The sequence below is a fragment of the Catharus ustulatus genome, chromosome 14 (assembly GCF_009819885.2).
Source record: "Catharus ustulatus isolate bCatUst1 chromosome 14, bCatUst1.pri.v2, whole genome shotgun sequence".
Classification (NCBI taxonomy): domain Eukaryota; kingdom Metazoa; phylum Chordata; class Aves; order Passeriformes; family Turdidae; genus Catharus; species Catharus ustulatus.
In genome coordinates this window covers 8,858,477-9,002,655 of record NC_046234.1, presented here as the reverse complement: position 1 = coordinate 9,002,655, position 144,179 = coordinate 8,858,477, and the positions used below count along the sequence as shown (strand labels likewise).

The 144,179-nt window shown below is 40.5% G+C and overlaps 1 protein-coding gene across 1 annotated transcript; it reads right to left on the bottom strand.

The window, feature by feature from the left end:
• Positions 1–105,464: 105,464 nt before the first annotated feature.
• On the bottom strand, positions 105,465–138,668 carry LOC117002818 (probable global transcription activator SNF2L1). The gene is made up of 24 exons (XM_033072274.1): positions 138,524–138,668; positions 134,740–134,826; positions 132,314–132,480; positions 131,278–131,378; positions 131,079–131,179; positions 130,614–130,793; positions 129,237–129,392; positions 128,861–128,992; positions 128,044–128,112; positions 127,192–127,301; positions 126,307–126,533; positions 125,648–125,769; positions 125,101–125,253; positions 123,607–123,739; positions 122,508–122,656; positions 121,806–121,925; positions 121,216–121,326; positions 120,916–121,029; positions 118,873–118,995; positions 117,371–117,503; positions 116,454–116,572; positions 116,041–116,253; positions 110,280–110,390; positions 105,465–109,572 (listed from the first exon to the last, which is right to left on the bottom strand). Exons 1-24 carry the CDS (start codon positions 138,608–138,610, stop codon positions 109,501–109,503), a joined length of 3,090 nt encoding a protein of 1,029 aa, XP_032928165.1. The 5' UTR covers positions 138,611–138,668; the 3' UTR covers positions 105,465–109,500.
• Positions 138,669–144,179: the final 5,511 nt, after the last annotated feature.

Below are 144,179 nucleotides of genomic sequence, written 5' to 3'. Positions count from 1 at the left end.
AACAGCATTTTCACACTTGCACCGGAGACCCGCAATATTGTGATATTTTCTGCAGTTCATGGATTTCAGAGATTCTGCAGGGAGAGTGACTACAGTCCTTCATTCCCTAGCACACCCCTGAACTGAAGGATCTCTCAGGAGAAGAAAGACACATTATTAGCAACAGCTAGATTAGCACCTAGCCTGCACTTCTGCAGGAGTGAGGGACTGCCAGGGTCTCCCGTGCATGCTATTACCAGAGATTTTTAACAATACAATAGATTTTAGGTGCTCAGTGGTTTAAGTTCTAGTTTGAAAGGAGAATTGCCATGGAATAACCCCAAGACTTCCTTTCATCTCATTTCACAGAAAGCAAAAATATTAGGTAGCATTAAAAGCTCCTCCAGCTAACCTTTGTAAACTCTCTCTTAGTACATCTACATGAAGTCAGGACTGTTCACTCCCAAGTACTTATTCATTCTTCACTTTCATTCTTTTAATTACACCAAAACTCTCCCCCATAAGAAATTCAATGAGACACTGCCAAAAAGAGAAAATCCCCAGCATGATTCACTTAAGCTGCTGTACAATTCTTAGTCACTTTTCATTCCTGAGTTAAGTTCACCACATCATCTAAAATAAAAAACTGTACATCCTAAGCTAGCTTACTTCTTTTAAAATACTTTGTTTTATTACTCCTTTCTATCCTTGTATGTCCTTTCTATTTTCAGGCCTTGCTTTATAAGACATCAATCTGTGACCAATCCTTTTTCATAATTAACCTCACATATTCACAACTACCTGTGTTTTTTATTTACTCTGAACATAGCTTCTCATTTTGCTTCGTCTCTAGAGTATTTTATGTTGTGCTTGAAACTTCATGAATAAATAAATGCACAGAGTCTCAGCAGGGTGTACAGTCTTGTGTAGTTACTCTACGAGCATGAAAAGTGCAAAGCCAAGGGAAACCTCCCAAAGAGACCTAAGGGAGAACAATGCCAAGAAATGCCAGGCTCACCATATACCATTTATTGCTGTTCTGGTTGCAGCAACATTTGTCTTGCACACCACAGCCGAGTTCTGTAAGTCCAAACCCACCTAGATTTCTAGATCAGACTTATACCCCTGTCACCACTGACTCACAGGTCACAGGTGGTGAGGCAGAAAAGCATCATTTCCTTCCCAGCGTGGCAATCCAGAGAACTAAGGAAAAGACACACATTGTCACAACTTGTCACCCAAAACTGAGGTGATGCCTAGCAAGGGAAAATTCTGAGAACAATACACAGAAGAAAATATACCTGTTAATTTTGAGGTAGCCACAAAGTTGCAAAGAAACCCAGATTTTATACAATCCAAGGGATTTTGAGAAATTGAGGACCTGTGTAGTTTTAAAAAGCTAAGTGCTGCAAGGCTTGAATTATCCCAGACAAATGACTACATGTCACAAGCAGTGCAAAACCCACCAACTAGGTAATGGCAGCTCACAGGTGTACAGAAAATCTGCATCTGATCAAAGGTAAAAATAAAGGCAAAATTAGAGCAGGACTGTGAGGCTTTTGGCTTGAACAATTTTCACATGGATACCATCCATCAAATCCCCTACTATGCATGAGCATGATATCAGACCCAGGCAAAATGTAATATTTTATTACCATTGAGCCACTTGGGTTTTTTTTCATGTGCATATATACTTTCTCCTGAAGACTTCAGCATTAATGAAAAAAAGCTTAACTAATAAAAATCAATTTGTTTCAACAAAACAACCCTAACATTACAGAGATAAAACGACAATAACCAGAAAGATACTTTCCACTGAAATACAACAATCATATAAAAGATGTACCAGAGTTTGCAAACTACAGCAGCATATTTCTAAACCAAACACAAATCTGAATTCTGGTCAAATCTCATATTTGCTGGTAGAATGTGCAAGTTTTTTCATCTGATACCTGTACTATCAATTGATCTGCTTTAGAGTGGTGTATATTGAACAAGTAATAAGATCCAGAGAAACCACAGAGCCTCTGTAGCAAACCAAGTGGCTCTTTCTGATGTCCTTTGTTGACACTGTTTCATAAGAATTATGAGAAGTGATGAAGACTCGAAATGAGAGACAGAGACAAAAGATGTTGGAAGGTAATAGCTGCCCCTCCTCCCTTCCTACTGGACACACAGGAAACATTAACTAGCCAGAGCTGTGAACTCATCACATTTCCATCACTGAATTAAAAGGTAGTTGTTTTCTGAGAAACATCCCAGTGAATTTATTCCTCTGCCCTGGATGCTGGCCAGCTTTCCTGCACTGCCACAGCCACAGAGTCTAAGCTTCAGGAAGAAGATCCAACAGAATCAGGAATATGTGCAAGGTATGAAAGGGATGATCAGGGCATAACCCCAAGCCTTTGATGTATCTTCCTGGATACTCCACTGCTTTGAACAAAAGTAAAAGCATTACTGGGTGAGCAATTTGTTCCAATTCACTGTAGGGCCATGGGGAGGTGGAGTGCATTTGCTGTCTCTGCCACTGATGAGGCAGCCTCATCATCCATGCTGCATCACTTCTCAGTTTGCTTCAGAAGGAAAAAGGCTATTCTCATGTTCAAGTCATGCCTAGTGTTACTAGCAAAAGATGCCTAAAGAGCTTACAGGTGCAGAAACATACTCTGGGCAGAATGCTTTATTGGCTTCAGTGTCTCAGAGAAAGCAAACAAAGCTGATTTCAGAAAGGTAAACACTTAAAAATGTTCTATGACTACAGAGCAGGTTTTAAGGCACCACTAGTTTTACTCAGGATGGGCCTCAAGCAAGGACTTTTTGTGAATTTTCATAGAGCAAACCGAATTCTATCAGTACAGTAAGCAGACTCTGATGGCAAAATTCACCAAGCATAAAATTGCTTTCATCTCTATTTTATGGAGGCAGAATAGACTAACCTGTGTTGGAATACAGGTTCTTCCCACACCCTATGACAAGTTTCTTCAGGCTCACACAATGACAACCAGCTCCTCTCTCTGAACTATGCAGTAATTTCCATTCTACATCTAGAGCTGCATTTGGTTTCAAGAAAAAGTCCATAAAAAGGGATAATAAAATTGAAAATTCTCCACAGGTGAAATGCAAGAGTTGCTATCACTGCCAGCGAGCAGCAATAACTGGGACCAGTCCAGCCAGAGAGGTTAGTGGCAAAAATAAAGGGATAGGAACAAGAAGACCAACCTGGAAAACAAAGGAATTTAATAATGGTTAAAACAAAAAGCAAAGAAGGCATGTGCAGTACAAGGATCTGGAGGACCCTGGAACCAGGAAATCACAACAATGTATAGGGTGGGGTAGAGGGCCCAGGATCCAGTTGATAAGAAACAGAACCATATATGCAACTGGCAGTCAGCCAACCATGTATGGAAACAAAGAATATCGCCTTATTTGCAACAAACTGATTAACATATTAGCTCGAATGAGACAACTTTTCTTTCCATTCTCTTGCCAGGATGTTAAAAGATGTCTTCCCTCCTAGCTAAGTGCCTTCCAGGGTCTGAGCCCAGCTGAGTCCCCTTCCCCCTTCAAACCTAATTTAAAGCCCTCTCAACAAGGTCTGCCATTTCATGGGCTAAAAACCTTTTGCCCTTAACTGGATCCATCTGGTTCCAGCAGGGCAGGTGCCATAAAACTTGCCCCATGATCAAAAAATCTGAAATTCTGCCAATGACACCAACCCTTGAGCCACTTGTTAATGATGTGAGTTCTCCCATTCCTTTCATCATTTATCTCAGCCACCAGGGGGACTGAGGAAAAGACTACCTGTGCCCCTGTCCTATCAACCACTTGACCCAGTGCCCTAAAGCCCCTTTTAATTGCCCTGACACTTCTCTTTTCAATCTCATCACTGCCAGCCTGCAGTATAAGCAGTGGGTAATAATCAGAGGGCTGGATCAGCCCACAAAGTCTCTCAGTGACGTCCCTTACCTTGGCCCCAGGGAGGCAGCACAGCTCCCTGTGGGACAGGTCCTGTCCACATGTGGGGCCCTCTGTTCCCCTCAGAAGGGAGTCACCCACCACGACTACCCTTCTTTCCTTTTTGATGTTAGAGGTGATGATCTCTCTGACAGATGAACCATGATGGGGAGGATCACTGGGCAGATAATTTTCTTCTAAATCATCTGGTTGACTCTCCAGATCCAGGGTCTCATAACTATTCTGAAGTGGTACCTGACTAGGGGGTGAGGGTCAGGAGGAATTTTTATTATTATCTCCCTGTGTGAGGACCCATTTCCATTCCCCTTCACCCACCAGGTGCCCTCTTGTTGCCTGACAGGGGGAGACATAGGAGTCCTCTGGCTCTTGTTGGACCTCCCTCAAAGATGGAAGAACTGAACTCCAGCAGTCTATTTCCCTTTCCCTTTCACTTTCCCTGATACTTCTTAGTCTTTCAACTCCCTCCCTAACCTCAGCTACCAATGAAAGGAGATCATTCACCTGTTCACACCACAGGCAGGCTTCCTCCACAACATCCCCTGAAGCCACTGATCAGCTCAAACACTCCGGGCAGGCATGGGTCTGTACAGACACATCCTTTTTGAGGGCTCCATTTGGTTACATATTCTTGTACTAACTACAATTTTTGACCAAGTAAAAACCATTACTAACAGAAACTCTAACACCAACCAGCCAACAGAAACACTGTAGACAACACACAGCAAATCTTACGAGCAAGAAAACCTGCAGCCCTGCCTGTGCGAACTGCCGCGCAAAATACTGCACCATGCCCCCAGAGTCATGCCACACCCCAGAGATGTGCGATGCCCCCAGAGTCATGCCATGCCCCCATGTATGTGCCATGCCCCATAATTCATGCCACACCCCCAGAGTCATGCCACACCCCCATATTCATGCCACACCCCCAGAGTCATGCCACGCCCCCAGAGTCATGCCACGCCCCTGTTTGCTGCGCTCCTGGTCACCACGCTCCCCAGAGGCCTCTTACAAGCAGCCAGTTAATGGGGCAGGAAGCCTCACCCTGTTCCTGCCTGACTCACAAGTCACAGGAAACAACCATTCTTCAGCTTCTTGTACTGGTTCAGTTGAAGGAAAGCCTCACATTGCAGCCTTATTCAAAGGTTGCTGGCTGAAACTTCTCTAAGAGTTCATAATTCCTTTGTATTTCAGCTCATACCGCCTGTCATAAGACTCATACTGATAAATAACAGATCAGGCAGAAATTGGGAACATAGCAAGGAAGCCAGACAAGATTGTTGCTCTAAATTCTTATGGGGAACTGGTTGTGAGCTTTGACTGACCTTCAGACCTTCACCTGATATTTCCTAACCCAAATTATTGTATAATCAACAGGACTGTTTTCCAGTCTGCTGATAACTATAGCTGTTGCTGGGAGATTCTCCAGGACTGTCCTATGCACCACCAGATACACTAGACCTGCCTCAACTGGTTTTTCAGAACTTTGAGTCTTTTTACCATTAAAACCTTTCGACACCATACACACTGTTCAGTGGGTGAACATGATCTTGTTTACTGTCTTGTGCTCTGAGAGTCTTCCACCACAGGACAGATAAAATACACACAAAAAGCAACAATCTCAATCAGCCCAGGATGGACAAGGACAGTGCAGCCTTGATTGTGCTCAGGTGATGCTTTATGACACAGGACAGGAAATGGAAAAGGCTCCATTTCAAGCATGATGAAAAGCTGCATAAATTGGCAGAGCTGCTTGCTATAAAATGACTCATTTCTGTCTCTGTAAGTGTTTATCTATAAATAATATCAATGCCATTCAGGGAAGTTGCAGTATGTTTCTTGTTAATGGTATGTTCTGTTATTGCCTAAGCTAATGGTGTAGTCCAAAATTATTCCCTCCCACCCACCTTGTCAATCTATCTTAAATTACCTGTCAATCCTGCTTTGTGCCAGCCTCCTGCTTGGGCTCCCCTTTGGAAATCCCCTAAAACTCCAGGTCTCATTAGTCCATGTGACCCAGTTTTCCCCCCTACCTCTCTCATTGGATAATGCCTTCGTGAACTCTACCCTTTATCTCTCCTCAGAATTTCTCCAATTTGCTAAGAATTTGTACCTTCCCCTTGAACCTCCTCCATATTTAAGTTGTGGCACCTTCACCATCTTCATCTTTTGCCCCACGGATTCCCCAAAGTAATAAATCCTTTTTATCCTATGCAAAAGACCTCCCCGTCCTCCTTGCCTCCTTTGAACACAATCTGACAGCCAAAAATGCCATGGAGCCACAGCTCGAGCCACATCTAAGGCCTCCTGTTCCTGGGGTGTGACCCACTCTGGGCACGGGGCTGTAGTGGCAAAGTGAGTGCAGCTCTGGCTGTTGCATCACATGGGGTTACATTTCCTCTTGGCTTGTGGTGCTATTGCACTCACTTCACCCATTCACCAACTCCAGCTGACCTGTGCAGGAACTGCTGCAGTGACCCCAACTTCACTGCCTTTTCCTCCCAGACTGCACCAAACTGCAGCATGGGAAGATAGCTCCGTCACTCAATTTACACGTGCAGGCAAAGATCCAGTTACTCTGAAAACCTCCACAATTACTTTGCTCAATCTGTTTCACTCCAGGTGTGAAGAAGAATGCTTTGCATTCACTTTCTTTTTCCTCCTCTATATTGACGGAAATGAAGCCACATCCATTCCAATTATTAGTACTATCTAAAACCTTTCCAATAATGAAGCATATGGACAGCTAAACATGCACAAACTAATCAGCTTTTACTGCTGCCTGATAAAGTGTCACACTTATCGTGTTCCCTGATCAGCCAGGCTTATTAGTTCACTGCATATGACAGTCACAAATTTGCATCTATTATACACTGTCTGGAGATTTAAAAGCTTCCTGTTATGCAAAGATTATTCATCAATGGAGGCAATTCTTGAGGGAGAGAAAAGAATATGTTAGTTCAGTGCTAGCTTTGCTGGGAAGGCCTTGTTGGATTTATCATCTTAATCTGTTACATTGATTGAAACCATTGCAGCTGTCTTTATCCAGATGTCTCAGAAGTGATTGGCAATGTATTAGTAATAATTTTACTAGACATTCTTCTGAATCCTTGAGAGCATATGTCAAATCGAGCTTCTTTTTCTTTGCTTTAACCATTTTTCAGTATGTGCTACTAAAATCAAAGAGGTACCTGAGCAGGTGTGAAGTATCTTTGGGTGGTGCAGTACCTGGAAATCAATGCCTGCTTCATTCTGCCCGTTAGTGGGGGAGGGACCAGAGGTGACAGGACAGGGCAAGCTCTGGCCCCTCTACAGATCATGGGAAGCCAAGACACTTTACCTTGCTTATTGACCTTTTGAAGAGAGCAATTAGGTCTTAATTTTTGATTTACACCTTACAGAAATGGAATAAAGGTGAAAAATTGTTTTAAAGACTTGGCTAGAGCTTCTTGGTCTCCATCTCCTCCCCCTGAAACAAGAGCATACATCATCTTTGCTCTTCCACTGCAGTCAGTAGCTCCCACTGCCCATAGTTTTGGTGAAGCAAGCTGTCCTCTCCTCAACCATGAACTTTTACATCCTAATGCAAAGATGTGCAGCCAGTCTCCAAAAATAAATTACAGACAATCTTTATCTAGTTACATGTATTCCAAGCAGAGGAAGCAACAATTGGAAATTGGAGCCAAATAGTTTATATTGCAAGCATCATTGCTAACCCACGCAGGGTTCTATACCATTATTTTATTTTCTTAACTGTGCCAATCTCTTCCTCTTTATTACCTTCTGTCTTAGTTTGGAGGACAGGTGTCTGCTGAGAAAGGCAGGAGCTTCTCCTTGAAATGGAGAATGTAAACCCCCTCCCTCCAAGTTATTATAATTTTGAAATTAAGTGGCTCTCAGGTAAAGACATGGGAATTAGGAATAACAGTTCTTTACTAGGGAAATTAAAATAGAAATACAGTACTACAAAGAAACAAACTCCAAACCCTGACAAAGTCAGAGTACAACCTGACACCCCGTCAGGCAGGGTGTTGGCAGCAGTCCCATTCCATGGTGGCTGCATCCTCCTGCAGTGACAGATGTGGCTCAGTTGGAGCAGTGCTCCTGTACAAGGTGCAGTTTCCCTCTGGAGTCCAGTGAAGAAAGGGGCTCCCTTAGTGTCCCAAAACCTGTTTTTATCTTGGTAAGAAATGTTGGGCTCTTCCCCCTGGCTGGAGCAACTTCCAATGGGATGCAGTAATTTTATCAGTCCCACGGGACTCAATGGCCATGAGCAGAAAATGACTCGCTGGAGGAAGGATGGGTTGTGAAAAGATAAAGAACAATGCCCTGCCTGGTTTCAATGGATGGCCCATTAGCAGAATATCTGCTGTTGAGATAAGGATCACTGCCCCTACCCTCAACAGATGGTGATAGAACAGATACCTTTTATCACACCCTGTGTTGTAACCCAAGACACCTTCAGTCGGGGATGGGGCGGGGGGGAAGAAAATGGCTGATACTTATTCCAGCCATGAATCAGCCAAGAGAAGATAGTACATGAGCATTCAGGCTGGCATCTTCCCTAAAGCGAAGAACTGGGGCAAGCTTGCTTGGCCCTCTGCCACCTCTTAGTCCTGCAGAAGAGTCTCTGCATGGCATTTCTGTTTGCCATCCTGCCCCTCCAAAGAGCATGGAGAGTTAGTGTAATTGTGCTCTCTGACAAGCCAAAAAGAGGGAATTAGCTGCCCTTTACTTTCTGCTCAGGTCAGCGAATCCTCAAGGCAGTCAGGCAAGTTGCAGAGAGAATGTCACACAGAACTCACATCACGCAGAGGAGTGAGTCCAGGAGCAGCAGTTGTACAAGCTCCTCCAAATCCAGAGTGTGAGGCAGCAGTGGGGGAGAGGGAGAGCTGGATTAACAAGGCTGGTGGGTGTATAAACAGCCCTTCCATAGGCCTACAGCAATGAAAAGCACAGCTGAAGAATTAAACTCATTCCCTTGATCTGCTCAGAAGGAATTGGACTACAGACCAAAAGCTTAAAAAAATGAGATGGTAACTCCCAATGCAATTCTCAGCTGTATGTGATAACACTATAAAATCATTGTTATATTTCTCCATTTCCTTTCCTTATTTCCAAGAAGTTATGCCTAATCCAAACAATGTTTGTGTAAAACAACATAAGATAATAATAAAAATAATAACATAAAGATAACATAACATAATAATGTAAAGATAACATGCTTAAGGTGACGTCTTTCATAAATATGTTACAGCATCTAGTGACATTAAATCAGGCCCTTGTAACACTGGTGCTGCTGCTGAATACACACCTGCTTGGGCTAACCACTGCACCTCCCTTGCTTGTTCCAATTTCACAAATACTGATCATCACTGAACCAAATCAAAAGCTGTAGCAATCAGAGAGCACTTCTCTATGGCAGCCAGTAAGAGGCAGGATTTCTGGCAAAAGCATGAATTCTCCATAATGGATTTTTTATAAACAGTAACAAAAAGTACAACAGCAGAAACATTGATTTAAGTCTCAGTGACTTAAGTCTCCAAGACTGTGAGACAAATGAAAGAAAAGGAGAAAGCAGCAACAACATTGTTGTGCTAAGCAGTGCTTTCCTGCTTTGCAAGATACCTTTTTGTCAGTTATCTCTGTCATTCATAAATGCAGAGCCATGTAACTGGTGCAGAAAGAGAAATGCTCCCTGCATTGCACAGGTGGAGCTGAATGGTCCAACAAATAGTTCAACAAAAGGTCACTACTGCTTATAATCCTGTTCTGCAGCTGGGCTGTGCAGCTCAAGCACTGCCATCCTTGAGCACAAAGAGTCACAAAAAAATACTGTAATTTTTCTGATAAATGTCTTTGAAAACCCACAAACCAAGCAGGAGGAACCACACCTGCCATATACTACCATTTTTAATGAAAACTAAGAGATGCTGTGTGAAGAAATTAATCCTCTCCATTTTAGTAACTGGGAAGCTGAAGAAAAAAAAAAAAACTAAGACTACTTTGTGGCTGCCACCCACAGCCACAAAGCAGCCAGTGGCCTGGTGTCTCACCCCTCTGCTCCACCAGTTTATTCTTCACCTTGCATTGTTCCTTGACAGTAAGTAACTAAATATTTATAAGAACATTTATAAGGCATTGAGGAGAACATTAAAGCAAGGGGGAAAAAAAGGAAAATAAATAAATAAAATATTTTACAAATTAGAAGCAAACCATCCCTGCTGTTAAATAGTCTGTAACCAGGGGTACTGTGCCATTCTCTGAGGTCTTTTTCACCAGGGGCTATACAGGTTTATAGGTTTAATTCAGTCTGTGGAGGTAACAAAAGATAAACCATTCATTGAGGCAATTTCCCTTCTCTGTTCATGAGACTTGAGCCAAGTTCTGCCCTGCAGAAGAGGCACACCAATCTCTACTGACAGCAAAAATACAGAGAGATGCAAGTCCCAATTTAATTGTGACTATTTAAATCACTGCAAAATAAACTGTTTTCCCAAGGGCTTCATGAAAGAAAATGGAAGTCAAAACTATTTTTTATTCAAGTAAACAAACTGAAAGAGTAGACAATTTTGTTAATGAAACACACTGAAAATAGCTGAAAGAATAATGCCAAGAGCTGCAAACAAGACACGCTGTGGAATGTGGAGCGGCAGCTGATTAGCAGTCCCCGTCTTTATTTTCTAATGGTAATTAGCGGTTTCTTAAAGAAGATGCACATGGCATTTCTTCAAACTAAGCACAGGCTCTGTTTGCTAAAGACATGGGGCTTCCTTCTTATCTCAAAAACATGTTGCAGCACCAGGATCTGCCCTTTCTTAAGGCTGTGTTCTCAAATAACTACTCTACTGCATGTCAACACCACTGGGCTCATTCTCTGAAGTCTTTCAGAATGTCACAGAAAGGAGTATATTTTAACATTTCAGCTGTTATCTTTTAGTAAAAAGGAATGCATAATACCAAGAGTATATTTGCCAAGGAAGCTGACTGATTTATTTGAATATTTGCACAGCTTTTGCAGCAAATCTCTTTCACTGTTTCTTCTGCATTTTCAGATCAGAGAAAAAAAACGAAGTATTTCAGTGGCATACAAATGGAGCAAACAATATTGGCCCCAAGAGAGTGGGGAAGAAGAAAAAGTCTAGAAACGCATGTAGGAAGAAGATAAATTAACTTTTTAACTGAGTAAGGGAACAATTTCATGCATTCATGGACCTTATTGCAACAGAGTTAGAACAAAGCAGCCCAATATAAGTTGTGCAGATAAATTAAACATCAGCAAGTAATGACATAATACACCTCTCTGGTGAAGAGTGAGCAGAACACTCAGATTTTCAGCATGGTGTGCACTTGAGTCTATGTCTACACAAGTCATCTTACTGCTCACACTACCATATTACCTCAAGCAATACATTTTTTCTACCCCAAAATGTAGCTTTTGCATTATGTTGGAAATGTCACTGTGCATCCTAATGCTTACAACAAACACGTGCACCTGAGGCTCACTCTTCCTCCCAGGGCACATTTCTTTGTTCAACAAAGGCATTAAGTGTCCTCACTGAGGCTCTCCAGAATGATGGAACAATTGCTATCCAAATTCATACACTCAAATGGCATGGAGCTTGTGTCTGGGGAAAAGTCACATACATGGAAAGAATTTCACCTTGGAAAAACCCCACAGAGAATTAAATTTGGAGTTATTCTGGGTCTAAACAAACCAAGGAATGAAACATGTTCAAGTCTCCAATTTCTTTCTCCCCATAACTCACTAGGCATGCATATCCCTCACCTCACCCAAATATTTGTGAGAAGGAAGAGCATGAAGGCTGAAAAGCTTTAAGTGTCTTGTTCTGCACAATTTGCAATTACTTTTTCATTTGGAAATTTCAACCCACCCATTTCCAACTAATTTCAGGAAAAGCCACAGGAACAGAATCAGGGAAACTGCTTTGTTCTGCCTTGCTCACAGAAAGAAGCAATCAGCCCTCCTGGGCAAGCCTGGCTGGGAAAGAGTTGACATTACAGTGGTGGGATGTCACCTCCTCCAGACCCTTTCCCAGGAAGCACAGGCATGCAGCTCAGCTTGTGACACTGTTCTTGCAATCTGTATTACCAACTTTTCTGTTGAGACATACCAGACTTTCCCATATTGTCAGGTATTTGAGGAAGCAAAACATGTCAAAGCACATAATATCACAATCTATCTCACAGAATGCTTTATTCTACTGGCAGAAATATGCATTTTCCAAATTCTTAAATTGTATGTGTAACAGCTGATTAAATGTCTAACTAAACTTTTACTTCAAGCAGATGGAAAATTCTCTAAAAATCATCCATCAAAGAGATGCAGCAAAGTGCAGTAAGGGTTATCTACATGTGCCCCCAACAGTGTCTCACCTGACTGAAGAGGCATTGCAGGTTTTTTAACAGTGGCAGCATTTGGGCATCAGGCAGAGACCTGGTTCTGCAGCAATGGGACCCCGGATCCACGGGCTCCCAGGCTGCTGGGCAAGACACACTTACCTCAAGCCCTGCTGGGTCACCATTCTTTTCACTCTCCTCTGCACAATTCCTCAGTTTTACCTGGTAACACAGGGCAGCTGAAGGCCTGCAGGTACTGCAAGATGACAGATAAGAAACCACTACCCTTTTTAAAGATGGGGCTTAAAAAAAACCAAGTCCCTCTTGAAACACTTTCTCCACAGACACTCCTACCTTCAGGGTTCTACCAAAATTTGTGGAGCCAGAATTCACAAGAAGCAAAGCACTGCAATGTAGAAGCAGAAAACAAATAGATCTGCTGTTTATCTCACCTTGTTAGTGACCCAGAAAGTTCATTACAATTATGAAGGCTTTTCTTTTGTGTCTAAGCAGGTGCCTTACAAATAGAGCCACAAGTGAACTTGTAGATAAAATCAGGTACTGCAACCATATGCCAGAGGTCTTGGTGCCAGACTTAAGATCCTTCACTTTTCTCCACACTGGTTGTGCAATACTCAGAAAGAAAGACCAGGCCAACATGGATTTTGCCACAGGAAGTTTTCACTCAATGTGGACTTTTCATGTTCCAAGAGCTCATAAGAAGTCACAAGTAGAAGGACACCTATCTTGGTGACACATTTCACACAGAACCAAACTGGATATACTATCTCAGTTCTGTGCTGAGCCACAGCAGAAGTCTATGCTGGAAAACAAAATAAAGACATGAGTCAATCAACCATAAAACTTCAACCATCTTCAGGGTTAAGTGGCATCTAAGCAGACTTTGAGGATCATAAGCTTGGATAGGTCACTCAACCCTCACTAAGCACCTGTTCTCAACTTGGGCTCCGGTCTCAATTCTATGTCTGCTAAAGAGAGTGAACAGAATTTGCTGTGGGGATGGTGTGGGAGTTGGCCAGCCTGAGATAGTCACCAATTTAAGGCCATAGGAATTGGGCCTGTAGTCAGAGAGACTAATGTTAAACTTAGTGTGAGCAAAGTTAAATGTGGAGGGAGCAGGGCAAGACCTGCAAGACCTGTTTGGAGATCTATCCCCTAGATAAGAATTGGTTAGTCACTGTGACTAGGCTTAGAAACCCTTTTCCCCGCTTCAAGAACCCCACTTGATCTCCTTGTAAAACTATTGGTCACATTCCCTCAACTTCAAACCATTGGTTCTTCTGTCAAGCCATACTATGCCTATAAAAATCCCCACTGTTACCCAGTTCAGTGGAATGCCGCTGTGCCTGGGCTCCCCTTCGCAGAAGCAGACAATGAAGAACTCTGTGAACCTCCACACAGCATGTCCCAGTCTCTGTGCCAGCCCAGGTACCTCACAAGCCAAGCTGAAATCACTCTGAGAGCTGATTGCCTGAATTTCAGGCACTGTTTGCATGTGTGCCTTCGTGGCTGAGACTGCCTGAGACTCCAGGAGGAGCTGTTCCTTGCAGGACCCTCTATCCGGGACACTGGTGGAACCAGGGGCTGACAGACCCCAGGCAGCAGCTGCTGCAGTCAGAGAAGCAGGGACCCGTGGCAGTGGATGTGCTAACAGGCCTGCCCATACAAGGCTGTGCTTCCAGAATGTTCCCAAGTTCCCTCCCCTGACTGGTTGTTGTTTGCCGCATTATTTTGCACAATCCTAATCCTGGTTTGTGGATGGATCCATGCCTTCCTATATGCCCCCACTTCTACCATGTACATATAGCTGAACACGCCCATTCAATGTCTTTTGGAGTTGACTGCCTGTTTGCCTTTTGCTGTTTGTTATTTTACCCATTAAAGTTACTTGTTTTCGGACAACCCACCCAAGCTGTCCCTTCTTTGTTCCATGCAGCTCCCAGCTGACCCAGTCCTGAGGCTGCAAGACCCTGCTGCGACAGGATGGGGGTAAAACATTGAAAGAACATCAGTCATAAGTACCTGCGAAATCCTGAACAACAGTTGTTCAACAAATTTAACATTAGTGCAGGAAAAGGTTGTGTTGGCTTACTACAGAGCATCCTGCTGGTTAAAATTATTTCTGTTTTACAGTGTTAAAATGTCTCTGTGCAGCAGCATATGAATTTTAAGACTAATTATATTTAAGGAATGTTTGCTTCCAGACGTAATACAGCTATTATTACTCTAATTGCCCATTATTACTGTAACAGTATTTAAAAATCCAGCATTCAAAAGCCACAAACCACTTAGCAAACAAACATTCTTTTCTCACTGGGCAGTGGCTTTCATTGTTTTGCCCTTCATGAAATCACTTACTGCCAGTGCCCCACTCTTCATAGATATCTTCTGAAGAATGGAAAAAACCCCCAAAAAAACAGCTAATCAAGATTAAAATTTCTTCCTCTGAGTTTCTACCTTAAGGATCACTCTGTTACTACCCAAATCAGCTTGCCCTACTGTGCCTTCCAGGCTGTGCTCCTGGAATTATTTTGCCTATGCCATACCCAAGTCAACAGAAGGGAAAGTAAAGTAGGCTCTGAGGCACTGACGGAAGAGAAATCTCCTTCCTATGGAGCAAAAGCTGCTGCTGGAAAAGATCTCAGTGAGCAGCTTGTGTGCTGTGCACAGCAGAGCCATAGGTGCTCTCCTTCAACAGCAGGACACGAGGCAGCATGAGATGCTCCACTAGGACTGGGGGACTTAAATCCTGTTTTAATCATAGGATTAGATACTACAACCACTGTGGGCCAGCTGTTTTTTATCAAGAATAAAGAGGCAGCACAGCACTCCTCTAGGAATACACTTATAATGACAAACTCGTGTATCCCCAGCAGTTGTTTATTACTCTGTACCTTTCCTACAGCAAGTGAGAAAAAAGACAGGATTTGAATGTGGAAATGGCTTAAATGTTACAGTGGGAAAGGGGACGGGGGTCTGGATTCACTCCCCAGATATACTGCAAGAATTTTTGTTTCTCTCCTGCACCTCTGCAGTAAGTAGAGATACCAGTGTGCAGTAGCAGTGACAGTCTGCTAATGCCAGGGTTTATTTAATCTCATCTGTGAGAGACTTCAGAGTGGGAAGAGCTACTCACCATCATTGTCCAATGTTATCAATTTCATTGCTTTTCACCAAGGAAATTTCCAGTCATCCTCCTTCCTGGCCCAACCAAACTGCTGGAGCCAATCCCCAGCCCTACTGAAGTCACTGGAGCCATGAGCACCCACCTATCAAGGTTATGGCATGATATGAGCCAGACTGAAAGCCTCAGTGTCCCTTGGCCAGGTCCTGCCTCCTAACTCACTGCAAGGCTCTCCCACCTGCCCCCAACAGCCACCTGTCCTGAGGAAAGGAAATCTGGCCTCGAGAAGAAAAAAAATAAAAACAACTCAAAACTAGGCAGCTCAGCCAGGTCAATCACTGGCTCCAAGACTGTCACTGGATGCAATCCTGGAAGGGGGGTGAGATAGTCCCTGTCCCTAGGCACAAGGGACAGATAAATCACACACCTGAATTGGAAGTAGCAGAAACCCACTGGTAAAAAATTGTATTTATATTAAGGAGGCGGAGTTGGTGAATTTATTTTCATTCATTTAAACCCAGCAAAACGGGTGGTCCTGATTTTCAACACTGTGTGTCCATGAGGCCCTCCTGTCACCCCACCTTTGGCTGGAAAACCAAGTCCATTCACAGTCTGTTGAGGCTGGGACCAGCACAGCAGCCCTGAGGCACTGGGTGCTTGATACCCCTGGTTTTGGAGAGCCCCACAAGTCCCTTCCTGGTAACTCAGACATGACTTCATTGTTCCATTTCTTTTGTACAATGAATTTGTGTAAATCTGCAATTTAATTTCTAAATCAAGTGTCATTCTAGTGTCAGCCTGACACAAGGGGCACCACCAGGCCAGGTATGACTGGAATGTGATTTATCTGCTGGCTTTGCCTCTGACCCAGCAGATCAGAGCACATTCCAGAATTACCTGACACTGCAGCCCCACAGTTGCTGGGAACCCTCACCATAGACTGTATTGACTATAATTCTGAGCAAATTCAGGTTCATTATACAGAGTGAAAGAAAATCTTTTCAGTCTGGATTTACAAGAAGAGAAACTGCTCAGGAGGCTGAGCAGCCCCCATGAGAGCATGCTGGGGCCAGTGCCCTGCAGGGAGCCCACAGTTCTGGGGGACATGGTTCTCCTGGGGACTGAAGCTGCAGCCTGAGAAGTGGCCTCGTTCCTCTCATGGCTGCCGAGTCCCTTGAGTTCATTTTCACCTCCAGAAATCGTCCTCTCCTCTGACACACCCTTTGGGCAGTACCTAAAACCTCGGGAGGAGTAAAGTATAACAGCTTCTGGGAAGCGAAGTGCTAAATTGAAGTTATATATATTAGATATGCATGCATGTATGTGTTTGGATAGATTTGTCATACATATTTGAGCTGTTGTGAGACTATTCCCCCTAAAAATAACTCTACTTGGCACAGGAGTTTCACCAGTCACCTTGCAAGAAATCACATGCTTTGGATTTAGAGAAGGTGGATTTATAGAGTTGCTTTACTTTCATCATCTTTTTTCCGTGTTTCATAAAGCAGAACATGGCGTAATTTATTGCTTGTCTGGCATCTTTTGCACCAAAAAGATTACAAAAATGTTTCACTGCCAATTACAGTTAACCAGCCTCACTCAAAAGCAGCAGGGCTAACACTGAACCCATACAAACTCAGAAGTTCATGGACAGATGAAAGACCTCAAAGCTCAATTACTTTTCATGGATAGAATCCTAAACACCTTCCTTCTAACCATATCCATCTTGGGAAGAAGGATCTGAAAGCTGAAAAGATCAACAAGGATGGCTTGAAAGGAAATCATGTAACAGAGCATTCCTAGGCATATCATGCAGGCAGGGGAGGGGAAAAAAAATAAAAAGAAAAAAAAGAGGAAAAAAATAAAGAAAGGTCTCCTCTCAATATGGCAATGATGGACCAGAACAATGAGCACAGTTAGAGTCATAGGATAAGAAAGACTGGCTAGGGCAACACAGCAGGGAAATTTTTAAATGAGCAGGATCATTTTTATTTGACTTCAAAAAGAGAGGATATGACTATCCTCAGCCTGGTGTGGAGACATTTTTATTGCTTGACTTTTACATGAACCTTTAAAGTTAGTATTTGGACAGTAAGAATATATTTCAGAGAGGTATCAGTATGTCTATAGTGTGGCTGGCAGGGACTTGCAGCTTCTCTTTTCCAAGCCTCAGGCAATAATGTCCTGGGTGACGTGTCTGTGTGGAAGCTCTGAACATCCATCAGATTAAGGCAACTCACAATGCTCATGTGCTGATTTCAAAATCCATGAGGTATAGCACTGAGACCTTTTTCCTCTAAAGGAAGGATTATTCTTCTTCTTTTAGAAGATAGTTGAAGCCAGACAATATATAATGTTTTGAAGTCTCAGCTTTAATTAGAGAGTTAAAGAAGCATATCTTCTTTTGTTAAAAGGACTGGCTGTATTGAATGTGTGACAATGAACCTGCTTGGACAACCACCAGAGATGTTCCTGCAAGAAACTGCGGAGAAGGATGATAAAGAGCTCACTCTTCACAAACATTGCCACCTTTGCACTTTTGTGACTCATCTCCTACTGATTTTAGTTGTAAGCAGAAAACTTTAAATGCAAATTGTATTTCTCATCCAGTTTTATCAAAGACAACATCCAGTGTTAAATCCATAGTTAGTCAATATTTAAACACTTTAAATACTGAGGAAAGGAAGAGATGTTCATGTGGAAACTTATGAGGCTATTATCACAGAAGTAAAATATGAAAGATAAACACATGAAAGACAACAGGTCTTTGGGACAGAGCTGATTTAGTTCTCACAAATGCTGCTCCTAAGAGTTGAAGCAGATACTTATTTAATAGAGTCCCCTGCAAAAATATGTCAGTCAAATACTGTGCCTTGCATGGAGAGATGCCCTTGTCTAGCACTGTCAGAGAGCAGTGTAAACAGCACAATTCAATCTTCTTCCCTGGCTCACAGCAAACAGCAAGCAAACCCTAAAACAAGGCAAACAATCCCCACAAGCAGCGTGGTTAGGATTGCTATGAAATGCCTGCACATAAATAAAGACAAAGAGAGTGCAAGTTTCTATTTCCTTCTCCAGGAAAAGACAACAGAAGATGTGGCAAAGTCTATCCCTCATGTCCTGATACACAACAATGAAATGACCCATGCTGCAAGGAAATGTAAACAACCAAAAAGAGATGACAAAAATATTATATTTAACACTACAGCTTAAGTTTTCTTGACTACAGATTTCAGAATAGATTTTCAAAAGCTGGTGTCTAAAAGAACAAATAACAATCTTGCCAATGCTACCTCAAAGACTATCTGAAAAATAATGCAAAGAGGGTTTGGCTAAGGTGAGCTTGGAAATGCAGCCTCTAGGGAATCTGCTTTCTCATGAAATTTTAAAGATGTGCATAAAATAGCAGTTTAGGTTGTGTGCTTAGAACTGTATGGATTCAAGCAAGAGTAATGAACACTTTCTTTGTACCCATTTGTAACATGAAAGAATGAGCACTGGCCACGTAGATACTTAATATTAACCCAAACCTGGGCAAAATTCCTTGTCTTCCCCCTAATCCAAGGTGTTTGCTGGTTCTTCATCCCAGCAGTCAGCCTACATTAAGTGAAGGCCCCCCGAATTTCAGAAAAACATTGTTTGCCTTGAGTAAAATACAAAATTGTACTTAAGGATTGAAGTTTTCAGAGTTGGCACTTAAATTCAGGGCCAGCAGTCTTGGATGCACTGGTTCAGGCTGGAATTTGATGGTGGAGAATGCAAGCTGGAGTTTGTAACAGCTCTGGGACAATCTCTGGGCAGAGCTGGGTGTCCCAGGATGCTACTCAGAGCTGACAGCAAACCAGTCTTATTTTTCCCAAAGGTGCAATTTCTTACTGTGCCAGACTTTCCCATCCCTGTCCTCTCAGCAGTTTCTGCTCCCTGCAGGAACCCCTGTGCTTTGGTAGCCCTTGGACCCAGAGTGACAGGCTGGAGCAGAGGGTATCTCCAGCAGAGCTAAACTGGTGCCTAGACTGAATCCCAATGACAAAACCAGCACGAATCACACTGCCTCATGGACAAACAGCATCACTGTCTCAGTCTAAGCATTCTCAGTATTGCTTAAATCTCACAATTTCACTATTATTCACATTACTCCGCCTAATCTTGTCATTATTTACCCAAAAAAATAAAAAAGCTGCTCAAATAAAACCAGAATGTTTCAGTTATTCCCCTTTGCCAGTTAGTGCATCACATGCAGCCTTGCTTTGATTTCCCTGCCTTAAGGATCATCCAATTTGCTGCAATACTGCACAAAATAAACCACTAACTTCATAGAGCAAAAAAAGGACGGCATTTAATGAGTCAAAGACAATATTGCATTACCAAAACGAAGATTAAAGGAACTAAATTGTTAATTTAAAATAAGATTTGAAAGCTTTACAGTGCCTAAGAAAACAAAGAAGCCATACATGAAGGAAATACTAACCATAGAAATACAAATGTTATTGGTAGAAAACATAACAGGGCTTTTTGAGAGAACACCACTGAATGAAAGCAAGAGAAGCAAAAACTGGATGAAAGGAAGAAAGGATGAGACAGATGAAAGAAAAGATGAGAGCTGGGTGAGAAAACAGGAAGGTCATTTCTTTATCTAGACTTGCTAACTTCAGTGTTCAAAAACAAAGGCAGTGACTCTTCTTCGCAAAATTGTCTCCAAGGACTCTGTAGCCCATTTGGTGATATTTTTAAAAATAGTTTGAAGAAAAAGAAAACTACATTCTTTAATGTCACTCAGCAGTAGTTATGCAGCTGGGGATTTCTGTTCATACAATGGTTTAAAGTTTTTTCTGCTCTAGTTATTTCATTACAACCACAGATTTATTACATGGTAATTCCCTGAGCTCTTATAAATCTATTTGGGGATAGGAGGGGAGTTGTCTTATGATTCTGGTCTGGTAAAAAAATTCCCATATAAAATTTAATCTATTGTATCTCACTTTTGTATAATCAGATCATTAAAATGCATTGCTAACATGTAAATCTGAGCTAACCTCATTACCATAATTATGCTCCATAATTATTGAATAAACAAGCATTTCAGAGTTTCTGAAGTCTGCTGAGAATGCTTTTCCAGTTTGGGAGTGGCTTTAATTATGTGCTTCCTAATCATTATTATAAACCTTTGTGGCAATCCTGCTATGTGATTGTTTTAAATGCTGCTCCTAATGACTGGCAAGGACCAAAGGTTCGTGTGTTGTGAGCACATCAGACAGATCCCTCAGTCACATCCTGCCTACAGGGCTCCACATGCATTAGTATCATTGTTTAATTTATAGACAGGCCTTTGCTCAGAAGCCTTCGTGCATTTTCAGGAATTATAGGCAATAAGTCAAATTCTGCTTTTCCCTCTCTAAGGAGAATTAGTGAGTGAACATCTCTAAAGTGTTCTGAAAAAACATGCTCACCATAGGTTTTACACCTGCACTGCACAGATGACAGATGTCCAATGAAATAGCTTTCAAATGTACAGCTTTTTTTTTTTTTTTTTTTTTTGGTGGTTTGGTGGTGGTTTTTTACAATACTTAAATGTTATGCAGTAAATGAGACATAGGGTAAACATCAGATCCCCAGCCAATACAAACAGCTTCACTGAAGCTAATAAACTTTTGCAATGTATGGAAGATTCAGCCCATTACCTTTGGAAGCCATCATAAGCAGAACCCTGCTGACTTCTATAAGCCAGTTTGAGCTTTAATGAGCAGCACATCGTTCTAGGACCACCATTGTCAGAACATGTTGCATCTTGATCTAAACATAAAATGGATAATTACTGCCCTTGCAGACCCCCAGGAAAAGAGATCCACAATCTGTGGCAGATTTTAAAACAAATGGCTCATAAATTATCAATAAGGTGTTGGAAACATTTGAGTGTCCTTGACCCAGAGTGATATAAACAAAAATAGCCATGAATGATATTGACCTTTTCTCCTTTTATAAGTTTTTGTGTAGGAGACCTAATTAAATTCTGTCTAACTGTAAGAAGGTCAATAAGAGCAATTCATACAAATTTTCAGAGTGAAAATTTTTTTAGGTGTTTGGTCTATACATTAGAAAAAGCAAGTATAAAAAGTGTGGCAGGCGTATTAACAAACCTGCTAGAATAGAACAAACTGATTAACACCACCACTACAGTTCTCCACAGCTCAAGAGAAAATACAAATCACATACACTGGTAAAGGCCTTTTAATCCAAAAAAAGACCTTCTAACAAATAAAAAAAATCTCAATCAAACAGCCCAAGAATCAGATTACTTTAGTGTTTTTTATAGAGTCCTAGGTCTCAAATGATTTTCTAATAGCAAACAGGAGAAAGAGGCTGAAAATGCCCCATCCCTCAGAGGATAGCTCTTTTTCCCCAGTTCTTTGTAATAACATCTCTCAACAGCCTGTCCTCTACATATTCAGTCTCTGAGGTGTGCTTCCCCAGAAAGCAAACCAGAAAGGAGGCTCAGATTCGGGCAGTGATGAACATTACCATTCCGGTGAGCTGAAACTTGTCAAGCTCTCTTATCCTTTAGGTGAACATCACATTACTGGACCACAGGACAAAGATTTGATGTGAAATTACACTTCACTGTGCATTTATAGGATAGACAGACTGTTTTATCTTAGATGGGGGAAGAAAGATCAGACCTTTACATAAAAGAAAAAAATTATTCACATTCACTGACAATAGCATCACCTTGTAGCCAATGACCAGTGCTTTTTTTTGTCTATATATAGATTTTGTGCCCTTCTGCACAACTTTTTTTTAAGAGCTTTGGAAAGAAAAGTGACAGGAGCAAATATCAGTGAAATAAATCATTCACTCTTAAGGAATTAAAGATAAAGAACAAGAGGAAATTTAAATGATACAAGAAGTATATTCACAGAAACGTGTTAACCTGGAAATTAACCACAAGGAGCTAGTTAGGAAATAAGTCTCAAGCTAAATTTAAAGACCATTTAAATTTAAATCCTGTTAAATCCTGAGTCCATCCTTTCCTTACACAAGAATTTCCAGACCAAGATAGCTGGTAGGAGAAAAGATAAGATCAGTGCTTTGTTCAGTAGAAAATCTCAGCTCAATGCAGGGCTTAGAGCTCTCACCAAGAATGACACTGACTAATAACAATAATGCTTTTCATTTCTGTAGTGCTTTTCAGCAGAGAATCTGGAACTACTTTCAAGCATCTATTTATTAAACTTCACCATTTAAATTATATGTACATGCACATTTTCTGGATTAAAAGAAAAGGCACATAAGGATCTGGGGCTAGATTCCTGTGGGTGGGTGTGTGAAAGGCAAAAGGGCATAGTAATTTCAGTTTTTCTGGCAAGAATGCTCTTCCTCCTATTCCCTTTTTCTGTAACCAGAATCTTAGATCTCCACCTGCATTGTACCATGGCTTAAACAGTCTGGATTGGCACACTTATTTCGTTGATGAGGGGCAGATTTGGTTTCAGTGTTCGGCAGATAAGCCAAACTCACATCTCCTGCCCCCTCACAAAGCCTAGGAACCCCAGAGAAGCATTCCATGGTGATACAGATTTCTGAAAGAAACAGAAAGCCCCATGACTGAATAGACCCACTTGCTACCATTGCTCAGAGACAGACAGTGATTCATGGGGAAGGAAGAGCAGAAGGGGTGAGCAGGATTTGCCCTCCTCTGGAAGCAGGGGCCCAGATCTGCCAATCTGCCTCTTTGTCATGGGAGGTTCTGCTGCAACTGGAGCACTGAACTTAGAAGAATAAAAGATTAAAAGGATAAAAAAAAAACCCACCCTATATTATTTAGGTGTTCATTTTAGCTGGAGTCATTGCAGACCCAGCTCTAATCCCTTCACATGAAGAGGGAATCAGCAAAGAGCAGCTCAGAGACAGCAGCCAGCAACCAGCAGAGGAAGGGAACCTCCTACATCATCACAGAACATACAGGGATCCTCAGAAAAAGCACAAGGAACAAAACATCACTGCCTCAATGCATCATCTTAGCCACTAGAGCTGTGTGTTTTAGGGGGCAATTTCACAGGAAAAGTAAATTAGGGAGGAGGCAGGAATGGCTGCAGCGAGGACTCAAGTGGCCTGGCTGCTCCCTGGGTGCAGATGGAGTCAGAGTGGGTCCAGCTAAAGAAGTTTCTCACGCTGGAGCACCAGCTTGTTTGCTCCTCCTCTGCTCAGGAGCTTATAGGATCTTACTCATCTCAGGAACGCAGTCCCTGTGTCACCATGGAGCTGTGTGTGTGACAGCTTTCAGGCATGCAGGCAAACACTCACCATCATCCCATACACTTCATTTTCTTCAGCAAAAACCAGGGCTGATTAATCTAAAACACGTTTTCTTGAATTGCAAATCTTATTATCAGAAGGTGTAGACACACCCAGTCACTGAAACAAGAAGGGCCAGAGGTGTCTGCAGAGCCAGGGCACTGCCCAGGGTTCAGAGCCACCGCAGCACCTCCCATCATGTGCAGTCTTCACTGACAACCAGCCGGACAGGGGAGACAGCCAAGCAGCTTCACACCAATTCACAGGCTTCCTAACAACCCTCCTTTGACTTCAAGCAGCAGATTCCACAAACTCCATATATGCCATGAATCACTGGGATAATAATCATGAGCTGACCTTAGATTTTTTTCTGCCTTCATCTCAGGATGAAATGTGCTCTTTATATTGGATGGTTATTGACTGACCCTAGGACGACACACACACAGGGACCTTCCCACTGGCCTGGAGATTATTGCAAGATGATGTTCAGGGCACCAAATTCAGTTTCAAATTCTCTGTTTCACTGGCAATTTTTTTTTAGCTGAGAGATCGAGAGATCTCTTTTTTGGAGGGAAAAAAAAATAAGGGACTGAAATAACCCTTCTCTTTCCTTTCTGAAATAACCTTCTGTCCCCACCTTCTTCTTTTGTGTATCTTTGAAGTGCAAAAGAGCTGTTATTTCACACTGCACATGTTTGTGACACTTGATTTCAAAAAAAGAACTACAAACCTCTCTTCCCGAAGTAGCACTAAAACAGTTAATTACATTAAGCTAGTTAATAGCCTTTCATCATCAAGGACTGGTTCTTCTGCATGCACACACAGGCACATCATCAATTTATTTTGTATGTATATTCTTTTATTTATCTCACTCCTACCAGCTGTATGATAATTTATTCTCTGACACTCTTCTTAACTCATGAGTTCATTTAAAGTGCGATAGCAGAGAAAATACATTAACAGTTTCAGAGAACAAAACTTTTCTGAAAATGGAATCCAGCACTTTACTTTTACAAATACAGAATTTACACATTTGCACTTGGCTTAATTAATTAAATCCATACAGGAATTACTCACGCCATACTGGAGGGCACTGTATATATGCTGGTACCTAATTATCATCAATTTAGGCAGAAATTGATGCCAGAGAAAAAAGAGAAAGTCAGAAAACTGTCTCAATATGAGAGATGTGTTGGGACTGGCCAAGGAATGAGCAGAGAACCCCATGGTGATAGTAGCTGCTTTGAGGTGTCCACAGTGTGGGTCTCAATCTAAGACTCCACTGCAGCCAGAAGGAATGGACCCCCTCTTCCTTCCATTTATCCCTGTACACCTATCACATGTGGCCCATTTAGTTCATTTATCCAGCTGCAGATTGAACCAGGTTGGGAAAGGCTGGCTGAGCAGTGCTGGAAACAACTGGCAGCCAGAGGAGGGCTGGGGACAGTTTGAGAAGCACCTGAGCAGCTCACATAACCACACTGTTAGAAAACCACGGATTGTTTTCAACCATAAGTTTCTAGGATCTCAGAAAAGAAAAATAATAACTGGGACCCTTTTTGCCATGCCCTTCTCCTACATGAGAGCAACAACAGCTCTTCTCTTTTATTTGGGGAAGTGAGTTTGCAAAGGAGCCGTCTCCTGTCAGGGATGCTGCCAGCACTGTGCCCTCAGCAGAGTTCCACAGCCCTGGCACAGCCCAGCTCAGCCCCAGGACTGCTCCTGCCTTGGGAGGTTAAAAACCTGAGCTAACAGATCAAAGGGGTGGGGTTTCGTTTTGTTTTCTTTTTTTTTCTTTTTAATGAACAAATTTTTCTACTCTCTTTGCTCCTCAGCCTCTTCTTTGTAATCAAGAGCAGTTAGAAGAGAATTATCCAGGAAAAAGCCATCAGATTCTTGGGTAAAACAGCCACTGGGCAGAATCACTTCCAGATCTTGGCGTGAAACGTCAGCTGTTCTTTGTAAATGTTTTTTCAGAAGAGGCAGCTCAGACGTGCAGAGCTCCTGGCAGCAGCCAAGACTGGAGGGACAATGTGATGGAAAGTGCTGCCAAACTGAGAACACATCAGGTCCCCCCGCAGAGACAATGGCCCGGCTGCGAGGCAGCCTTCAGGATATGCAAATCAGCAAAGGAAAACAGGAACCTGTAAAAGTTTGGAAAATGCATACACACCCACAATCCATTGTAACAATCATTATTATTGATTTTGCTGCTGCCTTTAAGGGAGGCATCTATTACAGGAACCAATACTTAATGAAATTAGAAAGAAACACATGCTTTCCCATGTGATAATTTAAGCACACTTAGGCTAATGCCAGTAAGAACTGTGGGGTCCTAGCAATGGGTCCTACTTTCCTTTCAAAGCACTTTGACTATATTTATGCTGACAGAGCAATGCAGTCCTGCTGCTCTCTCTCAAAAGAAAATGAAAATCCTCATAAGGAGCTGGGTGGAAGACACTGACACAGAGGCTGCTGTAGGTCCCAGCTCAGGGTCTGACTAGAACTGCCAGAGAGGGTGGCTTTGTAGCAGGCTGGAGAAGAAATGGTTGTTCCTGCTGCTGCCCAGCACTGTCTGGGCCTCAGCTGCTGCACAATCATTTCCCCTCCAAGGCTCTCACACTGCATCTCTCTGCACAGAGATTAGGTGAGACACAGCAATAGAAACAAATCAGAATTTAGGAGCAAATAATATAGCTTCTAACATTTAGAAGCTTTAATATTTTGGATTTTACTTCATCCCTGTAGTAGTAGTCCTGTCTTGAATAGCCTCCTAGTGCAAAACCTTTTGTCTGAGCTGCCCCCAAAATCAGCAAGCAATCCAGGTTTCAGGTTAACCTGGTTTATAGCCCAGTGACTAAGAACTGGGCTGTTCCACACATGCCATTTTATAATTTAGGAAGTGGGAAGAAGAGAAGTGGAGCTGTACACATCCATATTCCATCTCTGCGCTGAAGCAGAACAAGCTCGAAATGAGACTATCAGAAGACTTATGCAAAATTCCTGTAATGTGTGCATTTCCACAAGTTTAAAATCATGACAGTCATGATGACATCTGTGCCAGTGAACATGCAGTGCTTTGTCACGCTGTTGTTGGCTTCCTTCTCTCAGCAGCTCCAGTTATTTTTGTGCTTCTGTGAGAGCTCCAGCGTGTCCTCCCGTGCAGCAGGACACAGAGCAAAGAAAGCCGTTAGCAAATCAATCCTAAAGTGATTTATTTCCAAGTGGCAGATACCAAGCAGGTACAATATATTTATCATTTGGACAAGGCCTTAATAAAGATAGATTTGAAGTGTAAGTCTTTCTAAGAAACAGCTTCAGCTGCAGACACATGCCAAACTCCCCTCACTGTTTAATTACACTCATATGCTTCAGCTAGGGTTTAATATTCATGATGTAGAATATTAATTTCACTTATAAATATTACAACTAATTCTCTAAAACTACAGGTTGTCCAGGCCCAATAGCATGAAACCCTTTTGAGATATCTGTTGATTATCAGTGTTGGAAAAAATATTAAAAATCAAAATTTTCTCCCTGAGACATTAATTGACATTAAATTGTTACCTCAGTAAAGGCATTTTAAAGTAACATGGGCAATACTGAATCCTGTGGAAGACTCAGAATAAATGACCAATCTCGGACAATAAGAGCCTTGCTTTAAAAGTCCTTCTCCTCTTTAGAAACTGAGCACTATAAAACTGGGGGGGAGAGAAGGAGAAGGAAGCAGCACAGTTTCTTTTCATCCATAAAAATACAATAAGCCTCCTTTTATCTATGCCTAGATAGCCCTCCATCATATAAATCATCTATTATTTACTGTAGTTTACAACAATTTCTGTGCTGCATGGCACAGTTTCCCAGTTTCTTTGAGACTAACCTAGAGCCAACCCCATCTTCTCACATAGATATTTCTTTCAAGTCAGTGGGAGGACACGTTTTAGAAATGAGGTTGAGCTACTCAGAGGGATTTGGATACATATTGCATCAAAATTGTGAGAAAAAACCGCTCACTTTTAGAATTTTAAAGGTTTATAAAACCTGAATAAAAATACAACTGAATAAGGAGAAAAAGCAGCGCCGTGAGTCCCCAAGGCTGGCAGCCACATGCTCGCTCACAGAGTGGATGTTCTGCCCTTTATACCCCTAGGCTCTCCTAAACTCTTGTGGGTCAATTCCTTCTCTGCCATCCATTGGTGGAGACTTTTTGTTACATCTTGAGTGGAGGTGAGGTATAGTACCAAGCTGGCCCTCCCCAAACATCCCAACTCCCCAAGCCATCTCCCACAAGGGGGAGGGGGAAGAGGACTGTGAGAGGATATATTGCAATAACATAATTATACATCTACAAAATTTGTCCTAACTTACACACAGTATTCATCCTTTAATTGTGAGAGCCAAACATTGCATTACTCATCTATAACAAAAATGAATGAAAAGTAAAGCTTCTGCATGCCTTGAAAATCTTATTTGCTCCTCTAAACTTAATTCAGCTGTACAAGTTCTCTCTATTCAGGGGCTCAGTAATATTTTACCTATTCCTTTATGCAGAGCTGCCACAGCATATTGTGCTCAGTAGCTATGTCTATTTGCTTTGTGAAATACAACCATAACAATGTCAAATTTCAACTATAAATAACTCTGTACTACCAACTGACTGTTCAGCACTCCTGCCCCACATATGTAATGTGAGCCAGGCACTTTGTTCAAGCACTCTGCCATCAGCCAAGAATAACCTTTCAGAAGTCAAGGGAACCATGTGGAATAAATCCACTTCAAGTGCAAAGATAAACACTTCAAAAAAGACTAAGAGGGAATGTCTGATCTGTGATTTCTCAGACACCCAAACCCACTATTCCACTGAAGTAAAAAATCTGCCTTAGTATCTCTTTTCTCCTTTCAACAAGGTTAGTTTAGAAGAGTGTCTCTAGGGACACAATCTGCCAAAGCAAAGATGCCAGTCCACTGGAAAGGAGCACAGAAATAACCCTTGATCCTCTCCCATTCACCCAATTCCTACAAACATCAGCTCAATTGCCCAAAGGGAAAGCAGAGCCACACTGCACCAATTAGTCACTATCACCCATTGTTGTGGATGGCAGGAACATCTGTATAAACTAGAAGTCATATTAACATCTGGTAAGATTTCTTAAAAACAAAGACACATAAAAATATTTTTTAAACAGTTTTAATGAAAAATAAGCTTTTTGCTGGCATTTTCTTTCTTAAATGCTTCCTCCAACCCTTTTTCCACTGAGAAATCCAACAAAAAATCCACACAATGGTACCCACAAATGATCTTTGCCCCAAGAGCCTCAAACATTTTTAACACTCTGTGTTTCAAACCAGTTATGCAAATGAACAGCTCTTCTTCAAGGTGACTGCCTGGGGACCATCTCCAGCCCCGAGATATCCATGTTTTCCTAAACCTTTTAGTGCATCTCAAAGTATGACAAGTGTTAATGGCTCTGATCGATGTTGCATTGTAGCACATCTCTTCCCTAAACAGAGAGGTCAGAAGAGACCAAGGAAACATCAGAGGAAAGCGTAAAGCTAAAATGCACATCTTAACCCTCTCTTGGGAAAGGGGAGGTAAAAGAAAACACAATGGATGGACTTACCTGCAATGTAAGAAAGGGAATCAAACAGTTCTCCGTATTTCATATTGTCACAAAACGCACACAGATGCACAAAAACACACTGAAATGAATTTGTAGATAACTCAGCCCATGCTGTTGTGTGTTGCTCAATAATTTCCCCAAGGTTTCACAGCAGAAAAGGCTGCTGAAGTGCAAAAGGACCTGCTTGACTTTAGGGTGGAGTTTGACTAAGGACTTCCACCTGATTCTCCGTGTGAGGAATATAGCTGAAAGACTCTAACATGATAGGTAATCTGCAATTTTGGATGATCAGATGCCACCTGACACCTTTTTAGCTTTCCTTGATGCATCTGTGTTGGACAAGTATGGGAACACAGGTTTGCTAACTTATGCTAAATGCCTCAGGGTAGAACATTAGTGAAATGGAACTTTTATAAAATACTTTTTATTTTTCTCCTATTTTGTAAAAACGAAATATATGTTATTGGGGCAGGACTGAAACTCTGTAGCATTTATCACAATTTGTTAATTTTAGAAATTAAGTTACCCTCACTAGGAAACGAGTATGGAATATCAGGGGTGAGAGATCAACTGCAATGCTTTATACAGAGAGTTTTTAAAGTCAGCTTTTGCTAGGCATTGCTAAGTCTGTATCTTAAAAATGGTAATCACCACCTGGTATACTCCATCAACACTTAGAAAACCAACAAAATCAGGCTGCACTTTACATTTAGGCAGCACATCAGAAAGGGAGGGAACATATCCATGTGCTAATGTAGGCAGACACATGGAAAGAGAAAGACATGAAGTAGTTTAGGAGGCATTATATAATAATTGTTGGCAAGTGTTGGCTTTTTAACAGCAATGGCTTTAGAAATTGGGCAGCAGCCCATCAGCCTGCAGGTGCTGAGTGGAGAATAAATTACTTATCTGTCCCTGCTGCTCAGTCTCAGGAGAGATGCTGCATTGTGTCATTCACCTTGCTGATCTCTTCAGACAGGTTTCTCCAATGACAGAATTTTAGTGCCAAAAGTGTTGATTTACTAATAAGGAAATGTGGCTCCTGTGGATTGATGTTTCTATATGCTGAGCACATAGAGATACCCTTGGGTAGTCACAAGGAGAACCATTTTCTAATTAATTCATCCACACATCTCCTCTTTTGGCTACATCTGTATACATCAGTAGTGACATCAAATTGTCTGTTAACTTTATCAGAAGTATTTCTTTTCCCCAAATTTCCCAGGGGCTGTATCAATACCTCTGTCCCTAAATGAAAGTGGCAGGCAGATGTAAAGTGAGTATCAACTGACTCCCCTATATGGCATGTCTCCAGTGCAGTCCAATGTGGTTATTAAAAGGTCAGAGATCATTCCAATTGACAAGGCACCAACTCCAAGTGACACTCATCCAAAAGTGCTAATGGAAATGGAGACAGAAATTGGAAAATCTGTAGGAGACATTTTGACAAGCTCAGCTGAGTAAAGATCCCTGAGGGCAGACAAAGAACTAACATAAACCAGTATTTTAAAATACCTAAAAACAAACAGGGAAGCACACAGATATAGGCATTGACAGACCAATATTCAAGAGCATTTTGCAAATTATTTTCATGGTTCAGGAACATAAAAAGGCAAAAGTCTTCAATTTGATACTGCTAGCAGGTGGTATGTTTTCAAGAAAATGCAAGTTTCCCTTCCTTTGCCACCTCTATGCTCCATGCCTTTGCTTTCTTAGTGGGGAAAAAACCAAACAAAATACAACCCTGCGAAAGGGATCACATTTAATGAAAAGGAATTCTGACAACATTCTTGATGCCATTCCTTATATATTATTGTATTCAGAAAATCCTACGATTTCTCAGCCAGAGAAAATTCCTTGACTTAAAATCAATACCCAACTAAAGTCCTTTATCCTGCCAGCAATTGCCTTTTGCATGCAAAGCTGCTACATACGCCTTCATTGGGTGAAAAACTAGTAAGAGTTTCCTTAGATCGACAGAAAAACAAAGAACTCGGATGTCTGCTCTTAGCACTTCTGTGCCTAAGAGGATTGCTAGGAGATGGTAATGGCCACATCTTGGGAAAGTCAGGTGAAACAGCTCTCAGTTTCTTCAGTAAGTGCAAATCTCCAGATTGCAGCTGCCTGCATAAGTTGTGTCAGCCCACTGACATGCAATTCCTAATGTGCTGCCCAATGTAAGTCGTTCCTGGAAGGGGATGCCCAGCTGCCTTGCGCGGAGGGGGACACAGAATGGATATCTGAGCTGTCTGAAGTAGGGGTCAGAATGGAAATTATCACAAATACGTATTTAAAGACAAATCTTTCTGACAAAACCTTAGCAAGCTGAAACAAAGATATGAAAATCTTACTTCTTCTCTGAGCTGCCCAGACTGCATGAATTTAGAAAAGTGGATCAGGAATTTGCTTTACTCAACCATATACCACTGAGGTGATGTTGGTTTGAGGGTAGCAGTCTTTTCTGAAATCTACAAAAATATTGAATTGCCTCTTATATCTTAACCTTTTCCTGTTAACCTGCCTGTCTCATGCACTGGGCCCTGTGGCACACACCCTGCGATTAACTAAAGCCCATGTGCTAAAAACACTGCTTCAAAGCAGCATCCTGATGATTAACTGAAAACATCTGCTGCAAACAGTTCTGTGGCCTCTCTTGTCCTTCTGGCTCCCCCAGCAGAGAGCTGGTTGGTGGGGCACAAGCTTGCTGAACTAGGAAAGTGGAATCCCAACAGAGGGGAGCAGCCCTACATGGCTGGTGGTGCAGTAAGACATGGGCAAGATCTGTTTCCAGCTCTACATTGAGTCCTTTGCATTCATCTTTCTCATTAGTCACCTGGAAATGGAGAAACAGGAAAAAAAGTTGCCTAAAGAAGGTCAAGGGACATTTGTTCTATGTTTGTTCTAATAAAGTGACCAAATATTCCTTTGCCAGCATTTTCCAGGTAGATTCAGACTTTATCACTTGTGATTAGACAGAAGGTGAGCCATGTCACCCTGAAAGCATCCTGCCATGGGAAGGCCATGCTCATCAAGGTCAATATGTGCAGAAGATCAACTGACTTTTTATCTGCCTCATAGCTACCTTCTTTTTTTACAGGAACACCTGACATTGATTCCTCCCCCAACCCTACCATGCTCTTCCTTTGAAATCAACTGATGTTAGTTTAAAGGAGAGTAGAAATAAAAAGCACTGAATTCTATAGATCACATATATTCCAAAACTTCATAGGATGTGTATTCTCTGTGTTGAAATTGCAATCTATCCCCTATAACATTTTCACCTGACCTGGTAGTAGCTGGTATTTGATCACCTCTGTTTGAAAGATTCTACCTTTTGTTCTTTGTGGTTGCAGGGCCATTTTAGGCTGTATTTTCTAGCCAGCCTTTCCATAACTTCTGCAAAAGCGGTAATTTCCACCAGCACCTTTAATGCCAGCACTATCTAATCCCCTCCTGAAATGCAGGGGAAGGGAATTTAGAAGCAAGTGAAAGTACCTGGATGAATGAAGAAAGAGGATATCCCAATGTCCAAACCTGAACTAATTAGTGTGTCTGCATGCATGTTGTTTTATTACAGTCCTGACTATTAAAAATGGGCAGTTGATCGCCGTGGTGGAATAAGAGTTTGAGAACCTCATGAGCTCTCAGTGAATCAAGATCACACAATCCCTCATGCTAAATAACTGTGCTGATGTGCTCTGGAAATGCAGAGACAGTCTCTGCTCCTTGCACAGCCTGTTTATCACCTCAAGTGGGCTGGTATGAAAAGTACATCTAATTAAAAAGGCAATGAAGCAATGTCCAAGAAAAAGCCAGGGTGACATGGGAAAGAAATCAGGTGTGTGGTCACCTGTACTCCTACACTGACCACTGACATTCAAGTTTGAGGCATGCTGGGTGCGTTTGGGGCTTTTCTACTGTATGGTAGAACTCAATTGCACTCTGCAGCTTTAAGGTCTGACGCCCAAGTAGGCAACTTGTCTGTGTGTGGCACTTCAGACACCAGATCACTCAAATTTATATTAAGGAATGTGGGACAACAAAGCTGAACAGGGGGATGTCCTGGTTTGAAAGACAGGTGTCTGACAAGGAAGGTGGGAAGCTCCCTTGGAATGAAAAATATTACACCCTTCCCTCCAGATTATCATAGCTTTGAAATTGCTGGGCTTTCAGGCAAAGACATGGGAAAAGGTGGTCTGTGGGCTGTTTTCTACCACCTCAGAGCTCTGTCTTCCCCTTGATCAATTAGCCGTGGATCTCTTCATCAGAATAATTTACCCATGAATGGCAGGCTCATTTCTGCCTCAGTACCAATTTTATATGTTCCTCAAATCTTGCCAGCTCGTACCACCTCCTCTCAGCCCTCCCTCTCCTGAAGTGACAGCAATGCAATGCCTGCCCAGGAGAGCATGGCAAGAGACATGGCCAGTACATGGCCCAATGCATCCTTGGCAGGAGAGAGCGGGGAGGGCGGGCAGGCAGAGAAGGGGACATGGACACAGGAAACTATTGGCTGGTGTGCTGCCTGTGGGCTAAATTCTTCTTCACAAATTCACATCCCCACATCCCTATGTGGATGTTTTCTTTTTTTTTTTATTTTTAATTACTCTTGAATTTCCCATGGCTTGAGGGGCAAAGCATTAACGGCAGTTGTTTAATTATACAATACTCCAAGGAAGCAGAAGTCCTGGCGTGCTCTGAACTGTATTTACCTGTGTTGACCCCACTTCAGTGAGGCAGCAGAGCTCAGCAGAGTCCAGTGGACATCACCACTTCAGTCTGTTTCAAGCTGATGTACACAGATGACCTCAGCAGTCATAAGGGCCACAGACTCTGCTCAGAACACATTTCTTTCCATGTGCCAGTCAGATCAATTTTTACAACTACACATTTGACAATGCTGCTTTAAAACTGTGCTATGGATTTCAGGGATCTGTAAGACTTTTGTAAAGAAAAAAACACCCATGGCCTCCACAGAAATAATCTTCATCAAAGTAATGTAAGGGCAGGCACATACATTAACAAATCTATCTAGTAACTATTTCTGCATCTTGCACTGTATTCGGAAAATTCTGAGGACTTTGAGTAGCAACAACACGGACTAACAACTATCAGCAGAAGCTCCACAGCAGCTGCTCTCAGTGACTGTCAGGATATGGGAGCGCAGCAGATGAGCAACACCCCACAACAAAGCCTGGGGTGACGCTGTGCAAAGGGAGCAGTGCTCCATCCTGCTCCTGCACACAGGTTTGAACTTCCCTTTACTGCAGTGGCACAATACCACTATGAAGTGGTGCTTCCCTTAATTAAGCCGAAACTAAGACTACCATGCATATTAATGAGCACCCTAATGAGCATTAATTTTTGATGTTCCTTGTTAACAAGGATTATAAACTATGACAAATTTCTCTTTGACTGAATGCCAAAATTTGGATGAGCGGAGGTTTGGAATTGTAAATCTGCAAACTTCCCCAGGGCATTAGAGCACCAGGCAGATACACTCTGAAAGCTTGCATGTCAAAGAAAAAGTATAAATGTCACAACAGGCTATCATTCACTGCCCTTCTACACGTGTCAGTGGAAAAGCACTCACATCTTTCAAGGAGAGGCAATTCACATTCAAAGAATAATAAAGGAAGTACCCAAATTTCAAATGGTAAAAATGAATTATTCTTCTCTCATTGAAAGCAATGAAAACACTTTAATATTGAGAGCTGTGCATGAGCAGAGGTGAACTCACCCCTATGAGCAGTGTTTGTGCAAACACTTAGACTTCTGTGCAGGTCTAGTAAACATGCAGGTTTTCATCTGTTGTCATGACATTGGCATGAATAAACTAGGCAGCTTTAAAAGATTAATGTATCTCAAAAAAAGTCTGGCTCACACAACACAGTTACAAGAAATTCTAGAGGATAACAAGTCCATATGGATATTCCATGCAGATATTTTCAGGGCTGTCCTATGCATGCCAGATTGGTGATTCTCATGGGTCCCCTCAACCAAGGACATGCTATGATACCATGATTCTGTTCCTGTTCTAATTTTTACACAGGGAGGGCTTCCTCAGCTTCAGCTGGCTGACTCAAGCAATGACTTGCAGGGCTCCATCACTGAAACACACTCTAGGTGTGTCCAAGACACTGTTGCATTGTTCATTTGAAGACAATCAAAGAAATTTTTTTGGTTTTAAATTCCTACCTTGCTTTTGTTCTCATTCTATCACAATCAAGCACCACTTTGAAGATGATAAACATGACACACCAAGTGAGGCTCACAACACACCAGCTGAGGCTCATCTGCACTCCTTGCCCCTCACTGGTTCAGATGGAACAAACTGTTGGTATAAGAGTTCTATTCTCAGAAAAACATGAGGATAATGAGGAAGGAGGGAAAAAAACATGAGGAGGAGGAAAGCTGCAAAGTCAGGAGAGCCTGCTCTGCTTGCAGTTTCACCAAAATCCTCCAGCAGCTCACTGCTACACTCCACCTTACCCATCTAACCATCTCATAAGTATGTGATCCAGACTGGTACTCGTCATGATTCTTGCAACTAAAACTGAGGCTTCATAAAAAGTGACTTTTCAGAGTTATTTCTATTTCAGAATATTTAAAATGAGAATTTTGTGACGTTTTCCCCTTTTTGTTTTCCTCTGTATTTTCTTCTAAGCATCACTAAAATCTGTGGTGACCTTCTGCTTTGTTAGAATCTGGTGTTCAGAAAGGAAATGCACCACTTTTAATAAATTTTGAAAACTATACTTTTTCCCAAAATAATAAATTCAGTAGTGTTGATACCTGCCATCCACCCTCACCCCCACAAAAATCTTCCTAAACAAACAAAAACAACACGTAACTTTCAAAAACCTACTCTCCATCAGCAAGCATGGGGAATGTCTAGCAGCCACACAAGGTCACCCAATTCTCCATAACACACATGGCAAAACTCAGTGATCACTGATCTTCTGTGCTGCACCTCCTGCTGACACTCCACAAAAGCCTTTGCCTGTCTGGTTACTTAATTTAGTTGATTTTACCCTGGATGTACTTGAATAGACTTGCTCCCCTTACTGCTCTCACTGCTGTTAATAAATTAGAAAATGGATTTTAAAAAAACCCACTACTCTCCTCTCTATACATCAGCCAGTCCTGAATTGCCATCTGATTTTCTCTGTGATTGCTGACACTTTCAGACAGTAGAAATATTTCTGACACTCACACTAAACCAACCTGGATATTTTACACCTGCTGAGAATCTCAGAGTCCTGTCTCCCCAGCTGGGAAGGTGGGAATAATGTTGGTCCTTTCCAGTGATCCATGACAAATTTTCATTTCTATTTTCAGGTCACTTTCTATTGGTGTGCCTTTGATTTCTGTTTTTTGATGTTGTTTTCAATAATCAAAAGAATAAATCCAGCTTTTTACTCACATCTTTCAAAACTATCATCAATTTATGACGGTTTCAGCATCCCAACAGGACAATTCAGAAAGACTTTCCATTAATATTTAGAAAGTAGGATCTCAGTCAAAAGAAAAATGAATTAACTTACAACTGTTGCTGAGGACAGGAAGGTAATTGTAATTGAAATGTATCATCATCCTTATTCTTCTGCCAAAGTGAATGATAACTGATAGCAGGATTTTCTAACTATCCTCCATATTATAAGTATTATGGAGGAGTTAGTTATTCTTTTCTTTGGAGCTGTGGAAAAATTTGGTCTACCTAGATTAAATGGCGAATCAAAAAACACTGAGCTAAAAGTAACCAGTTGTCCTAGATGAATAATGATGCTTTGCAGTCACTTACTCCACCCTGGAATCTGTTATAAAAAAAAAGCTCACACAACCTAAGCACCTGGGATAGCAATGGGGGCCACTCCTCTCAGTAATCTCCCTCACACACTTCTGAAAAGGATGGAAAAAGAGATTAATTATTACAAAAATCATATTTTGGAGAATACTTTTCCAACTGACTTGGAAATACACTTTTTATGTAATAACTGATAATGGTATTTTCCCAATTTTAGTGTTTCAGAAAGTGATTCAATAGAAGCATGGAGAGGAAAAGCCACCAACTGCTGCTCAAAAAGGCCTCTCATTTTCGGATGGATGAAATCAGAATTGGTGTATCCTGCAACAAATGGCCATTTTATCTGATCAAGGTGTGATTCCCTAATTATAAAAGGTATGAGTGTGAGTGTATGTATGTGTGGTTTTGGAAAGGGGAAGGAAGGTTCTCCACCAGGAAAAATCTCCCTTTAACATACCAGGAAATTTGCCAAATCACTATGCAATTATCAGAATATCACTTGCTTGGAAGTGCCACTAGACCTAATCTCAAAAAAAAAAACCAAAAAAAAAAAAAAAAAGATAAGCCAACAAAAAAGTAATGTTTTTATGTTGATTAACAGAGTTTCACTGCTCAGGACAGATCAGATGACCTTCACCTCTGTCAAAACATGTAAGAATTGAGCTCCCAACATGCTGAAATTCCCTAGTTCACAGATGTCAGGAATCATGGACAATTTGGGGGAAAAAAACAAAACAAGATGACAAATAAAACAACAAAACTCAAAACCCCATGCCTGCACTTTGCACAGGCTCACACCCACACCCACAGACATGAAAACAGACCGACTGCTAAACCAGGTGTCTGCTTCCCACTGTTGCCCTCCATGAAGCAAAGTAGTGAAGGCATGAGGACAGACAATATCTCCTGGCACTCCATATTTCAAAATCAATCACTGTCTGTCACAGCACAGAAGAGCAGGGGCACACTTCTGCCCAGTGCTGCCAGGAGAAAGGGATGAGTTGATCCGCTGGGTGCCCACAAGGCCTCTTCCTAGGGGAAAGGTCTGCAGTGTGACACTGGGAAAGGTAATCTGAGCTGCAGGGAAACACAGGGAAATGACAGGGATCCCCCACTGCCTGAGACAGGCAGGCAGCCTGCTCCCCTCCCCTGGCAGCTCTGCAAGGGGTTGGCAGCAAGAGGACATCTGCAATAGCATCGAAAGCCTGAGGCCGATGATACCCTGCTGTCCTTTCCCTCAGTGTGGCCCTTTCCCCTCTTTCTCCCTCTCTGGGTCCAGCACAGCCCAGTGATAATGAGCAATTTAATGTTACATATAAACTGTGTTGGCACTGTGTGGATCAAACTGGCTTTTCTTAGCCAGCAGTGACGGGTTCAGTGGTGCATTCCTGACTCCAAGCACATTCCCACTGAAATCTGCCACCGGGCAGCCAGGGCAAAAGAATGGGATCAGCATCAAAAGCTATTGTCTTTCTCACCTCACCTTATTTAAATACATGTTTACAGAGATTGATATTGCTGTAGTCACTGAGAGGACACAAATAAACTTTAATTAATATTGCCACAGCTCAGTTCAACAGATAAATGATTAGTATTTAACATAACTCTAAGAGTGATTTCTAAAAGGAGAAACTCACATTTCATACTTCCTGTTCATGAACAAAAGTTATAGTGAAATTTAGCTTGGCATTGGCTGGGCTTTTTGAGTTAAAGGGATAAACTCCATTAAGTTTCTGCTGATAAAATGTTGTTTCAACTCATCCCATTGTCTACTTTTCCCTTGCCAAGATCTCCAATTTGTTTTTTTCCCTTAGTACTCCTATCTGCACTAGAGGCTACATAAAACCAAAGCTAGGCAGTGGAATATATCCTTTATTGCCTGTTGATAAGCTGGCAGTCTGCAGGGATTGCTCCATACAACAGTCCCACAAGTTGCTGTTGATGAGCTACCATGACTTTGCACAACAGGATTTAACTTGCATCTATTCCAGTTTCCAAGCAGTGAGATTACCCACACCACCAGACATCCATGTAAATGTGTATTATTGGGACTAGAAACTTTCTTCTAAGAGAAAAAATAACGTTTTAACAATTACAATATTCTGTTTTAACATTCGTGACCAAACAGTTGGGCCACTACATGAGAACCAACCCAAAACTGATTTATCTGGTTTCTCTCGCCAAGCTGAATGACAAGTTGAAAACTAAAGCAATCAATTATGTTTAGAAAATAATTGCTTCAAATAAATAATTGCTTTATAAAATACTTCCTCTGTCCATGATGTAGGATAGAATTAAGGAAGATCAGCAAAGCACTCCTCCATCTTGGTAGATACAGTGCAGATAAAAACACCTCCCTTGCAAAAACCTCAAAAAAAGAAGAATATTGTAGTGGTTTTGATTTGCTTATTTGAGATTTCTTGGCGAATGCACTAATTTAAGTGGTGTATCTAGCATTGGCTAAATCACTAATGCACCTACTAGAATTATTTATTCATTTCTTGCTGTGAGATAGGATTAGGAGGGAAGGCAAAGCAGGCTCAAATTTTGAAGAATATACAGAAAACTTTATTAATAGAAACTAAAAGACAAAATAAGAATAAGAATAAGAATAAGAATAAGAATAAGAATAAGAATAAGAATAAGAATAAGAATAAGAATAAGAATAAGAATAAGAATAAAACCTTCAGAACACTTCTGCCCCACATCCTCTTTTCTTTCACACTGACAACGTGTAGAAACAAATTACTCAGTTTCCCATCTCTAAAATAGTCCTTTTCCAATTTACTTAGGGAGAAGAGTCTCTCTCATTAGTTTATGGAGACTTCTCCACAAGAAAATAGTTTTCTTGTGGTTTTAATTTCCATGAATAGCAGCTGCCTGGGAAATCTGCAATTGTGAAATCCTCCGATCTTTTCACAGCCTTCCCACAGCTGAGTTTATGGGCTATGTCAATTTATGGGACACATTTTAAGGATTAGCAGTTCAAAAGCAAAGATAATCTTCATCTAACTCTGAGATCATCTTTATCTCTGGGAATAGAGGCCGTCTTCATCTTCCCTGGGGGCAAAGGGTCTTCATCACCCTTCACACTCTCTCTGTTTAAACTCCTTATGGGATTATAGCTGCTTCAATATCTGCTTACTTCAGCCCTGGTGCCTATGTGCCCTTATGTCTATGGTTAGAACGCTTCATCTACCCTATACTTTTCATGAATTACAGGGAAAAAGAGTCTGATGTATCAATCATATCTTGTCTATAAGTTTATAAAAGAATTTTGGTCCAAGACATCTCATCCCTTCTTATCTGGGACCTGACTCTTCTTTCTTGTCTGACTTCAATGCCTCTATGTTGTTTCTGTGTGTATGTTTGTCTTTTACTCAAGAGAGAAGAATTGATGTCTGTAGGTTTTATTTGTGCAGTGAAAGACTTAGTAGTGGTTGTATTAGTTGGGGTGGAGTATTTCCAGCTGCACTGGGGGCTGGGCCAGGACAGTAGGGGCTTAGCGAGAAACAGTGGTGGTTGCTCTAGCTGCATCACTATTTTTTGGCTGCTACTGGGGCCCAGCGGACCCCAGCTCAGCCCTGGCCGGCAGCAGGGAAAGGCTTAATGTTGGCTAAATGTTAGCAGCAGCAGCATTTCAGCCATTTCACCTAGACATGCTGGGGGAGTGTCACAGTGGGCAGTGCCCAAGGTGCTGTTTCCCTAAAGAAGTGTCTTCAGTAAGACGTGTTCTCAGGTACACAGGCACACTAGAATCAGTGTGATTATCAGCTCCGTTGTGAGATGAGAAGCCAGATGTAGAGAGATGCAGAAGCAAGAGACGGGGTCTTTATGTGGGGTTCCGCAGAGAGCCTTTATTAGGTCTTGCCACAAAGGGTCCCATGGATGAAAGAAGCCCAGAAACTCAGAGAGCGGGGGTTATATAAGAAAGGCAGGGGGCAGGGTAGAGAAACTAGCAAATCATCTGAGGGTACAGGGGCAGAGTAAGAGGGGCAGGGCAAATAGGATATAGAGAATCTACATGAGTTGCAAGGCATACTGGGGTGGTTTTTTGTGTTCCCATGACTCTAGGGTTTTGGCCACCTAAGGGCCTCTCTTTAGGGGATTATCTTACACCTTCTGGCCTTCAGGCCTTGTCTCTCCAAGGAACTCCAGATATCCCTGGGTCTGATGGCCACTGCTCTCCACAGGGGAGGGGTGTGTGGGTCCCGGGTCCCGCCAGCGCTGCAGCAGAGGCAGGGCCTGGCTCGGCCTGGCACCCCTCTCCTCCCGGGCCCACAGGCCACACGGGCCTGGCCGGGCCTGCAGCGGCCTCCTGCCCCGCCAGCTGCCACCTGTACTTAGGCGGAAGAGAGGAAAAGAGTTTCCTGGGGTTTGTTTGTACTAAAATGTGTGTTCACAAAGGCACATCTAACTTTTGCATTGCTGTAACAATGAGTCAATATTAAAAATTAACCCCGGATTGGTTTTTGTCAGGTCTAAAGGAAACTGCCAAGGTCCTTACAGGGAATTATTTCCATAATTGGTTCCTTTCCTTCCTTACTAAACAAATTAATTAATACAAACCACCATGTGATATATGTTATAAAGTAATTAGTGTTTTGTGAAAGATAAATCATGTTTGCAGAAATAAAGAATTTAATAAAGAAACTTTAGGTACGCTGAGCCCCAGAGAGGAGAAAGGTTTCTTCACCAAATTCCAGTGCTGCAGATGCTAACAAAGCAGCAATTAGCAAGTTTATAGAACCAGCCCCAATGGAGGTAACTCGTTATGAGACAGTCCAGGACACTCCCTGATAGTGAGGACTTGATAATCGCCACGGATCAAGATAACCAGGGTCCTCAGGAAAACCTACATTTCTATACCCAGTTCCAGTAAACCAAAATCTGCACACATCAGAATTCATCGAATGCACCAAAACTGTTTTTGTCCAGTCCACGGTGGAGAAAGGAAACTACATGAATATGAGAATCCACAGCAGAAACAAAGAAACTTTTGCCCCAGGCCAGAAAAACTGTATAAAAACGGACTTTCCAGGACGGCATTTGTGAACACAGGGGGATCTGATGCAATAGAGGTCAGATCAACATATGTGTTCACCCAGCACCAAACTCGGGCTCAGTGTTGTCCTTTTTGTTTGTGGCTTCCCAGGACTGTATTATCAGTGGCAAAAATAAAAATTGTTGTTTTAGTGTTTTAATTCAGCTTAATTAGTTTATTATCTATAGCAACCACAAATATAAATTCAGGACTCTACTAGTAGAAGAGAACACAGTTTACACCTCTGATAACATGTAATGGAAAATACTAATTAAGAGTGAGACATTAATGTAAGGAAAAGAGGATAGAACAGCAAAGGTGAAGAAAAGAAAACAGAGTTTTTTTCAGATACTCAAAGAATAGTTCTGAGTACTTTTCCTTACTTAATATATTTAAGGCTACCAGTAAGTGTGCTAATGAAAAATCATTAGCTGATGATGTCAGGTTACAAGACCTGATCAATATTCAAAGGAGGAACTGAGTATCACACAAGAACTACAAGATGAAAGCTGAACAACCAAGTATTTAAGAACTACAGAGGTTTTGCAGTAAAGTGGAAACTGTGGGAGAATTGAGAAATGGAAAGACTCAGGTGTGTGGCTACAGACATGGCAAAAATAGTCCTAGTGTTCATCAACCAGCCAGCTTCAGCAGGGACACACAGGCACTAATGCAACTCTCAAAACACTGAAGGAAATTCAAGGCTGAGAACAGTGATGGTTATTGTCATTACATTTGTAATTAAAGAAAATCTCTTAAAGATAAATGTTATTTTTCCTGCCAAATGAATGGCTAGGTATTGACCAAAAACTGACCGAAAACAAAAACTAGGGCGGGGGGAAGATTATCTAAGAAAAACATTTGGCAACAGTCTTTGAATAATGGAAACAGCAGAAAAGGAAGTAGCTTGAGTTTAATGTGTTTGTGAATGGCAATATTTTGTATGATGTGACTGGAGTTTGTTGATGTGAATTCCCTGCATTGGCAGGCTACTGGACAGCTCTGGGAAGCGCTGCCCAGCCCAGTGCTCTTTCGCTCCACTTGGCAGGAGTCACCTTGAGCTGGATGATTCTGCAGTATTAAGGCCTAAGGGAATTAATCATATTTAATATTAAAGAATTTACTTTGACACAATTTCAATTGACTACAACAAATCAAAGCAAACTCTGCAATAAATGTCTTCATAATGCCTTGTGCTGTAGCTGTACTTTGAAAGTCCAAAATCAATAAAGGCAAAATGGTGACATATGTTTGCATTATTTGGGAAGCTAAATGCATGCAAGGGATCTGTCACTGCAGGATTAATAGAGTACAAGATGTTCTGTTTGTTGGGCATCTGATTGTCTGTCTCATAATATGAATTTTGAAATAGCTAGGGATTTCTGCTAGTGCATTTGCAGGTTTATGCTGAATTTCATATTAACAATAAATCATTCTGTATGTATAGTTCTCTTTTTCAATTTACTGCAACATAACTTCATCAATCCACACAGGGAATAAGGCCATATGCATAATGAGCAGGAATCTGATAATAAAATATTAAGTAAGACAACGAAACAAAAACATTTGAAATATTAATACCAAGGCTCTAAAATACCCCTCATTGTTATTCAGCCTATGTTTGGCTGCACATACCTCCTACATTTGGGTGGGGTGACAGCAGCAGAGTGACAAGTAGCCTATCCTAATGACTGCAAAATAATTTACTGAAAATTAGGAAATCCATTTACTGAAGATGTAAAAGAAAGAAACATACATTCCCTTGTGAGGTGAAAGACGTTATTTTTACTCTAGTTGGCAAAATTACCTTTCACCAAGTAATTATTTACTGCCTTAGATCCTTTTCTCCACACTGAGTACTTCACAAAGTGGACGCGAATGTCAAGACTGATCCTCAGCCATCTCTGTGTCTGTGCTAATGAGGCAGAGAATCCCTGACCCATGTGGTGCCGGACACAGCATGGCCCATGCTAAGCCTGTGCTTAAGCATTCTCTTGACTTCCACCACCACTTTCCTGCAGACATTGCAGCCCATGCTTAGATTGGAGCCCATAGTAACACAGGAACTCTGCACATACCCATGTACTCACCTGAAATCAGGGCATATACCCTTGCCCTCGCCTTTTTGGTATCTCCTGCTGATTCAGATACTCAAACTCCTGGAATTATTTGAGTCTTGGATTCAATTTTTAAATATATCTATACTCAAAACCCATAGGCAAGACTTTTTCAAGATCAAATGTGTTTCTACAAAATACAGCTCTCCCATCCCAAGTGTCATGCAAATAGGCTCACGTATTGAGTAATTCTCCTCAGCTAACCAGGATCATATTTACTTAACTGATGTGAGCAGACAAAGAAAAATATACCAATTGCTCAATGTGTGCAAAATTTATGGTTTGTAGCTAACATAATGTGTTTAACAATTTTATCCAAATTTCAATCTAGGACAAAACAAATATGTGCACATAATCCCAAGCAATATTGTAGCAGTTGCCTGCAGTAAGTGATTTAAAGTTTTAATTAATCATTAAATACACTGTACACATACAGGTTTATCTTTTTAAATAAAAATATGCAAAACTTCCAGAGTCATTAAGAATTTAATAAGCTGTTTAGACAAGAGAAGTCTTTGAAATGCTTGATCTGCGTCTGTGCCTTGTAAGCAATCATGCAATAATTTATCGTTTTCACAAACTGCTTGTCAGCTGGACCAAAAAGACATGTTCTTCAATTATCTCCATTCTGAAAAGGGTCTATATAATCTTCATATCAATGGCTACAAGAAGTATATGGAATCAGGTTAAATATATTTTTCATTGAAAAAATGTTATTTGGTCTTACCTATGTCATCAAGAGCAGGAGAGAACCCAAGGAAAAAAATGTTCTGTTGCCAGATCACAGATCACATTTTATTTACAAGAACATAGACAACAGCAATAATGACCAAGTGGAGCATATTGAACTTGACAGCATAAAGTGAACTGCCGGACACTGCTCATGTAATCTTTTGTCAAAAGGTCATCATATATCTTCACCTGCAGCTGGATGGTGTTTACCTGGACACCACCAGTTTTACCTCCAAATTAGGCTTAATTTTTGCCAGAGGAGGGTGAGTTAGTTATGAGGATGACCTTCACCATTTCAGAACCATTTCAGCTGTCCCCTACTTGAGCTAGAGTTGGGTTGGCATGGCACAAATTTTCTATATAAGTGAAGCAGCACATGTGCAGCTCAGGGCTCCACTTTCCTTGTCTGGGTATTAAGCAAGGAACAGAGGCAGGGAAGGTTCTTTTCAACACTTATGTAAATTCAGTCACGATTTGTCCCGTCATATGAAGTTCATGGTAATGCAGCTGATAGCAGTCCATTAAATGAACTATCACATGCACACGAGGGACAATCCCCCAGTGACCTGCAGCAGAAACTCCTGAGTGCCAGCTTTCTCCTCACTCCCTTCCCAGAGCCATGTGACCGTCTGTGGCCTACAGAAAAATCTCCTACCAAGGGTAACAGCAGTTTGAGTGAATATCGTGACTAAAGGCACCAATTGCCATAATTTTACTCTTGGTTCTACCTGGTGTCAGGCAGAGTCACTGTGTAAAACTGAATCACTGAGGAGTCCAAGTGCAGCCTGGAGAAAAGAACTGCATTGGAAATTTGACCAACATCAGGACCAGCCCCATCTGCCTTTAGAATCTCAGTAAAACCATCCAAGAAATTTGCCCAGTAGCACTCCCTTGCTTCAACAGGTAATCTTTTAATATCTTCCTGTTATTGCCACATATTTAGTCAATATAGAACAAGTCTTACTGCATTTGGAAGTCTGTTACCAGTCTCTAAGTGCATCTTATGAAGACAGCTGAAAAGTAGCCATTACTTCACTGGTTTACACTGAGACATGCATTCTGGTTTTATTGTACTTTTAATTATTTAATTAATATTGTTAAAGAGAAACAGAACTAGTCTAAAATTTGGTCCCATTGATTTAAATATCCAAATTTTGCTATGGTGCATGAAACATCCTGTGGAAATTTCTGGATAGAGAGTAGTGATTAATCTCATCCAAATTCATGCATTCAGTACACTGCACTCACAACTTAATAATTCAGTCCAAGTTCTATTTTCTGCAATAGCTTACAGAATCTTGTTTTGTAAGCATTAAGTTTAACCATTTTTTAACTGCAGAGGCAACAATGGTGCTTGTCAAGCCTTGCTGGTTTCTAAATAGCCACACTGACACCTCACCATGCTGAATCATTCCACCTCATTCCCAAATAATTATACTGCATTCGCAGAGTCACATTGCTTTGTTTTATGTTACTGAAGTGTAAGAATACAATGCAATTCACTCGACACAGAAAAGAAACTGGAAAACAACTTTGGTTTTGAAAATGCAGGTTAAGGAAGAAGCTGCATGTCTCCAAGCTGTACCTTTCAAAGTGTGCTGTTTGGGATGGCTTTCTAAAATGCCTTTGACAACACCCCCAACCAAACATTGTGAATTATTTTGTTCATTTCACATCCAAGACCCAATGGCTCTTTAAACATTAGAAGCATATACTGCTGCATGTGGCACATGAGCCAGCAGTGTGCCATGGTGGCCAAGAAAGCCAGCAGCATCCTGGCCTGTATAGAGTGGCCAGCAGGAGCAGGGTGGTCATTCTTCTCTTATCTCAGCACTGGTGAGGCCACACCTTTAGTGCTGTGTCCAGTTCTGTCCCCTCAGTTTAGGAAGGATGGAGACACTTGGGTGTGTCCAGAGGAGGCAACGAGGCTGGGGAGGGGCTTGGAACACAAACCCTGTGAGGAACGGCTGAGGGAGCTGGGCTTGTTTAGCCTGGCAAAAAGGAGACTCAGGGGTGACCTTATCACTCTCTCAACTGTGTCAGGCTGCGCCAGGGGAGATATAGGTTGGATATAAGGAGGAAGTTTTTACGGAAAGAATAATAAAGCGTTGGAATGCTTTATCTAGGGAGGTGGTGGAGACAACATCCGTGCCTGTATTTAAAAATAGACTGGATGTGGCACTTGGTGCCATGGTTTAGTTGAGGTGTTAGGGTGTGGGTTGGACTTGATGATCTTGGAGGTCTCTTTCAACCTATTTATACTGTGATATTGTGATATAAACTTGAAATAACAGACTTTTGAACTTCTCATTGACTGCTATTGAAATTGCAGAATTACTACAGAATTAAAAGGCTTTAGAGATCAAAAAATGTTCAGTCTTAACTAGAACAGCCATCCGAAACAGAGTGACACATTAACAATATCAGTGAAACAAGGGAAAGAGCAGTAATTCTTGTAATAAAGATAGAGCAGATAATATGTTTTATTGTATTGCTAGCATTGAACCATGGTAGTGACAGAACTTTTAAGACTGACATGGTTGGGAAGAGAAACTCTGGCTGGATGGAAACAAGAGGACTTCCACCAGTGGAAGAAGCAACATGTGTCAACGGACATGTAAGAAACACTACTGGAGCCACAGAAGTGTTTTAATCTTATGCTAAGTTTTTTTGGCCTGGAAAAAATAGTACACTGAACTCATACAAGTCTAATACTTCTAGTTATATTATCCTATTGTGTAATTTGACATGTAGAACCATATAAACACATTCTCTCTAATTTACATCCTACAGGTCTCAATAGCATATTCCAGACTCAGTAGTAAATTATTGCAGTGTCAGTGGGTCAACTGCAGAGACCAGGTGAAGAATTTATAGCAAATAAAGTGGAATAAACTGCTTGTCATTACAGTCTTCAGCATTTATTCACTAGGATCAACTTGATTCAAAGTAAAGATTGCTTTCATTAAGCTGAAGTCTTACTTGGGTTGTAGGAAATTACATTTTCTGTGTTTCAGATACATTGGGAAGATCTCTGGATGTGGTGCTTAATAGAAATGTTTGTTCTTAGTTACCTCATATATTTTTGTTCTAATTTCATTGCAATTGATTCAGTATTCTGAGCATTATGAACCTTTTTTTTTTCATTACACAGTGTGCCAATCTCTCATTAATATCAATGAGATATGTGTAAGCTTCAAAAGCCGCTCAACATTTGGCAGGATAAGCATTACTTGACAAAAGCAGCATTGAAATAGAGTTTAAAAAAAACCTGTAGCATTTAGCACTGCAGCAGCATGTTCTGTGTTATTTGCATGCCTTGATGAATCTTAACCACAAACTTTTATGATCCCCTACAGAGGAGAATGAGTATGCACCTTACTTGTATACGTCAGAATTTTGAGGCCAGCTGAGGATTTATGTTTTCTGAAGAAGCAAGGGAGATAACTCCAGCTGGGTTGGAAAGGTAAAGCCAAACCAAGAGAGACAGAAGCAAAGTACTGCATCACTAAGGCAGTGACATCCAGTGAACAGATTGAAATGGGTTAGAAAATAAATAGAAGTCTGAAAGCACAGTGTAAAGCTATGGATTCAGGCTCTTATATAAGAGTTATATCATACAAAGGAAATAAAACATCATTTGACTTACATTCCTCGCCATGCCATCCATTACAGTGGTGTTGCCAGACAAGAGCCAGAACAGATTTATCCCCATGCAAGTTGTCTTCCAAATGCTAGTACAGAAATTATGATATTCTGTCCTTATTTGAACACTCAAGTGGCACTGAAGTAGATATTCATGCCTCACAGTCTCACTCTTCCACCAATATGCTGAAATGGGAATCCTCAGGCACACACATTTACAAATTAAGCAAACATTATCTGTAACAAATGACTACACACTTGGAAATTATTTTAAAGCAATCTGAAAAACAGCCTACAGGGGTTCTACAGATTTATTGCAAAACAAAAACAACATTAAACCACAAAACATAGAGAAAAAAATAACAACATTTCCCATATGCTCAATGTGTGAAATGGATATACAGCCCTTTAGGTAGCAATTGCAATAAAGAAAAGTCATCTGGGTCATACGGCATATTTCTATTTATTATTAGTATAATTTAAACTATACTTAAGGTGTACAGAGTGCTCTAAAAACAATTAAAAATCTGACAGAGGCCTTCCCTGAAAATCATACAACATGCAGTAGGCAAATCAAAGCATAATAACTTCTCAGGGTTTTCAGTGAGGCAAAATTTCACAACAAAAACAGGCTTCAAAGTTTTTGGCTATGAAGTGAAAGGCTAATTTAAGGGTTTTTTTCTTTTTATTACAGAAAAAAAAGCAGTCTGCATTCAGATGGGCTCCTCCACTAACACAGCTGAAGCTATAAACAGGACTATCTCTATACTACCAAGCAAACATAAAACAACAAGGAGCCCCATAAAACAAGAGAAAGCTCAGATCTCATTTGTTGGGTGCCAGCAGTGCACTATATTTATTTCAGAGGAGCTCACAGAGAATGAGGCAGACAAGACAAGGCAAAGCAAGGCAAGCCTCAGGTGATCCCCTGTCATTGAGCTAACAGCAAATATTTTATTAACCTGTCTGGGTTGTTCTCAGGGTGTTGGCTGGCCCACATCTGTGGAGGAGACCTATGTCCCTGGTCTTTGGCCCTGGGCTGGTGACAGAGCAGCCACACTCCTGCTTCAAGGGAGTTTGCAAACAAATTTTGAGGCTACTCCTCATCACCAGCTCGGAGGGACCGACCCCAAGAGGGGTGTCCCTCAGGCACCCCTTAAGGACCCTCGCCCTGAAGGGGATGATAGATGAAGGGCACAGAGGCTCTTCAACACAGAGGGACCAGATGACAACAGCATGTCTGAGGGGCTGGAGTCTTATGGACAAGTGTCTTATGTTCAAACTAGGTAAGTATATGCAAGGACACTTAACTGCTGAAGTGTCAGGGCTGACTTTGCTGAGTGAGCCTGGCACGATAAAGCCAGTCTTGTTGTCTGTGTAACAAGTAGATTCTGTTGCATGCAGATGAACCATAAACTCTTAAAAAATACATAAAGATTAATTTCTGATGCCTCAGGGCATAGCAAGATATAAAGGAAATCCAGAATGGATGGAAGTGTTACAATTTTGCTATAGTAAGCAGGGCACATAGACTTCCAGGGAGAGAGCTGGGAGGAACTACAGACACAGAATACCTCTTTAGATCACAAAGGGGCACACACATGTAAAAATACATAAAACCAAAAACTACACACTAAAGCATTCTTCTTCTATTTTCTCCTTCCTCCATGTTAAAACACAATGCACAAAGAAATAATTTTTCATTTACAGAAGTGCCATACATAAAAAATTATTAAAACATTAGATTTTTCCAAATCTATGTGATGTAATAAATGAAACTCAGCATTTAGTTACAGAAAATAAAAAATCTTACTGATATGGAGAAGACCAGCTTCCAGGTCTTCTGTTTTTTATGGTACCATCACAATTTTTTCCACCTCATTGTTATCCTCTCCCCTGCAGCCTATATTAACTAGTCCACACCACTGGAAACATCACTTCCAGCCATGGTCACAGGTGCTGATTTTATTTCTCTCAGTAATTTCTATAATGTTGTGCATGCATACAATACCCAGTATTTCAGCTCAGACTTAGATAACAACTTTACTATTTCCTACATGCAAGTGCATTTCTCCAAATTTGGTTTCTGAATGTAATGCAAGAACATTTTGCTTACAAAAATTTTGTTTATTAGCAACATAAAATTGTAAGTTGTTTATGCCCCACTTGTAAATACTGGGCCACATTAACATAAACTTGCCAAATGGAGGGTGGGGGGAGAGTGGGCTATTTTCCTTGCAATCCTTCAGCAGGAGACCAAAAGAATAAATAAAATCAAGCATGATGGGAAGAGTTACTATTCATTCCTGGCTATGAAGAGGAGACACATGGCCTGGAGGACATGAGCGAGCCCAGCTGTGGCCAGATCTCCTTATTTACTGCCCTGAGCCTCAGCCATGTTTGCCAGCTTGACTTTACAGGAGAATGTGTTGGCTCATCTTGTGAAAATATATTGTTAGGCTATATATTTTAAATGCTGTCTACCCTCCTTGTAAGATTCAAGACCTAATCAATCCTTTATGTTATAACCAGTTGTAAGTCATAAAGGGGTTGTTATTACAAAATTTTATGGAGTGAGGCGCTTAGGTACTCATGCGGCAGAGGTTACAACATCCACTGCACCCTCGTGTTTTCAGATACTGGTGTCAAGATTTCTACCTACTGGTCAATTTTAAATATTTTCCATTACTCTGAACTCACTGGTTTCAAATTTGAGAGTTGCCTCTGCTGATGGCTCATAAGAGCAAAATTCTTCAGCCACAGAGTGCGCTGAGTAAGACTCTCCAGGGTGTTTCAGCTTGGCGGCCAGAGCTCGCTGTTGATATGTCACAGCACTTCTGGGTTTCAAACCCAAATAGATTCCCTCATAACTGGATTTTATATGCATGCTGTGCATGTGCCTATGTGCACATTGCTAGCAATAGTCTTTGCTCCCCTCTCCAGATTCCAACAAGCCCTTAAGTACCTTAAGTCCCGTGCACTGAGCCCCACCTTTGGCAGTGGCTCACTCTGCTATTTTTGTCCTAGGTGATTCTGACTCCTTTGCAATTTGACAGAGTAGTTGTAACTCAAAGATTCAGTTCCCACCCATGAAAATAGAAAAAAAGAGTAGGGCAAGACAAGATACCAGGTATGCACAGTGCTAATACTATTATCTTGATAAAATAGCAGGGACACACATTCTGCCTGTCACAATTAAGGTGATAAATGCTTGTTTCTTTGAGACTTGTTTGGAAGTCAATTATGCAGATTATTTCTAGAATACAGACAGATGGTGTTTTCCCCCATATGAGACAATCAAGTTGAACTTTGATATGTGCATAAAAATACTGTAATTTGTCAAGCTCCAATGGGGCCATTTTATCACAGATAACCAAAAGACTATATGGATTTTTATATTTGCCTCTTTTCGATTAACACAGCCAATGTTTCTTTTTATTTCTTTTTTTTTTTTTAATGAAAGCTTTGCTATGTTTCATCTTGAAGCCAAATATTGATCTTTCAGTTTAGTCTTCAAGTTCTGATTAATGCAGAAGGTTGCCAAGTGAACGGCTTTTTGTTTGTTTTCTGTTGATTCTTTTTTTATTATTCACTTGCTGCAGTAAATCTTGCTTTTATTGTCCAACCACTGAAAAGAAAAAATGGAATTATTTGAGCCCCTAAATAATTTACAATGCAGAGCCTTTTGAAAAGACTGATGCAATGTGACCTTCATTTTTGCCCCTTCTCGTGTTGACAATAGAACATTTTTGATTGACTTGAAAGGAAAGAAAGGAAGAAGATTGATTTTGACATGTTAATCATGGTTTAATTTGACTAAAGCTTTAGAAAATGAGTGTTGAGTAAGATGTTTTTAACAAAAGAAAAATAAGCTGTTGTAAGTGTGAGAATTATTATAAATATTTTCCTCATAATTTTCACTCTCTATCAGGCTAAATTTCATGCTCCTATTTAAAAACTGGTTTGGGATTTTTTTTATTAACAAATGTTTTGACGGCCTGAATACCTATTCATCTCCTCCATAAAAGGTTTGCTAAGCAATTAAAACAAGTAGAAAAGCTCTGACAAATGTAGAAAAGGATGGTCTGAAACAGACTGAGAGACAAAGATCCTATTTCTTGAAGAGAGTTTTTTATATCATTGTGTGAAAATTACTTGGCCTCCCAGGGAAACACAGCCAGGGCAAAGCACCAGCTCCAGTCCAATTCCAACCAGGGATGCCTTAAGCCTGCTTGCTATGGAAAACAAGACCTCATCTAGGCTGTACATATGAACTAATGTGCAAGTTCAGAACACATGTAGTCAATCATAGATTGTCCCTGCCTCTCTGGGGCTGAATGCTAGAGGAGGTAAGGTAAATAACACCTGCCTAATCAAGGAATGTTTTAGGTCTCTTGTTGGAAACACAAGGTATTATTCTGAGATCTTTTTAGACACTTGGCAACACTACCTAGAATATAGAGCACAAATAGCTGGTAAAAAAATCATATAGGTTTAGGTGCAGACAGGCATTAAGCCAACAGGTATTTATGTGGAACATTGTACCCACTTCAGCTGTCAGAGGCATGAGGTGGATTATCAAGGTTCACAAAGAGACATGGATATCAGAGTCACTAAAACTCACAACATTTCTGCAAAACACATGAACAGACACTTCAAACAATTGCTCTCAATCTACCTGCCAAAGTACCTGAATATTTTAAAAGTTTCCATTCAGCCTGAAAAAGCAATTTCAACAACTTCAGCTTTGCCAGATCAGAAAGTTGCTCTCAAGATATGTTACCAGCTCTGACCCCATTCACCTTCCAAATAGCAAAATGCTGCACAGTAACCTAACAGCCATGCTGGGCTGGGCACTTACCAGTAAACCTGTCAATATTTTTAGTATCTTTTCTATTCTGGTGATTGTTTAATGTCTCTGGACATGCACTGCCTTCATTAAACACCATGCAGTTCATTAAAGACCCTCCAGATTTTCACTGGCCTCAGATTTTCACTAAGAAACCTGGATCCATATAAATAAAATACTACATGAAAGTAATAAATATTTAGATTTTCTCTTGCAAATGTACTGCCTCATTTTCACTCCAATATAATATAATAACAGTAAGTACTCAGGGGTCTGGTAAATGAATTGTTACACCTGCCAGATGTGCAGGTGTATGAACTCCATGTGCTAAAGAGTATAATGGTCTTCTCTTGGAATATAAATTAAATTAGGCCATTTTCTCAGTAACGTTCTGATACATAAATATCACTCTTCTGGTAGCAAATATCACCATAGAAATACTAAAAGCTGAAGATATGCCTAACTGTTCTGGACTAGAGCCTAAATTAGATTTCCAAATAGAATAACATATGCCTTGAATGTTAAACTCCTCCTGAAGTCAACTATCCTTATGGACCCCTTGTTTCAGACTTTGCATTTTTAATGAAATAATAATTTAAACACAATACAACCTCTCTTTTAGTCATTAACAACTTAAAATTAAAAAAAAAAAAACCCTAAAAGTGAGTAAGCCTTGTGCCTTTCAATCATGAACACCTATTTTCTCTGTTTTATCCAGATGTTACTGAGACTAATATCTTTCCCCATATGAATAATATGTGTACATGGTAAGCACAAATGTGTTTTAGGACTGCTTATCTCCGTGATGTTTGATGCTCACAAAAGACTTGTACAAGTGGTGATGTCTCTGTGAAGGTCAGGAAGGCTACATAACATGTTAGACTAAATTTGGACAGTTTACATGCCTGGAAAACATGAACTGTATGTCTATAAAAAGAAATAGACCTCATTTATTGAAACTCTATTCATAGCAAATAGTTGCAAAGAGGACATCCCAGCGGACTTAACTTCTCCAGAGAATATACAAAGATCATCTTTACAATTGACTGTGTCTACTTTCTTTTGCACGCCTCTTTAGCTGGAGTAGAATCTCATTTATGCTACTGAGTGTTGGATCAAACATCACAATGTTTTCAGCTCCTTTCCTTCCTTGTTTTGTGTGAAAGGTAGAGTTCACCACTCTCCTAAGATAAAAATGGACCAGTTCTTCATTCTGGCTGTTAGTGCCCTGCAGGCCAGTGAGCTGACTGGGAGCATTCAAACACAGACACAACTGCTTCTCTGCATTAACTTGGTAAGAAACAATATTTTAAAACCCCAAACATTTGTTGGTGGAAATGTGGAGGATGAGAAGGACCAGCACCTTAACAGGGCAAAGGCTAGTGCAGTACAACAAGGCACAGCCTCTGCTTGAGACTCCTGTTCTCTCTCCTGCTCTGTCCTACTTCCCTTCTGAATGTAAGGAGGGATTGGGCCACAGTCCTTCCATGCATGAACAACATTCAACTCATAGTGGGAAAACTCCACTGTAGTCCTTCAGTGTTTCAAGGAAAGAAAACACAGAACATTAAAAAATGAATACATGCTAACAGAGAAATCACAAATGTAAGGTTTCTGTTGACTTTTTAAAAGCACATTAATTTTTAAAAGCACACTGTAAATGAAAGATGCTAGTGACATGCATTTTCAATAAACAAAATTTATCATTAAGTGAAATAATTTAAAAAATTATTATTTTTGTACATCCCTAAAACAACTTTTTCTATTTTCAACTTTGTATAAGTTTACAAGGACAAATCAGACCTTTGAAACCAACAATTTCATTTTTAAGGGTGTCCTTGAAAGACTGCAGCCATCTGTAAGTTACAGGATACCCAAAAAAAAGTGCCCTGTAAATAACAAAAACTCAGGTTGAATGTCAGAAATGAAAAACAAACATGCAACTACTGCAAAATAAATTATTATAGTCAAAGCTACTCCTTACACTCAAGAGCTCATGTGGCAGTCTTTTAAAGGTCAACACTGAAGGCAGACACATTAGAAATGAAGTTGAAGAATATGAAATCCAGTGTTTAAATGATTTCTTTGCCCAGGGTCCTTATTAGAAAGGTAATCTCTTTTCTATCACTGTTTAACAACATATCATTACTATGTGAAGTGTTTTAAAGTACCTGGAGTATAAAAGATTATATTTAAAACCAATTCATTCTATTAAATCTCAAAAAATACATAAAAAGGGGAAAGAAATTATAAAGATGTTAACTAGTGGTAATTTTGTAACACTACTTGAGAGAGAGAGAGCATACAGCCCTAACTCCTAAAACTGCATTGCAACTACAGGCCGTTTTGTCATGTGAAAATTATCAAGGGATGATAATTTCTCTGTGGATTTAACATAAAGGTTCTTGGACTCTCTCACACATTGTCCTTCCCACTCTTTTTGCGATTAAAAACAACCTGTGAAGTTATCCCCCAGGTGAATTTTTCCAATTGCATGTAGTTCCAGTGTTAGAACCATGCCTTGCACAACAGAAAGTTTACATGATAAGTCAAGGTTTTGGTGAATGTCACGCTTGAAAGCCAATTAAGTGGGCTGAAAGGAAGACACAATTTCCCATTGTCTAATTGCCTCACAGCACCTTCAAGGTAATAAATTTGTCACATTGAATTATTAATGAGGAACGAATATTTGACTTGAAGCCTTGAATAGAAAATAGTTCATTATCAGTTGGCGTTGTTCCTTCCAAATAAAAGGGGGGCACTGTGGGAGTTAAAGGAGGTTGTCAGAGAAAGCTTTCCCTCACATCACTGTCTCACACACAGAATGCACCTTTTACATCCTGTAAACACACCAATGAGGGGGGGAAATTATGATGCACTTAATTCCTAATTCTCTTTGGCCTTTGCAGCCTGACAAATCAACTTCCATCTGGATTCCCCAAAACACACTGTGGCAGTCGTGAGAGACAGAGAGACGACACAACATGGGGCAGAGAAAGCTTCAGTGGCGTGCACAGCTCTTATATTGGCTATTCAAAACACTCTGCGTTCGAACCTGTGGGGCTGTGATTTGGTTTTGTGGTTCCACCCAGCTTGGCTGGCTCTCTGTAGCCAAAGGCAGGAGTCTGTGAGGCTCACAGTCCAGCTGTTCCCCATCATAACATGCTTTAACTGTATAACTCCAGACACAGAGGTCAGAAAATTTTTAGAACTGGCCACATAAAAGTACAAGGAGCACAATAAAGCAGAGGCCAGTTTTAGGTTTATGTGGCTCTTACAGGCTTTCTGTTTTATCTCCTCTGTTCATGTGCCTGCTGAAGCTGGGGAGACAGGTAGATCAGTATATTTATCCGTAATCCACAGTTTCTAAAGCAAATATGATGCACTTGAAAAGCATTCATTTCAGCACAGAAGACCTTTCTAATGGAGAAGGAATCTCTACTATACATCCTATGAACAATGAGAGATGTCATAGAAAAAACTGAATCCAGGTCCTGGTTTGCTAATTCAACAAATTATGAAATTGAGTTCATTTGAGCATATCTTGGCTTTCTCAACAGGCCAGACTGGCCATGCAGTGTCGGGGACCCTGCCCTCCCCGGACCACATGGCTGTCAGCTGCTGGAAGGATACACCCACAGGCAACACCTGCCTTTGCTGCTGTAAATTGCAGCACCCTTCACTACTTTTGTGGTACTCCAGAACTTTATTATGGGGCACAGAAGAGCAATGGAGAAACCAAATGCCTGTTACAGAGCTTGCAGTGGAGCAGCTTTGGGCATTAACACTTGTGGGGGGGAGGCTTGGCTGCACTCAAGTATAAAGACCAAATCTTGTTCTCCTTGGGCAAAAGCTAAAGTGCTGTTAAGACTCCTTTGAGATGCAACATTTGCCAGAGAAGTTTGTTGATCTAAAGAGGTGCTTAAAAGGCCTATTCCAAATACTAGTTTGAGCCCCTAGCAAGAAGTGTTTCAGACACGGCATTTCTGGCACTCTATCAGAACTCTGCAGAGATGAGGATGCCTTAGGGCTTCAACAGCTTTAATTCTGTAATGAATCTGACTTGGTGTCTTTCATATATGTACCAGTAAGACCTGCAGTAGAAACGTTAGAAGTTAATGAATAGGACAGGGAGATTTACAGATTTGGGTATATAATTACTATAGCAACATGTGTTCTTTCTTGCACTACCCCATAAGATCTATTAGGCATGCTACAGTAAACCAAATAAATCACAGGTCACAAAACACAGCAATAAATTCTACCCATATTAAGTTGCAAAGTAATTAAAACTGATATGATATTTACATTACAAATTCCCTAATAAGAAGAGAAAAAAATTCTGATTACAAGTGCATCCAAAGCAACCTCGAGTATTTCTTCAACTACTAACACGAAGCCCTGCTTTTTCCAGCAGGGCAGACATAGGAAAGTTTATAGATATATAAGTGTGCCACAGACTCTTCCTAAGGCTTCATAAAAGTTCCTTTCCTGGTTAAATCTCTAATATCATTGAAATAATCTTACTCTAAAAGTAAATTCTACAAGAACACACCAAAATAGGCAACTTCAGCTAATTTAGATTTTGTAGAACACCGAATAGTACTACTTAAACTGCTTAATGACAGCTTGACTTTCCATGTCCCAGTCCCATCTTCACTCAGGGTCATTTCAACAAACAACAACAACAAAAACAAAACCAGATACAGCCCTTAGTGCTCCAGTACAAGTTTTGTTAGGGCCCTGAGTGGAGCCTGACCTCTTGTTTGCACTGTGCCTTACAAACAGAAGATCTCAACCTTCAAAGGCCCCCAGGCCAGAATCTTTCAATAGTGCTGAAAAAAAGACAAAACGAATGAATTTGCTCATATAAAATCTGACAGCAGTGTAACACTCATTATTATCTCTTACTTATAGGGGAAGTCAAGCCCTGAGTCATCCTGGTCTTAATTTACTGCTACAGATAGCTAACAGTTTTCATCCTTTTTCAGAATAAAGCATCTATTGCAGATCAGACTCTGAAATTAAACTCAAACTTTCATTACTCATGTGGTAGACTTTATTATTACTTTTTTTTTTGTTTGTTTTGGTCACTTGGCAGTAGTTACATGTCCTTCTCAGGATGTGGCAATTAGACATCTTGTGCTAGACACTGATATTGCTCAGTCCTGGGCTTGCACTCCATGCAGCGACTCCCAGTACATCATAAAGCCACTATAAAACAGCAGCCAGCACCTCCTGGCAACCTATGAAAAATGTTCGATTTTGAAACAATTTTGCCTCTGCGTGATATATGTTCTGTTTTTCCTTTCCCTTGCTCTTCATTACTAAGAACATTTGCATGAAAAATAGCATCTTTCTTTTTCAAAAAGTTCAGTTGTTCCTGCTGCTGCTATTTTTTCCCTGCACTTGAACTCATAATCTGCTCTTGGTGTAGCTGCAGTGGAATGCTGTGAAAATGACTGTGGTATCAGCAAAAAGAATAAAATGTAGCTGCTGATGAGTTCTCAGAAGGAAGGCTGAGGGCTAATGTTGCTCTCAGTACCCAGCACAGAAACCAAATGGGCAGATGCCAACATCTAAAATGTTGCCACCTTCAGCAGCAGCTCTCTGACTGTCAGCCCTCACAGCTGTGAGTGGGGCTGGAATTTCTGCAGGCATGCAGCACATCCATCTCTACGGTGTTGCACACCATCTGGATCCAGACCTCTGCCTCTTCCCCTCTGCTTCCCTCCCAGGGACAGCACAGACAACCAAAGTCTCTGGAGATGCCCCTCTCAAGTCACACACAGGCAGGAACCATCACAGGTGTGTGAGACAGCCCTTGAAAAACCTTTTCTTCTGCATCTTTGTGCAAATCCTCTCAGCAAACTACAGCAGCAAGCACATTCCTAACCCACTGCTTCCACTCTGCAGAGGTTACTGGCACTCAGCTCTCGCCCCTTTCCTCACGGTGTCACAGGCCACCTGCTTCCAAAGACATTCCTCCCACACTGAGGGATTCCCTGGAAAACCATCCCAGAGCCCCTTTGCTCTTTCCCAGTCCATTTTTTTTAATTTCTCGATGACAACAAAAAACCTCACCACAAGCAAGTCACTTCTGGCTGATCTCAGCCTGTGCTTCCCCTGTGCTGTCAGGACTGCATCCATCAGTTGGTTCATGCTCCAGCCTGTGTCTTCTCCTGGGAAAATCCCATCACTTTGTCCACTGGGATTCTGCTGCATGGATAATGCTCCAGTTTGCTCGGGCACAAAAAACAGTGCATGTATATAATAAGCAAGGATGTAATATGAAAAGTACAGGCATATGCTCATTTCACCCATTTCACATTGTTTTTGTTCCCTAAACATCAAGCCAAACAATGAAATAATGTTTATGGTGAAATAAGATCTATTGGACTCTATCCAGTCATTTTTCCTGGTGTAAAACTAAAGCACAAAAATGTTTTCTAGTTTAGAGCTGGAACATTCAACTTCCCAGGGAGAATATTTCCGCAAGAATGCGACCAAGGAAATTTACCCCAGCAGAAAGGAAGCAAGAACCACCTACATGTGGGAAAAAATTAGACCAGAGCAATGTAAGTGGTACACCAAGATTGTGCTGGCCCTCCACAGGGTTTTTCCCTGCATGCCCATTCCCACACAAAGATACAAATCATGGTGCTATCAAAGGGCCTGCCCCAGAGGGGGCTTTCACTGCAGCCCTCAAATTGCTACTCTGTCCTTTCCTTTTCCAGGATGAAATTACTCAGATTACATTATGCCTCTAGAAGAAAATGAGGGGGGAAAGAAGTCAAAAAGAGCTACCACATGCTGTAAATCCTCAAAAGATGCCTTCATCAGTCACACTGTGCCTTTTCCTTTCTCAGGAGGAGTCAGCTTCTGACTGGTAAGTTTTCTCTCCCTCCCACCTTCTTATCAGGATTATTATAATCATTTGATTATTCCTTTCTATGCAGTGGACAAAAACATCAATCACTTTAACCAAATGTTTTAGGAAGTTAAGTTTCACTTTCAAAAGGTGGCTATGGCTATCTGCATAGTTATTATTCATAATGCCTTTAAACAGAATCTGTTTTCCCTAGTTGAGAGCTCTGTCATCCTCTGGTGATCACTGATTTTATTTTTTAAACACATGATGGGCTGTATTCATCCAATCACATCTGCAAAATAGAAGAGATCCATATGCAATTAACCTAATTTACAGAGCAAGTGTAGTCTCCTCAAATCCAGTAAGAGATGAACACAGAGGTGCAGGGTAGAAAAAAGCAGCAGCTGAAAGGTAACCACCAGGAAAAGGTAAAATACTGCAAATGAAGAGAGCAGAAAGGGAGGAAAGCCACAGGTCCACACATCTCTGTGAAAAGTAATTCAAAAAACTCTCCATGCTTTAACAAAACCAGCTGGGATAGTGGGGGATGAAACTCCAGCTCTGACTATGCCTTCCTACTAGTTTTCCTCTCCCTGGGTGATAATGCAATAAACACTATGGCAGAAAAGATACTTTTAGGAAAATCAATGTTTTTAAGATGAAACATCAATGTAATTCAAACAGCCCAAGTCAACTGCTTATAGTAAATTAAGTTTAAAATTTTAACAGACTGTCATGTAAAACTGGTGGTTTCTGACAAATTAAATTACAATAGTAATACATCACTCACAAAAGTATTATTGATAGCGACAGGAAGATATTGAATTTAAATTATTCATTTTTATTGATTAAACAGTATGTCTTCACCAAGAATGGGGCAAAACATCTGACAAACATTCAAGATTCATATTTTAGCTCCTAAAATAAATAGCTGTCAATCCACTCATGCTGGGCTTTTGTGTATTCCCCTGCAGTGGCTCAAGTCAGCATTAAAACTTCGTGCATGGAGAGCAATTCACCCACTTTTCTTGTAGCTAACACTGAGTTACAAAACACTCTTTCTCCTCCCAGATGTCACTTTAAAAGCTGTTTCTGGGAAAATGCACACACCCATATGTCCCTGCGAGCAGCTGCCTCACCCAGCTGCATTTCAGAGTAGACATCCCAGGCAGGTGGGAAACCTCTTCTCAGTACCAGACACAAAATTCCATCCCTACTGCTACAGTAATTTCACGATTATAAGCCGCACTGAGTATAAGCCGCACTTCTAGGTGCCAGCAACTTTTCGTTCTTTGTCCATACATAACCCACACCTGATTATAAGCCGCACATTACAATCCAGAGTGTGATAAAAGGTATCTATCACCATCTGTTGAGGGTGGGGGCAGTGATCCTTATCTCAACAGCAGATATTCTGCTAATGGGCCATCCATTGGAACCAGGCAGGGCATTGTTCTTTATCTTTTCACAACCCATCCTTCCTCCAGCCAGTCATTTTCTGCTCATGGCCATTGAGTCCCACTGTGTGACTGATAAAATTACTGCATCCCATTGGGAGTTGCTCCAGCCAGGGGGAAGAGTCCAACATTTCTTACCAAGATAAAACAGAGGTTTTGGGACACTAAGGGAGCCCCTTTCTCCACTGGACTCCAGTGGAAAACCGGATTTCTCCACATCACCATTGGACCTCCAGAGGGAAACTGCACCTTGTACAGGAGCACTGCTCCAACTGAATCACATCTGTCACTGCAGGAGGATGCAGCCACCATGGGATGGGACTGCTGCCAACACCCTGCGTGACGGGTGTCAGGTTGTACTCTGACTTTGTCAGGGCTTGGAGTTTGTTTCTTTGTAGTGCTGTATTTCTATTTTAATTTCCCTAGAAATGAACTGTTATTCCTAATTCCCATATTTTTGCCTGAAACCCCCTTGATTTCAAAATTTGGAGGGAGGGGTTTTACATTCTCCATTTCAAAGAGAAGTTCCTGCCTTTCTCAGCAGACACCTGTTCTCCAAACTAAAACAGCAACTTTTCGTTCTTTGTCCATATATAAGCCACACCTGATTATAAGCCGCGCTTTGGGTTCGGACCAAAATCTTAGTCAAAATGGTGCGGCTTATAATTGTGAAATTACTGTAATTCCCTTGCCCAGGACCAGTCAGGAGATTTCAGCTAAAGTCTGGACCCTCAAGTCATTCAATACCTCCATTATGAACTGCATTCCTTGCCAGCAGCAGCAATATCCCAAACAGAACAAAAGGAGTAATTACTTTCTGAGTTTAGAGACTGAACTGAGTCACACTGAGAATGCTGACCCTAAGCACCTCCAACACATGTACTCCAAGAAGAAAAATAATCAGGGAACAGAAAGTTGGGCTGCCTTCAATAACCAATGTGCACTTCTTCCCCTCAAACTATTACCTGTGAGAAGTCCTGGGGATTGTTATTCCATATAAGTTCCTCGTTCCTTGCCCAAATTCTGTCCTTTGAGGTTTTCACTCTGATGGCCCTGAACATCATACATGTAACAGGAAAGTAAGTCCACACCAGCAAAGTAGGTGGAAGCAAAAGAAAAAAAATTAAAAACACTGAGCCCTAAACCAAACAACAATCTCTTATGGGAAGGAGGCCCCTTGCATCCAGACCACATACATTTAATTGTTTGTAGAGATTCTTGGTCATGGGAGCTCTGACACATCCATAAAATCCCTACTATAAGTGAGGGAATGTCAGGCTGAGAGTTTGGATATTTTTGTGCTGTTAATATTTTTACTTATCTGCACGATCTAAGGGCTGAAGGAAAATAAAAAAAGCATGAGTGTACATCTGGGTGATCTTCATGCACAATCAGGGTGGCAGAACTGGTGGATAGTCTTCAGCTTCCCGTAGCAGCTCCCTCTCACATCAAAGCATGGGGAATAAACAATGTCCACATGAAGGTACAGGGTAACCCACTCAATGACCGTGCACATCATTAATATGTACATAGAATGTCAAGTAAACATTTCATCACCATAATGCCTTTCTGGTGGATTTTTAGGAGAATTTGAAGTTCTATTGCTTTATCTATATGCAAATGTACTAATACAATGATACAGTGCTACACTTTGGTCTGAATAATCTTACTTGTTTATATCTGACTGATTTTCTCCCTGGAACATTAAATTTGAATCCTCATAGCTTGAGCACTGTTATCAACGTAAGATAACTAACATTGTCACTAACATTAAATTACCATAAGAATATCATAAGACTATCCAGCCATTTAAAAAAAATTATATTGCTATTCCAGACTGGCAGAATTTGTGTGCCAGTGCCAAGGAAGAGTTTGCACTCTCACACATGTTGGATCTCAACCCACAAGCAGCACTGGCTGTTTGATAAGCTCACACAGCAGACTGCACATGGTAGAGTTCAAGGCATGGGCAATTCATTAATTGGTCCCAGGACACACAGCCCAGCATGGCCAAAACAAGCCTGGGAGACTGGTTTTACCCTTGGCCAGTGGCTCTGCCTATGTTTAATGTTAGATTTTTAATTTCAAAGGAGGTATTCATTCCTGCTCTGAATTTTCAAGAGGGAATGGAAAGGTGACACATTGACACAGCTCTGTGTCAATGAAACATTGAAGTGGAGCGGTGAGTGGCACAATTTATTCTTTTCCCTGGTCTACAGAACAAGAGAGAAGGAAATAAGATTATACTAAAGAAAATTTCTACACAATAATCAAATTTATTTAGATAACAGGTTGATTTTTATAGGGTTTGGAGGTTTTTCAGGGGAAAAAAAATCCTCTCCCACCTCCAACTGACATTTTTATTTCTTTTACATGAAGAAAAAGTCTTTCTTGTCCTCTGGTACAAGAAAGTTCAGCCTAATACCTGTATTATTTCTGTCTACTTGAAATGAAAAGGAATTTGTTTTATATATTTGACCTTTAATAAACTATTCTACAGCAAATCCTTTTCAGTTTCCTTTCCTTGCTGATGTGTTTTTGGTCCAGTGTAAATACAGCACCTTTTGGCAGCTCTGGGAAAATTCAACAAGGGACCATGGAAAATTAGTTTGTTCCTGGCATTACTATGCCCTTGTTTAAAAGCCTTATGTGATCCATCAGAAAAATACATCAAATAAAGAACCTCAATGTTTAAATGATTCCCAGCTGGTCTACCAAAAAGCAGTGAATCCTAGATGTTCCAATATCTCTTAACACCTTAACATCTAATTTAAATGCCTATTTCATAAATGTCCAACGTTTAACACATTTCAGCTACTCAACAGAAATATCCTGAACTGTTAAATGAAATTGAACTTCTCAATCCTAATTCCTTACTCATATTTTCCAACTCATCCCCTCCATACCAAATACACAGTTCAAAACCTATAGGAGAGGCTTTGGATCAATCCCCAAAGGTCTTCAACACCGGAATAAAAACTGGACAAGATTTCTTGGTTCCTATTTAAACCCAGAGCTAGACTCTGTTTTGTGGGGAACTGAATGAAATCTGAATCTCACTGACTTCCAGTCACAGCAGACTCCCACTAGAGAACTCACCACACACACCTGAGTTACACCATCCTGCTGGTCATGGCACAAAAGAAAATGGACAGATAATATGTTTTTCTGCAAACAGGTGAATAAGAGCCTGTAACTGCCAAGAGGGCTGCAAAAAAAACAGATAGGATTTGGAAGGAAGACAAAAAGTTTCTAACCATTCCTTCAACTGAGAGAAATCTTTATTTCCACAGGGAAGAGTTTACAGGCCTTTCTCAGTGATTTTCAGTAAACAAATTTTAAGAGGGAATCATGTTGATAATCTCTCTCTTTTATCTTCTGCCTAGCCCAGAACTACCTTGTGCCAAGCCTCTGAGAAAAAAACTAGCAAGTTCTTCCTCTGCAAGATCATTTTGCTATTTGCTAGTTAGTATTTCCTTAATCTTTGTACTTAATTGAAAACAATGATTCTCACTAAAGAGACTAGAGGAAAAAGTTAAACAATTTTAAATCATTTTCTTAATTATTCAACAAACTCTGCTTTTCTTGTTTAGCTTTACTATTCTGCACATCTGTCCTGTTATTCAGCAATTAATGCTAAAAATAAAAGCAGCTTCTCAAATCCTCAGGAAGTAAGTCCTATGCCAAAAAACACCACTCAAAGCCATAAAAATGCTGGGTGCAGCTCTGAGATATAGAAATGTCCAGGTGAAAACATTCAGATAGCCCAATTACCTCAGTGAGCCTCTAAGTACACCAGTACAGACAAAATTTCTGAAACCATCTTAAGTTCAAACAAGTGAAAAAAGTATATCATCATTGACCATGATTATTTCTGTGAGGCTCCTGTTATGCACTATATGCTGTCCAGCCTCTGTAACAAGTAAATCACATAGTTTGATCCATTTGTATACTAATAACTGGTCTAAGCAGAAAAAAAAAGGCAGCATATGATTTTGAAATGCAAATACTTAAGTAGACAGACTGTAATTGTAACAGCGGCATTTTGGTTTTCTCTACCTTACACCCTCAAGTTTCTTTAGTATAATTTGTTCTTTCTACAGATTTTTTTGGTTGTTTTTTTTTTTTTTTAAAGGTTTTCCATCACACAGAGCTATTCCCTAGGCAGCAGCAGAGGCTTTGTCTTGCACTATGTGCTCTCTGCAAAATCTCCAGGAGCTGCAGGTCTCTGCACCAATTGGGGATTTATTTTCACTGCCAAACCCCAGAGCTGCTCCTAGGCAGTACAACTCCATTTCTGTGGAGACCTGGACCTGTCATTTTATCACGAGGAAAACTTCAGCACTGGCCTTCCCAGCAAAGAGCAGCTCCACCATGTCTCCATTAGGATGTTAGAGCACAGCAGCTCAGTGTGCCCAGGGCACAGGTAAAGGAGGGTAAAGGAGGCAGCTGCCAGGATGCTGCCTGCAGGAAAGGCAGCCTGTTTGCTCTGCATTTGCCAGAAGATGCTGGGATGGGCTGTTTCAAACCACTACAGCCTCCTGCTCTGGGAGGAGATGAGGACACACAAGGCTGTCAGAGGAGGCAGCTCTGTCCTGCTGCTGCCACCAGACAGTGCCCCAGCCCGTGGGACCCCTCTCACCAGAGTCCTCACCAGGGACCCCATGTGGGCACAGAGGGCCAGGGGTGCACATGGAGAGGATGGATGTACCAGCACACAGCACTGGGGAACTGGGTTTGCTTTATAATTTCATCCTTAGCACCTGTGCTACAAACCATGTATTTCACTTGGAAGGTAAAAGAAACCTGAAATCCAAATCACCACGAGCAGACTGAGCTGGTGAAGTTGCAAGGCCCATTTTGCCAAACCAAGGAGAAGGACAGTCACCTGCAGTGTCACCCCAGCCATGCTGGCCCCACAGCACACCCTCAAATCCATGGCAATGGTCTGTTCTGAGGCTGAGCAGCACAGCCCAAACTGCTTCCTAGGTGAGCTCTGGGGCTTCAGATTCAACTCAGCACAAAGACAAAAAAATCCTACAATTTAGGCAAATAGAAAAGTTTCTTCACCTGAATACAAACAAAGCTTAGTATTGTTTGGCCACAAGCTCAGTTTTGGCAATTAATAATTGGGAAAGTGTAGTACAATGTTTTGAAAGATAAAGTTTCTAGAGATTCCTCCTGCTCTTTCAAAAGTGTCAAGTGAAATTGCTCTTGATTCCATTGAGATCTAAAGACAAGGGAATAGCAAGCACTGCTAAGAAAACTAAAAGACAGCTCATGCACCTATAACAAATTCTCACTGTTAATTGAGACACTCATGAATTTAAGCAAAAAATATTTGCATATAATGTCTGTTTCAGAGGTTGCAGTGTTCACCATTGTCTCTCCTACTTATTTCTGACATATTCCATATTATTTATGGCCTTCAGTGACACTGAGAAATTAAGTCTCAGTCTTCTTTAAAGCATATGTGCCAAGAAACAGAATTAAGTGCTGCACATTTGTATTACAGCATTCAGGCATCTGAAGTAATCAAGCCATGCATGCAATGACATGGTGGAAATAATGCTCATATAAATGCCTGTGAGGAACAAGGGCATCTCTAGGCAGATTTTTGCTCTCTCCAGTGTATTTTCTAAGCTTGGTTGTTCAGAGAAATCCTGAACTTTCAAGAAATTTAATCAGCCTGTGCTGATAGAAGAGCAGTCCCAGCATGGCTTGCTTGAGGGACTTACAGAGAGGAACAGAAGCACTTCTCAGGGAACACTCACCCCAGAAATATCTATCAGCCTGGAGGCAAGGTATGAAAGGTACAGCTGTCCCAAAATAGGAGCAGGATGCCAACCCTATTCACCCTTCCCCAGTATTTGTCCACACTCCCTGCAGCACAATGGCTGCACACAGTACTTTTTGGCCTCTGAAAGAATTCTGTTAATGCAATCAGTAGCCTCAGATAGGAGCATCCATGATGTACTTTGGAAAGTTAATGAAATCTGCCCACCAGAAACGCTGAAAACTGTTGTCCTTCAGCTGTGTCTTATTTACTTTCCAGGGCTATTTCTTTTTCAAAACTGTATGTGGACAGAAATAGTTTTCCTTCTTGTGGCAGGTGCAGGTAAAAACTTATGATCCATGGGGAAATTTATAACAGGAGTTTGGTACCAAAAGATAGAAGCTGAAGATTAACTCTTACTGCCTTCAAATCCATTAAGTTCCTGGCTGATTCTTTAGGTCTCTAAATCTTCTCATGATCTGCCCCTGGGGCTCAGCCTGGGTTGGATGCCACTGTCTCTGCAGGGGAAAACAATAATGAAAGTTTGCTACTTAAGCCTTAACATTTTACTAGAGCTTAACATCAGCTGGGCAGCTTATTTAGAGGTCCATCTTTACCCACAGAGAGTAGTAAAAAGATCAGCCAGAAATCAGGATCCTAAAATACAGTAACTCTCCATGCGCGTTTGAAGTCAGACCCTCTGATCCATTGTCTTATCTCCCTGTTTTATCTGCTAACTGCAAACCTTCCCACCAGCAGATTCATATGCACAGAGATGTCTGTGAAATAGTTGTTCTTCAGATGAATTTGGATGAAAACAAGGCAATATTATGCACAGATCAGAGTGTGAGTTCCTGTTATCACTACGAGGAGACTGCAGGCAGACACACACAGATGCAGCTGCCCCATCACCATGAGGGTGCTGCAGGGCCAGAGCTGCTCCACCACGATGGACAGAGTGCCCACAGTGGGTACCTTGTGCTCTGCATCGCTTGGTGAGACACAAGGACTGGTTGGAGCAGGTTGGAGAGGGGTACAACATAAATGCAACCATTATATCTGTTCTGATAGAGCAGCTGCCACAGAAGAACAACTTTTTCATAAACATCACAGTACAGTCTCATTAAAAATTCACCTTTCTTTAAAAAATACCTTCTTTTTTTAATGCCAGTCATGCTGAAGATCTTGCAGTCAGTGCAGTCTAGTGGCCTGCTAGAGGTGTTATTAAAAGTCTAAGGAAATCCTTTATTCATCAACTTACAGTCTTAAACAGGTTTCTGCAAATAACCTGATATACTAATAAATCATTTTTAAAGAGGTTCTAACTAATGAAAATTAAAAGTGCTAAAGTCACAGAATGTTATTAATTGGTCTGATAGCACCTGAGGATGCTAAACAAGCAAATTTGCCACATTAAAAAAAGATGAAGTCACTGTCAGAGAATTGTACAATTGTTTAGGTTGGACAAGACCCCTAAGATGGTAGAGTCTGTTATATCAGCACTGCATGTCACTAAATCATGTCCCCAAGTGCTGCATCCACACATCTTTTAAACCCCTCCAGTGCTGGTGACTCCACCACTGCCCTGCAGAGCCCGCTCAATGCTTGACAACCCTTTCAGTGAAGAAATTGGTTGTAATATCCAATCTGAACCTCTCCTGACATGCTTCCTTGCTATCTGGGGGAAGCCCACCTGGCTGCAACCTCCTGTCAGGTGGTTATAGAGAGTGATGAGGTTCCCCTGAGCCTCCTTTTCTCCAGGCTGAGCACCCCCAGTGCCTCAGCTCCTCCTCATCAGCCTTTGTGCTCCAGACCCTTCCCCAGCTCCATTCCCTTCTCTGGACACGCTCCACCCCCACAAGGTCCTCCTTGACATGAGGGGCCCAGAGCTGGACACAGGTTCTGAGTGTGGCCTCAGCAGTGCCCAGCAGGGGGACAGTCACTGCCCTGGTCCTGCTGCCACACCATGGCTGGGACAGGCCAGGTGTCCTTGGCCCCTTGGGCACACCTGGCTCATGTTCAGCCACTGCCAGCCAGCACTCCCCGGTCCTTCCCAGCCCCTCTGCCCCAGCCTGGAGCACTGCAGGGGCTGTTGTGACCCTAGGGCAGGACCCAGCACCTGCCCTTGTTGAACATCATCCACCTCAGCCCATGGACCCAGCCTGTCCAGGTCCCTCTGCAGAGCCCTCCTACCCTCCAGCAGATCAGCTCTCCCACACAACCTGGTGTTATCTGCAAAGTGACTGAGGGTGGCCTCAATCCCCTCATCCAGATCACCAGGCAAGATATTAAATTGCAGGGCCCCAGCACTGAGCCCTAGAGAAGACCACTTGTGACCAGCTGCCAACTGGATTTAATTCTGCTCACCATCACTCTCTGGGATTTGCCATCCAGACAGGTTTGCACCCAGCAGCAACCGTGAAAGCAGACAATGTGACAAGAGAATTCATGTTGGTAACACTTCCATTTGCCATTATTAACTTGATCTTTTGATGTCCAGATCAAACCCATGAATGGGAGTCCTGACATGATTAAAACAGCCATTAAAAGATTAAGGAGTGCTTAATTATCTTACAATTCAGCACAAGATTTAAAGGAAAAGTGTCACATATGAGAGATGGAAATTAGAAGATAGATGGAGTAAGGGTTAAGCTTATGTATCAAAGACAAGGACTTGGCACAGACACGAATGAGACACAGAAGCTTTCTGAGAAGATGAGATCTATAAGGACCCTCCATAACCACCCTCCCATTAACATTTATCTTTTTCATCTGGTTCTACATCTGCAGTACTAAGGAGACAATTACTCACCTACCTTTCCAGTGCACTGTTACCAAATTACCAAATGCAAACCACCACAAAACTTCAGGTAGGAGAGGGCAGCAAACCACTCCAAAATATGAGCAAGGGGCAAAATAAAACCAGATGTTTTAGAAGTTTTAATTTATTGACTAGCAGGGAATGATCTCATGGGTGTCTGATGACAGCAGATGAAAAAGCTGCTCCAATTCGTCGGTATAAGTGTCAGCACTGAACCCAAGCAAAGCAGAAAATGTGGCACCTTTCAACCAGACTTAATGAGAATATAAATGGGATGAAAAAGAATTGCAGTCAGGTCTACAACTGAAATGTTGAGGTGCTTAGAAAAAATTACTTATGGTGATAACAAAATAAGTGTTATATGAACCAATAAGTCACTAAAATTGTCACCGCTTAGGAGATAATTTAAAAATACAGAGCTCTGCAGTTGTTTGGAAGTATGTCATGGATTTTTTTTTCATATACATGACAGCCAATACTTTGTGTAGACTCAGAGGAATTTCACATTTGCTTGTGACTCATTATCTTAAATAAATCAAAAAATCTCATGCTTTTATTTATCTAATGAAGAAGAGTGTACATATAAAATAAAATACTAAATTGCACTTCAACAAATCAGCAATTGTTTTCTCTCTCCCAATTTGAGTGAAAGTTTTCTTCTGAATTATGTCAAAGCATAACACGATTATGTGAAATCATTAACCACATACCTGAAAATAAAATAATTTTTTCTCCTCTGCAGCAGATCTTGGCACAGAGAAGTTTCTTCAAATCAGGAGAGACACAACAAGCAACAAAGCTAGAACACACACAAAATTAGTCACATCTAACCCCTCATCCTTATCACAGAACCAACTAGAACATAATCATTCCTGGCTCAACTTTGCCAAAATTTTATCCTAAAAAGTCCTTCAGCATGTAGACTTCTTACCTAGGGAACCTGTTCCAATGATGTGCCAACAAGTTTACCCCAGGCTACCCAATTCAAATACTTGGAAGTCTTGTGTCAGGCTTTAAGATGACTTTCCTTGAGTTCTTATAATTTTCAACTTGGTTTTTGAACCTTGAAAGTTTGCATTAGACTCTCTGAAATATGATTTTTTTTTCAGGAAGTGATAGCTTTTCATAATCATTTGAATCTAGATGCTGAAACTTGGGAAGCAAAAATATATATTTCTTCCAAGTGCTGACAGTATTAATTTAATTTCTTGTGACCAGGGTGGAGAGAATAGTTCATTGCCCTTTAACCTCCCAGGGCTCAAAAACTCCCAGAAATGCTGCCCTTTGCACAGCAGTCATCTGGGCTTTGCTGGAGGCCAAGGGAAGATGCCTCTGGGTGCCCTGTGCCCCTCATTTCATGCCCCCAGCCCTTGTTATCATCATCCCCTTGGCTCCAGGGGGCAGCTGCAGCTGTTCTGCTCTTCTCTCTCCTCCTGTCCTGTCACATCCTCTAAGTACGTTGATCCAGAAAGTATTTATCTGGTCGTTTGCTCCATCTGCTGCTCAAACATTAAATGTGAAAGAAAGCAGAGACCCTGGACTACAGCAGAAATGCTGTTCAGGGTATGATGCTGCTGCAGTTCACTTGCATTATCAATTTGCAATAAAAGCAAGATGCATTGCAGGGGATTGCAGGTACTGGAGATTTAGCTTCCTTACATTTGGCCAAAGGAAAGAAAAAGAAAAAAAGAGAAAAAATCCCCCAAAATAAAATTTCCTTTAACCACCTCCCAATTTTCAATTAATTCTTTAATTCTAGCTAGACTACATGTCATAGATTTACTACATTTATGGGGATGTTTTTTCCTCGGCTTTGAATATGTTTATTTTCTTCATTGATTCAAGAAATGAAATGGGAGCAAAACAGGACAGAGGAGATTTGCCTTTTCCTTTCCTGAATACAACCACAGCACCGACTGATTACTGGACCTTTGGTTCAAGGTTGTTTGTACAAGACACCTTCATTTTTCCTAAGAAAATCTTAGGGACCCTGCTCTGGTATTTAGAGAAAGAAGGAGCTCTGTGCATATACCACTTTTTTGTTCAACATGGTCCCAGAACACAGATGAATTTTAGCACTTTTGGGCATATAAATTTTAGTGGGTTTGGACACATAGGCTTCTTCTGCATGAAAGTCAGTAAAGATTTAGTTACTGATTCATTTATCACTGGCCTGTTCCAACTTAGACTGAAATCTGTGGGCTCATCACCACAAAACTGGACCCATGCACTCAACAATTCTCCTCTGACCAGGCTAAAAATGACAGAGGTCTTGTACGAAGCTAGATATAGATGGATACCAGACAACAAATCACTGTAATAAATAATATCAGATGAAGAAAATGAGGATTGAAGTCAACTCTAGATTTATAAACTATAGAGGTGAAAGATCTAGCAGCTGCAAAGAAACAAGTGGGTATGGCTGACTGGTTTGTTCTGTTTGCAGAACAACTCTGCAATTGCAGCTCCAGTTAATAATCATACAGGAATCCTTAGCTGTGAGCATAAAGAGAACAATAAAACAGCAAAACTCCAAAGTTACAATGTACAATGGAAGATGGAAGTTGATGCAGCAGGGCTTTGCCTTCCTCCTTCCTTTGGCAGTACTGTCAAAGTGGCATAATGACTCAGAAAATAAAGAATACATAACTAAAATTATGTCAGAATAAGCAAGAAGGGGAAAACCATGGGTTTGCTACCAGTCTCTCTCACTACTAATTGCTGATTTTGATAGCTTTGAGCTCAATAAATGCACTGCAGCTTCGTACTGACATGGCACTCAAGAAAAAAGCTTTTCACTGTGCTACCAAGCAGCAGAACTTCTAGTCCTGCCTGATCTCAAAAACAAGTGAGACGCCCCTTCTCCAGTCAGATGGCACATTAGCTGCTGTCAAGCCGGAGTTATAATGATAACATTACTGCTCATACAGCCTGCAGGCAAACCAAACAGCATCAGACAACAAGGCTGCCAGGAAGGTGCAGTCACCACCTCATCTGCCTAGTGAGAGGAATAATGGTTTTTGCAACAGATATTTCCCGAAGAGCAGTGATCCTTGCGAACTACTCTGAGAAAGACTCGTGGCTTTCTGGCCAGCCTCCTTTCCATTCTATAGATACAATAAATCAACATTCACATCCACAGCTGATAACAGTATTTTTCCTCATCAAGTTGAGGCTCTTTCTGTCATACTGAGCCCTTAGCAGATCCTCCTCCTGGTGCTGTATTTGGACACAGGTTGTGTGTGAAGTTTCTGATCTCCTCATGCTGCAATCCAGCTCTGATTACATGGCTGAAGTGCATGAGAGCAACAATGTAAAAATCAGCACATGGCACAAAACAGTGACCTTTCAACCCAAAAAAAGGCAGGGTTATATCCAACAGAATTATTGTCCTGCCATTCATCTGTCCTTGTGAATAGTTTCATTTAAAGAGAGATCATTTTAAATTTTCACCTGAGAAGATAAAGAGCTGTACACTGCACATTTCAATATGAATCAAGCAAATGCCACTTTATTATTCTCTTCTAACCCTAATAGACAGTTTCTCTACCCCTACACACGATCACACAAGTTATCATTGGTAGAAGCCTTCTTGCATAGGGCAAACATGCAGGCTTTCCTACTTCCCATTGGCTTCAGAGTTTCTTGGCATTCACCTTCAGCTCTTCTTGTCTCCTAGTTTTCTCATTAAGCCACAGCTGTTCTTCTTCATCTCTCTTTTGTGGGAGGATGGTTTGTAAGGATAGTGCTGAAGGCAATTTTCCTCAATGAAAGGAACTGTACTGATTACAAGGAGTGGAAACAGTGAGGATGGGTGTTATAAAAGAGTGGGTTAGCTGCTCATCAGAGAGTTGGAGTCTGCTGGCTGGGCTGTGAGGAGGAAGGGACATGTGGGACAGAAGTGTTAGGGGGCTGGGTAAGGGATAGGATGGAGTTAGCTCATCATGCAGAAAAAAGAAGAAGGAAACTTGCAGAGAGAATGGGAAAAGGAGTCAGTGGAGCTGCCTGTGGAAAAAAGAGCCAGTGCTGTGTGGAGCTGCCCGTGAGAAGTCCACAGAAGGCATGAGAAGTTTTTTAAGATAATAAGGGACTGATGATGGTGTCAGTTGTGTCTATCTCAGCTTTGACACTCTTTCAGGGTGACTGCAAGGACAAAGCTACAGGCCTAGCTCAGGTTCATGAAAGCATTAATATCCCTTTCCTGGCTCGTTCACTACATGTCCATTTTCCTCTAAAAACATTCCCACATTCACCTGCTTCCCAACACTTGAAATTTCTCCCAGCACTTCCAATTCTGCCAGACTGTCTCAACTCCCTTTAATGGGCTTCAATTCCTCTCCCCCTGCCAGGCACTGCACTCACATTGTTTGTTTGCTGACAAACTGGAGCTTGCCCTGGGGTTTCCGTGCCCCTAGCAAACAGTACAGATTCTGTCTCACCACCCACAAGCCAGTAGGTGTGGTACAGGCAGGGACCAGCCTCATATCTCAACATCACACTGAGCTACTGCTGCAGCAGCAACAGCTCCTTGTCAGAGCATCTGTCCTACCAAAGCTCATTAGGGGGAAATAAGCAAGGAGTGCTGGGGAAGGATCTTGTCATGGTTAATAATGTCAGACCCTTTTCTGCCTTGTCTTTTCATGTTAAAATTTTCAGAAGAACATGGAGGAGCCACACTTGACAGGTCCTAGAGTATTTTTGACACCCTGATCAAACTTTGTACCTACTACTTTATGTCTGGAAAAAATGATCTTTGGAGCTCACGTACATGCCACCTATTAGCATATGTAGCTTTTTTTTATTTCTATTTGATATGTATTATTCTGTTTAGCTGCATAGGGATATACAGCTACCTATTCCTTGGCCTATTCTGATATCCAGAGAGATTCTCAGGCAAATTCCCATTAGGCTGGCCTCAGGGATCATTCTTTTCTGAACTGCACAGAGTCATAGCAGTTACTCTGAACAGCTCATCAATCAAAGAAATAGGTGACTCCTGCTAGCCAGCCACAAAGACTGGCTATTTTCCCTTTTCCCTTCTGACAGATAAATTATAGAACATTTAACATGAAAATTTTCCTTTAAATTCATTAACAGTTCATCCACAAACTATGACAAGCTGTTATATTTGAATACCTTTCTCTCATAAGTCTCGAGCTGACTTCTCTCTCTTAAAAATAGTTTCCCAGTGGATACCAGCTGGTTATGTTGGTGCATAATCTCCTCCCAAACACAGTTGCCTGTATTTTATCCCCAGTTCACATCTCCAGTGTGGTATGAGAAGTACCAAGCTCCTGAAAGATCCCAGAAGGCTCATACCTTTGATAGTTTTACCCCAGACTCCCTGTGAGCCACATAAACTTCCTTGCAGTTTGAAATTACACCTGTCTGACCCCACAATCTCACTGAATGCAGCAGTGTGGTGACTGAAGCATGCACTGCCCCAGCTGCAAACACCTGGCTGGAATCTGACTGCACCAGCCTGCAGCAGGGTTCTGATGGAGCACGTGAAGGAAGTTCTTCAACAAAAACACTGACAGCAAACTCTGCCTCAGGGTGCTAGCAATTCTAGCAGGTGCCACAGGTAGCCCAGGTGTAACAACCTTCTTTCCCTCGCTAGGATGCCTGTACTCACCCTGACAAGCTGCTCTGCATCCCACTGCACACTATAAACAGAATTTCTATCTATTGTGCAGAGCATAAGAGAGAAGTTTTGTTGTCAGTCTCCCATTATTTTTGCAGCAGATGTAAGGAAAGGTGGCCTGGTTTATTTAATGAGCACATCCAGCAGTGTCAAAAGGCATCAGCCCTGCAGCCCCTGTCTCTCCACAACAGCCTAGGCAAGTGGGGCACTGGAGAAAGTGCCTGCTCCACAGACACTGGAGCAGCTGTAACTGCTGCTTCTCTGGTGCCCTCAGTGACCTGACCCACACAAAGTTTCACTAAATTACTTCAGGATGTGCATTTCCTCAACTTTGCCACTGGAACTATCAAAACCTGCTGCAGAGCATCTTCCCTTGATGAAATCAATTTCCCACAGGGAACTCATCTGACATTTTCTCCCAGACCCAAAACAGCACCTAGCACCATAGCTAGGTTTAACTCAAAGCCCAAGGAGTTCCAATGGCATAACTTGGGGGCTGGCAGCCCTTGCTGCTTCCCACACCCTCCTCCTCCAGCTGTCTTGCTTGCTCTTTAACTACCAAGAATCCATAATTTCTGATACTAGCTATCTGGAGTCTCACATGCAGAGGAATCATCTCCCCATCTTGCTTATATTACAAAACAAATTAGAGATATTGAACTATGTTAATCCTGTAATTATCATGGTTATAATGAGGCAGTTTAATGATCTTGCTAATTGTCTGTTCAGCAAGACTGGATTGGAAAACATTCCTTACCCATCCACTCTTTTAATTCTGCTTAGATCAGATATTTCCTGTAAGTGAAGAGTTGTAGCTATGTTTATCACTACCCCAACACCTCCAAATTAATGTTTAAAAATTGCTTCAGGTCTAACCAAAGGCCAAGCACTATATTGCAAACAATGTCTATGTGGCCACAGTCAGTAGCTATTCAGCTATAGATTCATTCATACAAGATTGCCAGAGGAAGTAAAAAGAGAAATAAAGCATCTCTGTGAGGTCTAAAATTTTGCTTATGGATTGCCTGTTAAATGTCTTAAAATTATCAGCTGAAATAAGCTGCCTGAAAGTTGTTTCTGCCTAATCAAGTGCTTTCTTGTTTATTCTGCTGCAACAACCCACCCTCAGCCTCTGGCTGTGGCTAAACACGGGTGCTGTCCCAGAAATCACCCGCAGTGTCCCAGGAAACTTCATTCTCCAACTCTTGCACACCTTGGGAGCAACTCAGGACCCCCTGCGTGGGTCTTCATAGACATTAAAAATCATCTTTACAAAAGAAAACAATCAAGAATGGGTACACAAGTGTTCACTGCTGCAAAAAATCCATGATTCCAGCACATCAGCTTCTCTGCAGGAGTTGTCATGCATATGCTAATCCTGGAGTAAACTGCAAGTAATTCCAAGCAATGAAGCAGTAATTTACCCCATGTTTACTGTAAGCAGCTGATATAGCCCTGCATTCCCTGCCTCATTCAAAACCCCACATCTCATCCTTCCAGCTCTCTCAGGGTAAAAGGGTGAGCTAAGTGCTCCTGTAATAGGTAAAATTTACCAAGCATGTCAATGTAGAATTCCCATTTTGAGGCTGACACCTGTGTTTCCCCAGCAAATGATTGCAGGAGAATTTAAAAAGAATGAAGAGTCTGTCCATTTAGCCAAACACACATCTCTGAGCTACAGAGATAACTGGAAAACTTTTTCCAAGTACCAACCACCTCTCTGAGATCCCTGCCTTACCTGCTGCTAAAAAACAAAGGTAACTTGTCATCAAGCCTGGTAATAACAGTGCTGTGAGCAGCCACCCAAAACGCAGAGGTCAGATTTAAACTGATATTAAGCCAGCAAAACTCCACCAGTCAGAAAATACAGTGATTTACAAGCAGTTGGGGACCCAACCTTTGTACCCAGCAATCTTTGCACTACATTGCACAGGCAAACATCCCAGCACACCTAGGCCAAGCTACCCAGAGCAGCAGAGAACAGACAAAAATCAGGAGTTATCTCTTACTGCAGCCGGACCTTAATGCTCAGCACACACCAGATTTTGTTTCTAGTACATTTGAAACACTAGAGAAATAATGAATAGTAATTTGTATTAATCACTGCAAGTTCCATTGCAATTAACTGCAGTGGTTAGCATTCCAATTATTTATGAATACAGAAGTGACATATGGATCAGCCCAAAGATTAAACTAACCCACTGTCTTGTTTTCCTGTTTCCAACAACTGTCAGTGGCAAATGCCTGGAAATGCATTTGTAAGGGCAAGGTAGGCATCAAGCAAAGCTTTCCCTGAACATTCTTCCAATCTCCAATGGCTCCCAGCTGAGAAATTTCCTGAGCCAAAGAATCCTACCAGGGCTGTGCATCTGAGCAGCTGGCACCCAGCAGCACCCACAAACTCCTTTTGCTCTGCAGAACATCTCTGCCTGTGTCTCAAAGGTCCAGCTCCAGAGGGTACAGGCAAGTTCTCCATGTAGCACTATTTCTTTGCTTACTTGAGGCACAAATCTCTTAGCATCACTGCATGAGCTCAAGGTATAGAGGACTAGAGCACTCCTTTATCCAAGTGCTGAGCGTTGCTTTGCTGAGAAAAGGGCTCACAAGTGAGACAACAGCAGGTAATGCATCTACCATAGTCTAATGATTTCCCATAGTTTAAAGAATGCTGTCACTGCAGCTTTTGGCCATGATAACCAAAGGGGATGGTTTGTAGATAACCGTTAGATTTCATTAAAACCAACCAGCAGACACTGAAAATGAAAACAACACAAGTCCTCAGTTCTGTCAGCTCTCTATTAAACTGTATCATCTCTCCCCAGAGCTGCCTTGACTGGGCAGTGCTCGGTGCAGGAACAGCAGGGAGCAGGTCAGTCTAGTGCCATTGCCCTGCTCCCCACCCTGCAGCAGCCACTGAAAGGATGGGCCTCACATGCCAAGCAAGACCTGGGAATTAAAGTTCATTTACCAGCAAGGGGAAAAATATTCCCTTGGTGGGAAAAGGAGGGGTCAAGTTACAGTGGAGCTATTAAATGAGTTCTTTTCTCACCACTCATAGCAAATAGAGTGGAAACAGCAGAGTGATGACATTAGGTGGAATCACCAGCACGATGAGAATCAAGCACCAGGAAGATGGGTTAAAAAACCAAGGGGATATGGCTGAACTCATGACCTGCATAGACACTTTTATTCTAAACTTCACATTCCTGATAGCACAGACACAGACACCTGCAGGGGGTCAAACTGCAGGGTGCTCGAGTCATAGACAAGTTATTTGATAATTTTAGACAGGTTTTGGTGTAAGCTCCAAAAAGCCTTCCAACTCAGCTGGGCAGCAGTTGTGTGCAAGTCAGCTGTTGCACCTGAAGAAAGTAGCCTAGTGAAATTTTAAATAAAATACATAATGTTTTTCAGACACATGTTACAGTAAGAAAACCACTGGAGATGATGGAGAGCCTTGCTTGTTTTTTGGCTTTTGGTTTTGTTCTGAAACAATTTTGCAATAACACCACTTCAAAACAAGCTGCTATATATGAAGTGGCAGAGTCAATATTACATTTTAAATAAAACACTCATTTGTTTCTCATCATGCCTTCAAAATTATAAGCTTCTTTATTGCAAACACCTTCCTCAGAAAACCTCAGATTAAGAGGTATGGTGCTAGCAGCCAGCATTGTTACCAGCTTTGTTTGATCCTCAGCAATATAGTCACACTACAAATGAATTTGCATACCAGAGATATTTGGGGACAAATATAGTGAAACTGCTCATTATTCCTGAGCTGTAACACAGTTTAGAACCATCCCTCTATCCATTTACCCCAGTCCATTAGCCATTCCTATATTTATTGGTCTGTCTCCAATATGAACAACTGGTGAAAATTTGGGGTAAAAACTCTGTGAAGATGAATTTAAGTCAGAACCAATATTTATTCCAAGATTGTTCCTCTGTCCATTCCATCTACTCCCCAGCTTGCCACAATAAATCACTTGGGCTCCCCATATACGAGAGCACATCAGATCTCAACACATAGATTAGAATACACAGCTGTGTTTATGCGAAAGAAAAACCAATAAATGAAAAATTATGAGTGGAAATTGAATCTGCTAGACAAATGCTCAGCAATAGATTAACATATGCTGCATTTGCAAAAAAAAAAATACTTTAACTCCGGCTTATATTAAATATTGAGATCACCAAGTTTTCCTCAATGTTCTGCATGTCTTGATGTATTGTAAGCAAGCATATTTCATTAGTTGCAGATATCCATTACTCTCTAATAACTTTCAAACTCCTGGACTCCTGTCATTTGGACTTATATTTGAAGAGACACTTGGGACCTATAAAAGAAGGGAAAAAACCAAACCCCAATACGAAAAGCAATGTTCTTTCACTGTTTTTGTCAGTGGAAACTTTCTTTTGGGCTGTATAATTGAAAAGCAATGCAGTAGCACAAAATATTACATGAGATGAGGAACATTTCAGAGACAGCATCTCAGCCCACAAATCAAAGCATAATGCATTGTTTATCATAGATAATTGCAGATTTTCCATCCCATTTTAATCTTTTTGTTAGCTTTTAAACAAACTCTCTGTCCCAATTTCAGAGACAGGAGTAAGAAAAAACATTTGCATTCTCTTCTGAAGAATATTCATTATGCAGGGTAACAGAGAGAATAAACTGGATCTTCTGCAGAATATACTACCCTGCTCATGGTAGCTACCCTTTGCATGATAAGATACAAATCAGTGAACCTTCACAACACATTTTCTTTATTTAACTTTTAGGAAGCTGTAACTAAGCTGTAAGCTTCTCTGTTTCTATTCCTTGGATTTGAATTAATTCTCTTCCTTATTTTAATATTTTCTAAATTAAAAAAAATCCCACCAAAGTCAAACCTTTTTCATGCAGATGAGGATGATTCATGCAGATGAGGATAATTCATGCAGATGAGGAAATAATTCAGTAGCAGATTTATCCCTGAGAACAGGAACACATTTAAAAAGTCATATCTCCATTTTTAATCATTTTTACAATTTAAGAGGGAGCATCTTCTAGTGAGATATTTTTCCTGCTGCCTAGACTGCTCTGAGCAGCCATAGCCTATGTAACATCTGAGGTGCTGAAAAATCCATTAGAAGGTCAAAAAATGTAATTCTGACACCAGTTTTAATTCAGCATAGTTCAGCCAAAGTAATTTAAGGGAGAGAAAACACTTAGTGATCAATATGTAGAGAGAACTTTAGCCCACCCCTATGTTCCCAGTTTCATGAACATCAGTGTTGACTATTCTCATTTTCCTTACACATCCATCCACAGCCTGAGCATTTGCATGTATAACTGATACAACTCATCTCATGGAAGTCAGCAGAACTCCTAATGTTCACCCACGACTGCTGAATTGAAGCTCACTGCCTACCACTCGTTGATATCAGCTTCTCTCCTCAGGTGAACCAGATTGAACTCAATACCCATATTTAACAAAAACCCAGCTCCTCTCCAGTGTAATACCACTGTGCTATATTCTGCAAGGACAAGGGCCAACTAATTCAGAAAAAACTGTGCAAAGTCAGCTCGGTTTGCTGACACCACTCAAGTGTTGCTCATAGCAGGCGCCTCCTCTAACAAGATTTGCAGTGCATTTTTTAATAGAATACTTGGTTAAATTAGTTATCTGCAAACTACAGTGCCACACATGCATAATGCAGTGTGGCAGCTCTGAAGATTTAGTAAGGCTGTACAGAGAAGCATCCATAGTGATAAATAAAAAATACAGGTTTTCAAAACAACAAACTTTATGTCTCAAGACACTTGTTACTTGCTCAGAGAATGAATGGAAAACTACCAGAAATCAGAATAGGTGTTCTCATTAGACTGCTCATAATTTTCTACTCTATTCTGCACTGTCAGCCAACCAGACCTCTGTGGTTGGGCCAAAATTATTGGGCCAAAATTTGGTCAGTGGGAGAAAGCCAGGCAGACAGCAAAACCTGCAACCAATCTTAACTTGGTCAAGGTGTAGGGATGTTTGAAGGATAGCTCAGAAGGTGATAAAGGACATTAAGTGTCTCAGTCACTGATGTGACTCTAAGGATAGTGCAAGGTCTGTAGAAGTAAATTGTAATGCAGTGTTGGTCTCTAAAAACATTGCAGAAGTAGGAGGATTGAACTCACACCCTTGTGTTTCAAAGGCATGAAACTCCTGCTGCTGAAATGGAGAAAGGACAGTCCTGCAGTTCTTAGTAATATCTGATGTAGCAAATGTTTCAAAAAGACAGAAAAGCAAAGAAAAGCAATGCAGGAACACAGCAGGGTTTGAAGGCACAGGTTAATAGATTTCAATATTATTCAAATTAAGGTAGAGCTTGCTATTAGGAACTATTGCCCCTCAAGTTGCTTCTGTTCATATATTTATTAATTGGGTATTTTTACATATTTTCTGTGCAGAGAAAAAAAAAAAGAGAGAAATTGATTTTCGATTTCTGAACTATGCTCTGTCTTATTTCACTATGTCCACAGAGTTCCAGAGTGAGTCTGCTCAAAATGCTCAGTAGGCAATTTGGCAGTGAAGACCAATAAAAATGCACAAGCAGGAATTCTACCTTGGTGACTAATAGACATTATGTGCTTCTAACTTGCACCCTCTGCCCGGGAGCCCAAGGGAACAGCCCTGCCATAACTGACACCACAGCCCTTTCCCTAAGGCTCCCTATCTGCATCACACAGGTGAATATTGATTCCTCACACCAACTCTCTCACCCAGCTCACAATTCCCAAAAGAGGAGCATTTGAATAATCAACCAGTCATTTGCACAGCTGAAATAGCAATAAGTCAATACCAGCATCATAAACAACTGTTTCAAGTTCTTTTTTGTAATAAATTGCTTGCAAACATTTCTACTGGCTCCAGCAGTGTGAGTTTGGAAGTCGTGAGTGAGCAGAACAATTCCCACTGCAGTTGGAAAAACCCTCTCTTGCCAATCTGTTACAGCTGTAACGAGATATACATGGAGAAATAGTGTTGATTGAGGTGGAATAATATCTACAGCAGAATGTCAGGTTCAGCCACAAATAGATTTGTTTGTGGAAGCAGCTGCTACACCCATTAGAATCTTTCAATAAACTGTTATGAAGATTGACACCTTGGAAGTAATTAAGTATTAAGTATTTTTAGGTAATTACTGCAGCAATAACATAAGTCGTGCTCATTTTCAGAATGAGGAATTATGTGTAGCTCCCATTGCTGTGCTCCTTTTAATAATTCATAAGAGTTTGACACCAATGATTGTTACTCCAGCTTTCCAACTTTCCAAACAAACTAATAGGAGCAAAAGAAACTGTTTACAGTCCAGGGGAAATCCCACCAGTTTAACACAAGCTGGTTATATGGGACTTCTAGGGGAAAGCACACAGAAGGCATGAGGCCAATGCACTGACAAACAGCAAAAAATCTACATGTAAAGCAAATACCACTAAGTCAAGACGCTGTGTAGAGCAACAGAAAAAATAGCACAGCAACAAAAGTAGCCATGAGAAAACGGTGTCGCATTCAGAGGTGTGCTGGCACGTTTGTTAGGACATCACACTGACTGTGATGAGGAAGGGATGTGTGCATACAATCAGTGCTCTGGGCCACCACCCAAACCAAGCTCCCCAGCTTCTCTCTTCCACTGACACCTAAATTTAGACTTGTTCCCCAAGCCCTTTGAAGGGCACAAGTTCATCCTGGATGTCAAATCACCTACATTTGCCAAGTGAGACGTCAGAAACTCTCCTGGACCCACACTGGTTCCATGTTCACACAGACAGCATTTCTTCACAAATGCACAGACTCAGGCTTATGCTGCTTCCAAGCAGCATTTTATCTGCTAATTACAAAAAATACAAAGCCAAAACTTCCCACAGGCACACTTGTTATTTTTGCTATGAACTGCCCAGTTAAACCACAACAGGTTTCCTGTGAGGTAATATTGACAGGATCTCAACATGCAGATGGGTTTTCTCAGTGCAGAATAGTTTGTGTTCCTGCAGAGGAAGTGTGCCTATCCTGAAGCTCATTTAAGAGCAGAGTGACCAGGCCAGATTTCAGTGCTGTCCCCCTCTTGCACAGTGTCACCACTCCAGAATTCAGTGTCCAGAATTCAGCACTGTCCTTGATGCACCCAGTGCCAGTGACATCCTTCAGGCCGTGACAGGTTGAGAGAAGCCGCACTCAAAGAAACTGCTCTGCCATCCTAAAAGAAATTTTGAGAATGAAAGAGTAAATTAATATAATACACATCAATTAGACAAGAAGGCCAAATCCTAGGAAATGTTACTGAGTTAATAAAAAGACAGAACCAATAAAGGTTAAAACAAAATGGTCTTATTGATAAAAATGCTTCAGTAGTGTTAAAACTACTTAAGAGTGGCTTTGGCCTTGTTACTTTCAATAAATCTGGGGGTTTGTTTTGTACTTAAATGCCAAGTTATAAATGCCTTTGAACAGAAAATACATTTTAAAAAAACCTTTTGAAAATGGGACATTCACTAATACTAACCATTTTCCCATAAACAGGCTTGGCTTTGACAGAAGAATGTCAGCATAAAATATACCCACAACCCCATTCTGAGCTGTGTGGCCCCTAATGAGAGGATATTCCTAATCTGGCCATCTGAAAACATCTCTCAGTGCCCTACCACCCAGGCATTTCCATACAGCCTTTTTCCACAGCACGGCCAGAGCTGGTGCTGCTCACCAGGATTTCTGGCTGCTGCCTCACTGCCCTCCTAGCAGAGGTGCTCATCAGGAAAGCTCCGAGTCCTTCTCTGCAGAGATGGGGATTGAGATGGATAGATAAATTAGATTAACCCCACTTTGTCTTCATTTGCTCCCATCACAGCAAAGACAGAAATATCTGGCACATGCACAGCCTCTGCCCAACCCCATTAACATTTGGTTAAAAGAGCCACCAAAGGAGAGATTAACAGCTCCTCATTTATTTTAAAGTGTTTCCTGGTTTGTTTTTGAAATGCACCATCTGTGCTTCTACCAGGATGTGTTAATGAAACCTGGCTCTTGGTTCTTTTAGGGCAGTGATTTCAAATGCACCAGTAGGTGGGAACCTGAACCCAGAAGTTGCAGCTGTGACTGTAAGGTGCGTGTGGTAATGGCACATCCCTCTTTCCACCTGGAAAAGCTCATCCCCACAGCTGCCAGGAGCTGTCTGAAGAAGGTTGTGAAAAGCCCACCAGCAACATCCAGCCTCTCACAATTCAGATGTAATGAGGCCAAGGAGATTCTAGCATCCACAAATTTCAAGTAATGATGGGATTCAAACAGCTGGAATTGAGACAGACTCTCACAGATGGTTGTTATGTTTGCTTTTGCTGTGGTTTTATCCAGTAGACATTGGGATAACTGTCTTCAGGATCCCAAGGCTCTAATAAAGTTTCATTTCCCATCAGCTCTATTTTTATTTGCATTGCTAGAGGAGGTACCTTCGCATCTGCAAGACAAAACAGAAAGGCTTACACAGTGGATCAAAGTGTGGATTAGGGCACAAGTTGACTCTTCAGATAAATATACAAAACCTGCAGCTAAACTGTCCTTTGAAGAGGAATTTTAAATTTTATAAAATCTCTTTGGTGCTCTCTGACTGTGTACTCAAGACAGACACCCAAGACTTTTATCCTGCTTAAGCAAGCAGTAGTCAAATTCCATACAAATTCTCTCAGACCAAAGCACATTTCCACAGCAGATAACTCAGATTATGGTAACAAAAGAATGGATGCACTTTTTCTCCCTCAGATGGTAATGCTGTTAAAACACAAAGCCAACTGATCCTGTCCTGCCTAGAAAAAGCCCACCAGTTTTGTGCAAAGATTACTCATATTAAACAGTAATATCTCCATCTGCTCAGAAATTACCATTGTGTGGGGGAGACAGAGAAGGAAGGAAAGGAGGAGGAGGAAATGAGAGTGGGACAGAGGTGTTAACCCCTGCCTTTAAAGACATTGTTCTATTTGGTAAAAGTGACATAGCTGTGTTTCTAAAGAGATGAAAATCTGAGCCTAGTATCAACTGTCTGCCTTTTCCTGAGGAACAACACCACGAATTTTAACATCTTTTACCCACAAGGTGAAGTGCTACCAGTTATCATGGGAGAAAAATAAATCATGTTTCATGTCTAGATCAGAAATTAGGTAAACTCTGCAAAAGTGACAGTAAACCCTGAAAACATAAAGTTTTTTCTGCATTAAATATTAAACAAATCTACTAAAAACAGGGAAGTTAAAAAACCAAATTTGAATTATGCCTGAAGAGACCTTGGCCATATGTGCTGCCATTTTCAGAAATTTCTTTCTAGGCTGCTGTGCCACTGTTCCGTTTGTTAAATTATTTTTACGTTAGTGAGAATGATCAGGTTTCTTGTGCAGTTATTGGGACCCGAAAGGCACCTTTATTTACCTCATTTATCATATACAGCAGCATTCAGCTGAAGTGTAGAGGTAAACAATTTTAAATAGCAATATTCTCGCTAGAATGCAGTCATCTTGACCTCAGGAGCTTTGGAAAAATGCAGATTTAAACAGTTCACATTACTGTTTTATCTGCATTTCAGTCTGAATTACTAACTTATCATCCAGCTCAGCAATAAAGAAACATGGAGGGAAGATATTAAATATTTATGCCTACAGTACCTTACAAGTTTTCATTGCAATATTAATTGTAAAACAAAAGCACAACTGTTCCAGCTACCAGGAGTGGTAAAGGCAATACTTAAAGCCAACTAACAGAGCCATAGCTAATTTAGTTTGGTGTGCTAAAAGAATTGTTAGCTCAATTTAAATTTGTCAAGGGAAATACTTTGAAAACATATATTCAAAATATGTGTCAGTCACTTTGCAATCAGCACCTGCTAGAACTGTTAAATCACTTGCATGTTACAGGGTAAACATAAACTAGGGAAATATCTCCCTTCCCTGCCTCCCCAGGTTATGCTGAATTTCTGTCACAGGATTTCCTGCAGCTTTGCACACTCACACTCACGTTAGTCCTGATCTTCAGCCTGGCCACGATGGTTATGGCAAAGCAAGTGTCACTCATACAGCCACAGGCAGCCTTTTGTCATGCCATTTTCTTAAAAGGTGGTCTCTTCAACCATAGAATGTCTTTTAAAGTGAGTTTCAATTATTTTTTACAAGAAATAAAAGCTTACTGAAATCTGAAAGAAATGAAATCTGGTTTTTTGCTGAAAGAGCTTATTATAAAAGGCAACCTGTGCAGGTGAGGAGGGGAGAAAGCCAGCTAAAATGGCCTGAAGAGAAAAATCAAAGAGTAGCTGGGATAAATGAAGAGAAACTTCTTCTTCACAGAGATTAAATTATTAATTATCCTTGAGAAAGCCCTGTGTTTACCTCACACACATTCAGTGCCTTAACAAGGGCCACCATCAGTGCTGCCTTCTAACAGCACAGCACACACAGAGCTGCTCAGCTTATTGCATTACAGAGGGTTTTAAATACTGCTGCTCCTCAACAGCAGTGATATGGGGTCAAGAACATAATACCCATTCCAGAGAAATCTAATTCCAAAGCTGGGAAAGTCGTTTCCCTCCCCAAAATGGCTTTAGGTATTGAAATGAATCCTGTATTACAGATAAGCTTTGGTCAAAGCAGAAATTCTGATGGATTTATTACTATCTTATCAAGTGACTTCATGGGTTCAAAAAATACATATATTCTTCTAAAATCCATTTATCTAGGCAGAATTTAATAGTTGTAAGAAGTATGCTCATTTAATTGAAATTTGCTTCTAGCATGTTTCTCTAGGGTCTCCGTCTGTGGCACCCCACCACGGTGTGAGTCCTTTTATTCCTGTTGTCTATCTCCCACATTCAGAGGCCCACTTAAAATCATGCTAAGGCACTTTCCTTTATGCCTTTGCATTCTCAGAAAATTGCTTTTTAACTTGGGTCAGCTTCAATTTTAACTTTATTTTTAGGAAATGTTTTTTAATCTGCAGCAGCTCAGCATTTATATACCTCATTTTACAGTGCTGCTCTGGAAGCGGCCTCATCACCCCAAAGCAGTGCACTGTGTTCATCAAATGAGCTGTGAGGCTCTGGGGGAGGCAGGAAAAATAGGCTGTAATTCTGGCTCAGGCCCTCCCCGGCCTCCAGCACGAGGTAAAATCAGTGCTGGGTGATGCTGGATGTCAGGACGTGCTCTGCGGCACGCACACGCTCACGGGCCCGTCGGACCATTGCTATCTCAGAGCATTTCCCTTCTACAGACTTGCTGATTAATGAAAAAATCTAAAAGCCCTTCCAAGAGCTAAGGACAGCCCTGGAGAAGGGCAAGCAGAAATTATCACTCAGCTAAAAGCTTTCAGCTGCATTAGTACACATCTGGTGCAACTTTTCAATTCAGGACACCTCAGAACAAGCTGCCAGGATCCCTCCAGCCCCAGGTGAGCCTGCAATCCTTGAGGAAGCTTTGCAGATCCCCTCCAGCCCCAGGTGAGGCTGCAGCCCCTGAGGAAGCTTTGCAGGATCCCTCCAGCCCCAGGTGAGGCTGCAGCCCCTGAGGAAGCTTTGCAGGATCCCCTCCAGCCCCAGGTGAGGCTGCAATCCCTGAGGGAGCTTTGCAGCATCCCCTCCAGCCCCAGGTGAGCCTGCAATCCCTGAGGAAGCTTTGCAGGATCCCCTCCAGCCCCAGGTGAGGCTGCAGACCCTGAGGAAGCTTTGCAGGATCCCTCCAGCCCCAGGCCAGGTAACACTGGGGTCTGGGAGCACTCCCAGACAGCACAGAAAGTAAAGCCTGGCAGAAGGGAAACCAGAAAGAGAGTGGTTGTAAATTAGAAACCAGGAAGATCTTCTGGACTCTGGGGGAGGTGAGGCCCTGACACAGCTGTCCAGAGCAGCTGTGGCCACCCCATCCCTGGAAGTGTCCAAGGCCAGGCTGGATGGAGCCCTGAGGAGCCTGGTCTAGTGGAAGGGGTCTCTGCCCCTGGCAGAGGGGTGGGACTGGGGGATCCTCAAAGTCCCTTCCAACCCAAACCTTCTATGATTCTGTGATATTAAGAAAGCAGTGTTCCATATAATTGAGACTGTAAATATAGAAAAAAATTTTGACTAATCCATATTAGAAATTAAACTCCTAACCAATTCATGGACATAGGCTACACACTGAGCTTCTAAAAGTTAACAAAGAAGCATTTCAAATACATATTCTACTGGGTTGGGTTCCCATAATAAATTCTTAATGTAGACGAGTTGATGCTTCGTATTTCCTTTAGTCCACTTCCAATCACAATGCCAAGTGCACTTATCTGAAGGACATTATTTTAATGAAGTCATTTGTGCCCTTAAAAATTAATATGTCAGAGCAGTTAAAGTCTAGTGACTGTAACCAAACCAAATAATGTATAATGGAGAAATGCAGTGAGAAAAAAATACAGCCTGAAACCAAGGTTAAAGTAGTTAACCTTATGAAAAAGAGGGGAAAGAAAAGCCAACACCAATTATATGTCCCCTTGACACACCATAAAGAATACCATTACATTGTCATCACCCCACTGCATACAGCTCTGAATTGAGATTATTAACCATCACTGTACTGTACACTGAAGGCACCATGAAGTTTATCTTCATTTGAGGAGATAAAAATTATATTCTTGTGGTCTAGAGACACTTGATCTAAAAGAAGCCCCTTCAGCAGCATGGTGCCAGAGCTTCTCAGAAAGCCATGACTAAAACAGTCCTTTTGTTGTAAAGAGTTTTGTGCAAGCCAAATACTTTGCAAAAATATGATGCAACATTCACTCTTCCAGTTCTTAAAGCCAAGTTGTACAGAAACTGCCATCAGTTCAGGAAAATACCTCTCTCATTTTTGCATAAAGCCACACAGATTGTTTTGGCAGCAGCTCCTTAAATTAGAACAGCTCCAGCTCAGGGCTTCCTGTCTTTAATTAATTCAGCTTGTCCCACATTCAGGTGAAAGTCAACCACATACCACCTAAAATGCCAACAACATACAAGAAAACACAGTGCACGTGTTGATGTGCCACTACTTCATCACTTTTCTTACCATGACATTTCCTGCAGTGAATGCCACCATTCCAATAAACATTGGCAGAAGCAGAGCTGGTCCCCTGTGACATGACAGACGTGTTCACACACAGAGCTGAGGCTGCTCCCTTCAACATCCCAGCAGATGTGCCACCCACAGTCACTGCCCTTTTGGTGGTAGAAGGGGATTCCTAGCTAAGCACAGAGGAAGTTTAAACACATGAAGAGTTAATCCTCTGTCCAAGTCGCCTGACACCCAACACCCCCCACCACACTTTTAACAAATGGACAATATTTTTCTCTTCTGCACAGAAGGGCATGGCCACTGGAACTCAGCAATCTAACACCACAACAGTTCACTTAAACTGCCACTCACATAGGGGTTTTCTTCATTATTAGCTGCAAACATTTCCAGACAAGAAAAGCACAATCACATTTGCAGAACCCATCACAGATATTTATGCATTCTTCTTCTTGGCCCATGGAATTTACTGGTTTGATAAACTCCCTTCCCCTTTTAACACAGCTTAGCAGTCTCAAGGTGCACCTCCAGACTAGATTAATGTACCTCCAGAACATTCATAAGGTAAAGAAATGTAATTTAATTTGTGATTGCATAAACCAGTCACGGAAGCCTCCCAAGAAGCCTGAGTTTTCATTTCTTTCATAGTAGACATTTAATTATATGATAATTACTTACAGCTTGCAGCTCTGCTTCTACTTTTATGAAATATAAATTGCTCTTCACTCAAAAGTGCAGGATGAGCATTTTAAAGGCTTCATTAAGTAGGTTTTAAGATTTTTTTTGACGACTTTCTTTAAGCTGTGGAATGGAAAGTAGATGTACCTGTAAACTGAAACTTGCTTCACAGAAGAACAAAGTAGAATTGCTAATGTAATACCAGGCTGGATGAGCCTTTACAAGAAAAAAATATTAACTTTTAACAAACACATTTTTTTAAAATAACAAACAAAATATTTCTGTCAAGCTGCATGATAAAAGGGACCTGAAGGGAATAAGCAGCATTTCCAGATCTCAGACATGAACAACAAGGCTCTTTATTCTAAATTTCCAGAGCTTGGAAACCTGAGGTTGTCTCAGACTCACACCATTATTAAAGCAGCCTGAGCAGAAACCCACCAACTCATTTGTGGCTTCCTAAGAGCCTAGAAAACAGGAATTGTAAGAACAGAAAGAGGATGACAAGAAAAATAACTTCACATGAATTTATGTATTGTAATTCTGTGACTGTTTTGACCTTGATTTTGGTTTTAGACCATCAGGAGATGGTGGTGCAGGTACTTCTGCCCTCCCGTACCTTCACAGTGCTACAAGAGCAGAACTAGGAACAAACACATGAAGACACAAAATCGCCAAAGGCTGAAGCCTTGGCTGCTGAAAAACATTGTGCAGGTGTTACTGCTATCTGGTGGCCACACAAATATCTCACAGTGGTGGTAGAAAGATGCTGTTTGCTGCAAATCCTGCAGGAAATATGACCCAGGCAGGCAGCGTGTTCTTCTGCCACAGGGTTGCTGCTATTTCATCCCAGCCAGGAAAGGGGAGCTGAGGAAGGGTCTGAGCTGTGAACTCCACCTTTGAGACTCCAACAGGTAAGTTTTTCTGATTTCAGACTAGCAGTTGGGTATGCCCATACTATTAATTATATCTGGATTCATTAAACATGAATATACAAAATGAGACAATAAAACTAACACATACAACCTGCCTGTAAATTCTGCTTGGCAGCTGTGGTCTGCCACCCTCCAAGCCAGTACCTCAGAAGAGAAATTCTCTCTGAAGCAGAGGAACACAAAACTTGAGATTTGCCTAGACCAGTGCACTGTTAAGAAAACTAAGCAGATCTAAAAAAGACAGATGGAAAGGCTCAGTTAAACTGCATTAAGTCTTTGTATGGACACTCTCACTCAGAATTAAAAAATACCCCTGATTCAAGTGAGGCTTATTAATTCCCAAAGGGAAAACAAAGCTTATTGTGATTTTTCAACACTTTAATTCTGAAGTAACAGGTAAAAGGTACTTTGGAATAGTTTTCCTAGGGGCTCCTATCTAAAGCAGCATTTGTAGACTGCAGGGTCTGTTCAGACACTTTACAGACACTGCAGTACTCAGCACTGCATAACCCCTGAGCCACCTCTCTGCAGCCAGTGAATTCAGTTTACTGTTCTTCCTTCTTCTGGAGATGACATACCCCAAAGAGACACTTTTAATTGTGCCCATGGGCAAGCAGCTCCCCAGACACTGATCTTTACACAGAGGCTGTGACCAGAGCTCCTGACACACAGCTGGCTGGAGTCTGCCATGATCCAGGGGAAAATAAAGAGCCAACACCCTACAGCAAGCTGTGCCTTGGCTGAAACGGGCAGAAAAGTTCATCTTTATTTTATATAGTTTACAAAAGGGCAGAAAATGCCATGCCATTTCATTCTGAACAGCTTCTTCCATTATCTAGTGCAGCATAGCACTTAGCAGATAAATAACAGCAAAGGAAGGAAATTAAGAAGTACAGAGGAGCAAAAGGAGTTGTATTTCCAGCTGAGACATGGAGAGAATTGAGAGATGGTGAAAGGCCCCTTTGTGTAAGACTGAACATATCTTCTGGACCCTTACTCACACCAGCACAATCTGCTGGGGTCAGGCTCTCCAATACCCTCATATTGATCAGCAATGTCTCAACCTGTGGAAATCAGCTTGATGCTGAAACAAAAGCTACCTGGCAGCACATAAAAAATTTAAGAGCATTTTTTGAGCACAAGTGCTGAATGAAGGTGTGCCTGAGGGCTGCCCAGCATAGAAGGGTCTCTCCCAAAGGGAAAAGGTTACTTAAAACTACTGTGATACCTGACAGGCTTTTGGCCACACACTTTGCCTTGAAAGGGGGCAATATTTTTTACAGCTGCTTTTCTGAAACTAATGTCCAGAGAGGGAAGAGGAGGGTCAGGGAACGAGAGACATCACTGCCTTCGCTGTCCTGGCCTCTCTGTACTACACCTATTTCCATACTACACCAGGAGGATCACTCAGCAAAAGGCTTTGAAGGCAATAGAGAGGTAAGGAGAACACCTGATCACACAGTCACATAAAAATAAAAGGTTTCTCTTTAAAGTTCCATTAAATGTGGCTGAAATTTTGCACCTGCAGCAATTGCACAGTTAAGACTGCAAGAGATAAAGTTGTAATTTAAACCAATAATTAAAACAAAACTTCTAAAGAACAATCTTTTATTCTTTCCAATCTGTTCTTTTAACATTTGATCAGTTTAAGGCACTTTTAAAGCCCACAGCAAGATTTAACACCATTCTCTTCCCAGAAAGTGAAGTAGCAGGGCCCTAGAAAACATCTGCCATCAGGCAGGTGCACTTTGTGCTCCAAGGAAGAATGTCCCATTTTTCATAGTTGGATACTGCTGGGGAACCTCATTAGAAACCAAATTACTACCTGCATCAGGTTTACACTAATGTATTGACATCTACAGCACTTGTTAAATGAACCGTAAATCCAATACACTAAAGTCATTTTCAACTGAATCAAATCAGGTTTCAGTCAAAAGGATTACAATTGTCATATATTTAAAGCTTGGCACTTTCCTGGTGTCTCCAGCTAGATCATTTCAGACACAGAGAGAAAATTGTGAACCTATGAAACAGCACAAGCTAAATTGGACACACTGCAAGCATACTAAACACAGGATGAGGAGTTTGAGGGTGATAATTGACTCTAATTGACTACTTGGTAAAGCTACCCAGGCATCCACAGGCACACTACTTACTAATCTGTTTTCAACAGATGCTATTTTCTTCTCCTTACTTAATTTGTACTTTCTTATTATGAATCACATTGTATTTCAGAGAATCTTTTCATTTTAAATCTTTGCCTCCAGAGCCCCTCAGAAGCAATGGCTCTGTGGGACTGTGAGCCCCTGCAGTACATAAGGACCCTATGCACAGCCCTCCTCTAAGTTCTTTCTCAACAGGAACAAAAACACCTTCCAGGCCTTGGGAAGCAAATTCACTTATGTGTTGTCTCTTCCCCTCACAGCCACCACTGGTCTTTTAATACTGATCTAAAAAGCCTTGACCCACATGTGAGTGAGGACAGCATTGACCCCTAATTTTATTTTCCCTTGGGATCAATGACTTCCTAGTAAATCCAGGTCTGTCATCCAGTGCCTGACCATGTGCACAGGACTAAAGGTGATGTCAGCAGAGAGGATAAAAACAGTTTCCCCCGTCCTGCTCCTCCAGCCTACCTTTTCAGCTTGTTTAAACCAAGATATTTGAAAGGCCTAATTCAAATTCAGTACAGCAACAAATTTGAACGAGCAGATTTGTCCAGCCAGATTTTCCTCCAGCCTCACACAGACACTTTCCCTAAGTGGTGTTAGTTCTGCTTAGTTCATTTCCCAGAAACAGAAAACAGTAAAATGTAAATTAAAAAGGAAATATATATGAACCAGCTCCTCTATCAACATAAACCTGGTGCCAGTGAATTACTCTGACACTTAGTGTCTGAGGAACCAGCTCTTATCAAGAGTTTATATAGATTAAATTCATTTACTAGGCCAGACTGTAAACAATCTCTTTTGGCCTCTTGCTATCTAAATCCCAGGCAGACTATCTGTGCAAGTCCTCCTCCTCCTCCCCTTTCCTTGGAGCAGTGCTGTCTCCATGAACTACTCCAACAATAAAGAGATGTCCCTTGGAAGAAGTAGCTACACAATGGAATAAAAGGCCACATTAAATTTATACAGCCTAGAAGAAATTCTGCTGATCAGTCAAAAATAATTGGTGACCTTCTAATATGAGAAGAAACCTCAGTAGAAGGGGTGGAAACAACTTGCTTCCATTCATGCGCAGAGCTGGAACGTTTGCAGAGCCGAGGCTCCACTTGGATGGTACTCTCCCTCCTTTGGCCACTTTCCATCCCCATTTACCATTTTCCACAGTGCCTGTGGTGTTTTCAGCCTGTTCCTGGGGGACTCCCACAGAAAGTCCTCCTGCCAGTGTATTCAAGGACACGTCTACAACATAGTGTTACTCATCTGACACATTTTTAGGCTGATGGTGATCAGTGCATCTCATTCCCATACTGTTTTGAAATGCTGGATCTGCCCCTAGGGTTCTTGAGCCTCTCAAGTCAACCAGACAGGGAGTCAGCCTGTCCCCTGAACCAGCACACAGGCAGGTCTTGGACCAGGACAAGCTGGCACAGCCCAGCAGAAGGCACTGGGCCATTTGCTCAGTGTGTTTGCTATCAAGGGAAAGGTCAGTAACTCATTGCAGAAAAACACAGGAAATGCTGGTAAACTGAGGTGAAAACACAGCCTGAAACAGAGCAAAGATGGTTATGGTGAAGATCACACCTTGGAACAGATTTGTTTTCAGTTGCTTCTTCCTTCCAATTCTCATATTCTTTTTGTCCCATCCAGTTTTCTAATATATTGTTGTTTCTCACTCCCCTGTGAGCAAACATCTTGCCCACAAATTTCACGCAGGTGCAACTCCTTTCCATGGCTTCCTTGGACGGCTCAGTTTGAGCCAGTGTCCATCAGGAGATGGATGGGGATGCTGTGCTGCTGGCAGCAATTCACCTCAGCCCTTTCTGCACTGAGAGGGGAAGGCTGCACCCTCACCACATCAGTCCAGTGTCAACTCTCCTTCACTCTAACCACAGTCATTTTATCCCCCTCCACCCTGAAAAACAAAAGAGTAGGTATTAATTTAGCAGCTGTGAGGTTGCTTTACATCCTACAGAGCCAGCTGCCATGGGTACCTTCAGTGGATGCTCACCAGACAATCAAAACCTTGGTGGGACAGCCAGCACTCTGGCTGGTGCAGGAGCCATGAACTGGAGATCTCTGTTACTAAATGAAAAAGAACAAAGTCTGTGATTTCACTGTAGCTGAGTCTATAACACACACTCTCTGTGAACCACATATTCTTCAGGGGATTAGGGGACCACATGACTGTGCTGGGCTTCCCTTTATAGAAGAGAAAAAACCTGCAGGGCAAGAAGGGAACAAAGTCAAAGAAAAGCCTGGTCCATTGGGTAAAGGGAAAGAGGTTCGAAATATGTACCAATGAAAGGGCAATACCAAGAAATTGAGGTTAGTTCAGAGCAAGTTACAAACGCTCAGAACAAAGAGTGATTACATGAGCCTTCATAAACCAGGAGCAGATCCAGAAATAAAAGCCAATCTTAAAGTGAGTTGTAAAGGAGACACATGAAATCCCCAACATAGTAACAGGCCAGAAAGGCTGTTTCACTGTAGAGCTCTCTAAATACAACACGAGAAACAAGCTTGCTAATGCTGAGAGAGTCAGGATAATTTTCTTTTAGTGCAGAGTCTGTGTGCAAACATAATGCAAACCAGACAGAGCCAGTGCATCAAGGCACATAATCAGCATAGAATGATCAAAACACCTTCCTCAGACACCTTTGATGAAGGCTTCTGACTCTTGAATTACCTGCTATGCTTCAATTTATTATTTTTGATGACAGTATTTTGTTTTCATCCAAACTAATTATGCCCAAATCAATGGTAATGATAGATTTGGCATCAATTATCCCTGTAGATGCTCTCAAATCATCTTTTTGCATACAGATAATTCCCTTGGCTACCTCCTGCCAGAGCACTGACACCTGAGTATTTATTTCACTAATTATTTTTAATGCACATCACTGGCATTTGATATAAACTACAGGAATATAAACAGCTTCCTCTTCCTGTGCTGTCCAGAGACCTGGGAAGATGGGCTCCCTCAGCAGTGAGACACTGTGTAATAGTCTGCTCAGAAACTGCACTGAAACTCAGCTGTGTTCACAAACTCTTCCTCAGCCACAGAACTCCATACCAGACCAGGTGTCCAAGCAGGTCATTTGTGGAGTGTCATCAGTACAGGACCAGATTAATTGACATTTTTTCTGACATTCTGACTCAGAATGTAAAAATAATCTCAAATAGCCTATCTACATTTGAAAATTGTGTTTACTTCTGAGACAGGTAGGATTAGTCTCAGTGACAGATTAATTTGCTTTTCAATCCAGAACCAGTGCTCTGTGGGATGAGCACAAATACTGCAGGCTCCAGAAGATTGCAGGAGAGCATTCCACCTCCAAGTCACTGGTTCAGGTTCCATCTGGAGGTAGGGACAGAAGATTTTTTTAATGTATGATGTTCATTGGTCTGTGTGAAATTAGTTTTGTTGCTGTTGTGCCTTCACTGCAAGTTAACACCACTGACTGTCTTAGTGGTGAGGCCAAGGACTGGGCCAGCGCGGTGAGCAGTGAACCCTCCTGAGTTTCCTTTCCATAAAGCAAAGTCTGTTCTTGAGCTGGCTGTAATGCAGTTGTTCAGTAACAAAACAAAGGATTTCTTGACATTGGGGCTTATTAGCTCAATGTTTGTCACCAGAATTAAAATTGTTCCAAGTGAATGCTGAGGGCAGCATTTATAACCCAAAAGAACCAGTTAAAACTCAGATCTGATTCAGAGATCAATAGGCTGCTCTCCTCTAGAAGTTTCTCCTTTTCTTCCTTTTTGCAGATATGTTGCTTTCTCTAAAAGAAATATATACAGTCCCAAAGCCTAGGAGACTGCAGTTTTGGAGCATTTCCAGAAGCACCAGATGAAACACATTGCACCTGGAAAGGTCTGCTGTGGACAAATAAACAATAAACCGTTTTTCCTTTATGTGATCCCACACCACCACAATACTGCCCAGAGGCCTCATTCCCTACCTGATATGCATAATGAGTTACTTTCACTCCTGTGACATAACACACTTATTTATTTATTATAACACACTTATTTATCTTATTTTAAAAGCAAAAGGCTACTTGAGATTTCCCACATTGAAAGACTGTTTTAAAGGCCAGAACTTGAGACACTTTGTTTTAGGGAGGACTGCTCCCTGGAAGGCTGCTCAGCAGAGCCACAGCAGCAATAAAAGCACTGCAGACAGTCACTGAGAACTGCACTGTGCTCTGGGAGAAGGGGACACCCTGGAGAGGGAATGCAGAGAGGCTGCTGCATCCCCCAGCCTCAGGGCTCCTAAACCCATGCTGCAGATACCAGTGTGATCCTCGGGGGATCAAGAGCTGCTCTGAGGCTGTTCTGGTCACCTTCTCCCACAAAGTGCATCCTTTCAGGATAGTTCTAGCCATACCTCTTCCCCCACTCCATGCACATGAGATAGGAGAGGGGAAGAACAAGGCAACCTTGCACATTGCCTGCAATGAGTAGAGAAAGCAAGAGATTAACTGATGTGTTTTCCAGATCTCACTATGATACTCTATAAAATAAAAACAGGTTCTAGCACCAGCTACCCACCCACAACAATTTATAGCACCTGATTTGGGGGCATTAACCTGTGCACACAAAACGTGTCAGTTCTTATTATTCACTGTAAACATGTCATCAGCATGGAAATACACTCCACAAGGCTACTGAGGTTGGTCCTGAAATTGTAAACAGCCCGTTAAATAGGAGCAGTAAATACTCCAAAGTGCTGTAGATCTTGGTCAGTTAAAAAGCAAGCAGGTAAAACCCACACGAGGACAGAAAATACAGGAGCACTCCATAGCTGCTGCCTGCTAGAACACCAACACCAGCATGACAAACACTTCTCTCAAAGACAGGGATGAAACAGAGGCAGGGGACGCCTATGAGCACTCATCCTTGTTCAGATCAAAGGTGCATCTGAGGCATCTCAGGCAACAGAAAAAAGAACAGGCTGTGCACTGGTGGTGACTGGTGATTTTGCACCAGAACACAGAACTGTGGAGGAGGCAGAAACAAGATGTGGTATTTAGTTTACAGGAATATTTTTGCCAAGACAAAAACATCTAATGCAGCTAGTCCTGTGTAACCTGGTCCCTGAATCAGTGCAGACTGGACTGGATGGGGACCTGGGTCTTACCAGCACAGAGGAAATACCTGAACTGATTTTTGCAGGGCTGGAACTCAGCTGATCCTCACAGCAATTTACACTGCTCTCAAAGATAGAAACCACACGCTTCCTTCTTTTCAAAGACCACAAAACTTCATTTACTCCCCTGATTGCGTTAACCAATATGAAACAAAGTAATTTTTAATAAAGTGTGCCATGGCAGAGAAAAATTGATACAATCACAGAGCTGGTATAATAGGATTTAATTCTGCTTCAGATGTGCTAGTTTTAATAAAAAAGGATTGAGCAAATCTAAAATAAATTACACTGAAAGGTCAGGCTTATTGCTTGTACAGTTATGTTAACTCTTCCACAGACATTTTTACAGACTGTATTTATGAGACCTTTTGATTTTTGGAAGAGGCATAAAATACGTCTGCAATTTTCTTATTATTTGCAGCAATGTTTCTTCTACAAGTGTCATTTCTTGGTACTTCAATATAGATTTATTTAATGGACATCTATAAAAAATGATGAGTTATTTATCAGGTGGTTTTGTTGAATTAGTGAAACTGTAATTCCCAACGGAAACTTAAAGCCAACTAGAAAAAAATTTGTTAGGGGAATGATGATTTCCATTTGTGTGCCAGTGACACTCATGATTTCTTACTCATTAATCATTCCACTGGCATGTCATTTATTCAGTAGAAAGCAAATAAATTAATTTTTTTTTTATAGCTAAGGCCCTGATACTGTGAACTACTCAGAACAGCCATGAATTGGAAAGAACTGTAGACATTGAATCTTATTACAAGGTTCTTATTAATATTACAGCAGCACCTCGAGACCCTACCCAAGATCATAGCTCAAATCACTTAGTGCTACCATAACCCAGAGATAAATATCCATCCTAAAGTGAATACACACCCTGAAGTAATCCTCAGCAGTGGATACAACAGAGAGTCTGCAGAGAAAGGATCTTGCTGCAGTCCCAGAGCAGACACACAACAGCATGGCAGTGTCCCAGCTCAGAGTCCCAGGCTGCTGCTCTCCTGCACTGCCTGGCACAAATCCTGCAGACACAACCAGGGACTCCAACAAGCTGCAGTTACACCATTTCATTCTTACCCAGTTCCGTGCCATTGAGGTCCATAGTGTATGAGCACATATGTACTCTGCTGCTTCTCCGTGGTTTTACTCGGTGAACATGAGACCTGGCACTTGGAAAAAGAACTGTCAGTTCTCCATCAATCTTGATATAATACCTAGACATCATAAGCTCAATTCTCTACAGCCACACCAGAGAAATCCTGCTGAATTTGAACAAATAAAGTGCTGGAAAGAGGAGGAAATCCAAGCCAGTCTGGATATCTGTATCCACAGTTTTAGAGAACCTAGGTACCAGTCCACCAGCAGTGAGCACAGACAAAGTGGGCTGGACTGTGTCACCACATTTAGAAGTAAAATCGTGAGTTCTCTGTGAAGTTCTTTCTACTCAACACTCACACCAGTAAAGAGCCTCTCCAGCATCAGGAAACTGCACATAACCATCCCTGACAGCAGCAGGATAATAAAGACCTGACACAGCAGCCGAGGACTTTCCCAGGGGGTCTCAGGTTTTAAGAGTCATTTCAATTCCAAAACACTGATTTTTATTTCATTCTAATGAAATTAATAGCTACTAGGTGACTAGGAAACTGGAAGAGAGTGTCATCTTCATTTTTCTATTTGGAAAATACAGCAAAACTTAGAGATACCTCCTGCAAATCTGTCTCAACAGCTAAAACATCTAAAACATCGAGCATCAGTTCATATACACTTTTCTTTCTGATGTCACTTACTCTGTCAAGGTAGCTGTATCTTTTTCCACCTATATAAGATAGACACAAACTGTAGTGTTTGTACAAGCCCTGCTACATAGAACCTGCAGTGTCTGTTGCTGTGATTGATATAAATCCTCTCATGTCCCACAAGAATATGGTCTCCATCTGACAAAACTATCTCTTTTGTCTTTTATTGTAATCGGTTTCTTGCCAGCTGGGGTCTGTGTCCATTTGATCAAGTGAGCTATGTCCTCAATCAACTCTTCTTGATGTTTTTCCTCTCTCTTTTTAAAAGCAACAGCCCAAGATCATGAAAGCAGTAAAAAATATTGCTTTTTCTCAACTTTTATTACTGATTACTAACTTTTGTTACTAATCTCTGATGAGAAAAACATTTCTATAGCAACCCTTAAAGCCTTCAAAGCCGTTTAAATTAAAAATAATTTATTAATGCAGAGAAACTGGCAATGTTGCTGATCTCAGATTTTAGGGACCTTTGTTTAACCAAGAGCAGCTCAGAAGACCAAGTTACATAATCCACTACCAGAGTGTGAGCAAGGCTGTGTTGAACACACCCATCCTGCTGCACTAATTTCCAAGGAGCCCCCTCTCAGCTCTCCCATACACAGAGGCAGCCTTGGGTGACAACCTTCCCACATTGCTGCATCTGGCCCTTACCAGAACATCTGGTACTGAGACAGGAATGGCACATCCTCTCCAAACTCAGTGCAAACAACGGTTTCATTTCAATCCAGAAGATAGCACTGATTTGCATGGGGTGTATCAATAGGGTGTTATTAGCCCTGCATTACTTTTAGTTTTCCTCAGCAAATACACTGAACACTGCTAGGAGCCTTCTGTGCAGAGACCATTTCTGAAGGGTGATGGGTCTGCAGCGTACAATATTCATGGATGGGCACTGGGACCTGCCATCAGACAGCCAATCATCCTTGCACCCTCGGCTTCTAAACAAACTTTTAAACCAGGATGCCTGACAGCCAGCATTTTAAGAAACTCCTGCAGCACCCAAGAAATAAATAGACTAACTTTACTCCTGTGTTTTTGATTCTGCCTCAGGTTCACTACAAAGTAAATTGCAGCTCAATAAACTTTGACACGTTTTCATGTTATACAAACAAAGACAAAAACTTATTTATTCACTTTTTATCTCATACATCCCAAATCAATAATTACATCTATTGATCAATGACAAATTCAAAACTTTAATTTACATTGAGTACCATAACCTAATAAGACAGCAACAACTGAATTTGTTGAAATCAATTTTCGTTTCCAACAGAAAATCTTCAGGTCCATAGCATAATAAGATGCAGTACATGGAGCAGTTAATTACCAGTGAGTATCACAAAAAGCTAAAATTAAATTTCTTTCTGAATACTGAAAGAAAATGCTGGCATTCTCCAGGGCTGACACTTAAGAAAAAGAAATTTCTTGTACCTCTTCCACATGTTCAGTCACATAATATTAATCAATCCTTTGTAACATAAATAAGTAAAATTATTTCAGAGATATGTGTGTATAGAAGCCATAAATTAATGCTGACACATTTTGAAAGGGTAGGGGATTTTGGCTTTTTTTTTTTTTTTTTTAATTACAGCAACAGAATTTTAATAAGTCAGTGAAGAAAAGTCCTGCTTTTTGTGGTGCAGACATATCTGCCTTCAATCAGTCATTGAATGTGCTCTAACGCAAAGCCAACACAACCTTGCTGGCTGGCTCTGAGCATCACATCAAGTGCCTTACTAGCTGTAGCTCAGTTTAAACTTTCGTAGAGGCCTTTTAAGTTTAGCATAATGGAACTTCTTGATGGGAAGACCTCCTCAAATCACCTGTACATGGGAACTAACCAGCCAGCCAGGCAGTGTGCATGTCTGTTTGGAAAGGAATGGCAACTCTGAGACTACAGCCCTGTCAACACAGAAACAAAGGAATTGCACAGAGCCCCTCAGTATTGCCACACCACTGGCCTTGCTCACAGTGAATGGAGCTTCCCCATCCTCACATTTCCTCCTTTCAGATCCAACACCACCACTGGGGTCTGAGCAGGTAACAACATGGGAGCACTGCAGGCAGGAAAGCCAGAGAGGAGCAAAGCCCAGCCAAGAGTGCCTTCACCAGCTGCACTCCACACAAGGCACATGGACAGCTCCAGCACCTTCCTAAGTCCACTCACTCAGCAGCAACTTACAGTGGCTTTATTTTAAATTTCTATTTAATAGCAATAAAAATAGATACATTTAGGCATCAATCTCCAGTTAATTACACACAGATTTCCCCAACCCAGCTCTCAACACTGCCTACTGCTTTTTCCAGGATTCAGCCTTTTTGCTGAACCCATTTCATATGTTGGATAGGGAGCCTGCTGTGAGAGCAGAGTCTGCACAGGGACTGGGCACTGTGCCAAGACACCCCGTCTGTTAGTTTGGACAGCTTTCCAAGGACCCTCCATGTGAAAATATCCATGATGTCAACTGACCCAGCAGGATTTGAAATAAGGCCTAGAAGGAAAGGCTTAGTCCCAACAAAGAGCACATCACATACCTGTGCATCTTCCTGCTCCTGACTTCACCATCCTCCCATCCCAACACCAGTCAGAATTTAAAGCAGGTCATAATAACAACCGGCAACTTCTTGTCTCTCCTCCATTTTCCAGCCTCATGAGCACTGTTTAGCAGCACAGCTCAGCATCAGGTTCCAGGATGGTCCAGTTACTGTGTCCAGAGGACAAGCAGACTCTCCACAGCACAGCAACAAGTGCCTGGGTTTGCAGCCCCCAGCCAGGACATGGTAACCAAAGGCTTCTCACACAGAAGGGAACATCAGACAAGCCACATCTCCCTTTGTGCCAGGGTACAGGACACTGAGTGAAAATAACAAGGGCACTAAAGGCTTCCAAGCTAATAAATGGTCTGTTCATCTTAAGGACCACATGCAAGTGTCACCTCCCAACAGAGAGGAACAGATGACTTTTCCTGCCAGAGCAGAAATTAGGCAAGCACAAAGCCACGTCAGGTTGAGGTTTTTTGAGAGGAACTGACTGAAGGCAAGGGAAGGTGGGGCAGACTAGGCAGGGAACACACAAGTGCTTGCACCAACACCTAGGCTAAAAGGGCCCTGTAGCATCAGGGCTCCTGAAGAGGACATCATCCCACACCTTCACCCAGGTTACACTCCCAGCAAAAACACTCTTCTAAGTCAATTAAAACAACAACAAAAAATCCTGACCAACAGCGCTCCGTGAACAATGACATGAAAATCGAGGCATGTAGAAAATCAGGTCATATTAAGAAAATGCAAGCGCTACAGTTTTAAGGAAACAGAAATAACAAAAGACTTACTGGACTCTAAACCCTCAATGTAAAGTCATCCCTCGACTAATATCCACCTGTTAAGCTAAAAAAAGAAAACATGTAACAAATGCCATTCACCAAACTGATGGTTGGTGTTTAATATTTTGTGGCCCTCAGCACTGTCTATGTAATTAACAATATAAATAAAGATGACTTCTGTCTGTCTTCTTATAGTAAGAAACTGCCAGGAATCTGTCTACAGCCTGACCTTCCCCAGAACAGAGCGCATGAGAACAATCATCCTGTGTCAACACCAAACCTCACAGCCACTGAGCAGCTCTGCAGACAGGATCACTGTTCCCATCCAAATGTTCTGTTGCATGAACAGACCATCTCCTCCAGGAGGGTTGGCAGGTACTGCTTCCAAGAAAATCCTGGAAACAGTAGACTTTGTTCTCATAAACTGTCCATGAGAATATGCAAGAAGTAGAAACTGGTTATGGAATCCCATTCAGCCTGACAGGAAGCAAAGTTATCTGGAAGAACTATAGCTCTTGTAGTGAACCCAAAAATTGTTTTGGCTGCTACTGAGGACCAGGTAAGATAGTACATGTCTTTTCCCAGCTCCTCCATCCTGGTCTAGGTGCTTCACCTGAAAAAAAGTGAGATCTATCAAAAGTTCACTGTGGAGCAGACAGAATTGCTGCCAACCAACACCAGAGAAATTGGTCCTCCAGCCTGCCTTTTTTTTTTTTTCAGGTTATCCTGAGGAAAAAAAGGTAGGAAACTAAGCATTCCTTTAAGGGCATGCACCTCTCCAAGCACAGTATCTAGAAAAGCTACTAGTGATCAACTACAACAACAAAATTCACGGCTCCTACCACTGTGTCAGCTGGACTTAAGCTCCAAAGTATTTCACTCTAGGAATGAAATGAAAGTATGAAATAAAAGGGAACGAGCAATACACTTTAATATAGAATCAACATACATGGTGTAACACTGTAACCATGAGACAACACAGGCAAGGCTGTCACAAAAACATAGACACTACTAGTATAATTTCAGATTACAAGAAACTATAATTTTAAAGCAGATGTGGAACAGCCACACACCCCCCCTTACATTCAGCCACCATGGCCTGAAGGTTATGGGAGGCACAAGAGCAACAAAACCAAACTATCTTGAAAGTATCCAAGTAACAGACTCCTGTATACCAGAATGACCAGAAGACATCAGGTTCATATTAACTTTTATTCTCCTATATGTATAACTTAAGAAACAAATCCCAGATTGAAAAAGTTCAGAAGTTATCTTGAGCAACACAACACTGACATACCTTTGAGGCAGCAAATATTACTCCTTTTCTCATGAAAGGATGGATGCCATGCAAATGCAATTAAAGAGTACATTACATTTCAAAATATGCAAACTAAGTTCAACTTTAAGTCTTTCAGAAAAAGAACATATCAAACATTAGAACTATGAGCCACGAACGCATTTACATACATGCTTGAAGCTAAATGCGTGGACCAGACAAAATTAAGTAAAATGTAACAACTGTCAACCTCTCTTTAGTCAATCAGAACTACAGTTGGTGATCAATCCCTTCCAGCATCACAAGTGCCAATGTGTGCACCAACCTCATCATTTTGCATTTACATAAACTGGTATTGACTGCAAAATGCCATCTTTTTTCTGCCTGTAAAGCTTTGGCATTTATTTTTCATCACTGAAAGTACTTAATCCCCCTACTGAACGTGGGCAGGAGGCATGTACAAAGAGTGCCTGTAACACAGCAGCACACAGCAGGAACTAGGCACTGCACAACAAAGTTACTTCCATTGATGCCAAACTAATTTTTGCTGTTATAGATCCTTCATATAGCTACAAATGTATATGAAGAACATATAAAAGCAAAAATCAGTTCGGCATCACCATCAGGCACTTAGAGTCTGATTAATTTATGTATACTGCACTCCTTGCTCATCATCTCAAAGAGTGATAGCTGCTTTTTTTTAAACCCTAATAAGCATTAGCACAAAATCAAACAAGCAATGCGAATCTACAAGAAAAAAAAAATCTTACTTAATGTTTCAGTATAGTAACACCACTTGTGCAAACCAGCATTTAAAGATGGCCTGGTATTACCAGCAAGAACAAAGTTCATTTCTTCTCTGTGTCATTGTAACAAACTGAAATTAAATACAATGAAGGTGGTTAGCAGCACTACTTTTTTGGTGTCATCACTAACATAACTTAGAAATAAAAGGACTAATAGTTGGAAATGATGAATATGTGAAAAGGAAACCACCACAACTGCTGTGACCTCTCCCAGGATGTTATGTGCACTGCCTGGTTAGTCAAAGGTGCTGGGTGACTTTCTTCAAGCCTGATGTTCACATAAGCAAATTTTACTTGTCCATTGGAACAGAATTAAATTAATTTTCAAAATGTTTTATCTTGCAGCATTTTTAACAACTCCAAAATAGCCTAAAGGCCCAAACTTTTCAGAAGTTTTCTAACACATAACATTCAGAGCTTACTAATTTCCTACAAATTGGTTTCTTCACCTAAGAAAATAGGAGTTAAAAGTAGGAAGATTCTTTCATTTCTGTTACCTAATTCTGAGTCACAGCAGCATATAATTTAAGATACTGCTAGGCACACACTGTGTGGGTATATGCAACTGGAAGAATGAAAAAGGGAAAAGAAAGATCTGTTTTCCTTTAATCCTGACCAGCAGCTGTCAGCAATTTTCCTTAGTTGTCACTGTAGGACATGATAGATGGGAAGGCTCAATTCACTAGGAACTGGTTTATAGTGTCCAAATGCTCTCAAGGACTGTTCAACAGCACATTCAGTTTAACTAGGGACTGCAAGAGGTAACAGACAGCTCCTGGGAGAATCTATCATTCTTCAGAGAAGCTGTCTGATCAAAGGACAATATCTGAAAGAACAATTGCACGATCTTTTGCTATATGGTTTGTGTATCATGTCATTGAGAAGAATGAACATTACCTCAAGTGGTTAACTCAAGAAATCTGCATAAAACAACATGTTGAGATATTACCATTTTAAGACTTTCCATACACTTTGCAAGACAGAGAAACTGGATACACAAAAACATGCAAGTCAAACAAAGCTAATCTACAATAAACAAAACCAGAATACACTTATTTCAAGACTTAAAACATTAAAATATTCATCCAATGCTAAATAGGAGCAATAGAATAAGCTCTAGACCTAACCATGTAATTCCATAAGCATTTGAACTGGCTCTTTCAGCCTTTATTTCCCATCTCTTTTAACTCATTCTTACCATTTCAGGCCATAAACTTAGTGAGCGGCACATGAGCCAAAATGCAAATGCAAATAAGGCATCTTCCTCTCTGTTAACAGCAGTGCTCCAGGGATTTTGGTTATATATGCATGTAGCTGCACAGCCTTTGTCCACAATTGCATGGGATGTCCTCCCAAGGATAACAAAGGATGTTAACTGCTCCAACACCGGAACTGCATTCTGAGGAGACATGCTTCTTTCCTCAGCACACATATCCCACCTGGGTTGCACACTCATTTAAAATCATGCACTGGCTCCTATGACCAATCTCCTGCCTGCAAGCTGTGCCCCATCATTATGAGATGTACCTCTCAACTCATCTGATTAAGTTTCACAGACAAATACCAAGTCTTACAAATATAAGCCCAGTTAAATAATAAACATGGTCCCTGGACAAAAGCTACATTCCAAAATACAGAATCTAATATCTGAAATGCTCAATCATAATACCTGTTTTGCTCCAAACCTTTAACAGACACTACAAAAAAACCTGGGAATTCCTCATGAAACTTAGAGATTCTAATCCCAGAAAACTTCAAAGACATATCAATATATTTTAAATGACATAAAAGAATATGGGCAGAGCCCAAGAACTTTATTTTATAAAGTCCTACATTTTACAAACACAGAAGAAGGTAGCCAATGCAAAGCACAAAATACAAAGAGTAAAGAGGTTTCTTTATCTCAAAACACCTCAAACCACTGAAGGAAGCAAACTGCACTAGAAGAAGTTGACAAGTAGTCTTCAAGGGAAGTACCATGTAAAGCACACTGCATTAATCTAGACATTATGAGGGCATGTCTCACTGTAGCAAGGTCTGTACTAAACACCAGATCAGAGACAGAACATTAAAGCAAAACATCAGATGTCACAGTCACTGTTCTACTGATCTAGGAAAGGCAGAGACTCCAAAGTGAGCAGGAACTGTGAACCTGCTTAATAAAGGCCATTCTTGCAAAGTCAAAAAATCATACATCCAACACTTTCATCCCTTCATTAAAATAGAAATACTAAAAAGGAGCACTCCATAACATATCCCCATTGCTTCTGACTGACATGTTGAATAAAAAGGTAAAAGAACTTTAGCAGAAATAATTAGAGCAACGAAGATCTTTCAGCATAAGGCAGCAGAGCTGAGGAGTCTACCAACCAGAAAGAGAGTAAGTTTGCTACTTAAACAACCAGACACTGTGAGCTGACTACTTCCTTTTATGAGGCATAGAAAAGTTTTCATCTAGAGGCCATTCTGAAAAACACCTCACCCTGTATTTAAGCATGTAGCCCAGCAGAAATCACTGATTAAGAAAAACAAAATGTGTGTCTTTGCTGGGTTTCCTTCTGAACATTTCAGAGAATGTGTCCATTTAATGCAGAGAGCAAACAAGAATGTCAGTCTAATTTGATTTTGTTCTGTCATGCTCCTGATCCTAAGTACTCCTCCAAAAAAAATCTGATTGATGATGAAGGCACAATTAGACAAACCTTAACATTCTCTCTAAATGTAGCTATGCAAAAAGCAGGGAGAGGGTAGGGAAAACAAAGGTGAAGTATACTTCTCATCAAATAATTAAGTCAGTTTATTTTCCAACAGCCATATAAATTTAAAATATGAAACAACAATAATACAGCTATAGAATCTAGGTTTTCTTTCAAAGCAGCAGCATATAAAACATATAAAACCAAGGACTGAGTGAACTTTGCCAAAGACATGAAACTCACAAAATACAGTACCCAAAAATACTGGAATGCGTAAGATATAAAGCTACACATTTTAGGTAAAGAAAGGCATTGTAAAGGATACAAAATTTGCAAAATTAAAGCATGGGACTTGGGGAAGAGTACCATGAATACAAAGAAGTTGGCAATTAATACACATAGATGGAGTGAACAAAGTGGCAGTTTAACACTGAGCGTTCAGTCTTCAGGTTCACGACTTCGCTTTCTTAGCATCTTTTTTTCCAGAGTTCTCAGCAGCCAAGTCTGCTTTTCTCTTCTGTGACTAAAATGAAAAAAAGTATAAATTTAGCAAGATGGTGGCATTATTAAAAAAAAATTACATAACTATTCAAAAGGGAAATGTATGACACTAATGCATTCTGGATTTCAGTTCACCTTCGTAGGACATAATGGAAAGGCAAACATTAATTCCTGATGTACACACATAATTCTCCGACTATTTTTATATCCTTAAAATCATTACATGGTCACAGTGATGCAGGCACCACACACACCATCAAGTGGGTGAAAAGGCCAGGACCTTGACTTAGAGACAATTCTGTTCTAAAGATGACAACCCTTCAAAATAAAAGAAGCACTTTCATTTCTTCTTCCAGCAACTACTATTAGGGGAGGAAAAAAATCTCTGAGAAGAAATTGAAGCAACGTGCAATGTACATAAGTAGGCAGAAAGTAGGCAGTGCAACTTTCTAAAATGAGTCTTCCTCTGCTACTTAAAGAACAGACTTCTCAAACAACAACAGAAAAAAAAAAAAAGGCCTCCAAACACTGTGCATTGGGAATATCTAGGAATATCTACCTGAGCAAATCTAGGAGAGCTTTGAATTGACAAATATTTCAGTTTAATCTCTCACCTCATGGTTTACACTAATGCAATCAGCGCCTACAATTATCTTTAACATTTTCTAAAAAAATATATACTTGAGTTCTACCCCACTGGAAGTAAAGTAAAGTAAGTGCTAAACATACTGCTGTAACTTTTGCTCCTCTTTTCTTCTTTTCAGCTCTTTCTTTTTCTTCAATTTCCATATTTTCTTTTTCTATTAATGATATGAGAGTATTGCAGCGTCTCTGAAACTCCTAAAGAAAGAGAACACATCAAATTCTTAAGCAAATTATACAACTTCTCTTGCTTACATAAGTATGTTCAAAATTCTTTAATTTCAAAGCACTTACATTTTCCTAAAATATTCAATAATACTAATCATTAGCTTAGTTACTATTATCTGTCTTTCCCCTCAGCGTAACCTTTAGAAACAGAAAAGGATTTATTGTCCTCCTGACAAGGAGTTTTCAGGATTGTCTTCTAAACTGATATCCCAAAGACTGATGTGAGCCTTCATCTTGGTTAATGAGGCAAATTACAGCCTGCCAGCATAGTATGCCAGATTTTAGGAAAGAGGTCTTAAGTAGATCTTTAAAGCAGAGAGAAAAGGAAGCAAAGCTATCTCAAGCAATACTTTTCTGTGGCAAGCAGACTAGGGTGGGGTTTTTTGTGAAAAGACACAGTTGCAAAATTGCCCAAAAATCTATTCAGTCCTAAATCGTGAACTCATTGCCTTATTGTTATTCAAACAGGACCCAAGAGACAGTAGGTCCTAAATGCTCTTAGCATCAAGACTTGTAAGCCATCTGAAAGCCATCAGGACTAAACTCCATAAGGCTGTTTACACATTAAAAAATATTTCCAATACAACTCAAAACATCTGCATTGCAGTTACTAATGGCTTAATAGAACTCCCTTGACTTGAACAGTTTCTTGTACCCCATTTAAAAGAAAAAGATCTCTCACAAAACACCTGACAGTGCCTATTTTTGTTATAATTATTCAGTATATTCTATGTACTGTTGAAAATATGATTCCATGGGCTTTTCTTTCCAACACAAAGCAGGAAGCTTTCTTCTGAAGAAAAAAAAAGCCCAAAAAATATGTCTCATCTCTGCTAAACTCAGTGAAGCCATTTTTGAAACATATGCTATCCTGGAATTACCTAGCAGCATGTATCTTGACAATGAGTCCATTTGCAATGAAGTGAACAGGTGACCTTTCTGCCCAGAAATTAGTCTCTATTTTCTCAGCATCTGTAAACTGGATATTGCCTCAGCTATCATGGTCCATCATGGCAATGGGTAAGATGGCCTCTGTGCTCTCCTGACCCTGAACCTTCTCAAACCAGCAGGCACAGGACTCATCTTTAAGACATTTAAACCCTCAAGCTTAACCACATTCTCCTCAAGCTTAACCACATTCTTTAACTCACATTCTTCAAATTCTACAGGTTCTACAGATCACTCTACAAAGGATGCTCCATGGCCTTGGGCAAAAACTGTGTACAGTAATTTCACGATTATAAGCCGCACTGATTATAAGCCGCACTTCTGGGTTTCAGCAACTTTTTGGTTTTTGTCCATACATAAGCCGCACCTGATTATAAGCCGCATGTTACAATACAGAGTGTGATAAAAGGTGTCTGTTCTATCACCATCTGTTGAGGGTGGGGACAGTGATCCTTATCTCAATGGCAGATAATTTGCTAATGGGCCATCCATTGAAACCAGGCAGGGCATTGTTCTTTATCTTTTCACACCCCATTCTTCCTCCAGCCAGTCATTGTCTGCTAATGGCCATTGAGTCCCACTGTGTGACTGATAAAATTACTGCATCCCATTGAAAGTTGCTCCAGCCAGGGGGAAGAGCCCAACATTTCTTACCAAGATAAAAACAGAGGTTTTGGGACAATAAGGTAGCCCCTTTCTCCACTGGACTCCAGAGGAAAACTGGATTTCTCCACATCACCACTGGACCTCCAGAGGGAAACTGCACCTTCTGCAGGAGCACTGCTCCAACTGAGCCACATCTGTCACGGCAGGAGGATGCAGCCACCATTTAATGGGATTGCTGCCAACACCCTGCCTGACGGTGTCAGGTTGTACTCTGACTGTGTCAGGGTTTGGAGTTTGTTTCTTTGTAGTACTGTATTTCTATTTTAATTTCCCTAGAAAAGAACTGTTATTCCTAATTCCCATATTTTTGCCTGAAAGCCCCTTGATTTCAAAATTATAATAATTTGGAGAGAGGGAGTTTGCATTCTCCATTTCAAAGAGAAACTCCTGCCTTTCTCAGCAGACACCTGTCCTCCAAACTAAAACAGCAACTTTTCGTTCTTTGTCCATATATAAGCCGCACCTGATTATAAGCCGCACTTTGGGTTCGGACCAAAATTTTAGTCAAAATGGTGCGGCTTATAATGGTGAAATTACTGTAGTTCAGAATGGACACAGAGAATCCTACCACCACTTGAGTTCTTTTTATCAGGTACACACACACAAAAACCTTCAGGACATTTTTCTTTATAACCACCTTCCAGAAATGTTCCAGTGTCACGCCTGTAGCTTCACCAACAGAGTACTGTAGTAAGTCACTTTTATCACATCCCTGTAGCAATAACTCCCTCCAGTAAAGGTTAAACCACGAATTAGGGTGCCATGCTTGTGCCCTGGTATGTGACAGTCCTTCTGGAGCTAAAATGCTCTCACTTCAATCAATAAACTCCCTCAATTTCGATCCAAACAACAACTTTTAGATAAAAAAGCATCAACTCTGAACAAAGTTGAGTTCAAACCATCCCAACATATATTGCAACCCCAAACATAGAACAATAAAGAGCTTCTGTCCTAAAAACCTACATTCTACAGATGAACAGAGATGAAAAAAAACCCAAAACAGAATGAGGATTGTCAATGTGACAGAAGTATTGTACATAATTTAAATTTGTGTATATTGCACTGAGACTTAGGAGCTGAGGTAAAGAGTGACGACAAAATGCTTCATCATGACCATCATAATCTGGATTTTTTTCTAGCATTTGAGAAATGGGATAGTGTTGAACTCAAAATAAGAAACTAATCAGAAAGGACTAAGAAATAACCTTGATCCATTTGCCTCAGGCACTCAGAAAGATCCTCCTCTTTTCTGGGGACAAATGCTTGCATAAATACATTTATAAAGTGTTCAGGTTCATGGTTAGACTTTCCAGATGTACTACTGCTCCAAAGCATCTGCTGTGGACAGAGGATGGACTCAAAAATTTTCTCTGGAGAATCACAGAATCAGGTGACAGTAAGATGTGACATGCACAGGTTTCTTGTACACCCACCATGAAAAAGAACCTGAGGGATAATTCCGGGACTAAGCTACTGAAATCTCAATATGGACTACTGCCTTCCATTTTAGAATTACAAAAATACATTTACTTAAAATGCCTTGCACTTTCAGAGATGAGTTTTTATTTCGTGAGGTCTGATACTTTTCTCTTTAGGATGGAAAGAGAGAAGATGTACTTTGTTCACCCCCTCACAGCTATAAAGACCTGGATTGCAATAAATAAGATGGGAGCACTGAACCATTGCCTTCCGCATGGCTGGAGGCAGAGATGCTGACTTGGGAGCAGAGGCAGCCCTCAGCTCTGTCCACAGGCCTGGGTATTCCTGCATTTACAAGGAGTAATTTGTCTTATGCTGGGGAGTGTTTGCAGAAAGCTAAAAGAGAATATGTGTAATTTATGACTTCAGAGAACACATACATGCTTCACTACTGCCATGATATTTTACATTCTTCCCACATGGACATAAATTGGGAAAAAACCAAACCTGCGCTCAATTTAAAAAGCAAAAAAGAAAAATTACAGTCTTAGGCAAAAATCTTTAAGAACTTACATTTTGGGTAAACCATTTGATTTTGAAATAATTAAAGGAAGCAGAAGAATTTGTTTTTCAAATGAGAAATCTTCAGGAGAACAAATGGAAATAATGGAAGATAAATTAGCTATTTATATGGAATTCAAGAGACATCTAGTGGTTAGAACACAAAGCTTTCTCAAGGAGCCTGCTAAGCCCTGTTCAGAATTATGCTGCCTTTTTTATCTTGTTTCATATGAGTTTAAATGAACACATTGAATTTCAGCATTTTAGGAAGCTTTCTCCCCTTTCACTGAACTTATTTATTCCTCTATAAATATCTGTATTTATATTTCATTCATTATTATTATCATGTGATTTTCCAGCACATTTCTTTACCAAAAAAAAAAAATAAAATAAAATCACTGAAGTAGAGCAAAATGGACCCACAGAAATTAATACCTCCACAAATGTCAGGATATTAGAATATATCAGCTACATTACTAAACCATACAGAACATGATAATTTAGAACATTTCAGAAAATTAAATGTACATTGAAAGTGAAAGATTAAGTTTGTATTTCCATAATATTCTTTTTCACAATGCAGTAACAGGAAAACTAAAATTATTAATGAATAGAATTTTAAAAGAAAACCTAAGCCAAAAGATTCACTATATTCCCAGAGTCTCAGTTTCATCATTAAGACACCACAGAACATATTTCCACACTTGAGCAAATGATTTCTATCCCCTTTAAAGGAAGTATTCTGAACATAAGGATCAGCAAGACTTAAACTGAGTATTTAACTCTACCCCTGACAACTATATATTAACTAGTATTAAACGCTGAGCTACATTTTTAATTTCTAGTACCCATTTCTATGATTTATTTAAATGGATACCTGCATAGACAACTTAAAAAACTTCTTAATGTACTAAATTTTGCAGGTTTCTCTCTTTATGGACATAATTTTAAAATCCAGTATTTCTTCAAGCAGACATTTTAGTAAGAAACACTTGTAATTCTTTTAAATTAAGGGCTAACTGCTGCACTATCCAGAAACACTTCAACTGCTGAAATATCAAGTAAGAAGTGTATTGCATAATTATACATAGTACTGGGAAAAGCAAATATACCTACCTGTTCAAATACACATTTTAAATATTTTATCTTATGCTTTATTTATTCTTAGTACAGTACTCAGAAGGAACATTCTTTCAGATAAATGAATCCTAAAGCCAGAAAATGAAGACAAACAACAAGTAGAAAGAACTGAACAAAACTTTTGGGGCAGATCCAACAGCTTTTTATCACTGAAAGAGTTCTGTGTTCTGATGTTGGTATCTACACACCTTAACATTTGCAACCACCAAAGCTTCTTTTAATGCTATCAATTCCTGCTTAATGACTAAATTAAAAATTAATGGCTCTGCTCTAAATTTCTGAATAGTAGCCTACTTGCTATTAACCTTGTATTATATTCTCTACATAGGAACAAAATATCCAGTAATGTATACCTAAAGAAATTTAAGCACTTGCCTGGGATAATCCACATTGACAACTACAAAGCACATTTTAAACCTATTGCTTCAATAATTAATTTCTCTGTGAATCATCAATTTTCCCCATGTTGTTAGAAATTATATACTGTATTAGAAAAGCTGCTCCCTTCTCCAAGTATACTATCAGATGTTTTCAGTTGTTAATATTATCCAACAACTCTAAAAAAAGTCATATTTTAAGAGACATTGTTTGGTAAAAAACTCAGTTTGCAATAAAAGTAACAAGGATATTTGTAAGTCTAGTCTACCTCTGCATTAATCCCTTTGGGTAGCATGAGACTTCAGTTTGGCAAGTATTCTAATCTGTTTCTTTCAGTTGTATTGTGGTTTTTCTGTACTAAGGCAAAAAGTTACTTAAAAAAATATGAAAAGAAAACCCAAAGTTATTCTAACAGCATTTGTTTCCTAAACAAATTTTATGTGGTGGTGCCTAAAAAAAAGAACAGGATAGCTCATGTCATGCCCCAGTCCCTGTGAGTGGTACCTACCATCGCAGTTCTGGATTTGATAAACCAGTCGAACCTGAACTGAGGAGCGTTGCGCACGCACTGCCTCAGCTCCTCGTACACATTCTCCTTGTCAAAGCCCATTTTGTGTAACATACAGATCAAAAATCTGTCTTCTTCTTCTGTGTAATTTTTCCCTTTGTTTGTTCCATACTGAATACGCAGCTGATGAAAAGGTGCTTTGTACCTTGCAATCTGAATGCAAAACAAAGATACGGAATAATAAACATACAATGCTACATCAAGGAATTACTACATGATACTGTAAATCACTGCTAGATGGTATACTACCTATGCTGCATAAAAAGACAGAACTCTCATCTCCAATTATTCCTTTTCTGAAGGAATTTTTGGAAGAAGTCAGCTGCAGAAAACAAACAAACTTGAATAATTACTTTGGCATCAAGGGCTTTCTTGATACTGATCCTCCGCTGAATTCTTGCCTCTCCTCGTTCAATCTGAGCCATAATCCTCTCAATGTCCTGCAGTTCATTACAACGTTCCCAGAAAACAGCTAAAAACACAAAATTTAATATAATATTGTTTAATACAATCTTTTCCTCTGCTCTTACAACTTTACTTTCAAGATACTCTGGGAAAAAAAAGAATTTAGCTTGTGGTTCCATTAAATTTCCAACAGTGAGCTAATGCTCTCCAGCTTACTATGACAGCCAAAAAATAAGCTTGCACTGACTCTTTATTTGGTATCTTTAAAAGTTAACTGCAAGTAAAGGCTTAGTAAAAATTCTAAAAAAATTTACATGCAACATAATTAATTGCAAAATAAAATCAACACTGTGAAGGGAACTCTTGTGGAGCTCTTCCTTTTTAACCACAGTTAGAATATCGCAAAGTGGATTTTATGAAGGTGTTTAGTAAAGTTACATTCAAGGGTGAAAGAGGAAGAAATCTCAAAAGCACTGTGTAAATACAAAAGACAAAGATACAGTGTTCTAGGTAAGATAGCAGAGATACAGCATAAAGAAGCATTATAAGGTAATATATAGTTGGCACTATAAGGCAGATTCACAATTTCACATGTCCATGTTTTCAGTGAGAATTAACTATGTCAAATTCTAAATCTTGACTAAGGAGGGCTAAAGGCAGCTGGAAGCATTAGTAACATGCTGCAAAATCAACCTTTTTAATAGAATTAAGTCTGTTGAAAAAAAAGAAAATTGCATACTTTAGCAACAAAAAAAATCTTAAATGCATCCAAATTCTCTACCTCGTAATTTTACAAGAACATGAAGCAAAAATCATGGCAATACTCTGGTACTAGAAAATGAGAACATTTCAAAATATCACAAACCTGAATACTCAATGACCTCCTCAGGTGACTTTCCTTCCACCTCACGGGCAATATTGTCTATATCATCACGACCATATTTCTCATTAGCTTTAATAAATTGGTTAAAATCTCTTTTATTCCAGTTTGTAAAACCCTGTAAGTAGCAAGAGATCAAAAAGGCATTATCAGGTCAAAGGGAAGAATTTTACAAAATTTTGATTTATGTATGTACCATTTTGCCCCTGTGCAACACGACATAATTACAGTGGCTAATGGTCTTTCAGGATTTCCATGAACTTGCATTATCCAGGGCTTATTACTGAATCATTAGAAGTCTAAAGAGTTATTTTTGGGCATGACTCCACGTGCATTAGTAAGAGCTTTTTATCCTTTCTTTTACAAGTTTTTGTGGTATTTCTCCAAAGAAACAAGATCAGTGACAGTGGCACTTCTGCATATACAAGCACCACACTTCAGAGGACTACAAGGTACAGCAATGCAAGTGTCATCACAAGTTCTTAGAGCAGTGCAAGGATCTAAAGCAAGAGCTCCTACTTCAGACATTTACAAACCTGGAACCAGACAAACAGCTGGATGAAAGCATAAGTATGTCAAGAAAAGATCTCTAGTCCAAAAAGATGCAATCAAATGGAAACTCCAAAGCACTGTCAAACAGAGAATTTGTTATGAACCAAAGAAATCAATCCAAAACTGAACAAGCGAGATGCAATGCACAAAAAATCATCCAAGAAAGAGACGTTACAATTTAAAGACAGGGAAAGCAGAAAATGCCAAGAACAAACAGATCACGTGTCTGCACAATAATCTGGATTGCATCGAGTTTCCTTCATCACAGAAATGTATTTACAAGGAACTTTGCCAGTTCTCCAGTTGAGTAAGCTCACTCCTCAATGAGCATGTTCAGAGTGAGACTGATATATACAACAATCGTGACCTTTTTGTCCCCAATTCCTTCACTGTAAACTTTCTCCTCAACAATCACCTTTTAATAAGCCCACTCAGCAGGATAATCAGCCAAAAGCTCAAGGAACTAGTCAGTGACAGAAATTCAGTCCCAGTATAGAAAGAATATACCTCACAACTCGATTGGGACAAAATTAACGAATGTGACATGCCTTAGACACCTGCATAGACACCATGTATGTTGACACAGGCTTGTCCTGATTCAAACCCTTTTTGATTTAAAAAAACCACACAAACTTTATGCATGTACAAGAAACCCACTCATTGGATTTCTGCAGTACTGCTGGGTACTACATCTACTACACAAGCTGTTGCCTCAGATATTTCAAGGACTTTCAAGGAAACAGTAGATGACCAAGATGTAAACTTGTTCAAGGGCAGGAAAGGTCCCTCAAAGCAAAATCAATCAAAATCATTACATGTTCTGTGCTTTTTTCTTTCAATAACACCAGCATACCTTTCCTGTGTGTACTTACCATTATTTATATTCCACACTAGCAAAAACATATGATGAAATACTTCAGTTGATTTTATTTTACCTGTGTTAGAAGCTTTTCTTTCTCTTCACTTTCCTCAGTATTCAGAGGCATAGACTCATCTATCTTCTTCTGTTCCTCCTTTTGTACCTGAGCTGCATTTGGAAGGTCAGGATTCCTGGGGACCTAAAATCAGGGGTATCAAAAAGCAGTAGTGCAGCAATGCTATTTCAAAGACTGCATTTTAAAAGCACTAATCTGCACAAGTTACCAAATGTGCTCTACCTAGCTTCAGATCTTATTGTTTAAATCCCTCCTCCCAAAAATAGGACTGGATTTAACTTTTAAGTTCATTATGCCCTGAACCCACCTCTCCTGCACACAATGACTTTGGGATATTGTGAGAGGCAAAGCTGTCACAGGTCACTGATTTCAGTGGTACTTCTCACTAGCAAAGAACCTGCTTTCCTATATCCATTGGTTTAGAATGTTTTATAACTACAGTGAGACAATAAATTCTGCCAGGTTTACTGTAAAGCCACGCACACTGCCCAAGTAGGTACCAGACACACCACACCATGCAGACAAAAACAAGCCACATTTTATCTTGTCCCTCTCCACACTGACCATTTTTAGTATTTGTGACCTTTAAATTGTACTCCAATTCCACTGCACACAACAGCAAACAAGTCAGAAACCAGTATCTAGTAAAAGTTTAGTAGACCTTACTTATTCCTGCAGCAAAAGGCAGTGGAAGATACAAACTGTTAAGCCAGTTTTAATATGTGAGAAATCTTCTTGACTTTACTGGTTTAAATAAAGACTGACACATAAAGCTTGGTCTCTGCCTATTGGTTACCTTCTGATACTGTTTGTGGCAGTTTTCAGTTTTAATAATAAACTCTCTTCAGATAGGATGTTATACTTCCATTTCAAAGGCAAACAAATTTAATTATATTTATCACTTTCACCACCAACAAACACCCATATTAACCTTTTAAGATAACAACTATTCATGTCCAACCTTTCCAGGCTGACAGGTTTCCATAACAGCTCTGAAACACCTCTTTTGACATGCATATTGTCAACATTAGCAATTCTCTCATCCTTTTTTGTTGGAGCATTAATTAAATAAGTTATTTTCCTAACTAATTATATACTTATCTTAATTCTATCCTGACATCCCATGAAATTCTTTTGGCTGCAAATAAGATTCCAAAAAACCTTTTGTTTTTCCTTAAAAATATATTTTGCTGATATTAGTTCTCCTCTCTGGTAGCACCAATTTTCTATCTGTTGCTTTGTATGACAATTTTATATTCTCCAACACATTTTATAGGTGAGGTATTTTTCTTGCTGCAACCTGCCATGAAACCCAAGGGTTTTTAAAGCAAGTTACAGACACGTCTGGCTGGAAGTAGAGAATCCATTTGGTTTACTCAGTCAATACTGATCCAAGTAAGGATAACCAACATTAAAACAGAATCTGTTCACTGCTTGTCCAGTAATGTCAGCAGGGAAAAGGGAGAAATTCAGTTAAGGCACATGAAGAAAAAATAAAAGGAAAAGAGAGAAGTCTGTTTTCTGGTTTCCTTTTTGTAGTAGTAATGCATTCAGACTTCTCCATGCCTTTAAACACCTTTTCAAATCCCACACAAATCTAAGGAAAATTGATGTCATTTTACCTACCTTCATATGAACACAAAGTCACTATTATTTTAAGTTATTTTCTAAATACGACATATGAAAGTTTTTATTAAAAAAGTCATACTCTTGAAGGTGACTTAATATTAACTGAATTTTCCTCACCTTAGGCCACATGTCACACATTTGGTTTTGAGTATATGAAGCATCAGAACTGTCTTTTTTCTACTCTATTTTATTGTTATGAATCCACCACAAAACACAAAGTTACACAGATACAGAATTTCTAGTGAAGGAAAGAATGACAGATTTTTTCTTCTCAGTTGAACAGAAACAGAAGAACAGAGGCTTTAAGCCATTTCTTTCACAAAAACTTAAAAAGTCAAGGTTGCAGGTTGCAACAAATTTACTAATAGGAATACAAATATATTACACTGACTTGAAAAGAAAAAAATGCATTACCTTATATCCTATAGTTTTACGGTAATACAGAATTTCTTTTTCCAGAAGTTCAAATAACCGTGGTGGGAAAAACTGAAAATCCTGAATATTTGGTTGTTTTGGAGGTCGTGGAGCCTTCAAAAATATACAGATAAATCAACATTATAGAAGCTTAACTTTTCTGCACATAAACTACCATAATTCAGCAACAGTAGCAATCTTTGACTTTGGAAATATACAGGGGTAGAGCAGGAGATGTGGCACAGGAGTAGAGGAGCAAATCAACAACATAAAACCCTTCCATATTTGCCAACTTCTTACCTTTGGGACTTTTGGTTCACTGACACGTAGGGCTTCTCTGAAATAAGCATCCACTGCATAATTGGCCTTGCGTTCTCTTTTTGGAGGCTCAATCCATTCCATCATGCTCAGCTAAACACAGAACAGAATAAAAAGCTACTTAAAGCAACTGTTTGTTTCCCTAAAGTCACAAGAATAGTGGCTAATATGGCACTGCAAAACAGGAATGTATTTTTGCACAGCAAATCTAATGATTGTGCTTAATAATTTGGATACTACAATAGAGCTCAAAAATAAGCTAGAAATTATAGCTCATTATAACAAGTATTTAAGTGCTCAAAAATAATACACAAGTAAGGCAGTGCAGTGGCAAGTACAGATTCTTTTACAGTATTTTAAGTATTTCAGACCTGAGTAGGGTTATGATAAAAACAGTGGGGTTGAAAGTAGTTTAACAAAAATTCAGAATATTAATGCTTGGGCAGAGCCAAGTGAATTTCTCAATAGGTCCTTACTTCTCTAGAACCTAGAAGCCCTCAATCATAACATTTATAGTCTGGCTTTTATGCTTGCACCTCTGAACTGAAGTCTTAAATGGTATGAAAAATTACCTTTTGTTTTTCTCTGTAATCTTCACCTTCGAAGTTGTATAAGCTCATCTCTGTGTCCATAGTGAAATTTCGTAGGGAGCTCTCTCCCATTTTCTGCAATCGTTCATTCATTTCAGCTGTCTAAAAAGAGAGGAAGATATTTTTAGGTTCACTCAAGCTATTTTATCTTTTCTGCAAAAACAGCTTTCATCACTACTACAACATTCTCAACATCTTTTTCCGATTTTAACTTTTACTTACATTTTCCTCTAAAGAGAGGTACCCATTTTCCTTTTCAATTTAGAGCAATTTGACTTCAAGACTCTCCATTAAAGTAAATTTATTATGCAGGGATGTAATCCTACAACTGTAGAATTTAACATTAAAATTTAAATAAAATTTATGCCCATCTCCTTGGAGCTGAAATGGCAGTTCATTTTTTCATAGAGCTATTTATTACCTAATGAAGCTCCATAAAGACTTTGTGTCTATCAGAATTGTTGGCATTCAACTTACATTTTCTAAAACACCAAAAAATAAGTAGTGCTTAAGATATGATGCATGAACCTTGAAAATAATTACAATCACTAATTCCACTTCTTCAAAACTTTCATAATACTTAAAATCTGCACAAATAGTAGAGTACTAATAGATTTACACAATCAGATCTCATTCCATTTTGTGCATATGTATTTTGAATTCCATATTAAACAGTTCTCTTACCTTCTTTTCCCCTCTTTCTAAAATAGTAGTTATATCTTCCTCTGTCAGCTCACTGTCTTTGGAAGCAAACACATGCGTGGCTCCATGCCGGATCATCTGCAGCATTTCATCTTTTGCCAGTTTGTTGGACTGTTGGTCTATAAGCCTTCCTACAATCACAAGGAATGTGGTGGAAGTTATAATATGGGAGTTCTAGTAGGACAATTCAAGCAGTGGATTTTTTTTACTTCACTGACAGAACAAGAAAGGAAAAACAGAACAACTATACAAAAAAATACATTTCATTTGAGATGAGAATAAATGGAAGTCAGGAACTTTGGGGAAAATTAAAAAAACAACTTTGACTCAAGCCATAACACAAAACATTTCACATTCAGATAATCTGAATTTTACGTTTAAGATCTAATTCTTACAAAGTTAGCTGAACTTTCAGGATCACAATCTTGTCTCAAGACGAAAAATTACAAAGTATTCTATAATAACCACTAGGAAGTGCTTGACATTTTCAACATTCACATCACTGGTTTTAGCCCAATTTTCTAATTATTTTTCTCAAAATTTGAATTTCTGTCCCAGAATTTCACTTACCCTATCTCTTCTCACGCTATCAAAATTTTGACCATCATCCCTTCAGCAGCCCACCCTTTAGTAAATACAACCAACCCTAAAACTTAGCCTGAGTACCTTAGTTTTGACAAACTATTCCTCTAAGTGCTTCTAAACAAAAATAGAGGTGTTTTATTGTTCAGTTAACTCTTATGTGGTAAGAAGCATATGTATATAATTATTTCAACTGCCATGGAACATACCTGATTTTCTTTTTTTCCTTTCTAACATATCACAAAACTAAGTAACATCTATTTAGCTGTAGTTTACTCATTTAGACTCACTGTAAGTCTATGTCTACATTAACCAGGAAAACAATTTTAAAATAATTCAGCTGAACAAGTGAATACCTTGAACATTAGGTTGATTTAGTACACTGCTATTATACACAAGGCCTGCTTTCTCTTAACACTGTACATTTGTACAGTTATTTAACCATACTTTAAGGGACTGAACAATTTTGTTGCAGACAAACATATATAGCAGTTGATACCTTGTTGTATAACTATAGAGTCCAGTCTCAGTTTTATTTCAGCTCTTTCTACAATCCTCTCTTCAACAGTATTATCAGTGATAAGTCGAAACACCCGTACTGGTTTCTTTTGACCAATACGATGCGCACGATCCTAACAAACATAAATCAATGAGTTTCAGCAACAAGAACTCACAAGCAATAGACAGTTAGCTTGCAGATATAGCAGCCTCAAACTAGCATTGTACTTCTTGGTCCCTTGCCTATTCAAGAGCACAGATCACTATAAAACCAGTATTCTAATATTTACTTATATCTAGCTGTTACACTTTTGAGTCACTCCATAGCAATAAATGCATCTCCCTCGTTGTAAATCAAGATAACTGAATGTCTGTCCAGACTGCAGTTGGGAAGTGGACATAAAACAGTACATACATGCATACACTTGCATTGCTTTCAAATGAATTCTCTCACTTGACACAGATACTGATATTCTGCATCCCTGGCTTAAGCACATTAATTCCATGTGCAGAGTTTCTGCAGCCACAGCTCCAATACTGTGCTTGTCCCAATCCAGCAAATGAGGTTTATGACTGACACACTATATTCACTTGTAACAAAACTTGTGCTTATCCTCTCTGGAAAACATGTCGTTTTAAATTAAAAAAACAAAGTTTAACAGGTGTTCTTCAAGCTGTGGGTACCATAATTTTCTGACTGTCTTTAAACATGAGTTGTTAAATCTTTTACTCTCCTGCATAATATTAATTTCTTCCTGAAAACCCTACTCAAGTTCACAAATCACGCTTACAGTCTCCAGGAAGTTGGTCAACTATTGGCAGTCAACATGCATATCTAAAGAATGAGCTAGTCATATTTAATATTTGATGTGTTGAAGTGCATTAAACCACTGAACAAATACCCATCCTCCTAATCATGCAAGAAGGATCACATGAGTTTTATTCCACATGAAACAAAATACAGATTTGTAATTAGTGTATTTTTTTTACATTCAGCACTCAGAAACAGAAGATTTTTAGTAGGTTTAACCCAAAGGTAACTTCCCCCACCCCTGGCATCACCACCAAAGGCCTTTATGCTTATGTAGAAACAAAAGTAAAGGCATAAACTTCCCAAATGAGAGGAGAATAAGGCTGCATGCTTTTTAATTATCTGTTATTATTTTGGAAACAGTTCTCTATTATTCATCTACTGTTCTCTTCTGAAAAGACAGAATTAAGAATATACTTCTATTAACAGTATTGATACAGCATTTTGATAGAAGTAATCTCTGATTATGAAAATAATTCAGACAAATCTTTACAGACAAAAATCTACAATTTCCTCCACAAATTCTGTTCACGCTCTTTTATTCAATTCCTTTGTTTCTTGGTATTGTCTTGTGTATATAAAAAAATGAAGAAAAATAACAAAAATGCAAGTTCCAAAAACAGCTATACAAAATAGAACACTGACAACTTAAACAAACAAATGTGTATTAGGGAGTTAACTCACCATGGCTTGCAGATCTACTTGAGGGTTCCAATCTGAATCATAGAGAATAACCACATCAGCAGTTGCCAAATTAATTCCAAGACCTCCAGCTCTGGTACTCAGCATGAAAATGAATTTACTGCTGTTGGGAGCATTAAATGTGTCAATTGCTTCCTGAAAGGAAAAAAAAAAAAAAAAAAAAAACCAAAAGGTGTCACTAAAGTATCAGATCTTTCAAACAAGTTTCCAGTATGTTGGTGGGTTTCCAATTCAATTTCTTAACATTTCTTTAAAATTTACACAATTTTCATATAAAAAAATAATTTTATCAAAGTAAGAAACTTTATGTTTGGACAGGTGAGAAAATTCATACCGACTCCACAATATACTGTAGTTTTAATTTAGCTGAGGATCAAATACAACATGCTGTGAACTTTGGTTAGGAAAAACACACCATTAGCAGCCTATTAAAAACTGCTTTAAATAGTGATCTAGCTACGTACATGTATGTAAATAATAACCCACTAACTTAAACCAGTCTTTTCTCGTTTGCATACATCTTTCCCACCTCTCTTTCCTCATGTGGTGTCTGCCCATCAAGTCTGCAGTACTCATAACCACGCCACATGCAATAGTCTTCCAAAATATCCAGCAAGCGAGTCATCTGACTGAACAGCAGAACTCTGGAACCTGACAGAACACAAAAGGTTTTGACATTCATGCTATGTTTTCACATTGATTTTATCACAGAGCTACTACAGAAAATTTATGTTAAATACTCTTTACTATGTCTAGCTTAAATAAGTGTGTCTTCTGAAGTTACTTTTCTGGTAGTGATTCAACCACTCAAGAACATTATTTAATAAATTATACAGGAGAAACAGATAATCAAAGAAACAGAACACTTCAAGCCATTGCAAGGAAATCTGGTGCTGACTGACCTGCATAGATGAAGTAACACTAACACTAGAAATTTTCTTACAGGAAGGAGAAGGGAGGCTCTACCCTGCCTTTCCTTCTGCTTCTCCATAGTTTTAGTTTTACTCATCATTCCCATAAGATTTCTTTCCCTTCATGTGTTAAGATCTACAGAAGATTAATTTTCAAGAAGAACGTTTCAGAAAGTGATGAATACATTTGCTGCAGGAAAGGTTAAACCTGTGGTATTTTGGAAAGCTACTTTAACTTGCAAAGAGCATTCACATCACTGCTGTCCACAGTACTCACCCTGCTCTCTGAGTTTTGCCAGCAGTTTATCCAAAACTAGCATTTTACCACTGTTGGTGATGAGATGAGTATCAGTGGTGTAAGGAGGGCCTGGCTCAGCACCATCAAACAGGTAAGGATGGTTACAGCACTTCCGCAGCTGCATCAGAATATTCAGCAGACGCATCTTATCCATTTTGCCAGCTGAATTCAGGATATCAATATCTTTCATCAGGATCCTGGTATACCTGAGGTTTTAAGGGTAGTTTTGAACAACTTTCTGTTTTTTACTTGAATGAATGAAACCCTGCAATACCCCAATTCTTATTTCTGGATGTGGGAGTTTATATAACAATGAGCTATATTATTATGAAACTTGGCAAAAACTGATTGATAGTAAGGATTTATAAATCTGCATCTAAATATGAAAGGGAATCTCTCTGCAAGTGACAACCGTCCTTCATTCACTGGATTATTTTACACTTCCATTTTGGTAGTACAAAGTGGATTAAAAATATCACTTATTTCACAGAAACTGCTACACCAACCTGGCACCTAGACTCATGCCTCTTCTGGGTATGTAGCTCCTCAAGGTTTTATTCTAATTTCAGGTAAGGCTTTTTGGTGCATACATATTTGGATCAAAGGAGGAAGCTTAGGAGGCATTTGTTCTTTCAAATAAATTTAAGGAACAAAAAAAGTTTGTGCTTTCTTCCTCCCAGCTCTTTTCATTACACTTCCTGAGCTCCCTGAAACTTGTGCATTTTTTACAAAAGCCCTAAGACAGCTATAATTAAGTTTCTATATCTGACTGTCTCAACATGAAACTATAAGGGAAAAAAGTATCAGTGTGAAGAGATACAGTGTTTATCAAAAATGAATCTTACTTTGATGTAAATAACTCACCATTCTCTCTGCATTTTGCTGAGCCCAAGATAAATTTTTACTTCTTTCTTTGGAGGTAAACTCTTTTCTACTTCACCTTTTATGCGACGTAAGAGAAATGGCTTTAAAACCTACACAAATTAAGATGTTTTACACAGATAAATGTAGAAAATTGTCTGCCACAAATAGAAAATTAACAGATTCAATTATCTGATATTTATTCAGAACTGATCTGTATCTATTGCTGTCATGGTGACTCCATGAGAATAATTCTGCTAAATTCTGCAAACTGAAGTTATCCAGCATTGACTAGACTCACACATAAATATGTGTATCCGTATGTAAGGATTGCCATAATCATCCCAGTTGTTATCTTAAGAAGGGACCAAACCCATAAGTTTATAAAATCTAATCCTCTTTAGCATAAGCCCTGTTTCATTTCCACTAGCAGGGACAAAATACCAACATTTCAAGTATAAGCCATGCATGTTATAGTTTCTCTGACCTCCTCTGCTACTGCAAAAAAATGCCTCATCTCATGCACAGTAAAACAAAGGTAAAGGCATGCCTGTATTCAGACTAGTATGATGTGTATCAGAGTACTATTCACAATAATAAATGGTTTCAAAAAGATGTCAAAATTCTTCATTTTTGTATTTTAGGTTCAGATTTTGTCTGCTTCAAACAGTAACACACAAAAAGTAGTACCTATGGTAGGAAGCTTAATTCATGAAAACACTGCTAGGCATTCCTGTAACTAAACACCTTCAAGTTCATCTTTTCAGCTTAGAGATGAAGGTGAAAATAATGTGGTTTTCTTCTTTACAGCATGCATGCTAATGGTGACATGTGATTACAGCTTTCATTACTTACAGCATGAAGTCTTTCTACAAGTTTCTGATCACCGAGACAATTTTTAGTGTCAAACCATGAGTCAAAATCCTGTGGTGAGAAACAGCACAATTGGTATGAAGAGTTTATCTCCTGTACTTTTAACAGACACATATTGACTCTTTCATTCCAGCTGAGAGTGGCATAAATCTTGATACAAATTACTTCTGTGAAAGCAAAATCAGTCTGCAATTCTGTGCCATCTCCCCTGGTATGTTGTAACATTTGAGTCAACTGCATCACTCTGCAGACAAAATACTATTATACTCTGCTTAATATAAAACAACTTTCCATGCTCATCACTGCAGTGTCCAAGTGCTTCCCTTCAGTTCTTATGTGATGATAGGGCAAGAAGTTAAAAAAAAAAACAGCCTGAATCCTTGAGGAAAATTAGATGGACAGTAGAGCAAAAGTAACATAAGCACATAATACAAGCACAAAGAAATGTTAACAGTAAAAGAGAAGAAAGATTACTCAAGTTCTAAATTAAAAAAAAAAAAAAAGGCTATTTGGATGCTCCATATTCTTCATACTTCATTACTTATTCAAATCTTGCATAATTCTTGAACTGTTTAAAGTATTACATTTGCTATTAATGGTCTGAGGCTTCATCCACACCAGCAGAATGCACAGTTCTAACTAGGCAGAGTAAAAGAAGTAGTCTACAGTAAGCCACAGAGCTTTTCCTGACCCTGATCATGCACAACGTCCATCTCCTGCTAGGTTGGTCATTCTTCTCCTCTACTGACAGCAGCCTGGGACCAAAATAACAACATTGTACCTCCAACCATCAACTTACATCTGCAGAATTGAAGACATCGGGTAAAAGGAAATTGAGTAATGCCCACAGCTCATGGAGATTATTCTGTAAAGGAGTTCCTGTAAGCAGCAATCGATTTGTTGTCTTGAACTCACGTACGATCTCTGACAGCTGCAAACACAACAGAGTTATCAATACCATCTACCCTAAAGCACAGTGAATCAGTTTTTGAAACCTAAAACAATGTCAATTAAACTCAAGAGACAGTGAGCTACCTATGAAATTCATAATAAGCACCCAATAGCGTATCGCTTCTATTTCAAAAACACCACATCTAAAACTTAAAATCTGCTCAAATCAGATGCATCTTTTTGTATTGAACTAACTTCAATGTATCAAACAATTTCAAATTTACCTTAGACTTCTCATTCTTTATTCTGTGGGCTTCATCGATTACCAGGTATCTCCAGTTAAATTTCTTGAAGACTGATTTCTCTTTGATTACCATTTCATATGATGTAACACAAACATCCCATTCACCAGGCATCATAACATCACGGATAAATGCAGCCTAAAGCATAAGAAATGGATTAATAAATATTTATAAATATGAACAATTTTTATGGCATTCAGGGAAAGCTATCTCCACCACCTTAACTGATGCACTAAACTAGTACACAAAAGACTGAAACATCTTCTCAATAACTGAAAGTTACTGTAACAAAAGCTTCCAATACTTTGTACTTTCAGCACAGAGAAGGCTGGAGTTAAGCAAAACACAAATTAGTTCCTACTCAAAATTAACTATTTGCTCTTCAGCATAATTTCTCTGTAATTCAAATAGAGTACATACAACCAAAAGGGGAAAAACTTTCTAAATTAACTTGTCCAAAGATACAACCCACAAAAGTGTATCAAAACAACTCACACAGCCTACTCCCAACTAACCTCTCTCTTCCCCAAAGACCTCTCTTCTGTCCCATCTCTGTTTTGCAAGGCACATATCAAGGAATATAAATCATTTCACATGAAAGAATATCAATCCATAGGAAAGCCATGCAGACAGGCCTCACCTGGTTTACCTGAGACCATTTCCTCTTGTTCTACCACTTACAAAAACAAGTTCCCTCAGCTGCTCCTCCTAAGCTCTGTCCCCTTCTCTGAACACACTCCAGCACCCCAATGTCACCAGTGCCCAGTACAGGGGGACAGTCACTGGCCACACTGCCAGCTCCTATTCCATTTCTACCCTCAAGCAATAACAGGCAGCCATGCAATCCCTATGAGCAACCGCAGAATTCACAGAAACACCCAGCTCCTTCACCCCCTTCGGTTAGAAAAACATTCCATATCTATTTTAAGGTCTTCACAATGAAAGATTAAAAACTCTACAACAGAATCCTAGGTACAAGGTCAGGCAGGTTTATAAAATACAAGAGTGGGAAAAGTCACCTGAAAAAGGTGAAGAAAGAGGTAAAAAATGTGAGTGCAATAAAGAAAATTGAGTACCCACTGTCACATTACAAATATGGAAGAGATAAAAAATAAATGCAAAAAGCAAAGAGAAAGACAACAGAAAAACAGGTAACTCAAAGAGCTGTACTAATACTTTGTCTACTGATTTTCAATTTTTCCTCATAGTCACAAGCACAATGTTTTGCATTTTCATAAATATAGTTAAAGATTACTAAAATATACTGTAACTAAGGAAATAACTTAGGGAGAATTCCATGTACCCAACTGCTATTTTTTGCCAAATAATGCAAACATTTCAGAAATGCAGAACACTTACTCTGGCATCTTTGTCTCCAATAAGGCAAACAGCACGTAAAGATGGAACCCAGCGCTTAAATTCATTCATCCAGTTATGCAAAGTTGATTTTGGAACCAGTACCATGTGTGGCCCAGGAATGTTTCGGTAATGCTTCAGATAGCCTAATAAAGCTATTGTTTGCAGAGTCTTACCGAGCCCCTGCATTGACAAAGGGGGAAGGGGAGGAGAAAGTTGCTAAAGTGAAATACCATAAAGAAATATTTTCAAAGCCTTTTCTTATTATATAATTCTGCCATCTGTTTAAAGCAAACTACACAAAAAAAATGTTTGCAATAGAATTTCTTTCATTACAATTTCAGATTTGAAAACCAGACTGCTGTAGAATGAAGCATACTACTGCACATACATGAAATACTGTAAGCACTTCAACGTTCTATTTTGCTCAATAATTACCACCAAAAAAATCAAAATACTACTGCTTACCATTTCATCTGCCAGAATGCCATTAACTCCATTTTCATAGAGTGAGATCATCCAGTTCAAACCTCTAACCTGATAATCTCTTAATGTTCCTCCTTTCACATCTGTAAATGTAAGATTCTTCTAAGTAGAAATTTTAATTGCAATCTGTTCAGATCTCAATTACATGACACCAATGAGAGAACTGTTAACCCATTCTTACATGAAGGAGACTCCTCAAACCGAATGCACACATTGGACGTTTTCCGACTCTCAGACAAGAGTTCTTCATCCTCCTCCTGCTCTGTGCGCCTGTGGCGGTACCTAAAGAAAGGACCCAACACTGCTGTGTGAACAAAATCACTTCAAAACACTGCTACAAACTCCAAAGACAAATCACAACAGAAGCAATCACTGACCCACAGTGGGGATGTTCTGGTGTCCTGACCAAACTCTCATCCTGTTAATATGTTATTCCAGGTTTAAGTGCAAAGGTTGATATGAAGCCCTCTCTGTCAGAGCCACAACTGTAATCTGACAATACCATGAGTTCTCTGGGGCATTTTTTAATGAGCAACATATAAATGCAAGACACATCAGTGATGGCCTTAGACTCAATTATTTGGTAATTACAAAGTTCAGAAAAATCACATTCAAATTTCTAAAAAGTTTAAATTTCTAAAATAGAATGACATTTTGAAAACATTAAAAAAATAGGGGCTTTTTATTATTTGTTTTTTATTTCAAGACCTCTCAGAAGCACCACAGGCAGGCTCTGCTGCAATACTAACACAGACAGACCAGTGGACAGAGTCAGTTGGTGCTGAGGATCCAACATCCCCACTACACAAGACACTGCCTTGTCATAATCTGGTCTTGCCCCACGCTGGTCTCACTGACTGGTCCACTACCAGCTGGGTCACATCAGGTGGGTTTCTGGAGTGCCCCTTCAGCATCATGGAAAAGAAATTCCATTTGTGTGCTCCAAAGTCACCCCACAACACAGACCAAAGCCTTTCACATGGCAAGAATCAGGCAACTTGCTTTAAAAGTGCATTTCTGATCCAAGGTCACACTTACATTGATGGAGCAGATGCTTTCAAACCAACCAGCTTTTAAAGAAATTGATGCACCACCAACAGGAAATTATCTGGATTTACTGAAAGTACAATTTCTATGTGCAATCTCTAAACAGATTATGCTAAAAACTCTTGAGTTGTTTGAATGTGCAAGAAGATAGAAATAAAAATAAAACATACTCCCCAGCTGAAATCAAACTCTGTTTTTCATCCTTCTTCATCCGTGGCCGTCCCAGCTTGACTTTTAGCGGAGATGTTGGTGATTTTTGTGCTGCAGGTTGAATAAAATGTGCAAAAAGTTCTGTCTGCTTCAGGAGGAATTCAAACCTTTTTGCTCGATCTGCTTTCTAGTTTCCAAAGTGGAGAAGAGAATAAAATAAAAAAAGAAAAATAAGAAAAATAGATGACTCTTCCTTAAAAAAATGTAGTTAAGAAACAGAATTCAGACACTCATGAGAACAACTTCTATGAGGAAAGACTGACAAGACCATCTGTTAGACAACTCAGAGGGCTACAATTGTGAAAAAGAGCTGGAGCTGCTTCATGGCACACCAGCAGTGGTGAAGGGATGCTTTAATCTTCTGTAGACAAAAGATAAAGACAAAAGTAACATAATGACTTACAGTAAGGGATGAAATCATAACCTTGCTCGTTAGTGGCAGAACTTTTATCAGCTTCAAGGCTATCAGGATTTGATCAAAGACAACAATACAGTAGCTCTGCTTTTAGAACTATTTCTGAAGCAATAGTTCTGTATTATTTCTGCTTTCATTCAAGTTTGTGAATTTTCCTGTCAGATTTCAAATTTCAAGCATTTCTGTTCTGCCATCTCAATGAGGCATGTGCACTTCACTATGTCACACAGCAAAACAGCCTTCCTTATATTTAGAAAATATGTTACAACATTTTTTAAAAAAATATTATAAAATCCAAATTTTGAGAGAATGCAATTGTTATTGTATGAGAAATCTAAGCATCATGTAACACTGTACCCATATAAGGCAATTTCCATCATTTACATATCATGATATAAACGACAGAAGTGAAACTACAGTTCTGCACTGCAACCTTTCCAAGAAATACTCGACCCACAGAAAGCCTTTCTGCAGGTCACTTACACCAAGAAAGCTTCCCTCAACAGCAGAGCCGCCGACCAAAGAGCAGGGCAGCAACAACGATCCTGACGTGCAATGCACGATCTCGCCACACGAGGGCACTGCGTTTCTTTAACAGCATCCCACAAAGGAACATCTTTACTAAGATCTCCCGAGGGAAAAAAAACTATCACTTTTTCCACTCCCTTGCATTATTATTGGACCATTTCTGTAAACAACTTGAAAACCAAATAAAATGTAAATATCAAGTAAAACCTTTATGAAACGGAAATTCTAGGAAGGGGAAGTAGACACATTGATGTTTCTGATCATCGGTATAAAACCCATTCAGAGGATTCATAGTTAACAAAACACACCATCATTTTGACAAAATAATTATTCTTGGAAAGGACCTATATTGAATGACACAATACAATTTTCTACCTGCAATATTATTGGCTTAGTACAAGCAGTATGTTTTGATAAAACCATAAAGGTCTAGCTCACAACTGCACAATTGATAAAAGGTAGATTTTTTGATATCTAATCCCTTTGTCTCTTAGGACAACTGAACTAACACTGTAATTAGGAAAGCTGTAAAGTCATGCACTACTGTAAAGCAAGTTTAGCTGTTTACTCAATTCATTCTTGAAGAACAGATTCACTGTGGCTCTTCTCTGGCTAAATATCAGATATTCATACACATAGGTATCGATTTTTCTATGTCTAACAGTTATATTCTTCCCTGACTTCTGTGATATCCCGTCCTCTCAGACTCTATTGCCATTATCAGGCATACAGTTAACTTTAAAGCTTTTAAAAACAATACAGGATAGAGGTACCACTTTAAACCAAGAACTTCCTACAAATGTCATTCAAGGAGTCAATGTCCTCTTGGTTTTTGCCTTTTTGTAACACAGAAGTTACATCTCCTCTCCAGCACTACAAGCTCCAACACTGGGGTCATGATCCTCTTTTGCACTGTTATGGCACACACATTATAGAGCATTTAAATATTTTTAAAAATACGTTTTTATATCAGAGAAACTGGCAGCTTCAGTATTCCAGTTAAGTAAGAAGTTGCTTAAGGGTGCCTCTGACATGACTCAAGGAGTCATCAAATAAACTGGCAGACACAGACTCAAAACAAAATGGGGAGAGTTCTAAATATAAAATGTCATTGAATAGTAACTCCTCACCCCAGATGGGCGGGGATAACAAAAAAAGAAACCACAAACCCAAAAATCCACTGACAACTACTGAGCATAAAAAACACAGGCCACAACTCCAAAAATCATGCAGATGAAAATACTTGGATGGGATAGTGTCACGACCTGACCTGTTAGTCACTGTGAGAAACACAACATGGGCCTAGACATCCAAATGAATCTGGATTTGTTTTTCTTTTCTGACACATCCAGGCTGCACTAACTCCTTGTAACTGTGCTGATCCTGTTCCAACAACCAAGTGTCATAAAAAGCGGCAGTATGCTTTGTCATGAAAGCACTTACCATCTTCTCTTCATATTCTGGGTCAACTTCTTTGTCAGGTCTAGCTGCCTTTGGAGGAAGTTTGAGTTGAAATGGGGGATCATTTTTCTGGAATTCAAAAGTTAAACATTTTATAAATACCAGTTTATTTACTTTTTTAGCAAAATGTATCAAACCGAACAAACCTACAAACAGCAAGACAAGCATGCTACTTTTAAAAAATAATTATTTGAAAATGAAATGAGTGCATTAATCATAGCATTTCACCCAAAGCAAAACCTCATGTCCACATGAAACTAAAGATCCTCATATTTATCTCCACAAGTAGGATCCAAATTGAAAGAAATAACTGAAAGAGCACAAAGTTTAATCTTTCACAGAGATCTCACTGTAAGTGCAAAATTAAGTTTAATATCTTGAAAAAATATTTTTAAAATTTTAAATTTTTTGGTTTCTAAATGTCAAATTCCTAACTGTAAGCTCCTGGCACTTGCATTTTGGTTGGGTTTTGTGTGTTTCTGCTTCTAGAAGAATAGTCACAAGTCAATTGGAAACACAGTTTAACTACACTTAACCATTAACCTAGGAAGACACACAACGAACCAATTCAATCCATGCCTCAACAACTCCATGGTAACTCTCAGACAGCTGAAGAAACACCTCATTTACTATATATGAAAGAAATCTAAGGAATTGTAACTAAAATGGCTGACTTTTGTAGTTTATGAGATTGATATCTGCCTTCAGTTGTGAAGCTCAAAGCACAATTATATTGTTATTTTTCCCTCCCTAATTTAGGAGAACTTTCCTAATTGGTCTTTGAAATATACCAATAAAAATAAATCTATTTTGAAATGCATTATATTATAAAAATGCTTTTAAGAGCTCTGAATAAACTGAAAGTAGCTGCCAGAGTGCATGTCTGCATAAAATGTAACAGTGCAAAGCATTAATCTTCTGTAAGTGCTTTTAGTATCAGACTACTATTAAATACATTAAATTAAAATAATAATTACACTGAACTATTCAGGGTCCAATAGCAAAACCAGGTCCAAATGGTACCAAATATGAAATAATCTGTCAAGCAACACTACATTTAAATTTCAGAACTGTTACTGATAAATACAGATGAAATGCCAGCTTCTTCTTTAAGCACAGTCATAAAAATGGGAGGAATATTTTCTGAAGTCAGAGATTACTGTTTCAAGTTTGGCCCAAAGCCATAATTCTCTGCAGAGGTAAACAGTACTAAGCGTATAATGAAACTGCTTGACAGCTTAACAATTTTACAAATGCTCCAGCTCACCTTTGCAAGGCCAAATGTTGCAAATAGGTAGCATTAGAAATATTCTATTCACTTAAATGTTTTTCAATCATACAGGAAAATCAGCTCATCTCAGAAAGCAAAGTTACTGCAACATGAGCAGGTAATATAGATGTGTATAAAGAGAGACTGACATTGCCAATATCAGGTCCATTCCTTCAACTGAAGTGTCAAATTATTCCTTAAATGAAAACAGATTGACAGTAGGCCATTTCAGGCATCTTCCTCACTTGCCCAAGAAATAAATTAGATAGATAAATGTGTTACTGGGAAAAAGCTGTCTATCTCAGGTAAGTATGATGTTTCTTCAAGCAGAGCAACTCAACATTATGAGAATCCCTTAAAACTGAAAGTTTTCCAAGTAAATTGCAATGCAATATTATCTTTCTAAACCCCAAGGTAAAGAGTTGCAATGCTAGTTCTGCTGTCACTCAGATTTTCCCAGAAGGATAAAACTTATGGTGGCATACAAACCAAATTTATTCTGAAATAAGTATTTCCGAATAAGACACTCTGAGTTACAAGAGTAAATGAGCTGACATATTATTGCAGTCACAGCACAATAAAATGACATTTTACACCTTACCCTTCAAAACACACTGTTCCTACCCCTCCCCCTCTTCTTATTGCAGTGTTTCTGTTGAATATTCATGGCTTAATAGTATCAGAAATAACAAACAGGAGATTATCAAAAGCCAGTGAATGAGATAAGATATGCATCCCTGTGCCCCTCCTCTTCCTCACAACTCCCAACGGGGAGAATATGCTGCAGATTTGCCAAAGTACTGCTCTGTCCTAGTGGAGCCAGGCAGGCAGAGACAGGCATCATACCCAGAGCTGCTTCTGCACAATGCTCTGACAATTACTACATTTTGATATAAGAATGCTTCCCCCTAACAACTGGGCCATGCAACTTCATACAACACAAAAACATAAAATACTTCAGCAAGTCTGAGAGTTTTTCCCTAGAAACTTTACACAATGCATCTTCATCGCTTAGAGGGCTGACTTGTCAGGTAATCAGGACAGCAGAAGTCTCAATGTAATTCACCACCACAAAAGCACTTTCATTTTTAACTCGGTAAACTCACCAGCAACAATTTGTCTCTACTCTAGAAACTATTTCCATTATAAATTAAACAATCACCTGAAAAATGGTGTCATTTAAACATCTTACAACATCCAGGCAGCACTTTCAAAAGATCCTGAGTATTCAAAGGATACAAAATAATACTCCCCTTAAAATCTCTAATAACTACCCTAAACAGATTCAGGCTGAGAGATTTCTGTGCAGACAGTTCAACAGTCCCAAAGTGAGGAGGCCCCATGAAGACCTAAATAAACAACTGGGAACAAGAACTGCTGCTGCTTTAGTTGACTTTAGTCTACCAACTTGTGCTACTGAAAACTCTGAACAAATGCACTAAGAATAATTAGGATTCCTTCTGTGTTTAACTCACATATTTCCACAAGGTGGAAATACTTTCCCAAATAGTCACTAACACAATTTTGGTAGTAAAACAAAGACTATTTATAAAGTAAAACACTGAGAGGGGAGCAGAGCACAAGGTTGCATGACTGCCACTATTATGCAGATGCTGTAACTGTACAGTCGACATGCACAAAATTTTGCAGTGAGCTGTATACAACAGAGAAATAGCCTTTAAACATTTTCCTTTGAGAAACCAAGTAAAGTTCAGGATTACACTGCACTGTGCCCCATAAGTGCATACATAATAAAGCTTCAAGCATTCGTTATAGGCAAAATGGAGTGTCAGTAACTGGGATAAAAAATCTGAATGCACTGTTATCAGCAGTTCTGCAATCTTCTCCAGTATCATAAACATATGATGCACGGTTCTCATTCTTACTAAGTTTTTTCCAAGATCAATTCTTCGGGTTAAATCTTGTTCTGTTTCCAAGGCTACCTGAATACGTCACTTTCTACATGCCTTGTGTCCTCCTCCCAAAAAGCAGGAGAGGCGGCTGGCAGCCGTACGTGTTCTCTCGGGGGTGCATTGTGCATCACCGCACAATCCGAGCCGGGCAGGGGCAGGCCCTGACCCCTGTCAGTGCAGAACTCCCCAGGCCGCCCCCGCGACACCCCGAGCCCCCGGAGCTCCCGACTCCGGGACACCTTTCCCCGGGGCACGGGGAAGGAAAGAGCAGGGCGGGGAGCTCCGGGAGACGGGCCCTGCAGGAGCTGGGGCTGGCAGGGTCCGCACGGCTCAGCGGCCCCAGCTGGGCCGGGCCGGGGGCATCGCAGGGCCGCGCGGACGGCGGCCGCTGCCTGGGCGATGCCGAAGGGCGGGCTCGGGGCCGGGGTGGGCCCGGGGGAGGCCGGCCCGCAGGGCCCTCGGGGCGGCGGAGGGGCCCGGACGGCCTCAGGGCCGAGGCGGCTAGGGCCGAGCAGCGGCTGCAGGAAGGGGCGACTGGGTCAGATGGCACCACCCGCTGGGGCCCCCCGGAGCGGAGCGGTACCTCCTCAGCGCCGGGCTTCTGCGCAGCGGCCGTGGCGGAGGATGTGGAGGCGCAGGGCTCCTCGGCGGGGCCGGGGCCCGGGTCCATGTTGAGCTCGGCGGGTGCCGGAGTCACGGGGGGCGGGGGCGGTCCCACCGCCCCTCGCGCCGGGCGGCCCCGCCCCTCGGCCCGGCCCGCGCCGCGCGGATCTCGCGATACCTCCGCGGGCCGGGCTCTCGCGCCGGCTGAGGCGGGCGGGGAGGGCCGGGCGAGCGGGCCCCGCTCGGTCCGGCACAGGGGGGCCCGGCGGCTCTGCCGCTCCCCTCCTCCCGAGTGACACCGCAGGTCTCAAGACAGAGAGCCAGGACGACTGCATAACGCCACAGACTGGCTTGGGGTCGAGTGGACTTCAAAGGTCATCTTGTTCCACCCCTCTGCCATGTGCAGAGACACTTCACACTATCCCAGGTTGCTCCAAGCTCTATCCAGACTGGCCTTGAACGCTTCCCGGGATCCAGGGGCAGCCACAGCTCTGCGAAACCTGTGCCACTGCCTCAACACCCTCACATGAAAACATTTATTATTAATAATCAATTCAAATCTCTCAGTTTAAAACCGTTTCCCCTTGTCCTATCTCCCCATGTAAAAAGTTGCTTTCCCATATTCATGAGCTCCATTTAACAACTGAAAGCATACAAGATCTTCCCCAGAGCAGGCGTATGTTGGAGCTTGGGTTTTCTTTTCCTTGTTACCTGTGGAATTCTTCCCACTGACTTGCTAAGAAATATTGATGGGTGGGTCCTTGAGATGGAGGAGGGGAGCTCCTCTGATTTTTGGGAGTTTCACTTGGAGGGACAGACACCCCAGACTGGACGCAGGTAAAAGGAGAGGGGGGCAGTTGCTCTCTCGCTCACTCTTGCCTCCAGAGGAGGAGGTCGCCGCTACCACTGCCATAACCCAGCCGGGAGCTGCCTCTTCTGCTGCTGCTGGGCCCCGCACCCCGGCCCTGCTAGGAGGCCCTGCCATTTCAGTGTGCTGTTTGCGAGCGTCCTGCTGGAGCTCCGGGACCGACACTGCCCCGGGGTTCCTGCAGCAAAGCCTCTCTTTTCCATCCCTTCCCGTCTGGGCCGTGCCGCCATCACCGCGTGCTCCCCGAGCTCGCGCCACAGCGCCCCCTGCAGCCGCGGGGGAATCATCGCACCTGCCCTGCCCCGCGGGAGCCACCAGCGCCCCTGCTGGCTGTGAGCGGAACTGCACCAACGGGGAAAGCGCCTGCGGCCCAGAGGAGCGTCACTGGGTGTGTGGTTCTGTTTGGTGTTAATTCCATAGCTGCTGTTTTGTTTGCCTTGTTATACATACTAGTAAAGAACTTCTATTCCTATCTTTATAAGGGCCTGAGAGCCCCTTAATTTCAAAATCATCATAATCAGAGGGAGGGGGTTTACATTCTCCAATCCGGGGGAGGTTTCTGCCTTCCCTAGCAGACACCTGTCTTTCCAACTGAGACAGATTTCATTTGAAAATTGCAATAATGAAGCCACTCAGTTTAGTTACTGGCAATGTACATATTTCAGACTGTCCCTGCAAGACATTCAGATTTTCAGCTGCTGAACTGTAACTTCGCTCATACTGCTAAAAAATCCCAAAAGAATCCTTGAGCTGGTAGACTTAAAAAACATACCTCCAAATTAGCTATGTTATCTGGTGGTTACTTACAGAGGCAGCATCATGAGCATTTTGTCCAGTAGCAGCAATGAAACATTAGCCAGTGGGCAGAATGAGCAAAAAACACTACTTCACTCCAGTAAAAAGCTCAGTAGCTATTATCAAAATATTTCTGCATAACTCAACAACTAAGCTGAGCAAATGGGTTATTGCAGATCTCATACACTGCATTTAGAAAAACTTCTGAGACCTCTTTTCCATCTATACATTGGTTCCAATGAAGTGCCAGTAACATGTGTCTGAACTGTGTTTGTGCCCACAATTGTCTGCAGTAGCCCTTCCACATGATTTATTTTTAAAAGCTTTGGGAGGTACATTTTTCATAGAGCACTCGAGAAAAGTGATGTGGCTGGTTTTGAAAGAGCACTCCAAATAGCTTTTCCAAGCAGCACTCTGTAGAAAATGAACTTTACCATTAACTATGAAAAGTCTCTAAGGTGGGAAAATTCCAGTCCATGACGTAGTTGCTCTTAACCTTTAGAGCAAATAGCACACTAACCATTTTTAATATCTGACTTTCCTTCTCCACTTTCAAATGCTTGAAGCTTCTGTTTATGCAAAACACTCTCAAGTGTTTGTCACAGCTTGTTTTTTCCTTGAAATTCACAGGAACATTGCATGCTGTACAAAACAATCGAGCTGCTGCTTTGATGAAAGATCTCCTTTGGCTATTTTTTGCTTGTGTGCTTCACATTTGCGTTTGACACTTTGCAGAGATGCTCTTAGCTGCTTCTCTTAAATTGTGCTATGGATCCTTGTGAATCTACAGCAGTGGCTGAAAAAATCAGTCACACCACAGTATTATCATATGACAATCTAATTAATTATTTTTAAAAAGTAGGAAGTGCTTAGTTTGTATACTAGATTTTGTAGTCATATTTGAAAAATTCTACTGAATATATCCAAATGGTCTGTTTTTTTGGTTTTTTTTTTCATGTGTTGGGAGGCAAGGGGCTAGTTTCCTGTTAACATTGTAGATTTAGCTATTAGCCCTTGTTTTCCCAGGTTTATTACTCTATATTTTACAGCCTGCCAGATACAATCACCAGGACTGAATGTGTGGTCTCCTACACACCAATTTAGCAGACCTCCTCTGCCCCACTTAGAAAGATGCCACTTAAACTGCATGATGAGAATTACGTTTTCTTGTCAGATTTAAAAAGAGAACTTGCAGGCTCACTGTTAACCACTTGTATGTTTTTAAACACTGCTGAAATATGTAAAGAGCTGATGAGATATGGATCCAGTGACATTTTTATATACTAGCCAGGTAATTCCATAAGATTTTAAAATTTTGGACAGTGATTACTCAACCTTTTCCAAAGAGGAGACTAATTGTAGCAGTCTTCATTTGTCTAGCACAGATATAACTGGGTTTGGGTAACTTCTTTAATAAATCTTAATATTCTGCAGAATTACTTTCTTGGCCAAGTTGCTATACAAGCCCCTTTCTGTGAGTTGATAAGCACTGGGCCTGTAAGCAGGCTGCTAAATTCACAAGAACAAGTAAACTCAACACACCAAGAATCTGCCAAATCCATGCAAGGCCACCAGCAGCAACAGGTTTGTAACTCAGACCACAGCTGAAGAGCAGTGGCTATGGCTGCTAACTGTAAATGAAGTGAGGGGATTGTGTAGGCACCTGCTGAAAAAAGAGGAGCCTTCAAAGACCTCCTGAGCCCTTTAGCAAGCAGGTGGGGTTTGCCTCCCAGCTGTCACACCAACCAAGTAACTCAGTGTTGATGAAATTGAACCATGAGAATGCACCGTGGGTATGGGGATCTGCTGTCAACAGTAAAACCTGCATTTGTAGAAAACAACAGCTTAAATAATAAAATGTGTCTTAGATGTCAGCTGTGATGCGTGTCTTAGCTGACTTGAAAATGCCATCTCCAAGTGGCCGTGCCGCTGTCTGGTGCCACCAGGTGGCAACACCGACCTGTGCTGGTCTGCGGGAATCCTGACTGGGGGATCCGGCAGCATGAGGACTGTTTGATCTGAATGCTGCTCAGTCTTGAAACTGATTTTATCAAGAATAGAGAAAAAATAATAAAAATTACTTTGTAAACCATCTTTTACTTGCTGTTGTTTAATTAACTCTGTAACTGTATCACGTACATATAGCACTTTCTCTTAGAACGGCAAAAGGGTTTTGTTAAGAAGGGCCTTGGGAAGGTAATATCCTGTTGCTCTGGGATCTGTTCACTCCCACATGCACATTCAGGAGGCTCTCCATTGAATGCCAGAGTCCAAAATCCACTTCTAGGACACTGATCATTTCTAGCTTAATCATACCAGCAATGAACTTAAACCACAGCTGTGCAATACATGGTAACTGTAAGCAATAAACAGCTTTATAATTCAGAAACCAGCAGGATTGGAAGTAACACAGGTATCTCTGGGGTATTTGCAAGCTGACTTGAATAGTTACCACCTTTGTCTCCAGGCCTACATCAGCTTCCAGGTGTGATCAACCACAGAAACCACATTACTGTGACTGCAGCAGTGTTACCATCTTGCTTACAATGCATATATGTAGTGTTGCTATTTTAATACTGCTTTAGTAACAGGTTATTTCTCTACAAGTAGCCTTGGCTATGTCCAGTACCACAGTTCTATGCATTCTTGCACTTACCTGTGCAGCCCTGTTTCATTCAGTTCTTTATTTCACAGGTTCCCTTCCAAGTTTACAGACTTCAGGGTTCCATATTATTTTCTTGTTCACAGGATTAGAAGGAAGCCTAGGAGTCCTCCTCTAGAGCTTACAATAAAGAAGGTACTTCAAAAGCGTGCTCTTGGTTTATGTGCCACTCATTTATAAGCCAGGTTTAGCTGAAGATGCCATTTCCAGGGATGTCCATGGCTGCAGGACTTTGCAGCAGCTGAGCAAATGAGAACAGCCCAGTTCATGGCTGCAAACAAATGCTTCCTGATTCTGCATCAGTGACATGTGCCCTAATAGATTGACATTGAGTATTCTTATAGAAAAGAGTTTGCTTTTTTTGTTGTTGTTGTTTGGGGGTTTTGTGAGGGTTTTTTTTGCTTGCTTCTTTTTTTTTTTCTTGTTTTTTTTCTCTTGTTTGTTGGGGGTTTTTTTGTGGTTCAGGCTTCATATCAACACATCAGTTTTCTGTATCAAGTCTTCATTTCACCCAACAGAGAGTCTCTGGTATTGCCAATAGGGTTTCCAAATGCAAGACCACATTCACCATTGGGAACTATAACAAAATAGCTAATGTGTCCTTTGTATCTGGTTCAAAGAGTTGATAGCTGTACAAATACTCTTTGTTTTTACAACTTTATCACAATATTACATTTTTAATCCAGGCTTTAGTAGCCAGAGCTTTATTGTGGTACTGGAAAATCTTCTAATATCCCTGTATTTCCCAGCCATGCAGGGTTTTTTGTTTGTTTGTTTGTTTGTTTGTTTGTTTGTTTGTTTGTTTGTTTGTGGTTTGTTTTTGGATTTTGGTTTGGTGTTTTTTTGTTTTTTTCTTTATGGCTGTGTGTTCATTTTCACAGTGGGACAGCAAGGAACTCTCACAGTTTGTGTTCCTGACCCCTTGCACTGTTACTGGTGTTTCTGCAGGTGGGCAATGGGTTAGTTCAAGATTCTAAAAAATAAAATTGATCCTAATAAAGAGAGTGATCAGCACAGACAAACAACTCAACTGCCCATGCACACAAGGGCCTGGGCCAATCCCGCAGCAAAACAGATGTAAGGCAAGAGGAAGGGTGGGATTGCAGCCACACTAATTTGTATCAGTTTAAACTACCATAACAAGGCTTTAATAAACACAGTTTTACAGCTGTTATTCTGTCCTGAGTGTCAGATTTTACCCACCTACAAACAATGATGTCATCCAGATATAACAATGATTGGTGATTCCTTTGCAGGTCATAAAATATTTCCTGTTGTAATAAGTTACTACTTTGCCAAAATCTGAGCATT

Coding starts and splice junctions, on each gene's coding strand:
- LOC117002818 (XM_033072274.1), bottom strand. CDS start 138,610: ATGGACCCGGGCCCCGGCCCCGCCGAGGAGCCCTGCGCCTCCACATCC. Junction 132,481..134,739: donor CAGAATATGAAGAGAAGATG/GTAAGTGCTTTC, acceptor TTTGGAAACTAG/AAAGCAGATCGAGCAAAAAG. Junction 121,327..121,805: donor ATTACAGAGAAAAACAAAAG/GTAATTTTTCAT, acceptor TTCTGTGTTTAG/CTGAGCATGATGGAATGGAT.